General features: G+C 44.8%; 1 protein-coding gene across 2 annotated transcripts; it reads left to right on the top strand.

Annotated features, from left to right (window-relative positions):
- The first annotated feature begins 38,634 nt into the window (after window positions 1-38,634).
- On the top strand, window positions 38,635-111,346 carry STRN (striatin). Of its 2 annotated transcripts, XM_075267612.1 has the most exons (18): window positions 38,635-39,161; window positions 68,576-68,679; window positions 70,375-70,448; window positions 71,462-71,543; window positions 71,949-72,116; window positions 75,101-75,236; window positions 75,761-75,896; window positions 81,725-81,835; window positions 87,572-87,715; window positions 93,094-93,230; window positions 95,032-95,207; window positions 96,504-96,551; window positions 101,750-101,871; window positions 102,779-102,946; window positions 104,891-105,031; window positions 106,174-106,275; window positions 107,141-107,227; window positions 107,923-111,346. In XM_075267612.1, the coding sequence occupies exons 1-18, from the start codon at window positions 38,880-38,882 to the stop codon at window positions 108,090-108,092; spliced, it is 2,388 nt and encodes a 795-aa protein (XP_075123713.1). In that variant the 5' UTR covers window positions 38,635-38,879; the 3' UTR covers window positions 108,093-111,346. The 2 variants fall into 2 exon arrangements, with proteins under 2 accessions (XP_075123713.1, XP_075123714.1); XM_075267613.1 differs by lacking the exon at window positions 81,725-81,835.
- The last annotated feature ends 32,833 nt before the right edge of the window (window positions 111,347-144,179 follow it).

Raw genomic sequence — 144,179 nt, 5'->3', positions numbered from 1 at the left:
TCATGCCGTCCCCTCCATCTCTGCCCCCAGCGTCATGCCGTCCCCTCCATCTCTGCCCCCAGCGTCATGCCGTCCCCTCCATCTCTGCCCCCAGCGTCATGCCGTCCCCTCCATCTCTGCCCCCAGCGTCATGCCGTCCCCTCCATCTCTGCCCCCAGCGTCATGCCGTCCCCTCCATCTCTGCCCCCAGCGTCATGCCGTCCCCCTCCATCTCTGCCCCCAGCGTCATGCCGTCCCCTCCATCTCTGCCCCCAGCGTCATGCCGTCCCCTCCATCTCTGCCCCCAGCGTCATGCCGTCCCCTCCATCTCTGCCCCCAGCGTCATGCCGTCCCCTCCATCTCTGCCCCCCAGCGTCATGCCGTCCCCTCCATCTCTGCCCCCAGCGTCATGCCGTCCCCTCCATCTCTGCCCCAGCGTCATGCCGTCCCCTCCATCTCTGCCCCCAGCGTCATGCCGTCCCCTCCATCTCTGCCCCCAGCGTCATGCCGTCCCCTCCATCTCTGCCCCCAGCGTCATGCCGTCCCCTCCATCTCTGCCCCCAGCGTCATGCCGTCCCCTCCATCTCTGCCCCCAGCGTCATGCCGTCCCCTCCATCTCTGCCCCCAGCGTCATGCCGTCCCCTCCATCTCTGCCCCCAGCGTCATGCCGTCCCCTCCATCTCTGCCCCCAGCGTCATGCCGTCCCCTCCATCTCTGCCCCCAGCGTCATGCCGTCCCCTCCATCTCTGCCCCCAGCGTCATGCCGTCCCCTCCATCTCTGCCCCCAGCGTCATGCCGTCCCCTCCATCTCTGCCCCCAGCGTCATGCCGTCCCCTCCATCTCTGCCCCCAGCGTCATGCCGTCCCCTCCATCTCTGCCCCCAGCGTCATGCCGTCCCCTCCATCTCTGCCCCCAGCGTCATGCCGTCCCCTCCATCTCTGCCCCCAGCGTCATGCCGTCCCCTCCATCTCTGCCCCCAGCGTCATGCCGTCCCCTCCATCTCTGCCCCCAGCGTCATGCCGTCCCCTCCATCTCTGCCCCCAGCGTCATGCCGTCCCCTCCATCTCTGCCCCCAGCGTCATGCCGTCCCCTCCATCTCTGCCCCCAGCGTCATGCCGTCCCCTCCATCTCTGCCCCCAGCGTCATGCCGTCCCCTCCATCTCTGCCCCCAGCGTCATGCCGTCCCCTCCATCTCTGCCCCCAGCGTCATGCCGTCCCCTCCATCTCTGCCCCCAGCGTCATGCCGTCCCCTCCATCTCTGCCCCCAGCGTCATGCCGTCCCCTCCATCTCTGCCCCCAGCGTCATGCCGTCCCCTCCATCTCTGCCCCCAGCGTCATGCCGTCCCCTCCATCTCTGCCCCCAGCGTCATGCCGTCCCCTCCATCTCTGCCCCCAGCGTCATGCCGTCCCCTCCATCTCTGCCCCCAGCGTCATGCCGTCCCCTCCATCTCTGCCCCCAGCGTCATGCCGTCCCCTCCATCTCTGCCCCCAGCGTCATGCCGTCCCCTCCATCTCTGCCCCCAGCGTCATGCCGTCCCCTCCATCTCTGCCCCCAGCGTCATGCCGTCCCCTCCATCTCTGCCCCCAGCGTCATGCCGTCCCCTCCATCTCTGCCCCCAGCGTCATGCCGTCCCCTCCATCTCTGCCCCCAGCGTCATGCCGTCCCCTCCATCTCTGCCCCCAGCGTCATGCCGTCCCCTCCATCTCTGCCCCCAGCGTCATGCCGTCCCCTCCATCTCTGCCCCCAGCGTCATGCCGTCCCCTCCATCTCTGCCCCAGCGTCATGCCGTCCCCTCCATCTCTGCCCCCAGCGTCATGCCGTCCCCTCCATCTCTGCCCCCAGCGTCATGCCGTCCCCTCCATCTCTGCCCCCAGCGTCATGCCGTCCCCTCCATCTCTGCCCCCAGCGTCATGCCGTCCCCTCCATCTCTGCCCCCAGCGTCATGCCGTCCCCTCCATCTCTGCCCCCAGCGTCATGCCGTCCCCTCCATCTCTGCCCCCAGCGTCATGCCGTCCCCTCCATCTCTGCCCCCAGCGTCATGCCGTCCCCTCCATCTCTGCCCCCAGCGTCATGCCGTCCCCTCCATCTCTGCCCCCAGCGTCATGCCGTCCCCTCCATCTCTGCCCCCAGCGTCATGCCGTCCCCTCCATCTCTGCCCCCAGCGTCATGCCGTCCCCTCCATCTCTGCCCCCAGCGTCATGCCGTCCCCTCCATCTCTGCCCCCAGCGTCATGCCGTCCCCTCCATCTCTGCCCCCAGCGTCATGCCGTCCCCTCCATCTCTGCCCCCAGCGTCATGCCGTCCCCTCCATCTCTGCCCCCAGCGTCATGCCGTCCCCTCCATCTCTGCCCCCAGCGTCATGCCGTCCCCTCCATCTCTGCCCCCAGCGTCATGCCGTCCCCTCCATCTCTGCCCCCAGCGTCATGCCGTCCCCTCCATCTCTGCCCCCAGCGTCATGCCGTCCCCTCCATCTCTGCCCCCAGCGTCATGCCGTCCCCTCCATCTCTGCCCCCAGCGTCATGCCGTCCCCTCCATCTCTGCCCCCAGCGTCATGCCGTCCCCTCCATCTCTGCCCCCAGCGTCATGCCGTCCCCTCCATCTCTGCCCCCAGCGTCATGCCGTCCCCTCCATCTCTGCCCCCAGCGTCATGCCGTCCCCTCCATCTCTGCCCCCAGCGTCATGCCGTCCCCTCCATCTCTGCCCCCAGCGTCATGCCGTCCCCTCCATCTCTGCCCCCAGCGTCATGCCGTCCCCTCCATCTCTGCCCCCAGCGTCATGCCGTCCCCTCCATCTCTGCCCCCAGCGTCATGCCGTCCCCTCCATCTCTGCCCCCAGCGTCATGCCGTCCCCTCCATCTCTGCCCCCAGCGTCATGCCGTCCCCTCCATCTCTGCCCCAGCGTCATGCCGTCCCCTCCATCTCTGCCCCCAGCGTCATGCCGTCCCCTCCATCTCTGCCCCCAGCGTCATGCCGTCCCCTCCATCTCTGCCCCCAGCGTCATGCCGTCCCCTCCATCTCTGCCCCCAGCGTCATGCCGTCCCCTCCATCTCTGCCCCCAGCGTCATGCCGTCCCCTCCATCTCTGCCCCCAGCGTCATGCCGTCCCCTCCATCTCTGCCCCCAGCGTCATGCCGTCCCCTCCATCTCTGCCCCCAGCGTCATGCCGTCCCCTCCATCTCTGCCCCCAGCGTCATGCCGTCCCCTCCATCTCTGCCCCCAGCGTCATGCCGTCCCCTCCATCTCTGCCCCCAGCGTCATGCCGTCCCCTCCATCTCTGCCCCCAGCGTCATGCCGTCCCCTCCATCTCTGCCCCCAGCGTCATGCCGTCCCCTCCATCTCTGCCCCCAGCGTCATGCCGTCCCCTCCATCTCTGCCCCCAGCGTCATGCCGTCCCCTCCATCTCTGCCCCCAGCGTCATGCCGTCCCCTCCATCTCTGCCCCCAGCGTCATGCCGTCCCCTCCATCTCTGCCCCCAGCGTCATGCCGTCCCCTCCATCTCTGCCCCCAGCGTCATGCCGTCCCCTCCATCTCTGCCCCCAGCGTCATGCCGTCCCCTCCATCTCTGCCCCCAGCGTCATGCCGTCCCCTCCATCTCTGCCCCCAGCGTCATGCCGTCCCCTCCATCTCTGCCCCCAGCGTCATGCCGTCCCCTCCATCTCTGCCCCCAGCGTCATGCCGTCCCCTCCATCTCTGCCCCCAGCGTCATGCCGTCCCCTCCATCTCTGCCCCCAGCGTCATGCCGTCCCCTCCATCTCTGCCCCCAGCGTCATGCCGTCCCCTCCATCTCTGCCCCCAGCGTCATGCCGTCCCCTCCATCTCTGCCCCCAGCGTCATGCCGTCCCCTCCATCTCTGCCCCCAGCGTCATGCCGTCCCCTCCATCTCTGCCCCCAGCGTCATGCCGTCCCCTCCATCTCTGCCCCAGCGTCATGCCGTCCCCTCCATCTCTGCCCCCAGCGTCATGCCGTCCCCTCCATCTCTGCCCCCAGCGTCATGCCGTCCCCTCCATCTCTGCCCCCAGCGTCATGCCGTCCCCTCCATCTCTGCCCCCAGCGTCATGCCGTCCCCTCCATCTCTGCCCCCAGCGTCATGCCGTCCCCTCCATCTCTGCCCCCAGCGTCATGCCGTCCCCTCCATCTCTGCCCCCAGCGTCATGCCGTCCCCTCCATCTCTGCCCCCAGCGTCATGCCGTCCCCTCCATCTCTGCCCCCAGCGTCATGCCGTCCCCTCCATCTCTGCCCCCAGCGTCATGCCGTCCCCTCCATCTCTGCCCCCAGCGTCATGCCGTCCCCTCCATCTCTGCCCCCAGCGTCATGCCGTCCCCTCCATCTCTGCCCCCAGCGTCATGCCGTCCCCTCCATCTCTGCCCCCAGCGTCATGCCGTCCCCTCCATCTCTGCCCCCAGCGTCATGCCGTCCCCTCCATCTCTGCCCCCAGCGTCATGCCGTCCCCTCCATCTCTGCCCCCAGCGTCATGCCGTCCCCTCCATCTCTGCCCCCAGCGTCATGCCGTCCCCTCCATCTCTGCCCCCAGCGTCATGCCGTCCCCTCCATCTCTGCCCCCAGCGTCATGCCGTCCCCTCCATCTCTGCCCCCAGCGTCATGCCGTCCCCTCCATCTCTGCCCCCAGCGTCATGCCGTCCCCTCCATCTCTGCCCCCAGCGTCATGCCGTCCCCTCCATCTCTGCCCCCAGCGTCATGCCGTCCCCTCCATCTCTGCCCCCAGCGTCATGCCGTCCCCTCCATCTCTGCCCCCAGCGTCATGCCGTCCCCTCCATCTCTGCCCCCAGCGTCATGCCGTCCCCTCCATCTCTGCCCCCAGCGTCATGCCGTCCCCTCCATCTCTGCCCCCAGCGTCATGCCGTCCCCTCCATCTCTGCCCCCAGCGTCATGCCGTCCCCTCCATCTCTGCCCCCAGCGTCATGCCGTCCCCTCCATCTCTGCCCCCAGCGTCATGCCGTCCCCTCCATCTCTGCCCCCAGCGTCATGCCGTCCCCTCCATCTCTGCCCCCAGCGTCATGCCGTCCCCTCCATCTCTGCCCCCAGCGTCATGCCGTCCCCTCCATCTCTGCCCCCAGCGTCATGCCGTCCCCTCCATCTCTGCCCCCAGCGTCATGCCGTCCCCTCCATCTCTGCCCCCAGCGTCATGCCGTCCCCTCCATCTCTGCCCCCAGCGTCATGCCGTCCCCTCCATCTCTGCCCCCAGCGTCATGCCGTCCCCTCCATCTCTGCCCCCAGCGTCATGCCGTCCCCTCCATCTCTGCCCCCAGCGTCATGCCGTCCCCTCCATCTCTGCCCCCAGCGTCATGCCGTCCCCTCCATCTCTGCCCCCAGCGTCATGCCGTCCCCTCCATCTCTGCCCCCAGCGTCATGCCGTCCCCTCCATCTCTGCCCCCAGCGTCATGCCGTCCCCTCCATCTCTGCCCCCAGCGTCATGCCGTCCCCTCCATCTCTGCCCCCAGCGTCATGCCGTCCCCTCCATCTCTGCCCCCAGCGTCATGCCGTCCCCTCCATCTCTGCCCCCAGCGTCATGCCGTCCCCTCCATCTCTGCCCCCAGCGTCATGCCGTCCCCTCCATCTCTGCCCCCAGCGTCATGCCGTCCCCTCCATCTCTGCCCCCAGCGTCATGCCGTCCCCTCCATCTCTGCCCCCAGCGTCATGCCGTCCCCTCCATCTCTGCCCCCAGCGTCATGCCGTCCCCTCCATCTCTGCCCCCAGCGTCATGCCGTCCCCTCCATCTCTGCCCCCAGCGTCATGCCGTCCCCTCCATCTCTGCCCCCAGCGTCATGCCGTCCCCTCCATCTCTGCCCCCAGCGTCATGCCGTCCCCTCCATCTCTGCCCCCAGCGTCATGCCGTCCCCTCCATCTCTGCCCCCAGCGTCATGCCGTCCCCTCCATCTCTGCCCCCAGCGTCATGCCGTCCCCTCCATCTCTGCCCCCAGCGTCATGCCGTCCCCTCCATCTCTGCCCCCAGCGTCATGCCGTCCCCTCCATCTCTGCCCCCAGCGTCATGCCGTCCCCTCCATCTCTGCCCCCAGCGTCATGCCGTCCCCTCCATCTCTGCCCCCAGCGTCATGCCGTCCCCTCCATCTCTGCCCCCAGCGTCATGCCGTCCCCTCCATCTCTGCCCCCAGCGTCATGCCGTCCCCTCCATCTCTGCCCCCAGCGTCATGCCGTCCCCTCCATCTCTGCCCCAGCGTCATGCCGTCCCCTCCATCTCTGCCCCCAGCGTCATGCCGTCCCCTCCATCTCTGCCCCCAGCGTCATGCCGTCCCCTCCATCTCTGCCCCCAGCGTCATGCCGTCCCCTCCATCTCTGCCCCCAGCGTCATGCCGTCCCCTCCATCTCTGCCCCCAGCGTCATGCCGTCCCCTCCATCTCTGCCCCCAGCGTCATGCCGTCCCCTCCATCTCTGCCCCCAGCGTCATGCCGTCCCCTCCATCTCTGCCCCCAGCGTCATGCCGTCCCCTCCATCTCTGCCCCCAGCGTCATGCCGTCCCCTCCATCTCTGCCCCCAGCGTCATGCCGTCCCCTCCATCTCTGCCCCCAGCGTCATGCCGTCCCCTCCATCTCTGCCCCCAGCGTCATGCCGTCCCCTCCATCTCTGCCCCCAGCGTCATGCCGTCCCCTCCATCTCTGCCCCCAGCGTCAGTCATGCCGGTCCCCTCCATCTCTGCCCCCAGCGTCATGCCGTCCCCTCCATCTCTGCCCCCAGCGTCATGCCGTCCCCTCCATCTCTGCCCCCAGCGTCATGCCGTCCCCTCCATCTCTGCCCCCAGCGTCATGCCGTCCCCTCCATCTCTGCCCCCAGCGTCATGCCGTCCCCTCCATCTCTGCCCCCAGCGTCATGCCGTCCCCTCCATCTCTGCCCCCAGCGTCATGCCGTCCCCTCCATCTCTGCCTCCCCCAGCGTCATGCCGTCCCCTCCATCTCTGCCCCCAGCGTCATGCCGTCCCCTCCATCTCTGCCCCCAGCGTCATGCCGTCCCCTCCATCTCTGCCCCCAGCGTCATGCCGTCCCCTCCATCTCTGCCCCCAGCGTCATGCCGTCCCCTCCATCTCTGCCCCCAGCGTCATGCCGTCCCCTCCATCTCTGCCCCCAGCGTCATGCCGTCCCCTCCATCTCTGCCCCCAGCGTCATGCCGTCCCCTCCATCTCTGCCCCCAGCGTCATGCCGTCCCCTCCATCTCTGCCCCAGCGTCATGCCGTCCCCTCCATCTCTGCCCCCAGCGTCATGCCGTCCCCTCCATCTCTGCCCCCAGCGTCATGCCGTCCCCTCCATCTCTGCCCCCAGCGTCATGCCGTCCCCTCCATCTCTGCCCCCAGCGTCATGCCGTCCCCTCCATCTCTGCCCCCAGCGTCATGCCGTCCCCTCCATCTCTGCCCCCAGCGTCATGCCGTCCCCTCCATCTCTGCCCCCAGCGTCATGCCGTCCCCTCCATCTCTGCCCCCAGCGTCATGCCGTCCCCTCCATCTCTGCCCCCAGCGTCATGCCGTCCCCTCCATCTCTGCCCCCAGCGTCATGCCGTCCCCTCCATCTCTGCCCCCAGCGTCATGCCGTCCCCTCCATCTCTGCCCCCAGCGTCATGCCGTCCCCTCCATCTCTGCCCCCAGCGTCATGCCGTCCCCTCCATCTCTGCCCCCAGCGTCATGCCGTCCCCTCCATCTCTGCCCCCAGCGTCATGCCGTCCCCTCCATCTCTGCCCCCAGCGTCATGCCGTCCTCCTCCATCTCTGCCCCAGCGTCATGCCGTCCTCTCCATCTCTGCCCCCAGCGTCATGCCGTCCTCTCCATCTCTGCCCCCAGCGTCATGCCGTCCTCTCCATCTCTGCCCCCAGCGTCATGCCGTCCTCTCCATCTCTGCCCCCAGCGTCATGCCGTCCTCTCCATCTCTGCCCCCAGCGTCATGCCGTCCTCTCCATCTCTGCCCCCAGCGTCATGCCGTCCTCTCCATCTCTGCCCCCAGCGTCATGCCGTCCTCTCCATCTCTGCCCCCAGCGTCATGCCGTCCTCTCCATCTCTGCCCCCAGCGTCATGCCGTCCTCTCCATCTCTGCCCCCAGCGTCATGCCGTCCTCTCCATCTCTGCCCCCAGCGTCATGCCGTCCTCTCCATCTCTGCCCCCAGCGTCATGCCGTCCTCTCCATCTCTGCCCCCAGCGTCATGCCGTCCTCTCCATCTCTGCCCCCAGCGTCATGCCGTCCTCTCCATCTCTGCCCCCAGCGTCATGCCGTCCTCTCCATCTCTGCCCCCAGCGTCATGCCGTCCTCTCCATCTCTGCCCCCAGCGTCATGCCGTCCTCTCCATCTCTGCCCCCAGCGTCATGCCGTCCTCTCCATCTCTGCCCCCAGCGTCATGCCGTCCTCTCCATCTCTGCCCCCAGCGTCATGCCGTCCTCTCCATCTCTGCCCCCAGCGTCATGCCGTCCTCTCCATCTCTGCCCCCAGCGTCATGCCGTCCTCTCCATCTCTGCCCCCAGCGTCATGCCGTCCTCTCCATCTCTGCCCCCAGCGTCATGCCGTCCTCTCCATCTCTGCCCCCAGCGTCATGCCGTCCTCTCCATCTCTGCCCCCAGCGTCATGCCGTCCTCTCCATCTCTGCCCCCAGCGTCATGCCGTCCTCTCCATCTCTGCCCCCAGCGTCATGCCGTCCTCTCCATCTCTGCCCCCAGCGTCATGCCGTCCTCTCCATCTCTGCCCCCAGCGTCATGCCGTCCTCTCCATCTCTGCCCCCAGCGTCATGCCGTCCTCTCCATCTCTGCCCCCAGCGTCATGCCGTCCTCTCCATCTCTGCCCCCAGCGTCATGCCGTCCTCTCCATCTCTGCCCCCAGCGTCATGCCGTCCTCTCCATCTCTGCCCCCAGCGTCATGCCGTCCTCTCCATCTCTGCCCCCAGCGTCATGCCGTCCTCTCCATCTCTGCCCCCAGCGTCATGCCGTCCTCTCCATCTCTGCCCCCAGCGTCATGCCGTCCTCTCCATCTCTGCCCCCAGCGTCATGCCGTCCTCTCCATCTCTGCCCCCAGCGTCATGCCGTCCTCTCCATCTCTGCCCCCAGCGTCATGCCGTCCTCTCCATCTCTGCCCCCAGCGTCATGCCGTCCTCTCCATCTCTGCCCCCAGCGTCATGCCGTCCTCTCCATCTCTGCCCCCAGCGTCATGCCGTCCTCTCCATCTCTGCCCCCAGCGTCATGCCGTCCTCTCCATCTCTGCCCCCAGCGTCATGCCGTCCTCTCCATCTCTGCCCCCAGCGTCATGCCGTCCTCTCCATCTCTGCCCCCAGCGTCATGCCGTCCTCTCCATCTCTGCCCCCAGCGTCATGCCGTCCTCTCCATCTCTGCCCCCAGCGTCATGCCGTCCTCTCCATCTCTGCCCCCAGCGTCATGCCGTCCTCTCCATCTCTGCCCCCAGCGTCATGCCGTCCTCTCCATCTCTGCCCCCAGCGTCATGCCGTCCTCTCCATCTCTGCCCCCAGCGTCATGCCGTCCTCTCCATCTCTGCCCCCAGTGTCATGCCGTCCTCTCCATCTCTGCCCCCAGTGTCATGCCGTCCTCTCCATCTCTGCCCCAGTGTCATGCCGTCCTCTCCTTCATCTGCCTCCAGTTTCACGTTCCACATCAGCGTACACGACATTACACTTACCTTCTCCTTCGTTCCCTCACAGCTCTCTGCACGCCTCTCTCTCACTGGTGCACAGTTGTAGACGCGATGTGACGTCATCACATTGCGTCTACAAGCCAGTAGCAGCGGCGGTGGCGAAGTGAGGAGCTGACACAGGTCAGCTCCTTGCTTCAGCCGGATATGTGTTAGCGAGAGAGGCGCGCAGCGGCGAAGCGAGGAGCTGACCTGTGTCAGCTCCATGCTTCAGCCACATATGTCTTCAACTCAGAGCTGCGTCCTCTGGATGCAGATCTGAGTTGAAATAGGACATACAATGACTGCTATGGGCGCCAGCACACGGTGGCGGGCCAAAACCGGGCCCCCCCCCATTTTTCAATTTGGCCGGGCCCCTGACGCCAGTAGCAGTAGTACTGGCCTATCGGCAGCCCTGTTCACATGTGTTCACTCCTCACATGTTTCCACCGCTGCAATTCTCTGGGTGTCAGAGATAATTTGCACTAGTACATTTTTAATAGAGCCGTGCAGCACATTCAACTTTTTGTCAAACAGTAGTATGAGGATCCTGGAGACCTCTTTGGCTATCACTGTGAACTGGATAGGGCCCAGCCTTCATGAGGTGGGGGGGACATATTAGGAGGAGTGATGACATCTCTTCAGTGCAAGTAGGTGAGGAAGATGCCTCCTCTATAGTGTGCGCAATAGTTGAGGCTCTGGGCTGTGTCCCCTTTCTGATCCCTACCATTAGTCTTGGGTATTTTTTGAGTAGAGTGATCTATACCTGGGGGGGGGATTGGATTTTGCTGGCATATTAGGTTATGATTTTAGTAAATATTTGTCCATGCCTTAAGATAATTACATGGAAACTACAATTACAATAGTAGTAGAGATGAGCGAACAGTAAAATATTCGATATTCGTTATTCGTTTCGAATAGCCGCTCAATATTAGACTATTCGAACGAATATCGAACCCTATTATAGTCTGTGGGGAAAAATGCTTCGTATCAGGGGAACCCACCATTCGACTCAGGAGGGTCACCAAGTCCACTATAACACCTTAGGAAATGATGCCAACGCCTCTGCAATGCAACTGAGACAGCAGGGGAAGCATGTCTGGGGGCATCTAACAAGCCCAAGTCACAGTTTTACCCCACCATCACAGCCTATCAACTACACACTTTCTACACTCAAAGTGCGAAAATACCTGGAAACCTTCTTTCTTCCCAAATTGGATGGACAGAAACCCAAATTTAAGCTAAAGAAACATTAACAAGCACCCCTTTAAATCACGTTGTCCATGACAACCACAGATGCAATAGGCAATGGGAAATCCATCAGTACCCACACTGAACTGTCATTGTGGCTGTGTGTGTGTGAGATGTGGTAAGACCTTCCAAAATTCACTTTTTTGGCCCTTAATGTGAGCCCTTCCAAATTAAGTTAGAGGCCCTTATACTGAGCTACCAGCAGAGATTGAGGCCCTTTAACTTAGTTCAGCCTTGCACCAGTAGAGTTTTTTGCCCATTGGGTGAGTTGAGCCTTGCACCAGCAGAGTGTTAGCCCCTTTAAAATTCTTAGCCCCCAAAACGGTGGTTCCAGAACCATCACTCTCATTGTGTGGGATTGATGCAGTGGATTAGAGTGAGGACCCAGACATTGACCTTGATTTGGATTGGGAAATTGATAACATTTTGGCTTCAAGTCCTGGGGGTAACTTTTATTTAGAGGACCGCAAAGGTCCACTAAAGGAAACCTTGCCTTCAAAGGCATGTTCTGGAGCTGCGACTGAGCCAAATCTAAATACAGAGTCCTTTGGAACTGAACAAAATTCACCAGCAGTGTTTTTGGCCCTTAGGGTGAGTTGAGCCTTGCACCAGCACGTGTCCCGTAACATCAGGCGGGCCCTAAGTTCTGCGCTTTGCACAAAGTTCCACTTGAGCACTGACGCGTGGACAAGTGCATGCGGCCAGGGACGCTGCATTTCAATCACGGCACACTGGCTAAATGTAGTTGAGGCTGGGATTGGGTCGCAAACTGTGGTGGCCTGCCTTGTCTCCCCACCCAATATTCCTGGCAGGAATGCTGAAACACCACCCTCCTCCTCCGCCATTAAATCGACCCCAGCTACGAGATGGAAACGATGTAACACTGGCGTGGGGAGATGTCAGTAGGCCGTACTGAAGCTCATCAGCTTGGGGGACAGACAGCACACTGCCTCCGAGGTGAGAGATGCCATCCAGAATGATATGGCAATATGGTTTTGCCCGCTGCACCTGGGCCCAGGCATGTTTGCGCATGTAATAATGGCCAGAACCTGGTAGCAGATCTAGAGCTCGCCAGACTCAAACACAGTCCACACATGGCTTACGTTTTCAACTTGTTGGTGCAAAGGTTCTTTGAAACCTACACCATTGTGCCTGATATACTGGTCAAAGTGCGGCCATTTTCATAAGTGAAAAGTAGCCTCTGCTAGGCTGAAATCATTCCGAGCACACTCCTTTCATCTTCGCACCGTTGGCTGGCGGAGGTAGACGAGGTGGATGAAGTGGCATTTTATGTCACTGTCCCACACGAGGCTTGAGGGTGAAGTTCAGTGCATCCCATTGCTTCAGCACGGATGGTGTGAAGGGGATTGGAAAATGGAGGAAATGGAGACTGACCCTTACAGTTTGGGGCAGCGACGTCATGCCAAGTAACACACTGGCACACATGGCTGACTTCATGTTGGGCTGCTTTTCAAGAGACAAAGGCATACTTCACATCATGTAGAGCAAACGATACTGGATTGACCGAAAATTGGATTAAGCTTTTATAGTCTGACTGCATTGCTGTGTATCACACTTAGCTTTTGAAGGGTATACCCCTAAAAATTGGATTGAGCTTATATAGCGTGACTGAATTGCTGTGTATCACACTTAGCTTCGGGGGGTACAGCATTAAAAACAGGTTTGACCATACATGGCCTGACTGAATGAACGGCTGTTTCCCACTTAGCTTTGGGGGGTACAGCATGGGGAAAGCTGGATGTCGCGTATATGGACTGACTGAATGAAAGGCTGAATTGCTCTGTATCCCTGTTAGGTGTTTGGGGGGACATTGCCTGCAAAGCTGGGTTGAGCATATCTGGCTGGGCTGAATTGCTCTGTATCCCTGTTAGGTGTTTGGGGGGACATTGCCTGCAAAGCTGGGTTGAGCGTATCTGGCTGGACTGAATTGCTCCATATCCCTGATTTGGGGAGACACCCCATTGAAATCTGGACTCCTCTCCCTGCAGTGTATAGCTCTGGAAAGAGCTGTTGTTCTTCCATTTTTCCCTGCCTACTAGAAGCTATCTAGCCCTCAGCTCTCTCCCTATGTCTCACCGCAAATGACACGAAGATCGCGCTGGCTGTTCTTATAAATGGGAGGTCACATGTTTTCGGCAGCCAATGGGTTTTTTCAATGCCTCCGTTGTCGTAGTTCCTGTCCCACCTCCCCTGCACAGTTATTGGTGCAAAAAAAGCACCAGGGAAGGTGGGAGGGGATACGAATTTTTACTGCGTATGCCGCGTGGTATTTGATTAGATACTAATATCTCGAATGGCCTGATAGTCGATCAAATACTTATTCGATCGAACGGTGTTCGCTCAGCTCTAAATAGTAGTAAAAATCTCAATTATCTTGTAGTAATGATATTCAGAAGCAAGGGGTCCCAATTCTCTGTGGTATGGATTGTGCTAATGGGAAAATGTCTTGACTATTATTAGTATTGTGCTTGCTTTGACAACACATATATACTAAAATTAGACTATTAGTATAATATGAGTTTGAAGAGTACTGGCTTGCAAACCATTAGTATCAACTTTTTCCACTAGATGGCAGTGTGACACAATTGAATCTAGGTACAGTATATAGTCAGCACTACAAACTGGAACATCCAAAGAAGAAAAGGAAAGGAAAAAGATCAAAGATTAAAAAAAAAAAAAAAAAATTTAAAAAAATCACAGACTTCTAGAGAGCAAGTCTCCACCCTTATGAACAAATTCCAGAAATAAACAATAGGAGACACTAATAGAGAAACTATAAAACTTAACTTTTCATGATAATATTAAAATAAATACTCAAAAGGGCTTTTAAATGACAATGATACTGAGAGCATCAACCTAACCTGTGCTTAGATATCAGGTATACAGCTCAAGGTCTATAGAAGGGCAATATTCGTCATTAACACTGACCCTAACATCTCTCCTGGCTGTACTCCCTACCCATGCAATGAACAGCAATGGAGGCACAGCAAAAGTAGCTCTAGCACTGAATAGATGCCGGGAACCAAATCATTCAAACTCCTCCTTATGTACTGAGGTTACTGGCCTAATGTCACGCCAACAGGACAAAAAGAGATAACAGGATTCCTGATCAGAGCAATACCTTACATTGCTAGGCATCGCAATAACTAACTCAAAACGGCCAGACTAGACTATCCAACGCGTTTCATCTCTAAGCATCATCAGAAACTAGTGTAATAGCAAATATGCAGTTATAGTAGCAGCATGACCACTTCTGATGCCAGCGGTCACACTTCCACTATAACTGCTATTACACTAGCCGCTGATGAGTAGGTAGGGTCAGTGATAAGAGCGAATATTGTCCTTCTATAGACCTTGGGCTGTGAACCTGATACCTAAGCACAGGTTAGGTGCTGTTTAGGCTAGATGCTATCAGTATGATTGCTATTTAAAAGCCCTTTTTTGAGATGGCGTAGCCAAATAGTTAGGACCAGGTAGTTAAACGGGTTGTCCCATCACAAGGATCCTATCTATACTGCTTGTTAATGTGGATGTAAGACTTTTCCTAAATACATTGCTTCAGCAAAACTGCTTTGTTTGTCCACTATCTTACTTTATTCAATTCATTGTTGACACCGCCCTTGACTTATCTGCTCAAAAGTCAAGTGATGTATCTGCTGCTCTCAGGGGGGAGGGAGGAGGGGCTAAGTGCACGGGAGCCAGCCTGTGTTTCTAGCTATTCTTGTGTCTACACCACATGATCAAGCTTTCTGCTATCAGATAGGGGAGAGGAGCTGCTTTCATTTCTGAACTCATCTTCTGTTCTCCCAGTTATCACGTTAGCTAATTCAATTGTGTTCATTATGGCAGAGACAGGCAGTCTCTGTATGTAACACAGAATGGAGTTGCTCCTGCCTGTACTTCATAGTCCAATATTGTGCATATAGTGTTTAAGGACCTTTGATGACATCACAGGCCCTTCAGCCGCCCTATAGGATCACGCTAGATATGTTATAAAGTACACATATAAAAGTTTACAGTATTTCTCAGTGGATACCTAAATTGTTTAGCATTTGGTCAAAACCTGTAACCCATTCAGCAACTATTTTCTATGACAATTAATTGCAATTATGTAATCCTACTGTATAGTAATAGTAAAGAATACGTTTTTATTGTGAATCTGTTCTTTTGGTCCTATAATAGACAGATGTGTAAGCAGTAGAGATGAGCGAACACCATTCAATCGAATAGGTATTCGATCGAATATCAGGCCGTTCGAGGTATTCGTTCCCAATCGAATACCACGCGACATATGCAGTAAAAATTCGTATCCCCTTCCACGGTGCATTTTTTGCACCAATAACTGTGCAGGGGAGGTGGGACATGAACTACGACAACGGAGGCATTGAAAAAAAATGTAAAAACCCATTGGCTGCCGAAAACATGTGATCTCCCATTTATAAGAACGTCCGTTGCCATATTTGCGGTTAGAGATAGGGAGAAAAACATATCTGCTGAGGGCTAGATAGGCATTAGCTTTAGATAGGCAGGGAAGAACTGAAGAACAACAACAGCTCTTCTCAGAGCTATATACTGCAGGGAGAGGAGTCCAGCTTTCCACGGACAGTGGAAAACAGGGATACAGAACAGCTACTTCTTGCTACATACGTTCCAACCAGCTTTTATTAGGGATGTTCCCCACAAAATAGCAGGAATCCACAGCAGTTACTTCTTGCTATTGTGATGTACGGGGGATTCAGGAGCTCTGGTTTCTTTCCCAAAAGCAGTCTTTATTGCAGCAGACAAGCTTACAGGTACAGGTAGTGCTGCTCAGCATGTCAAAACAAACAAATGAAAATAAACACCTACGCTTGTCCAGCGGATTACTAAACAATTTCTTCCCTCACTAACCAGGGGGTCAGCCTACTGCTGACCTCCTAACAAAACAGGGTTTACAAGTAAACAAGGGGTGCACATACCTGGCACTTTAACAGCGTCCTTTTCGGCAGAGCTTTCTCAGGCTGGTTGACTGTGTCAGTGTTTCAGTCTCTCTCACTAACCAGCACACCTGTGCTACTTACAGAGCTCTGCTGGTCTGTTTCCAAGCCTGGAACGGATTGTCCTGCAGGACTGACCCGAACTTTACTCCAGTCCGGGACCTACATACTGCAGCAATCTGGGGGAAATATAGCGGTTCTCCCACACTATACCCCTCTCCACTTCACACTATATACATTAAAACCAACTTTTATTAGGGGTCCCCCTCCCAAAAAAATAGCAGGAATCCTCAGCAGTTACTTCTTGCTATATACGTTCCAACCAGCTATTCTCAGGGGTGTCCCCCCAAAAATAGCAGGAATCCACAGCAGTTACTTCTTGCTATATACGTTCCAACCAGCTATTCTCAGGGGTGTCCCCCAAAAAATAGCAGGAATCCACAGCAGTTACTTCTTGCTATATACGTTCCAACCAGCTTTTATTAAGGGGGGGGTCCCCCAAAAATAGCAGGAATCCACAGCAGTTACTTCTTGCTATATACGTTCCAACCAGCTTTTATTAGGGGTGTCCCCCCACAAAACGAAATTCAGGCTATGTACACTCAATCCCGTTTTTCACGGTGTGTACCCCCAAAACCTAGGTGGTATACACAGAAATTCAGTCAGGCTATGTCCGCTCAATCCAGATATCCAGTGCGTGTACCCCCAAAACCTAGGTGGTATACACAGAAATTCAGTCAGGCTATGTTCACTCAATCCAGTTTTTCATGGTGTGAACCCCCAAAACCTAGGTGGGAGAGACAGAAATTCAGTCAGGCTATGTACGCTGTGTTCTGTCCCCACATGAGGCGAATGAAGATGTGGCAGGTGGATAGGGGCTGGGAGAGGTCCTACCTTCGTTTCCTCAATGCAGGGCAGACAGGACCATGTTGCTCAGCGTCCGGAGAGATGATGCACATCAGGAATGGTGAAGTTCAGGCTTGTTTATTTGGAAGACTGGACATACAGCATGTGATGGTAATGCAGCACTTCTCCAGGAATACAGGTGTAACAAGCAGGATGATACAGCAAGTGTGAGCAACTACTTATAAGTGTAGTTTGTGATAAGTGTGTGGTCGAAAACTGATGCCTTCTGCTGCTCAGTCCAAGTGTCTCTCCCAGAGAAAAATGGAGGCTAGTGATAAGTGAAAACAGGAAACAGTTACCCTTGAACCAGGAATTGAAGGCATGTACAGAATTAATTAACTACAGGCTGTCATACAGAAAAAGGACAGCAGGTGGCAGCATGGATTACAAAGAATACAATCTATGTATGAATGGTATGATTATATCTAGATGAAACAGCACACACTGAATGCAATTTTTAATGCTGTACCCCCCGAAGCTAAGTGGGAGACACAGCAATTCAATCAGGCTATATCAGCTCAATCCAATTTTTAAGGGCCTACCTCCCCAAAATCTAAGTGTGATACACAGCAATTCAGTCACGCTATATCAGCTCAATCCAATTTTTGGTCAATCCAGTATTGTTTGCTCTCCATGATGTGAACTATGCCTTTGTCTCTTGAAAATCAACCCAACATGAAGTCAGCCATGTGTGCCAGTGTGTTACTTGGCATTACGTCGCTGCCCCAAACTGTAAGGGTCACTCTCCATTTTCCAATCTCCTTCACACCATCTGTGCTGAAGCAATGGGATGCACTGAACTTCACCTTCAAGCCTCGTGTGGGACAGTGACATAAAATGCCACTTCATCCACCTCGTCTTCCTCCGCCAGCCAACGGTGCGAAGATGAAAGGAGTGTGCTCTGAATGTTTTCAGCCTAGCAGAGGCTACTTTTCACTTATGAAAATGGCCGCACTTTGACCAGTATATCAGGCAAAATGGTGTAGGTTTCAAAGAACCTTTGCACCAACAAGTTGAAAACGTAAGCCATGTGTGGACCGTGTTGGAGTCTGGCAAGCTCCAGATTTGCTACCAGGTTCTGGCCATTATCACATACGCAAACATGCCTGGGCCCAGGTGCAGCGGGGAAAACCATATTGCCATATCATTCTGGATGGCATCCCTGACCTTGGAGGCAGTGTGCTGTCTGTCCCCCAAGCTGTTGAGCTTCAGTACGGCCTGCTGACATCTCCACACGCCAGTGTTGCAGCGTTTCTAGCTCGTGGCTGGGGTCGATTTAAAGGCGGAGGAGGAGGAGGGTGGTGTTTCAGCATTCCTGCCAGGAATATTGGGCGGGGAAACAAGGCAGGCCGCCACAGTTTGCGACCTAGTCCCAGCCTCAACTACATTCAGCCAGTGTGCCGCGATTGAGATGCAGCATCCCTGGCCACATGCACTTGTCCACGCTTCGATGGTCAAGTGGAACTTTGTGCAAAGCGCCGAACTTAGGGCCCGCCTGATGTTACGGAACACATGCGGGTGCAAAGCTCAACTCACCCTAAGGGCCAAAAACACTGCTGGTGAATTTTGTTCAGTTCCAAAGGACTCTGTGTTTAGATTTGGCTCAGTCGCAGCTCCAGGACATGCCTTTGAAGGCAAGGTTTCCTTTAGTGGCTCCATCTCAGCAGGATGATGATGGTGAAGCTTGGTTAAATCTGGTGTCGGAAAGGAAAGTGGTTTCTGATCTACATCTAAAGTACTGGAGCATGTTGTTTGGACTATTAACACCTGATCAGAACACTGTAGAGGTAATGTAGAGTCTGATATTAGAGTACCATTACTGGTAGTTGTGGTTGCAGCCAATTCTCCCCCTTTGTGGTCCTCTAAATAAAAGTTACCCCCAGGACTTGATGCCAAAATATTATCAATTTCCCAATCAAAATCAAGGTCAATGTCTGGGTCCTCAGGCCAATCCACTGCATCAATCCAACACAATGAGAGTGATGGTTCTGGATCCACCGTTTTAGGGGCTAAGAATTTTAAAGGGGCTAACACTCTGCTGGTGCAAGGCTCGACTCACCCAAAGGGCAAAAAACTCTGCTGGTGCAAGGCTGAACTAAGTCAAAGGGCTTAAAACTCTGCTGGTAAGGGGCTGAAGTCAAATAAAGGGCCTCAATCTTTGCTGGTAGCTCAGTATAAGGGCCTCTAACTTAATTTGGAAGGGCCCATGTTAAAGGCCAGAAAAGTGAATTTTGGAAGGTCTTACCACATCACACACACACACATCCACAATGACAGTTCAGGGTTGGTACTCTTGTATTTCCCATTGCCTATTCAATCTGTGGTTGTCATGGGCAACGTGATTTAAAGGGGGGCTTGTTAATGTTTCTTTAGCTTAAATTTGGGTTTCTGTCCATCCATTTGGGGAAGAAAGAAGGTTTCCAGGTATTTTCCCACTCTGGTTTTTTTGAGTGTGGAAAGTGTGTAATTGATAGGCTGTGATGGTGGGGTAAAACTGTGACTTGCATACCACCCAACCGTCCCGATTTCCGCGGGACAGTCACGATTTGGGTGACATGTCCCGCGGTCCCGGTTGGAGGGAGGTATGTCCCGATTTCAACTCAGATCTGCGTCCAGAGGACGCAGATCTGAGTTGAACACATATGCGGCTGAAGGAAGGAGCTGACACAGGTCAGCTTCTCGCTTCGTCGCTGCCCGCGTCTCTCCCTGACACATGCGGCTGAAGCTGCTCGCGTGCTCGCTTCGCTGCTGTGTGTCTCTCTCGCTGACACATGCGGCTGAAGCGAGGAGCTGACCTGTGTCAGCATCTCGCTTCGCTGCTGCCGCCGGCTCGTGGCTTGTAGACGCGATGTGACAAGCCAGGAGCCGGCGGCGAAGCGAGGAGCTGACACAGGTCAGCTCCTCGCTTCAGCCGCATGTGTCAGCGAGAGAGACACACAGCAGCGAAGCGAGCACGCGAGCAGCTTCAGCCGCATGTGTCAGGGAGAGACGCGGGCAGCGGCGAAGCGAGGAGCTGACCTGTGTCAGCTCCTTCCTTCAGCCGCATGTGTCAGCGAGAGAGGCGGGCAGAGAGCGGTGAGGGAGCGGAGGAGAAGGTAAGTTTAATGTGGAGGTGGAACGTGATTCTGGGGGCAGATGAAGGAGAGGACGGTATGACAGTGTGGGCAGAGATGGAGAGGACGGCATGACACTGGGGGCAGAGATGTGGGGACATGAATCTGGGGGCAGAGATGGAGAGGACATGAATCTGGGGGTAGAGATGGGGGACATGAATCTGGGGGCAGAGATGGAGGGACAGGAATCTGTGGGCAGAGATAGGGGGACATGAAACTGGGGGCAGAGATGGAGAGGACATGAATCTGGGGGTAGAGATGGGGGACATGAATCTGGGGGCAGAGATGGAGGGACAGGAATCTGTGGGCAGAGATGGGGGGACATGAAACTGGGGGCAGAGATGGGGGGACATGAATCTGGGGGCAGAGATGGGGGACATGAATCTGGGGCAGAGATGGAGGGACATGAATCTGGGGGCAGAGATGGAGGGACATGAATCTGGGGGCAGAGATGTGGGAACATGAATCTAGGGGCAGAGATGGAGGAACATGAATCTGGGTGCAGAGATGGAGGAACATGAATCTGGGGGCAGAGATGGAGAGGACATGAATCTGGGGGCAGATGAAGGGTGTATATGAAACTAGGGGAGAGATAGAGGGGGGACATATAATTTACAGGTGACTGTAGGAGGATTATACTGTGTGCGGGCACATGAAAAATTAACGAGTGGGTGGAGTCAACACAAAAGTGGGCGGGGCTAAATTTGCCGCTACGCGCGCCACACATTTTGTCCCTCTTTCAGTTCTTCAAAAGTTGGGAGGCATGGACTTGGGCTTGTTAGATGCCCCCAGGCATGCTTCCCCTGCTGTCCCAGTTGCATTGCAGAGGTGTTGTCATCATTTGCTGAGGTGTCATAGTGGACTTGGTGACCCTCCTGAGTCGATGGTGGGTTCCCCTGAAACGAAGTATTTTTCCCCATAGACTATAATAGGGTTCAATATTCGTTCGAATAATCAAATATTGAGTGGCTATTCGAAACGAATAATGAATATTTTACTGTTCGCTCATCTCTAGTAAGCAGTCTTATATCAGTTGAGCCCAAGCTGAGAAGGATGGAGAAAGCACAATCCAATTTCACCATAATGTCCAATTTCACAAACAATCTTGAGTACTAGCAGTTCTGAGATATAACAAGGGTGATAACTATGCAGTGTCATAGTGTGTTACAAGTTATTTGGTAAAGCAGACTTTAACTGTTCAGTGGCACAATAAAGGGTATAATTTCTTAAACCATTTTTGTGAATGTTACCTTTGTAACATATTCCATGTACAGAACTGCAGCGGTTGCCATGTACTCCCACACGCACAACTTCCACCCTGTATTTTTTATAGATATTCTAGGCGGTAATGAGTCATCATTGGAGACAACAGGAAAACGCAGACGCATGCCCTAAGTGTCAACACAAAGACATAGCTAGGACGGGGGCAGATGGGGCTGCCGAAAACACATGTAGTGTACAGGTACACTGATACAACTGAAATACATGGTAGAGGAGGAAGTCGTTGGCTCCTTCCTCTACTAGTCGTCTTCTTTCAACTAAAGCTGACCATAATGGTGAAGCAGGAAGCCTTTAGCTTCTCTCTACACAATTAAGCCATCTGCTAGTAATGCCTGCAGTTCAGTGCAGACCTGCTGGATCAAGAGAAGAGAGCACGGGGTTAAAGGGATTGTCAGGGATATTTTATTATTGCAGCAGGAGGCCTGGGAATGTAAAAAAAAAAAAAAAAATATTCACCTGTCCCTAATGCTCTGTCCAGTCACGTGCGGCAGGTCCTCCACCGGAGCATTAAGAACAGATAAGTATGTGGTTTTTTTTTTGGTTTTTTTTTTGTTTGTTTATTGTTTGTTTTTTTTGGGGGGGAGGTCACCTTCTCCAGTCTCCTGCTGCTATAATAAAATATCCCGGACAACCCCCTTTAAATGCTAGGTAAGGATAACTTTTTATATATATGACAACTCTCTTGTGGGAACTGTGAACTATTATACTGTGTGAAGGGTCCACTGGGAACCATTATATTGTGTGGAGGGGCCACTAAAACTGCCAAACATTATTTCTATATAGGAGCCGATACTGCACCAACATGGGGATGGAGGAATGACTACTACAGAACTTGAAGAAAATTTGTGACATACTAAAATATTTTTTCTTTTTTAGTAATACTACCATCTACCATAGCAAAATGCTGTATTAATAAGTGTCGAGGTTTCTTTTTTATTTTTTATTATTGAAGATTATGGTGGAATCTGATGTAACCTCTGATAACAAATAACATTTTCCAATTGTCTCTGTACTTCTTTTTTTTTGGAAGACAGTCAGTCAATCAGACAGGCAAGAATAGAATTAACCATTTGATGAACAGAGGGAAACAAGGTGCAGGAGATGGGTGTGGTGTAAATTCAATTACAGAGATAGAGCAGTGTTCACACAGTGCAACGAAAAACACTAAGTAAAGAATCAAACTGAACACACTTCCTGCGCCGTAGATGCGAGTGGAGGGTGGCGCAGAGACCTGAACAGGCAGAGACGTTACAGCTACCTTATGGACTTCGGAAATGATGACCCCTTTAACATTGAATTCAACACTCTTTGGATTCCATCTTATAATGGCTTTACCTCTGTTTCAATCATACTTTATTTTGAACTATGATCTACATGGCCACATTTTCAGCAATCAAAGTTGGTTGGAATATTTGTGACAAATATTATTACTTCATACTACTTTTGATGCTATGTGGCCACATTTTGATACTTCGGTGGAATTATTTCTAGGGATCAGTATTAGAATTTATTATTTAAATACGTTACCCTGTGAACTCTTTAATTCTTGACTCTTATTTTACAATGAATATACACAGGTCAATTAATGTATGCAAAACCAAATTTAACTCAAATTTATCGTTTTATATTTATTTATTATTGTTTTTATTTATTTATTTATTTTTGGGGGGGTGATGGTACCTAATGTCCTTATTATCTGATACTCATGCTTATCTGATGTACAATTACAAGATATGCTCATGCAATAATGTCAACCTTTGCACTTATTCAAACTTATGTTAGTTGATGGTTACAATTTCTATAATTAATATATTATACTGGAACATTCCGGTTTATTTTTGGACTGGCCTACTAATAATTTTTTTGCTAAGTGTAGCTTTACTTTGTTTCAGTTAGGAATAAGTCTTATATATTGTGTATCATATTTTACAATGTATATGCCAGTTATGGAACAGTTTGGTTGATATTAGTGCCATCCTATAAGCAATATGTATTTAATGCTCATATAATGTGCATAGGAATCAATGTTTAATAGGCTTCATGTCTGTCCAATTTCATTCAGTGTTATAGATGGTTGCCTTCCAACTACTCTGTATATTTTTGAGTACCCAGGAGGCATGCTAATGTATAAATACACATTTATCCTCTTACTTTCCTACATACAATTTTGCGCATGCGCATATATATGACAGCTCACACTAGTGTATTCTTGTGGTGACATCCTGCCTTTTATGGACTCGGGTTATATGTTATTTTCCATATCCCTGGGCATGCATCTGAATGTCACTGCTGTTGAGGCTGGTATGCGATTTAGCAGTTTAACATATTGCGATATTCCCATGTACTGTACGTGCACAAGCAGATAAGTCTATTTACAAGTGTGACACATTTACTTGTTATATGTGTGGAGGGCATTTTTGTTCTTTGTGTAATTTTTGCAAAAACTGTTCTCTGTGAACAAGATTTAATTTCAGCATGTGCCATATAACTGTACAGCTGGAACATGTCAGTGATCAGGCAGACAACTAGATTCTATGTACTCGTATTCAGTCAAATTCCATGTGACATGTCCACAGCACATTCCACAAATGCATAGTTGTTATTTCATGAAACAAACAGAGAACAGTATGAAAAGCATGTAAAGTATTCGTTTATGAATGCTGTGAAATATAAGCAGAGGTTTTGGTGCTAAATAACATTACTCCCAAGTGTTTTCCACAAATAAAGTACTGGATAAGTAACATGCAAATAAATTTTACTTGGTGGAAAAGAGAGAGGTTCTCCAGGGCCACCTTTTGGAAGGTAGCTTCCTATAGATCAATGCATGGTTTTCATATAAACTAATAGCATGATCAGCTAATATAGATATCCAGAATAACTCCATAAGGAGGAAGAAGAAGCCATCCACAGTCCAAGGTTATTGCCCCTGATCAGTGGTGCAGAGCTGTGCTGTGCTGGCTGTGTCTCTACAGATGGGTTCTTCTTCCTTTTGGAGGAGTTATTATGGCTTATTGCACGGCCTAATAATACATATTATCCCTTCTAACTCAAAAATAGGGTTCAAAAGGAACTACATAAAAAACATAAGGGGGTAATTTAAGGGGCCTTTGCATGACTTTAATATTGATGGGCTAGATTCTAAAGTATCACAGAAATGCTAAAATAAAGATGGCAGTGGTTGATCCAGCAGCATTTAAATCTTTGTGATAAATCCCATGTTGTATACAGGCTGTAAAAAGGACCATATTGACTGGTTAGATGTAAGGTGGTGCGCACTCACACTTTGAAAGCCATTCTGTTGCACCAGCTAGGGATGGATCCGTGTCTCCACTGCACGTGATATTGTAGCAAGAGCACCACATTAGTGCAGTTATTGCTCCACAGCTTGACGTAGTTTGGTTCATTGGTTGTGTTGTATCAGGTATTGTATCAAGCATTACAGCTGCAGCATTATTTTCTGTTTGAGGATTTATTAGTAGACAATGCATGATAAGGAACTTATTACAGTCAAGAAGTCAAATGCTACGTTTCACCACCAAAACAAAATTTTCAGAAGGCAAACAATCAATGACATAAATCTATATACCTTTAGTCTTAAACAGCATGTTCTTGATGAATGGAGCAGAGGTGCACGTTGGACCTGCCATTCCATTCAGACAGGCTACAGAGGAACCCGATTCTCTTATATGTATAGAGGTATATTTGTAATATCTGACATTCTTTTTTCAATCTTTGGAAATACATTAAGTATATACAGTATGTGGAGCAATATTAGGACTACATAAAATACAATCTCAGAGCATAATAGGAAGAACGCTTTAGGCCAGTGGTTCTCAACCTTACTGTTGCAGCAACCCATTAATACAGTTCCTCATATGGGGTGAACCCCAGCCAATTAATTATTTTCATTGCTACTTCATAACTGTAATTTTGCTACTGTTATGAATCGTACTGTAAATATCTGATATGAAGGATGTATTTTGTTTTATTTTTTGCAGTAGTTGATGATTTTATAGTACATAATCTTACATTTACCCAGTAATTATAATTCATAGTTTAATTTCCCCCTTCAGCTGCCCCAATTTAAACTGGGGGGCAACTAGAGGGGGACATTAAAGGGGTTGTCCACTTTCAGACCAATATTGACAAACAAATGTACAATAAAAGATATACAATTTTCCAATATACTTTCTGTATCAATTCCTCACGGTTTTCTAGATTTCGGCTTGCTTTCATTCATTCTGTTACTTCTAGAGGATAAAAGTCTGACCATGGTCATGTGACTTACGGTCCATGGTCATGTGATGAGCACACAGGTGCAGCTCGTTACAGTCACAGCACAGTAATCAGACAGCTGCCTGAATACACACTAAAATAATAGTAATAACGATTATCACTAGAGATAGATTGCTAAAATTATTATAGGGGGATGGAAAATAACATTTTTATGTAAAGTCCTATTTAATTTGCATGCACAAAATGGGATGGCGCATTTCTGCGATTTTGGCAATTCGTTAACACCCGCCCCTGTAAATATATACATGTGTGGTATGTATGAACTCCTCACATATTGCAGTTTTATGGACAGTGCATTATGTTTGCAGAAAGGGATTTCTTGAGCCGCACTTTAGTGGCAAATTTTAATTTTTGCGCAATTTTTGCTAGCAATCTCTGTTTGCGGCAAAGTTGAATGAAGGTGGTTGTATATATAAACTACTAGAGGGAGGACCCGGCTTCGCACGGGTATATTACATTTTATGTTTGTGTAGTGGCCCCATAAGAATTGTCCAATTTTGCACTGGTGTATTTTGTATGTTGTTTGTGTGTATGTCCATAAGCGTCATGTGATTATGTGTATCTCATTTGTCAGTGAAAAACGTGTGATCAGTTGTTATGGATACCTGGAGTAAAGCTGTATCTAATCCTTCCCCGTGTAGTACTGTGTTTAGATGCAAGTATCCAATCCTTGTTGGTGTGGTACTGTGTGCAGATGCACATATCTAATCCTCCCCGTGTGGTATTGTGTGAAGATGCGCGTATCTAATCCTCCAGTAAGTGAAACTGTGTGCAGACGCGCATATCTAATACTCTGGCATGTGGTACTGTGTGCAGATGCACGTATCTAATCCTCCTCTGTGTGGTATTGTGTGAAGAGGCGCGTATCTAATCCTACGGCATGTGGAACTGTGTGTAGATGTGGGTATCTAATCCTACGGCATGTGGTACTGTGTGTAGACGTGCGTATCTAATCCTACGGAATTTGGTACTGTGTGAAGACGTGCTTATCTTATCCTCTGGCGTGTGGTACTGTGTGCAGACGCACGTATTTAATCCTCCTCTGTGTAGTATTGTGTGAAGAGGCGCGTATCTAATCCTACGGCGTCTGGAACTGTGTGTAGACACGTGTATCTAATCCTACGGCATGTGGTATTGTGTGTAGACGCGCGTATCTAATCCTACAGCATGTGGTACTGCGTGCAGACGCGTGTATCTAATCCTAAGGCATGTGGTACTGTGTGTAGACGCACGTATCTAATCCTACGGCATGTGGTACTGTGTGCAGACGCGTGTATCTAATCCTATGGCGTGTACAACTGTGTGAAGACACGTGTATCTAATCCTCCCGTGTGGTATTGTGTGAAGAGGCGCGTATCTAATCCTACGGCGTGTGGAACTGTGTGTAGAGGCGTGTATCCAATCCCCTGGCATGTGGTACTGTGTGCAGATGCGCATATCTAATCCTATGGCATGTGGTACTGTGTGTAGACGCGCGTATCTAATCCTCCCCCGTGTGGTACTGTGTGTAAACACGCGTATCTAATCCTCCCCTGTGTGATACTGTGTGCTGAGACGCGTATCTAATTCTCTGGCTTGTGGTACTGTGTGCAGAGACACGTATCTAATCCTCCAAAGTGTGGTATTGTGTGAAGAGGCGCGTATCTAATCCTTTGGCGTGTGGAACTATGTGTAGACGCGCGTATCTAATCCTACTGCATGTGGTACTGTCTGCAGACACGTGTATCTAATCCTATGGCATGTACAACTGTGTGCAGACGCGCGTATCTAATCCTCTGGAATGTGGAACTGTGTGTAGACGCGTGTATCTAATCCTACGGCATGTGGTACTCTGTGCAGACGCGTGTATCTAATCCTATGGCGTGTACAAATGTGTGCAGACGCACGTATCTAATGCTCTGGAGTGTGGAACTGTGTGTAGACGCCTGTATCTAATCCTTCGGCATGTGGAACCGTGTGCAGACGCGTGTATCAAATCCTTCAGTGTGTGGAACTGTGTGCAAAAATGCGTATTTAATCCTCTGGTGTGTGGGAATGTGTGGAGACCCGAGTATCTAATCCTCTGGCGTGTGATACTGTGTGCTGATCTGTGTATCTAATCCTCTGGAGTGTGGAACTGTGTGTAGACGCCTGTATCTAATGCTTTGGCATGTGGAACCGTGTGCAGGCGCACGTATCTAATCCTATAGCATGTGGTACTGTGTGCAGAAGTGCGTATTTAATCCTCTGGTGTGTGGGACTGTGTGCAGACCCGTGTATCTAATCCTATGGCGTGTACAACTGTGTGAAGACACGTGTATCTAATCCTCCCCTGTATGGTATTGTGTGAAGAGGCGCGTATCTAATCCTACGGCATGTGGAACTGTGTGTAGACGCGTGTATCCAATCCCCCGGCATGTGGTACTGTGTGCAGATGCACGTATCTAATCCTATGGCATGTGGTACTGTGTGTAGATGCGCGTATCTAATCCTCCCCCATGTGGTACTGTGTGCAGACGTGCATATCTAATCCTTTGGCGTGTGGAACTATGTGTAGACGTGCGTATCTAATCTTACTGCATGTGGTACTGTGTGCAGACGCGTGTATCTAATCCTATGGCATGTACAACTGTGTGCAGATGCGCGTATCTAATCCTCTGGAATGTGGAACTGTGTGCAGACGCGCATATCTATTCCTCTGGAATGTGGAACTGTGTGCAGACGCGTGTATCTAATCCTATGGCGTGTACAAATGTGTGCAGACGCACGTATCTAATCCTCTGGAGTGTGGAACTGTGTGTAGACGCCTGTATCTAATCCTTCGGCATGTGAAACCGTGTGCAAATGCATGTATCAAATCCTTCAGTGTGTGGAACTGTGTGCAGAAATGCGTATTTAATCCTCTGGTGTGTGGGACTGTGTGCAGACCCGTGTATCTAATCCTCTGGCATGTGATACTGTTTGCTGATCTGTGTATCTAATCCTCTGATGCGTGTATCTCAGTTTGGATATCAGTGTTGTATTGTGCATGTGGAGTGACCGTGTGTATTGCAGTTGGAATATGAGTGAAAGACTTGCAGGTTTGTATTGGCTAAGGGGGGGGCACTGTGTTTGGAATGCTGTATCTCAGCAACGGTACGTCCGAGCGAGTTGGAGTCTTGTCTTAAACCTTCCCGGATACCTGAAGTATCTCTGTACCAAATTTGGTGAAGATCGGTCCAGTCGTTTGGTTCGCATTAGAGTACAGACAGACAGACGGACAGACAGACAGGCAGACAGACAGACAGACAGACAGACAAGAATTCATTTTTATAAGATAGGGAGATTAAATTGTGTTTTTATATACGGTATGCTGTGTACTCTGAAAAAAGTTAGATTTTGGTATCACAGTCACAGTTTGGTAGGTGCAGTATAGCTTTTTAACATATTAGTGAATAACAGCAAAATCCTGCCTGTCTTCTGTATTCGTGTTTTTGGGAGTCCGAGCTCTTGTTGTAGTTGATGTTTGCGGTACATATAGTATATATACACATTGTATACACCATAAGCTATTATTTTAAAAGTATTTTGTATATGAATGTGAGATTGAACATGAGTTTTAGGTGCAAATATGTGTTTTAGCGTATTTTTTCAAAAAATTATTTGTGTTGGTCGCAAAGTTGCATGAAGGTGGATGTGGCTATTGATGACCCATTAAGACATTTGTAATCTTCAGGTTGTCTACTTTTAAAAAATATATAGGGTTTAGGGGTTCACTTACTTTTCATGGTGTGTAATGCCTACATTTTATAGGATGATACTTTTTTAACATTTCCAGCTTCAAAGCAGAATTTTGTTCCTTCCAGTTCTAGCGATTTTCTGAAGACACGTGCATGCGGGTTCAGGCCATAGTGATATGTATGAACTCTGCACATGTTGAACTCTTATTTTTAGGAGGTTTGGTGCATTTAATTTTTTTGTTTGGTTTCCGCTTTTAACAACTAATATACATTTATTTGCATTTTTCATAAAACATTCACTTTAAATCAAAATTGCATGAAGGTGCCTGTTCGTATACAGTACCAAGTGGCATTCTGACAATGCTGCAGGTGTCTACTTTAAGAAAATATATAGGTATGGGGGGGGGGGGTTGGATGCTTTTTTAATGTTGCAATTTAGGGTTCAGCAGAGTCGCAATCCAAAGAGAAGTTTAGGTAGACAGTTCAAAGGTCAGAGCAAGAGAAACACAAACATCAAACAGGAAGCAACAGGGATGGGAGCCAAAACCAGGGTAAAAAAACAATAGCCAGCTTGGAAGTGAGAAATTGAGGAGATTATAAACACCTGGATCAGCACATAAATTAAAGCACAGTTTCTTATAGGGGAAATCGTCTCTGTTGACACAGCAGACTTAAAGGGGCCACAGCAGACATAACAACCAGGGTTGAGCCGATCTTGACTTTTCAGGATCGATTTTAAAATCCGATTTCCGATCATTTTTCATTCGAACCCGATCTCGATCCCAATTCCGATCCCAATGCAAGTCAATGGGATTTTTTTATTAATCGGAGATCGGATTTTACCCCCTGGTGTCCACTTACCTCCAGAGATGGCTGGTCCTGTGTCCCGTGCCTTCATTCTTCGCCTCACTGCTGCTCCACGCTGCTTTTCTTCCTTTGCTGCCCCCTCCCTGCCAGGTTAGGAGAGTGTGGGTGGGTTAGGAGAGTGTGGGTGGGTACTGGGAGGGGAGACGTCACGTCTACCCGCGCTGTACCCGCCCACACTCTAAGTCACAAGCCCCGCCTACCTAGCGCTTTAAACACTAACCTGGGAGGCGGGGCAGCGAGGCAAGAAGAAGGAGGGCACCGGAGCAGCCATCTCTAGAGGTAAGTAGCTGCTAGAGATTTAGTTTAGCCTTCCATTCAAATGAATGGAGGCAGCCGGCGCGCAGGGGGTTAAGGTTGTGTGTCGGCTGCTTCCATTCATCCCTATAAAACTGCAGCGGAGCCTTCACACTGAATATACAGCGTATACTCAGTGTGAAGGCTAAGCAATGCATTGTGGGAAAAATCACCGATCTCGATCCCACATAAAAAGATCGTGTTCGGAATTCCGATGGCGATCGTGAAATTTTCTCTATCGCCGATCGGAATCCGATCTTTTCCGAACACGATCGCTCAACCCTAATCACAACCCTAACAGTTTGTGTGTGTGCGTGTGTGTGTGTGTGTGTGTGTGTGTGTGTGTGTCTTAATTTTTCACTTAAAATAAAATGTCGAAAAGCCTGCATAGCGTTTCTGCATTAGTCATTTTTTCTGGAATGTTTTCTCCAGAGTTTTTTGTTTCCCCTAAAAAACTTCTTTAAGCTGAGGCTCCACAAACACAGGTTTTTTTGTTGCACATTTTGATGTGCGTTTTTTGAGCCAAAGCCAGGGCTGGATTGAGCAGAAGATAGAAGTATGAGAATTTCCTATATCTTTCCCATTCCTTTTGTAGCCATTTTTGACTTTGGCTAAAAAAAAACTGCAGCAAAATCTGCAACTAAAAAGGCTGCATTTTCGCAATGTGGGGCCTCAGCCTTACAGAACTTAAAGAATGCAAGGAACACACATTTACTGGTAGCCTCCACACAAAAAAAAAACTATTTAAAATATATTGAAAAAAAAAACATTAAAAACATACAGCTTCAGCTATTATTTTAAATGTATTTTGTATATGAATGTGAGATCGAACATGAGTTTTTGGTGCAAATATGTGTTTTAGAACATTTTTTCAAAAAATGTTTTGTGTTTGTCACAAAGTTGCATGAAGGTGGATATGGCTATCGATGACTCATTGAGATATTTATAATCTTCAGGTTGTCTACTTTCAAAATCTATATAGGGTTTATGGGGTTCACTTACTTTTCATGGTGTGTAATCCCTACATTTTATAGGATGATACTTTTTTAACATTTCCAGCTTCAAAGCAGATTTTTGTTCCTTCCAGTTCTAGCGATTTTCTGAAGACACGTGCATGCGGGTGTAGGCCTTAGTGATATGTATGAACTCTGCACATGTTGAACTCTTATTTTTAGGAGGTTTTGTGCAACTAATGTATGGTTTGGTTTCCACTTTTAACAACTAATATACATTTATTTGCATCTTTTCATAAAACATTCACTTTAAATCAAAATTGCATAAAGGTGCCTGTTCATATACTGTACCAAGCGGCATTCTGACAATGTTGCAGGTGTCTACTTTCAGAAAATATATAGGTATGGGGGCGGGGGGGTTTGGATGATTTTTTAATGTTGCAATTTAGGTTTGATTTATGCGTCTCAAAACTGAAAATTGCTCTGGCTACTGGAAGTGCAAAATTTCCAGAGACCCTTGGCAGTGAAAGGGTTAAAAGAGTTGTCAGACTGGTGAAAAGGGGGAAGCATGGTATAAAAAATTTAAAGACATGATACTCTCCATTCTCTGTTGCTGTTACTCTGATGTGTCCCACTGTCCCCTCTTGGCCTTCATGAACTGACCACTTGGCCACCGCAGCTAAACAACCCCTTTAAATCACCCTGATCACTAAGAACACTTAGCAAACAGAAGTGATCTCGTCCATTGTAACATTTGAAAAGCCACAATTTTTCACACTACCTTTCCAGGTGGCACAGTCTTTGGAAAAAAAAAAAAAAAAAAAAAAAAAAAAAGGAACTGGAGGGTTCTCTTCCTATAACACACTGCCAGAGAGGCTTGTGAAATCAATTTGGTGGGCCTCTCTAAGTGTTCAGTTGGCAAAAAACAGCACAAGACCTTATGAGACCAAATATGACAGCTACTTCCTCTTCCAAAAACTAAAAACAGGAGAAATTTGGAGCAGAGACTGTTGTGCTTACTAGAAAAAGACCTATTCACTGCATACCAGGATTTACAGCACAGTCAAGCTTTCCTTTTTGGCTATAAATTTCCTTTAACAAATAATTAAAAAACCAACATCTGAAAAATGAAGTCCACTTAAAATAGTAAAGAATTCTGTTTTTCTCTCATTTCACCTCCCTTTTCTTCCTTTGGAAGGACTTAGAAATCAAAGAACTTTCTGCAGACTGAATTACAACAGAGCTAATATATTTCATCCAATGAAAGGTTACAAGAGAGAAAAGAAATATTCCTGCTGAAAGCGCTTACTGGAAAACAATTATTATGGTATATGATTCCATTTCCTGGAATGTTTCAACTAGATTTTAATTACATGTTTATTAAGCAAAATAAAAGTTATGGAGGCAATAAAAAGATTTGAGAATAATTGGAGGAATTTATCATAAGGGGAATTTTTAAAGTCGGCTTTAATGACGTCTATGCTCGAGTAATTTATGCCAAATTTATCAAATGTTGCCAGATGAATCAAAATTGTGAGCACCTTCAAGTCTAAAGGCTAGTTCACACAGGGATTCCTCGTGTGCACGGCATCCCGTCGCGGCTTTCCGCTCCGGATTAGGCCCATATGAATGGGCCTAATCCGGAGGGTACTGTCACAAGGTGGACGCTGTCGCGCAATCCGCCTGAAGAAAGGGCAGCTCGCTTCTTTCTTCTGCTAGCGGGAACAAACCGCTAGCGGAAAAAAGAACGCTAGCGGTCTACAAAGACCTCTTTTGTGAGGGGGCGGATTTTGAGGAGGATTCCGCGCCAAAATCCCCTCTTGCCCTGTGTGAACTAGCCCTAAGGGCTCATGCACACGGAGTTTACACAAGCGCCTTTTAGCATAATACACATGTATAGAATACACTTGTTAAAATAACACTCCCATTGACTTCAATGAAATTTTTTACACGGGTACAAAACAAGTAAAAAAACGCGTAGCATTTTTTGGCGCGTTATTTGATGTTTTTTTTTTACACATGTAAAAGATTTAATTGAAGTCAATGGGAGTGTTATTTTAACATGTGTATTCTATACACGTGTATTATGCTAAAATGCGCTCGCGTAAACTCCGTGTGCATGGGCCCTGGCTCTTCTGTTCTGAGATGTTACTCTACTTTCTATGCCAATACCTTACTTGAGTGAGATTACAACAATTTCTGCATCTTTTTAAGAAGACGCATTTGATACAGGTATCTGGACAGGCTAACTACACCCACTTTCTCACCCATGGAATATGGCGAGTGGTGTTAAATTTCAAAAAGTGCAATTTTTTCCCAAATAAGCTCAAAAAGTCACAAAACTACTACTTTTTGACTTCTATGCCACAATTCTGGAGCACTGGGGTTCCGAAGCAGATGGATGGCAACTGAAACTTTGCTAACAAAGGTGCATTGGGAAAAAAGGCTTCAATTTGCACATCTGTATCTGAATTGGACCACCGCTCATTGGCAAAGGGAAGCCTTCTCTGCTGAGTCACATTTTCTGCTTCTTTGAATGGATGGACGTTGGCGTCTCAGGTGAGAACGCACCCTGCAAACATTGCTGGAAGAACACAAGCTGGTGGCGGCACAATTATGACCTTGGGAATTTTTACACGGCATTCTCTGGGCCCACTCATCCACATGGAAGGTAGTTTGAACTGATTTGAGTATGACTCCATCCTGGCAGATCATGTGTAGGCATACATGTTGTGAGTCTTTAGTGAAGCATAAGGAATTTTCCAGAAAGACAATCTGAATGTTACATGGCTAGAAATTTTCCACGGTGGTTGGGAGAACTTGACTAAGATGTCCAAAGTACTTCCCTGGACCCCTAATTCCCTGGAATTTAACTAAATTGAGCATCTATGACACATCAGTCATCTATTTGCTCTATGGATCCTTCTTCATGTTCTCTCCAGCAAATGTGGGATGCGCAGCAGGCAACAGGGCTCCAGATAACTGAGATAACCTACCAGCACCTTATTGACTCATTCCCAGCCCACCTAACTGCTCTCCATGCTGCACAAAGAGGTTACTCTACATATTACCTAGTGATCAAAGAGAGACTCAACTCTCTATGTAGGGTTAGAAAACAATTACAATAATTTAGTTAATTTAGAGAAGAAGAAGACAGATAAGTAAAAATAGAAGAGAATCTACTGCAAAACTCTCTCGCTCTCAAAAGCTACAGCAGGGTCTTATAGGACATTATAGAGAAGTACTGACTTGTACTGATATAATTTATCATTCACATCAGTGTTCGGGTTTCCGTTCGGGGAGTCTGCTTGGGGATCCCCCGAACAGAAACCTATACGTATAAAAAGCGGTTACCTAAGGCAACCACATGAACCCCATAATGAGGTCCGTGTGGTTTCCACTCTGTTTCCGCATGAAACATGTGGAGAGAAAAGTGCAGCTTTCCATGCAGAAATGGAGCGGAAACCACAGGGACCCCATTATAGTCTATGGCGTCCGCAGGTGTCCCAAGTAACCGCTTTTTAATGTGTATAGGTTTCAGTTTGGGGGGTCCCCAAGCGGACTCCTTAAACAGAAACCCTAACGCTGATGTGAATGGGACCTCAATAAAGCACTTGGGGTTTGATGGAAAGCTTCTTGTTTAACTGCTAGCAGCTTCTTCCGAGCATCCATCTTTGCTGCTCACTCTTCCCTCTCTATAGACTTCTTTAACAATATGACAGTATAATAACCTTCTTTTAGTCTTTCTCTAGCAAAACAGAGTTCAGTGTATATTTTAGAGTGAATGTTGGTTTAGCAGGGGAAGTGGACAGTAAAAGAGCTTGATAAGTGGACAAAAAGGCATTTTTCTTAAGATATATTATAAAGTTTCTTATGGTATATTGGTTTGTACTGCTGATTTGTGAAAAGTTTATTCAAATGTTAGTAACCATTGAAAACATCCATTAAGTTCTCAGAACAATGACCTCATTCTTACTTGGCTGTGGTCAGTAATAGGCTGCAGCCGTTCTGCCAATGCACTACACCTGACAACTATAGCTAAAAACATTCCTGCATCTCCCCTGGTTTATCTTCTCATTTAGTGTTCTTCAATTGCTTTGATGTGTTGACCAGGCCGCATTGGCGATTTATGTCATGTGCAATGGCTGCTAGAGGATGGCACTTGGATGTCATGGTCTCAAGTCGCTGTGAATGAAATACCACTATTGCCTATTCATCATCATCATCATCACCATCATCATTATGGACAGAGCAATGTCAGAGGTGGAGGCCAGAAGAAGAATACTAGAATTTCTCTATGTTGTCAGGGCTGTGGATAGTAGCTCAGAATATGGAAAACTCCTTAGGCAGGTTTCATGCAGACATACACAGTCCAGTCATATTAATGTGACTACTGCCTACTTTTGACGTCAACGTTAAATAACCAATCATAGAAGGCATGTGTCATCAGCCATCTGGGTGCTCTCATCATTGTGGAAGGCACGATGGATCAGCACAAGTATGCATCTATCCTTGTTGACCATGTTCACCCCTACATGCGAATCGTTTTTCCTCAGGATGATGGCATCTACCAGCAGGACAATGCGACGTGTCATAAAGCTCACAGTGTACGTGCGTGGTTCAAGGAGCACCAGGATGAGTTTACCGTACTCCCTTGGCCAGCAAATTCCCTGGACTTGAACCCAATCAAGAATCTGTGGGACCACCTCGATCGGGTTGTTTGCGCCATGGATGCTCAACCGCGTAACCTAGCACAGCTGGCCACGGCACTGGAGTCGGCATGGCTCTACATCCCAGTGAACATCATCACAACATCCGCTCTCTTCCTGCATGTCTCACAGCGGTCTGCTCTGCGAACGGTGGTTATTCTGGATTTTGACAGGTGTTCACATCAAGGTGACTGGACTGTGTATAAGGTCTATGAAATACAGACCATATGTTGGTTGTATTTCCTATACCAAACACTGATTTATAGCATTATACACAGTTATAATTACAGTTTCCGTGAAGGTTCTGTACCATATTAAAAACATGATTATAGTAGGGGAGGCAGGGGCTTCTAACATCATTGATGACTGTGACGCTTGCAGTCTGGGTCCTGGTTCAGTGTTCAGTCCTGGAAATACAGCTGACATAATCTCTGTATTTCATGCAATGAATATGCCCGAATCAGAGAAAATTACCAGGAAGCCCAAGGCATTGAGATCATCACTGCCTAGCAATGGTTCTCGCAAGATGCAACAATTTATACATCCTCTACATATGACTTTTTCATGCACTTCTCCCATTGGCTTCTCTGTAGGACTGTTTTTGCTGTAGACTGCATTGGTCATTTATGGCACCATTGGGAACCATTGGATCAGATCCACTGAAGTGGAAGGCCATTGACTGCTGAGCATAGATTGCATATATTGAATATATTTATCTTATGACATTTCCTGCTTTGTGATCAATTTTATAAAAATCCTGTCAAACCCTTCAGGAAAAAATAAAGTACATATCATTTTAATTAAATTCTGCATTAAAGGGGTTGTCCAGGATATTTTAGTACTGTGGCAGGAGGCCGGAGAAGGTGAAACCTACAAAAAAAACAACAACCCATAATCTCCTGTCCACAATGCTCCGGTGTCCCCCTCTGCTGCTGTCCAGTCCAGTGGCTCCTGGGAGTTTGTTCTGGAGGAAGTCCTAAACACCATGTGACTACTGATGCTAATCAGAGCCCTCAAATGTCACAGGAAAGAAGCAGGACATCACTTGCGTACGTCACTGGTGACGTCCTGGGTCTTCTCTTGTGGCTGCCGAGGCCACTGATTGGCGTCAGTGGTCACATGTGGTGAGGATTTCTTTTGGAACAAGCCCCTGGACCAGCGGTGAGGGGCACCACAGCATCGGCGACAGGTCAGCGTTTATTTTTTAAGGTTTCACCTTCTCCAGCCTCCTGCCCCAGTACTAAAATAACCTGGACGGGGGGCCACACGGTGGCTCAGTGGCTAGCACTGCAGCCTTGCAGCGCTGGAGCTCTGGTGCTCAAATCCCGCCAAGGGCATAAAACCATCTGCAAGGAGTTTGTATGTTCTCCCCGTGTTTGCATGGATCTCCATCCCATATTCCAAAAGACATACTGATAGGGAAAAATGTACATTGTGAGCTCTATGTGGGGCTCACAATCTACATTTAAAAAAAAAAAAAAAAAATCAAATATGATTTACTAAAATATCCTGGACAACCCCTTTAATGTATTGACCTAAAAGGGCCATTTTGGGGTCAAGTCTTGAAAAGAGGCCAAAGGTGAGTTCACACTGCTTCTGTTCAGCTATAAAACACAGCCTCCAAATGGTATATTAACACAGTATTTTGCAGGCTGTAAAAATGTGCTTCATGAAATAGGAAATGGATTCCGCCTGAAAATCCTTCCGCAAAAACTCTGTGTGAACATAGCCAAAGCAGCTCCATTTTGTGGCAATTGTTTTTTTTGTATTGATTTTTACATCAGGATTTGGAGCATTTTGTTTTAAGGCTGGGCACTTCTTTAGTCACGCTCTGTCCCACATTCTGCTTATCCTGCAAGCAGGACTTTTCTTTCTGCCGATTTTGAGCGGAAACCCTGCAAACCCCATTATGGTCTATAGGGTCCGCGATAGAGATGAGCGAACACTGTTCAGATCAGCCGATCCGAACAGCACGCACCCATAGAAATGAATGGAAGCACCTGTGACGCCGGCCGGCCGCCAGCAAAGTCAGCGTCACAGGTGCATCCATTCATTTCTATGGGAGCGTGCTGTTCGGATCGGCTGATCTGAACAGTGTTCGCTCATCTCTAGTCCGCGAGTAACCGCTGTTTAAGTGGATAGGGTTTCTGTTTTTTGGGTCCCAAAGCAGACCAGAAGAACGCAACCCCGAACTCTAGCATAACAAAAACAGCACTGAAGAATGCTAGCTGGCTCCCACTGACATCCATGGGAGAATTTTCATTTTTGAAGTTTGGAGGCAAAAAGCTTCAAAAACAGCCCAAAAAGAAGAAGTGTGAACTCAACCCAAAGAAGCAGCTATTTGACTCCGACTGAAATCAATGGGAGAACAATGCACACAAGAAAGCCTCAAAAAACAGCTCCAAAAGAAGCAGTGTGAACCCAACCTAATGCTAAGCCACATCTGCTTCATGTTGAGGGATTTACATAACGTCGCATTGACTGTAACGTGCGACAACCTGCATTTCATAGACAGTCTGATTTCTCCAATATGTCTGTTACATATAGCTTTTGTTAATAAAGTTCCATCAAACAAAAAAAAAATCTAACCAGGAAGAAGTGGCGGTAAGGGCGGTGCCGAACTTTACGGCTTGTGGTCGTACGTGACGTCACGCCGCCGCTGTCAGAGAGGCAGGAGACCCGCCCAGGCAGCAGCTTCTCTTCCTTCGAGTGTGGGCGGCAGCGGAGCCCGGGTTGTAGGGACAGAACGGCAGTGGACGGGACTTATGTGACGTTACGTGGTCATTGCGTAGTCGCAGCATTACCGCCTGTGTGAGCGTCTGTCCCTCCTCCCGGCTCTTCCTCTTCATTCTCCTCTACAGGCATCGGTGGCGGCCGCTCGGTGGTAACCGCGGCCCCTGCTGCGAGGGCGGCCATGGACGAGCAGGCGGGGCCCGGCGTTTTCTTCAACAACAATAACAATTCGCTGCTGTCGGCTGCCGGTGCGGGGGCTGCGGGAGCCGCCAAGGGATTCGAGGCCGGGGCTGGGGATTCGGCCTCGGCTGCTGGCGGTGCAGGAGGAGGAGGAGGCGGCGGCACAGGGGCGGCAGGCCGGGCCCAGTACAGCATCCCGGGCATCCTGCACTTCTTGCAGCATGAGTGGGCCCGCTTCGAGGTGGAGAGAGCGCAATGGGAGGTGGAGCGGGCTGAGCTGCAGGTAATAACACTCATCTGTCTCTGCAGGAGAGGGAGGGGGCATCAGCCTTCATTATCTGTGGGCACACTGTCACACCACAGACATGGGCAGCGGGGGGGTGTATACCCCAATTCATCCTTCATTATCTGTGGGGTTCGCGTGTGATAGAAGGGGGGTGTATACATGAATTGATGGGCATACACTGTCATCAATGGCATCATGTGTGACAGCACTGCCATGTACAGTAGGGGGTGTATTCCTGAATTCATGGGCGTCATCGCTCATTATCTGTGGGCACACTGTTATCAGTTGGCATTATATGTGTCATTGCAGACATGGGCAGCAGGGGGTGTGCACCCCAATTCAGTGGGCAGCATCCTTCATTATCTGTGGGCATCACAGGAGGGTATATACATGAATTCATGGGCAGCAGCCTTTATCATCTGTGGGCATACACTGTCATCAATGGCATCACATGTGACAGCACTACCATGTACAGTAGGGGGTGTATACCTGAATTCATGGGCATCATCCCTCATCTGTGGGCACACTGTCATCAATGGGCATTACTTGTGACATCGGAGACATGGGCAGCAGGGGGGGTGCACTCCAAGTCAGTGGGCTGCATCCTTCATTAGCTGTGGGCATACACTGTCATCAATGGCATTACATGTGACAGCACTGCCATGTACAGTAGGGGGTGTATTTCTGAATTCATGGGCATCATCCCTCGTTATCTGTGGGCACACTGTCATCAGTGGCATCATGTGTGACACGTGATTTGGCTGCTTCTTCCCATACACTAACATCCTCAGATACAGATCTGCTTTTGCCTGTGTAATACACATAGCTGTGTGTGTTTCAGTCCACATTACCGTATATATCTGCTAGACTGCCTTTACCTTGTGGCCCTAAAATGCCAAAAGCAGGCAACCTCTTTAAGAAAGGATTGGTAATGTCTTGCCTGAACCTTAATTTCCAGACACATTGACATGTCCTGCTGAACAGGAATACATCACTCATCGCAGCCAGTGCTTGTGTCATAATGATCCTGCACTTTTGCTTCAGTGACAATATTTTCCCTTGTGGCACGATGGTTGGTAAACGCCATGATCCAGGTGACCAGCGCACCTAGACATTTGCTGACTTTTGCAATGTTTTCTGTTTATATATGAAGTTACTATTGCTAGGCCTTTAAGTTTCCTTGGCATATTTACTATGTCCATCTCTGATCATTGCACATATTGACTGCTTATGTCCTAGGCCTTGACTACGACTTTTCTTGCAACTCGTGACCTAAATCTTTTTGAAGTCCACAATTTCTGATTCTCCATTACCTATAGTTAAAGAAGACCTTTCACCTCCAGCTCTTTGCATCATTTAATAGCTACTGATTCCGGTTCTGTAGAATTTTTCTCTAGCTCCCACGTTCCCAAGCAATTGGCAGTGCAGTTAGTTTTGGTGCCTCATGTGCTATTTAGGTTCAGTACTGACAATAAGGCAGTTCCTGCCCACCAGGCACCAAAACTAACAGCATTTATTGCTTGGGGATGGTGGGAACTAGAGAACAAATAGCGCTATAATCAGTAGAGCAGTGCCTATTAACTGATGCTAAGAACTGGGGTTGGTAAAGATCCTCTTTAAAGGGGTTGCTCAGCAGGGTAGCATTTTTAGAAAAGGGGCAGACTGGGTTAAAAATAAAAGCATTAGTTACCTGTCCAAGTACTTGCTGTCATTCTGACAATTCCCTGCTATCTATTTCCTGATCCCTTTACACAGCCAGTCACTGACTGCAGGCGTGACCCAGTGACTTGCTGAGCGGTATCTCCTTGGGTTAGAGTATAAGGGGGCCTGGGAAGCAATGTATGGTAAATATTGTTAGTCATGTTTTCATAACCATAACCCTTTCTTTAAAATAAATAAATAAAAATTAAGCTTGACATGCCCTTTAAAGTGATACAAATCTGCAGTGGGCTGCACCGCTTTGGAGTCTCATCTTCGACTCCAGCAGTTTCATGTTTTTCTTTTAGTCTCCACTATCCTCTGCAATCTGTGCCAAGAATTTCACTGCCTGTCACTAGGTGCATCCATGGTGTCATGTTAGTGGCGGAGGTGATGTCCTGTTGACATTGGGTGGTAGACACTGCCCATTTGTCAGTTCACTGTTATGTTGCCAAAACTAACGTACCCATCCTAGGCATTGCCCAGTACGTGCCTATGTAGCTGTTGGCTGTTCAGCTCCTAGAAGTTGATGTGCCTATGGGTAACCTGTGCTCCCCACTGCTGTCAGTGCCGAGGTTTGTTTACAAGGTGCAGCAGTGACATGCTTTGTATACACACATAACCACTGCAGTCAATCACTGGCCTCAGCGGTATACAGCATGAGACTGCTGATGCCAGCCATTGGCTGCAGCTGTGATGTATGTGTAGGAGCATGTCACCGCTGCAGCTTGTAAACAAATCCCAGTGGGGGGGGGGATCAGAGTTCAGCTCTGCATGTGATGGGGAGGGCAGGTAAGTACAGTATGAGTCATTTTTCATTCCTTGCACCCGGACAGTATAGGTGCATTCCAGCTACAACCTATACAGAGGTGATTGTTGGAAATGTGTGCCCACTCTTGGGGCTGCTGACATACCGTGCTTGGTTATCTGGAATTCTCATTGAAATCACAGAGGCATGGATAGGCATTTCCGATGACCACCTCTCTACAAACTGGGGTGCAAAACCACCACCAGTGCTCGTGATCAGTGGTTATCGCTGGAGTTGAATCTCTACCATTTAACAACTTACTACCTATCCTGTGGATAGGGGGTAACAGGTTTATTATTTATTTATTATGCTTACTTATATTGCGCCATCATATTCCGCAGCGCTTTATAGATATTGTCAGTCACTGTCCCATATAGGGCTCACAATCTACATTCCCTATCAGTATGTCTTTGGTGTGGGAGGAAACCGGAGTACCCGGAGGAAACTCACGCAAACACAGGGAGAACATACAAACGCCTTGCAGATGTTGCCCTTGGCAGGATTTGAACCTAGGACTCCAGTACTGCAAGGCTGCAGTGCTAACCACTGCGCCACCGTGCTGCCCACATTGTGGCAGGAATACCCTTTAAGCAGATAGTGCACCAAAAATGACATGATCTGACTTGTATAAAGTTAGCTTGCTGCCAGCATTGGTTCTGCAGTGGCCTAGTGTTAGAGATGTCATGACATGGTGCTTGGTGTCGTCATTGACGTGTACCCGTAAGGTTGGGTTCACATCTGTGCTAGTCATTTCTGTTCCATCACAGGAGTAGAAAACCAAACATGACGGTGAGCTACGTCCCATTATGTTTGTCACAATGCCCTTGGTTTTAGTGCAGAAGGCCACAGTATTCTCTCCGCTATTTTCTTGACTAGTTTTGAAGGAATCTGCAACTGAGGTCCTGAATAGCGTCTCAAGCTCAGATGTGAACACAACCTTACTGATGTGGAGTGTTCGGGTGCTGGGTGTCTGTGGCGATGATAGGGAGCCCTGCCATTTCTGATGCATATTCATTGGACTGCAGAGGGCTTGGTCTTGTTGGCTAGTGTTCATGGCGTTATACAGGTTTGCACAGATTACTATCTTTATGTATTGTTGTCTATTAAACAGCAGTCTCGAAATAAATGGGGTGTAATGTCACAGTGGACATGGTACCATGCTGTGGGAGTAAGGTACTGATACATGGGTGTCAGTGGTGTGAATGATCCCTCCATGTATTACATTTTTACTGTCTACTTCTTGACTTGTTTTATTCATATTTACACACATTCAGTACTTCAATAGGCATTGGAAGTCTGGTGCTACTTGGGTATTAAACTAAACTATGATAGGTGGGATCGATTTTTGTCTATCCATATCTGATCAGCCTAGGATCTAGTCACACTTCATTCTTTTGTGTCAGTTTACCAGTGCTCATTGACAGTGTGAATGGCGTAGCATGGTGCATTGGTCCATCCAGCAAAGCATCAGAAACATAAAGAAAAAAAAAACAAACTTTTATCCTCTATTCCAGAATCCATCATAACAGATGCTTTATGGCACCAATGTGAACAGAGTAACTTTGTTCCTCTGATTCTTGCAATAGTTATAGTAAGTGAATGGTGATAAAATCAGGAAATGTTGTTGTTGGGGGTCAGCAAAGTTTGTGTACCTTCAGTAATGGCTAGAGCCACGTCTGCTTCATGAGCCCGATGGTGTGCAATCTGTGGGACAGTGAAAATGCATGAATGACCCATCCATTCTATTGAATGGACCATGCTGCAAATGTGGACAAGCATGTGGATCTGCTTCATAATTTGTGGATCTTAAATGCAGCCCCAACACACAGACACAAATGGAATTATCCCCATTGTAATGTATAGGCCGGACTTTTATCCGCAGTTGGAAATAAAATTGCAACTGTGCTCATGAGGCCTAAGATTGGTCCTGCCTGGTGAGTAGTAATCTGGTTACCTAAATGGGAATTCATGGCGATCCATTGAGTAAAGGGGACACGGTGATGCAATCAGCCAGTATTAATGCCTAGCACTGTTCTATATTACATCCTTCTCCATAGATCACAAACCGATGCAACCTTAGCCATGTCCACAAGCTTCCAGTTAACCTGTCACTTTGATGCAAATAACCTGTCATTTAGTCACACTGATTTCTCATCTTAATAGTCATGTGAGTGGTCCTACTGTGATTTACAGCTATTTGTATATACGTTCTCATCCAAGGACCGCCCACTGGACTCCTAGGCCCCAAACTAGGATAGATTTAAATGCATAAAATATAGATTATGCGGATTCCTTTCCCACAAGTCTGCTTTCCGCTTAGCTATTCCTTCTGTGTCCTTATGCACACGTCATCAATTTCTGTCCGTATGCTGTCAGTGTTTATAAAGATATTCTACGGATGAATGACATTGGACGTGTAAGGCCCTACATACCTGCAGATCGCAGGTTCTCTTTGAAGCATGCAGACTTGGATAAACCTGTGGGACCATTATGTGTTCTGCTTTTATTTGTGCGTTCTGGAATTTTTATCTTTCCCATTTGAATTGTGTGAGTCACATGATATTCAGGAACATCAGGCTTTATGGCACGTCAAACATATCACTCACTACATACTACATTTACTAGGTGGCTCGGTTATCCCTTCTGATAACCCCTTAAATGCCCTGTGTACATACCCGGGCGACTGTCTTCCATCTTTTCCTTGAGACAGATGGTACTAGCCTGTAAGAATATTTCAGAGATTCATGCATCCTGCAGAATGACACAAGTTTTCTGAGCTGATACATGTACCAGGGTTATTTCCTCCTTTTTTTTGTGTGGATTTTGATTCCCTTTTGTAGAAAGCGTGCCAGCCTGGTAGGGGAAGCCAGGTTTACCCTGCTATACCAACACTGTTTATTTGCTTGTGCTAGTTGTATATTTAGGCAGATGATGCACACACTGATTGTAAATCACGCCGGTAGAATTCTGCATTGCTGGCGGTTTTGCTTCGGGGGGTGGGGGGGGGATGCGGCTCGTTTTTATTTTTGTAGGGTTTTCTCCCTCCTTCAAGATCATAATTTATTCATAAGATGAAGACAACACTGTGCTGCCTGTCAGGAATTTCGTGGCTACAAAACAGAAGGCAAATTTCAGCGTAGAATATGTTGCACATCCTATAGATCTCATCAGCAACTCTGAGAGGCTCATTTATGCTTGTTGTAAAGGGGTCTAGACTACATTATACATACAATATTTGTATACGTACGGCCTGAACTCTGCTGTTATTTGTTCAGATACTATTGGCCCAGATTTACCATTGGGGTTACAACTAGATCCTGGCATAATTGTGTTAAAAGGGATATGGCTTATATGTGCCACCGTTGTGCCGTATAATTCAGGCTCAAAGTAAGCCAACGAAAAGGTGTTGTGAACATAGACTAGACAATCTAGGGATATTCCAGCTTTATCATCTAGCATCAGTCACTGTGATAAATCTGCTGCACGTTCTGTCTGCAAGTATGGGCCAGTCATCCTATTATCTCTTCTATTTCCCATAATGGGTGTTCAGTTTTATCCTACTTTCTTATCTAATCATTATATGTAAGTCATTTCTGAACACTTAGATCATTGGGGGACATTTGTCATGAGGCAAATTTATAGTGTCACTTGTGCTAGGGTTTCTATTGCCAGAATTTCCACCAAATTTGTCTTCTAGGAGTGAGTGTGTTACAATCTTTGCTGGCCTCGGACATTTGCCTACTTTGTGACTGACAGCTTACCAAGAGATGGCTATCATTCTTACAGTGTGTCCGACCTCTGGACTCATAAGCCTAGAGTGAGGAAGAATTTACATAAGTAACTTACATGGTATTGCATCTCTTCTGCATGCTATATATTTCTGCATATGGTAATCTGCTTAGGGGGCGTTCACACTTGTGCTGCTGTCCGCCCTTTGTGAGTCCGCTGAAATTCCCAAAAAAACAGCTTGGGACGGCTTGTCGGCAGTCAGTCTAAAAACCCATTCATTTCAATGAGTTTCTAAAGCAAATTGCTGTGGTGTCTGTATACAGCCCCTCCGCTGTGAAACTGCTTGTTTTTTTTTGTTTTTTTTTTTTTTGCATGGGCACAAAATCCTGCATGTGCAACTTTGTGTCTGTGCAAAAAAAAAAAAAAAAAAAAATGGCTTCATGGCGGAGAGGCTGCATACGAACACCAGCGGTTTGCTTTAGAGACCCATTGAAATGACTTTTTTTTTTTCATCCTTGCAGATTTTTTTTTTTTGCCCTTGGCGGGATTTGAACAGCAGGACTCTAGTGCTGCAAGGCTGCAGTGCTAACCACTGAGCCACCGTGTGGCCCCTCGAAATGAATGGGTTTTTAAACTGACTGCCGGCAAGCTGTTTTACCTGGAATCACAAAGGGTGGACAGCGGCGCAAGTGTGATCAGGAATATATGTGGCTACTAAAAAAAAAAAAAAAAAAATTGGCCATAAGGCTAGGTTCACTTCTGCGCCCGTTCTCTGCCTGGTGATTCCATTCCCCATTCTGCTTGAAAAATGCAGAGAGAAAAGTGGAAATCCAGCGGACCCTATTCTGGTCTTTGGGGTCCACAGGTTTCTGAGGTAACGCTTTTTGTTAAAGGATTAAGTTTCCGTTCGTGCGGTCCCCAAGCTGACCTCCCAAAGAGAAACCCAAACGCAGGTGTGAGCCTAGTGTAGATCTCATTGGCCCCTTAGAATCTACCATGTCACCCCTGGCTATTTATATACTATACTGTATATGCTAGCTGTTGTCCGAGTTTAAGGCACAAAGCTAATATGTAAATTGACTAATACAAGGACTATTCTAAAAAGTGAACACTAAATATTTCCCTTCCAAGATGTTACCTCACTTGCCTTTGTCTTTGTGGCCTATTGTTTTACTTACTTGAGGTACGGTGTTAGTTGTCTTGTGGTTGGCCTTTGGTCAAGGTTCATTATGATGTCTTCTTTGCCCTGGACTGGCAGAGGATTTTATAACCTTTGCTGCTTTCTATTTTTATTTTCTGCACCTTGACCACCATACTCCTTGGGTCCTCCGTGTGTCTTTCCTGTGTAGTCTGGTTTGCACTTAAGTCTCCACACAGTAGAAAGACGATGACTTTTATATCTTCTAGTAAATATTTACTAAAATGAAATCTCACACTTTTACAACCATGCTACGTTATAAATGTGCTCACAAATAGCATTTAGGGCCCTTTCACACAGCCGTGTTTGGATTGAGAAATTCTGCACTTTTGTCGTTGTATTTTCCAGGCCCCACTGTGGCTTCTGGGAACTAAATATACAGCATAGTATTGATTTGTAAGGCTCAGGATCACTACATTATGCCATGAGTGGAGAACAGCAAAGCTGAGGTCATTCTGAAGCTCACACCATCATGAAGCCCTGTCATGTTGCAAGTTCAATTCGTAGGAACCAAAGTTGGACTGGGAAATGTGGACAATATCTCCCAGTACGAATATGGATACGAGAAAGTGTCTTAAAAGGATCCTATCATTCAGACGACGTTTTTTCTAAGTACCTTGTCGGAATAGCCTTAAGAAAGGCTAGTCTTCTCCTACCTTTCGTTGTCTTCTCCATGCCGCCGTTCGCCTACAATCCCGGTTCTTGTTGGTATGTAAATTATCTCTCTCGCAGCACTGGGGGCATCCCTAATGCTGCGAGAGAACTCTCTCCAGTGCCTCCGCCTCTTCAGCAGCGTCATCTTCAGCCTCTTCTGGCGGTGGCTTGTAACTTCTAAGGCCTCCGGCCTTGGGCAGAGCAGACTGCGCATGCCCATAGGCCACGAGAAAATGCCACTTGTATAGTATTGTAAGCGGCCATTTTCTCGGGGCCTGTGGGCATGCGCAGTCTGTTCTGCCCGAGGCCTAGTAGTAAGAAGACTCTGCCGGAAGAAGAGAATGGAGAGGCCGTTCCTGACGAAGATGGAGGCAGCGCTGGAGAGAGTTCTCTCACAGCATTGGGGCCCACCCCCAGTGCTGCGAGAGAACTCATTTTTATACTGACCAGAACCGGGATTGTAGGCGAACGGCAGCACGGAGAAGATAACGAAAAGTAGGAGACGAATAGCCCTTCTTAATGCTATTCCGACGTGGTACTTAGAAAAAAATATCGTCTGAATAATAGCATCCCTATAAAGGGATTGTAAGGGATCGCCATTATATGTAACGCACTATATTTGGTGCTCCTGTTGTCATATGCTCTTTAAAGAAGGTGACTTGTGCCTTAGTCTCTAAGTGAAGCCTTACACTCTCTATAACCATGTGCGCTGTCAGATTTGGTGCAGTGTTTGTGGTCGCGGTTTTATTTTCATTCCTGCCTTTGTGGTAGTTTATTTCGATTTCTCCCATGCTTAGCTTTTGCACAAGGGTAAGGCTTGAAAGGCGAGCGAACAGCGGCTTCTCTTTGTGACATGACTGTGGCTTTGGCTCTGTTTCCCATCTTAGCCACCCTACTTAGTAGTCAGATATGTGGAGACCAAATGAAATGTTTCTCAGCTTTCATTGGAAAGGAATTTATCACTTTCCACACATTGGATTTATTTGGAAGTTTTATTTTTATAGCAACATTTGAGTGTTTCTATATAGAAAAGATCTATTCTCATTCCCGTTTTCATCTGTGTTGTCATTTCTGTTCTGTAACAGAGCTGAAAATGTCCGTGAGTTAGATGGGACACATACTAGACACCGAGCACGCCTGATCCACTTTTACTCACAATGAGGCCTCAATTTTTGTATCGCAAATACGATCTGATGGCGGTTCTGAATTGAGCTGTGGACATGAATGTGAAATATGCCTTTTGAAATATGACTTCCTTAGCCTTCCTTTATACCTTAAAGTGTATGCTTCAGTTAGTGTAAGTATTCTTATCTGGTTCCTGACTCATTAATACAGGGGCTCTATCATTGGGAAAAGTCATTTTTAACTAATCACATCCTTGCATAGCCTTTACAAAAGCTATTCCACACCTACGTTTAGTATGTAAATTGCCTCAGTGGTTTTTGAATAAGTCCGTTTTTATTCATATGCTAATTAGACTGGTGCACGATGCATCGTGCACCCCCTTTGCTATTGTGCCTATGGGTGTATACAGCACAGGCTGCTGCTGCTGCTGATGACTACTCAGCTTCCTGTTTGCACACACACATAGAAGATAATAGCAGAGATGAGTGCTGCTGAGAACTTCCTGTGCTGGCTGGAAGCTCATTAGCATATGAATAAAAACAGACTTATTCAGAAACCACTGAGGAGATTTACATACTAAAGGTAGGAGTCGAATAGCATTTCTGAAGCCTATGCAAGGATGTGATTAGTTAAAAAAATGACTTTTCCCACAGAGACCCTTTAAGTGTTTCCTTTCTGCTTGTCGAGAAGGTGTCCGTGCACTGCTTAGCTCTGATTGGAGTGTGCAGGGACCCCTTTGTAGAGTCCGTCTGGTGCCATTTTTCTTCTAGATGTATTGGATCAGACACTGCATGCTTTTCTGTCATAAAAGCAGAAGTGACCTGAGGCTTATACATGGTTAGGTGCAGAGGGTCTATACATGTAAGATGCCTCCGCTACTATGTTTGAGGTCTGTTCTACCGCCATACAATCATGCATGTAAATCTTAGTCTTGTATACTGATGTGACGGTGTGGCAGTATTTAAAGGGGGGGGGGTTAGTTCTACTTGATTCTCCCATAGGGGGCGGTATTGCAGTCACTACAGAGAATGGCTTATATGCCAATTGCATGTTACCCACCGCTGTCTGCTTTATTGTCATAATTCCCTGAAATGAAGTGATTTTTCTAAGATGATATAAATCCTTGTATTTCTGTACTTCACGTGTCCTAAGAACCGTTCTCATTTTCTGTATTGCCCTCTATTATTAGCGCTTGGCTACCAGTATAACCATATGTTATTGGAATGAGCAAAAATGGTCTTATAAACTAAGAATAGCAGAGCTGTAAATGGAGTTACTATAGAAACATAATAAATAGCTGAACATGTCTTACCTTTCAGTATGCCAATCCAGCCTGGAATAGTAGTAATGTCTGTGTCCCAGACCTGGCATCAGTGGCATGTGATGGTGCCACCGCAGGTCCTGGATTACCCAATGGTCACTGGAGAAGTATTTAGTACTCAACCTCATATTATAATAGAGAACCTTCTGGAAGAAAGAAAACCTGGCTAGAAAAACACTATCTTCACTATATAATTTTTTTTTTTTTTTCATTGTGAGAAATTTCCCTACTTGTTTTTGTCTGCTCTGTTTTTTGCTTCTGTGAAAATTCACAATACGTTTTGTTCTGTGTCGGGAACAAATCCTGTTAGGCGATGTTCTCATCTGCATTGGAGATTCCAGCAGAAATCTCAGATGAAATCCTGCAAAATGGTGGACATTATACTTTATAGTCAGTATGGTCCATCGTGGTACGTATGTCCGCTCATGACTGAGCCGTAGCTGTCAGGATTTCAGTTTTTCTCTGATCCTGTATTCCCGCACCCTCTCCTGAGATTTCTTTTTTACCTTAAAAAAGGAATTTTGAATTATAATCTTATACAAGGTTGAAGATTTTGGATCCAAGTTTTTAGCTCTTTAATTTTGTTGATTTATTCTTTATTCTGAGATTTATTGCAATGACTGTGACTTTGTCTATAGTAAAAGCCCTGGCATCATGGTTTGCTGCAGTAAAAAAAAAGTCTCAATAATGCTAAATGGCTGGAGGTCCATGATGTTTGGCTGGAGGTCCATGATGTTTGGCTGGAGGTCCATGATGTTTGGCTGGAGGTCCATGATGTTTGGCTGGAGGTCCATGATGTTTGGCTGGAGGTCCATGATGTTTGGCTGGAGGTCCATGATGTTTGGCTGGAGGTCCATGATGTTTGGCTGGAGGTCCATGATGTTTGGCTGGAGGTCCATGATGTTTGGCTGGAGGTCCATGATGTTTGGCTGGAGGTCCATGATGTTTGGCTGGAGGTCCATGATGTTTGGCTGGAGGTCCATGATGTTTGGCTGGAGGTCCATGATGTTTGGCTGGAGGTCCATGATGTTTAGGTGCAGTAATGCGCACCTGTGTTGTCTAATAGGCTATAAGTATTTGATGGGATCTAACCTCTAGGACTGTCTGGGCTCTTTTCTCTAGTTTTGGAGGGTTAGCCATGCTGATGTACAATGTTCTGTGTATTCAATGTGTGGTTGCGACTTTTGAAATGGCGGTCAAGGAACCCTGGGACTTCTGATCATCTGTTACCAAAGTCTGGTATCATGTTTGTGTAGAGATACCATAAGTATCTAGTGAGAACCCTCCAAATCATGTCACGCACCACATATTTGATGGGCTGTATACTGACTTATTCTCTTGAATAGACAAGGGGCAGCAGATTGGTTGTTGGTTGACAACTGCGCTGATTTGTAGTACAATTCTCACATTATCGTGGTCTGTGATTGTTACCTATGTCTGTACCCTCAAGTCACACAGTTTGTCTTCTAGAGGGAAAGCATTTCATAGCAGCTAGTTTAATATTGTCTCTAAGAATATGCTAAACTTAAAGGGGTTTTCCAGATTAAAAACATTGATTGGTCATCCATACTAAATCAGTGGAGGACCGACCTTTGACACCTCCATTGATTAGCTGTTATCAGTGACTGATACACTGAGAATGGAGCAGGAAGCAGATAGTGCTGTTCTTTGTGTAGTGGTCAGGTCAGGTACTGCAGATCAGCGCTCTCTTTTGAAAAGGAACTAAGTTTTTGTGATTCATTTCAACTGTTGTCTGCTTCCAGCACTGTTCTCTGTATCCGCTGCTGATAAATTATTATTATTGTTTATATAGCACCATTAATTCCATGGTGCTTCACATTTGGGGGTTTACATACAATACACAGAATATACAGGTAGATATAATACTAACAGTGACCGACTGGCACAGTGGGGTAGAGGGCCCTGCCCGCGAGGGTTTACAATCTATGGGGGAAGGGGGATAGAGACAGAAGGAGAGGGGGAGACTGTACAGATGGCAGTGAGGTGATAGTGTTATTGGAGGTTGTAGGCCTCCAATAAAGGCTATTCAGTGAGGTAGTTGTATGTGGGGTCTCCACTGACTGGGGATTAGTGACCTATTTTTAAGATGGGTCAGCAATATTTCAACCATGAAAACCCCTTTAGGCCAGGATCAGACCGGATAGGGGGGGGGGGGGTTTGGTCAGGATTTTGATGTGGAATCCACGTTAAAATCCTGCTCAAAAAACCAACTCATTGATTTCCTTTTTTCCATGTTTGGTTTGTTCCTGCTCAAGGAAAAAAGTGAGCTGCCCTTTCTTCAGGCGGATTCCAAGGCTGATTCAGCCACGGACATCCGCCTCGCAACACCTCCCTCTCGGCTAGGCCCATTCATTTGGGCCTAATCTGGAGTAGAATGCCGTGAATGGATGCCGATGCACTTTATGCACTGCACCCGGCATCCAGGCGTGGCTAGCCGTTTTTTGGTCTGGAAGTTGAGGCGGCCTCCACGTCAAATTCCGGACCAAAAACCCCCATCTGAACCCAGCCTTAAAACGCTGCTTTAGGCCGGGGCCCCACGGGACGTAAACGCTGTGATTTGCCCACAGCGGAGACGCTGCAGGAAAAATTGCGTCGGTGTACAGTGCAGGGAAAGTGGATGGGATTCATGCAGTTCCCATGCCCACTTTGCGGAAAAAAACATGGTGCGGACACACTGCGATTTGCAAAACCGTTGCGGCTTTGCAAATCGCAGCATGTCAATTATATCTACAGAAACGCCGACAGCTTTCCCATAGACATAATGGGAAGAAAAAGTCCGCAGAGGAAAACTCTGTAAACTTTCTCTTCAAAGCGCTGCGGAAAGAACCGCAATGCGATCATGCAGCAGTTCTTCCCGCAGCGCTTTATCACTGGGTTTATGGCCCGTGGGGCCTTAGCCTTAGGGTATCTTCACTGAGACAAATTTGAGATGGGCTTTGGTGCATTTTCTACATTGAAATCCACAATGGCCACACTTCTTCTCCCACACGTTGGCGAAAAGTCGCATGAGTTTGTGTTTTTGATGCTAAACTGTGCCAAGCACTCTGGAGAAAAAGAAGCGTGTGATGCAGACTCCCATTGAAAACATGAGACTTAAGTGTGTGAAATGTCCCAAAATCCAAGCCAGACTACTCTCCCGCTAACACTATCGTCTGTTGTACAGTATGTGAGAAGTTCTGACTGCATAGAAGACCATAATAGGCTTCTAGATACACACAATTTTATTTAGAGCGTAGTAGGCTCATTTTTACATGTATTAAGACCCCCCCCCCCCCCCCCCCCATATTTCCTTTGATCCTATAAGGGCTTATAGACGTCCTAAAGGGGTACACCAAACCTTTGTGCATGGGCACCGCTTCAGCCAGCAGTAACAGCTGATCTCCTCCCTAGCTTCCGTCTGCATGCGGTTGACTTCATGAAAGGATGTCATTGTAAATTCTGAAGAGCTTTTAAGAAAGTACTCGTTGCCGATATTGCATTTTCAAAAAGATTTTCATAGATAAGACTTGCACACTTGACCCTGTATTGAGTTAACATCTGTAAAGAATGCTTCAGGAGCTGTTTGTCTTTCATCGCAAAGGTTCATTTGGTTCTTTTCCGAGCATTTCTGCGTTTCGCTCTTTAGAAATCGCGGCTAATGACCAGTACTGTAATTTTCCAGCTTTCTGTTTCATGTGTATGGATTTTATATGTTTGACTGATTTACCAATTATGTTTGGTAAGGAAACAAATGTGATCCCGCAGGCTCCATGTATTATGTAGTCATTTCTAGAAATAAGTAATCTTCCCATTATAAACCAACTTTTAATTACATTTTTAATAATAAATGACCTCCAGGAAAATTGTTTTAAAATTGAATTATTCACGAAATAAAGATGTAAAAGAGCTGACATTGGTCTTTTTTTATTACTATTGTTAGTTTGTATGCATTTATCATTACATGCCTAACAGGATTCACTTGAAAGGGACTTAACAGCTGCTGTGTCATGTGACTGGTGAATGTGATGTCATCGGCCCAGGGAAGGCGCCATAATGCTCGTGAGCGCTGTGGCCTCCTCAAACAGCTGATCAGTGGGGGTGTCATATAATGATGATGTAAGTCCTGAAAAATCCCTTTAACAGAACTGAGACAAGATGTTAGCCCTAATGTACAGAATTTTTTTTTTTTTTTTTTTTGTAAAATCAAAGTATAATACATTTCACTATTCGGGTCAATTAAATAAATAAAAGAATGGCAACACAGTCTCTAAGTAGGGCTGTCTCCCAGTGTAGAAGAAACAATGAGAGCTCACCCTCCCTAATGTATGTCCACTTTGGCACCTCCAAACGGAAACCTATATGCATAAAAAAAAAGCGATTACCTAAAGAAACCCGCAGCCCCCATAGACTATAATGGAGTCTGTGTGGTTTCCGCTCAGCTTATGCACGAAACTTACAGCGAGAAGTTCTGCAAGTAGCACTTTTCTCTCCATATGTTTCGTGTGCAAACCACATGGACCCCATTATAGTCTACGGGGGTTCACAGGTTTCCTTAGGCAACAGTTTTTTGTTTTTTTTTATGCTTATAGGTTTCTGATGGGGGGATGGGTTACCCAAGCGGACTTCTTGAATGGACCCAGATGTGAACCAGGCCTTAGGAATATCCTCTTCTATCCATATAAATGGCTGCTTGTAAAACCCTTAGGGAGCCTTCACACGATGTAACGCACGTAATACATTGAATGCATAGGGAAAAAAGCCTCCCATTGAGATTTCAATGGGGAGTGCAGTATGCCATTATGCCAGTATGCTCCCATTCAAGTCAACGGGAGCTGCTTTTTACGCGCTCATTCTGAACGTCTTTTTATGATCAGAATGAGCGCAGTGTTACATCTTGTGAAGGCTCCCTTAGGGTACATTCACACGGTAGTAATATGCACTGAATAAATCTAAGGTGCGCATTATGGTTTTGGAGTATGTGGCAGAAATCCGAGAGTTAGTCTGGGCATTCTGAGGCTGGTTTCCATCTTGAACTGTCACAGGTTGTTCTGTGGGGCTAAACAGTGTGTGGCCGCCCATGGAGGTTTGAGACGTTCCCTGCTGGTTCGGTGGCATTTTCAACATTGAAAGCAGCTTGAAAAAACTCACTGAGTTATTGAGGAGAAGAAAACACAATGTGGCACTGGTAACCAAAGACAGCTCGAGCATATTCCCAGGATTTGTATACATGTCATATAGGTGGGGGTTGTTATTGGAATACTCCCATTTAAAAGGATTTTTTTTTCTAAATGTGTTTCCTATAAAACCTACCTATCATAACAAGAGAAATCCCACAGATTGTGTAGATGTATATTAGATTTAGTGCGGCCAGGAATGTGTCTAAGCTGCAGGTTTCCTCTGCTGGTTTCTGTGAATGCTAACACTTTTCTCTCTGTGCATAAGTAGTCAGGCTTTATGTGGTGTAATGTAAGAGCCAATCTTATGTCCCCTCTATTATCTACTGAGACATTGAGTGAGAAGCTGCAGCTGCATACCCCTCCCCTCCTGTGCCCCTTCCTCTCAATTTGTCAGTCCAGACATTATTTTTTTTTCTCCAACTGAAAAGGTTTCTGAAGGTTTCAAGCGCCCTGGCTGGCAGGTTAGTGATATGGCCGTCTTCTGGCTGTATTAATAATCAATACGAGATATGGTTGTCTAGTGATCGCCACATCTTTAGTCCGAGGTTTGCAGGAGAATCATGCATTCTGGGAGTTTATATGACTGCATATGTTCTAACATGGTGAACAATTTTTCTGTGATTCCATATTAGATTGGAAAAATGGAGGGATCTGAGCAATTTTTAAGAAAAATGGCCATCAGTGCTAGAATATGGAGAGCCAGTAGTGCCAAACTGCCAAGCTTATGGCGATTTCTCAGGCGGAATGTGGAAAGGATACTGAGAATGGCATGATCAAGAAAAAATATTCATAGTCTGGATATTATGGACCTGTATATTAGGGACCGGAACAACAGTAACATGGGCCGCTAAAATAGCTGTTCATGTTCAAGTGTCACTATGATGGAGTCTCCAATGCAGATGTGAACTCTGCTTGAGTTTTAAAAAAAAAAAAATTGCATAGTTACATGCAGTTTTTTCCACAGTCATGGTTTTTACAGGTGAAACTTATTTTACATGTTTTACTATAAAACATCATGCAGATTACCGTATATACTCGAGAATAACCCGACCCGAATAGAAGCCGAGGCCCCTAATTTTACCACAAAAAACTGGGAAAACTTATTGACTCGAGTATAAGCCGGGGAAGGGGGGGGAATACAGCAGCTACTGGAAAATTTCAAAAATTAAAATGGTCGGAGTTTTTGGGTGCAGTAGTTGCTGGGTTAGGGGAGGGGGTGTTTTGGTTGTCTGTCTGCCCCTTCCCTGAGCTTGAGGACTGCTCCCCCCCCCCCCCCCCCCCACACACACTTGGAATTCAGCCTGGCTGAATATAGGGTATCCGCAGTGCTCCTATTAACCCCTTCATGACGGAACAGAAGCACTGCAGATACCCTATATTCCGTAGACCGGGCACTTTCAGACACAGGGATACCTAATGTGTATGTGTTTCAGAGTAATTCTCTACTTTTGTATGTATTCTAGGGAAAGGAGGGATTTAGAACTTTTAATTTTTTAATTTTATTTTTTTAAAAGCTTTTTTTTTTCTTCACTATTTTGTGGGAGATTCTATACATTGATATTGCGACTGGTCAAAATTTTTTTTTTTTGCTGACTCAAGTATAAGCCATGGGGGGCTTTTTCAGCACAAAAACTGTGCTGAAAAATTCGGCTTATACTCGAGTATGTACTGTAGGTAATTTGGTATAGCAGCACCTCAACTACACTTTGTAAATGCACTCATTGCGACAATTTGACATAAGTTTTATGCATTGATCTGGTTTGAATCACAAAAAAAAAGAAAAGAAAAAAGGAAACCGTGGTAACTACTGGCTTGTCCACTATTGGTATGGTTGTGATATGGTTAAAGACTCTCTTTCTCGTGAAGGCAATTAAGGGGGTATAGTGACTGTGCTTTGTAATGCCAAAAAGCTCCTTTAGGTTGAGGCCCCATGTTGCGGAAACGCAACGATTTTGTCAAGGCTTTTTGATCCAAAGTCAGGAGTTGCTTGAAAAGGAATAGAAAATACAGAGATCTTATTTCTATCTTTTGCTCAATCTGCTTTTTGTTTTGGCTAAAACAAACCACAGCAAAATCTGCAACAACAAAAGCTACGTTTCCACAATGTGGGGTCTCAACCTTAAACACAGTATTGCAAAATAAGCAAATGACTGCAATTCACCACACACGTATAGCATGTCACTTTGTGATAGTATATCACTTTGTGGTATGAGTTTCTGGAAAAGCTGCTCACTTCATGACCCATAAGTCCAACCAAGAGGAACGGTAAATCTGAAGTAGTTTCTGAAAATCTTACTTATTTCCTATGGGGAAACAAAACTCACCCTATCGAAGGTGTGATGTAAGATGCATAGACTCACTGTAAGGAAGGCAGGTTTTAGACAACCATTAAAGTGTTTATTCTGAAGAACGTGACTGACCGATCTGATCAAGTTGTGATTCAGTGTGATTGGAGTGGGTTGTGTAATGTTCAGAGTTGGGATTGGATCATCTGAAGGTTTATCATACTTGTGGAAGGTTTCTCATGCTAGGGTGTTAATATGGCCACAAGTTTGTGCTTGTCTATGCCGGCAGAGATTCCGGATCTCATGTGGGTGAACCAAAGGTTAGTTCTTGTTTGCTCTATCATTGCATCATTTTTGCTCATTGTTTGAAGAGTTTAAAATTTGTATTTATTTAAATTTTTTAAATGTAAAATAGCTATTGGCCAACCAATTCCTCAACATCCCCCAATATGCCTGAACACTCAGCCAAACAGTATATGTATACTGAAGTAGCAGAGGCAGTAGCTTGGCTTACCTGGTCCTTATATTCCCCGACATCTCCTGTTAGGGATAAAAACTTTAGATGGTCGGCTGAAGCAGTCAGTACAGATCTAACTTGCTCCCATCACGTTGTACTGATAACATTGCTTGCGTGACAGTCTCATGGCCACTGCAGAGCCATGTGCATGGACGCTTATTGATCTCTAGCAGTGGGCCATATTTTCTCTGAATGGCACCGCATCATGCTTCATTGGATGTTGCGTGTATGAAACTATTTTCACTGCATGGAAAGCTTTTAGAAGAAGCATTGAGGTCTTATAACTGGCCGTACATTAGTTCTTAAAGTTGAAACAGTAGGTTTAGGTGTGAATTTAATTGAAATATATGGAACAATCTCGCCTTCAGTGTGCCCCATGACATATGTATCCAGAGATTTGTCAGTTTCTTGTCATTGTCCATGATGGGTCCACTATAAAAGACAGCTGGAATTAAGACCATCATTTTACATTCCATTATTATTTCTAATCCCCTCTGACATCAGATGTAGCAAAATTAAGCGCACACCCCTTAAAGGCTAAGACCCACGTAGCGGGCTGCAGTGAAAACCGCGGCAGAACGCATTGTGTTTTTTCGCTGCAGCGCTTTACACAGAAAGTGAAAGGAAAATGCTGCCAACTTTCTGCTTCAATTATAAATATAGTATCCGTAGGTACAATTGACATGCTGCGATATCCAAAAACGCATTGGTTTTAGAAATGGCAGCATTTCCGCTGTGTATATTTTTCTGCACTGTGTGGATGGGATTCTAGAGAATCCCATCCACATTGCAGGGACTGTAAAACGCCTGCGACTCTGAAAATCTCTTCTGGATGCTGCAGACCTATACAAGTCTTTGGAGATAGAAGAAAAGTGGGAGATAAGAAACTTCTTTTAGTCTAGCGCTGTGCCGTTAAAGCACACGGACTCCATAGACTATAATGGGGTCCGTGTGCTTGCTGCGAGATCTCCGCATCAGTCATGTGGACAGGAAAGTAGATTGGGGGGGGAGAGGGGGTAATCCCGAATGGATATTACCAATGCAAATATGAACAAGGCTTTAGAGTTTGGAAAGGAATCTGCGTTGGAAGATTGTCTAACTTTCCAAATTTTGTTGTGTGAACATAATCCTAGAGAGCTAATCCCTCTGCTACTCGCCCATCTGCACCTACAATGTCAGTGGGGACTATAATTTCCAGGAACGGCGCAGAGAGGAAAAGTGCTAAAAACTGCAGGTTTTAGGTTCTGTAATGACATAAATTGGGGTTACTGCTCATATACACACTTAGGTTTATGAAGAAAAGTTATGATTAAATGGATATTTTCCAAATTAATAAATTACTAGTTTTACCACATTCATGCTGCCTCTAGACCAGGGGTAGGGAACCTTTGGCTCTCCAGCTGCTGTGAAACTACAACTCCCATCATGCTCCATTCACTTCCATGGGAGTTCTAAGAACAGCAGAGCCAGTATGCATGCTGGGAGTTGTAGTTTTGCAACAGCTGGAGAGCCATACGTTCCCTACCCCTGCTCTAGACCCTGCTGTGTTTCAAGCGTGACTGAATCTTTAGGATTTTTGGCCTGTCGTGTTATAGGTTACCTGTGTGAGATTCTTCGGGTTGAAACAATTCAGATTGGTTGCTTGTTTCACTTCATTCCCAAAGAAGCGGCAGCAAAAAATTAAATAAATTTGTGCAGCCATATATCTTAATACGGCTTAGTCACAGTTGAATGAGCTGTGGTACTCTGGTCAGTGGGCTTTATAGGGTAGGAAATCTTTATAGCCTATCCATCGGATAGATATTGCCCTGGCAAAGTCCCTTAATCTCACTGGGAAGTAGTTTACATTCAGTGTCTCCTTATTTTATGCAGAGCTTGTCCATTTCTGCCCCCTCAAGCCTTTGACTTGAGGAGGGGAATTTTCCTTTTTCCCCAAAATATGATTCATGCTGCCCTCGGCATTTGTGCTGGACGTCGTCTGATATGATCCTTCTGATCTTTTTTTGCTCCTGTAAAGTCTGCTTAGATTGATTGATTTTGCCGTACATTTAGAAAACAGGTTTTCTGTTATTTAATAAAGACATAGTGGACAGGTTTTTCCTGGAACAGCCCCTAGAACCTGTCGCCAGGAAATGCTGTCCGGTCTACAGGCGGCTTATATAGCAGGAGGGGCAGAGCAGATTGATATATGGTTTTGTGGGAAGAGTCAGTGTCACATATACATTTCTTTCTTTCTTTGTACGCTTCGGAGTAATTGAGTCTAGTGGGTGGTCGTATCCACCCAAGGTTCAACATAAACTCCCATAGGGCCAAAAGTAAGGGGAAAAGTCTCCAGGTAACCCCTTTTAGGCTGAGGCCTCATATTGCAGGAACATGTTTTGGTTTTTTGCTGGTGCTTTTTGAGCCCAGATCAAGAATGGCAACAAATGGAATGAGAAATATATAAGAAGTGCTTAAACTTCTCTCTTCTGCTCATTCCACTCCTGACTTTGTCTCCAAAAACCAAAGCAAAATTTGCACCCCCGAGTAAAATGATTGGCGGACCGGGAGAGGTAGGGGAACATAAAAAAACATGTTACTTACCTCTCCACGATCCTGCCAGGCCTCCTTCCTGACGTCCTTTCTGACGTCACATGAACCCGGCCTGCGTCCCGGGTTATAGCAGAAGGACGGCAGCAGAGAAGACAGCGTAGGGAGCCGGTGGACAGGTAAGTAACAGTGTTTTTTTATGTGTTTATTCCCCCAGGTCTCCGATTATTATACTCTGGGGTCTGAAAAAACCCCAGAGTATAATAATTGTTTAAGGGTGTCCACTATGGGGCACAATACTGTGTGCAGGGGCCACTATTGGGGCACAATACTGTGTGCAGGGGCCACTATTGGGGCACAATACTGTGTGCAGGGGCCACTATTGGGGCACAATACTGTGTGCAGGGGCCACTATTGGGGCACAATACTGTGTGCAGGGGCCACTATTGGGGCACAATACTGTGTGCAGGGGCCACTATTGGGGCACAATACTGTGTGCAGGGGCCACTATTGGGGCACAATACTGTGTGCAGGGGCCACTATTGGGGCACAATACTGTGTGCAGGGGCCACTATTGGGGCACAATACTGTGTGCAGGGGCCACTATTGGGGCACAATACTGTGTGCAGGGGCCACTATTGGGGCACAATACTGTGTGCAGGGGCCACTATTGGGGCACAATACTGTGTGCAGGGGCCACTATTGGGGCACAATACTGTGTGCAGGGGCCACTATTGGGGCACAATACTGTGTGCAGGGGCCACTATTGGGGCACAATACTGTGTGCAGGGGCCACTATTGGGGCACAATACTGTGTGCAGGGGCCACTATTGGAGCACAATACTGTGTGCAGGGGCCACTATTGGGGCACAATACTGTGTGCAGGGGCCACTATTGGGGCACAATACTGTGTGCAGGGGCCACTATTGGGGCACAATACTGTGTGCAGGGGCCACTATTGGGGCACAATACTGCGTGCAGGGGACACTATTGGGGCACAATACTGCGTGCAGGGGACACTATTGCGGCATAATACTGTGTGCAGGGGCCACTATGGGACATAATACTGCGTGCAGGGGCCACTATGGGACATAATAGAACACGCAGGAATGCGTAGGAGGGGGTCGGTCGAGGTCGTCGGGAGGGGGGCCCATGTCAAAAGTTTGCCACGGGGCCCCGCCGTTTCTAGCTACGCCACTGCCTACATGTGAAGAAAACAAGCTAGGTGGGATAGACTGGAAGCAGCAGGAGATTACATGTGTCCCTTTAGGCACCCCATTAAATTGTTGTAAAGAAAAATATGCAGCAATAAGGAGCGGGCTGTTAAGAGGACTGGTGATCCTATTGCAAGCGCTTCTAGGCTCTTGACTCAATGGTTAAGCATGTCTATCCTGCTGCGAAGCAACGCATGAGAGATACTGGCACTTTATTCCTGAAGCCAATGGAAAATATTCAGAGGACGGGTAATGTGCGGATGCTAAGAAATGGAGTTGGTTCAGGTGGTGAAAGGTTGGTCCTCTTTAAGCATGGAAAAATGTAAAAAAAAAATAATTTTATTTTATTTTTTTTTATTTTTTTTGAGCAGTTTCCAGCCCTAGGGCTCTTGAGTCATCAGCATCAAAAAAAATCTTCAAAAAACTCTACGTTAGAATTTTTAGGATATTTTGCATTACAAAAATGCAGTAAAAACATTGTGTATTTCAAGGGGTTGTCTAAAAAGTAGATTTCAAATACGTAAAAAGAAAAAATGTAAAGGCATGACACTGTTTGCCCAGCCTCTCTATTCCATTGTCATGGCTGGAAATTGATGTGGTTTAGTTGTGAAGTGGCTGTGGCTTAATACACGCCAATATTCGCTACCATTTGGTGCAAAACTAAGCAAACAGTTGGGTGACAGTTTGACAAAGTTCCCCAGATCTTCCATTATGAGCCACCTCTGTACATTCAGCACATCTTTCGTTTGTGTAGGTTTACACTATGGCTATACATGCCCTGCGACTCTGTGCTGCCACTCCTGTCGTGTGGCAGAAGATTGTCGTGTCACATTGCAACTCCTTCACCACAGTAACTTAATGGAGTCACATTGCAACCCCAAGGGCACGGTGACCGTCTGAAAAATACCTAGCACTGCTTGACCTTTTTGTGTCTAGTAGTCAGTCGCAGCACCCTTGGGATCATAAAGTCACTCCATTCAGTTGCATTGGTGAAGGCGTCGTACTGTGACAAGTTTCAGCCAAAGTAAGCAAGTACCTCACTATGAAAGCTCTGAGTCCCTGTATGGGAAATATTCTTCTAAAGATATGTCCATAAATTTAGATTTTATTTGTATTCTATTGTATGTAGTCGCGTGTTACATGTGCACAGACTTGTCTTCTAACTTCTTCCCCAGTTTCCTGCTCTCGAGTGTCTTACAAATCTATTACTATTTAATGTTATCAGGTTTTACAAATATTTTATGCGTTGAGACATGTGGAGAGATTTTAGAAGCTGTGAATTGTTGCGCTATTAACCTTGTCATTGAGAGAATGAATTCTCCTTATTCCACCCGCCTGACATCATTTAGATAATGTTTCCAAGTATTCGCCAGGGTTCTCCTGCCCGCTGCATCCCGTGCACTTTTATCAAGCCTATATTACTTTTTGGAGTAGTTGTTCTCGATCCATTCGTCATTACTAACATTTTTATAACACCCCTCTCTGCATACGTATTTATAAAAACCTTCAGTTTTAAGTTTGGTCTTTCTCTAGACCTTTGCTTGGCTGGTGTACTGAGATTTCCTGGAGAGCCAAGATTTGGCACCACCATTGGAGCAAGTCAGGTTGGTAAGAAACTAGTTACTGATCTGGTAAGAAATTGGCACAAGTAACGTACATGTATACCTATGCCTATTCCTCTGCAGTGTATATTTACCTGGGTCCCTAGCACTATCTCTGCTCCCAATTTGTATATACAGCACAACTGGTAGAAACCCATACAAACCCAAAGGCCATGTAAATGTTACCCTAGGTTGGATTTGAACCCAGGACCTCACCCTGTAGTAGGGCTTTATAGTTAGTCTGGTGGAGGTGAAAAAAGTCACTGACTTGGGCTTTAAATTAAAATGATTTTATTTATTTTTTAAATGTAGATTGTGAGCCCCATATAGGGATTACAATGTACATTTTTTTTTCCTCCTATCAGTATGTCTTTGTAGAAATGGGAGGAAAACCACACAAACACGGGGAGAACATACAAACTTCTTCCCGATGTTGTTGCTGATGGGATTTGAACCCAGGACTCCAGCGCCTCAAGGCTGTAGTGCTAAACACTGAGCCACCGTGTTGCCCCGCAAAATGATTATTTTATAACGATAGTATTAGGGCTAGTTTACACATAAAAACCACATGGATTATTTTGGTCCTGAAAAAAAATGCTTGCTTAATTGGCAAGCAGTTTTTTGACCTTGAGGCGTTTTTTGGAGCTTTTCTGGAGCAGTTTTTGGTAAGAACTGCTTCAGAAAACGCCAAGTGGTTTTCACCTCCCCTAAAGTGAATGGGCTGTAAAAAAAAAAGAAAAAAAAAAAAAAACGCTAGGCAGTCGCTGTTTTTTTTGCAAAAAAAAAAAAGGCTAGGCGTTTTTTGCCTCCCATTCACTTCTATTGCTTTCCTCAGGCGGAATCCGCCTGAAGAAAGGTCATGTCGCTTCAGAAAAAAAAAAAAAAAAGCGCTAGCAGTCTGCATAGACCACCATTGTATGAAGGCAGATTTTGAGGCAAAATCTGCTGTCAAAATCTGCCTCATTGCCCCCGTGTGAATTAGCCCTAAGTTATTAGGTGCTTAGTATGTTGTATACTTTTATATGAAGTCACTTACTTTTTTTTTTTGTAAATTAGATGAGTTTTACTGAGTCTCTCTGACCATGGACGTGGAGCAGGGGTTACACTCATGGGTACACCTGAAATGTCCGGCTAGTAGTGGATGAAGGTAGCCACGCTCTCCTCTCCCATCTCGATGTTTCTGGGTTCCTCCACCAGTTTCTAGTTCCAGTCTCTGGCTGTAGCTGTGATCCACCTCAACCAGGAAACCCAGAAATTGTCAGAAGGGGATTGGCAGAGTATCGCTTTTTTAACTTGTAAGCATATACTGAAAATTTTTTACCCACTGGACAACCCCTTTAAGGCCAAAAATACTGCGATTTGTCTGCGGGAAAAATCGTGGCGTTATAAAGTAACGGCAAAGTGGATGGGATTCATGCCCACTTTGCGTTTAAAACCGCCGTGCGGACATGCTGCGATTTCCAAAACCGGTGCAGTCTTGGAAATCGCAGCATGTCAATTATATCTATAGAAACGCTGGCGGTTTCCTCGTAGATATAATAGTAATAGAAAGTCTGCGGAGGAAAATTGAACTTTCTGTTTAAAGCGCTGCAGGAAGAACCATGATGTGTTTCCGCCGCGGTTTTTCCCGCAGCACTATAGCACTGCGGTTTGTCTCGTGGGGCCTTAGCCTAAAGATCCCTTTAAGTTAAATGAAGAGATTGGAACAGAGTTTTCCGAATATAATAAATCATTAGATATGTATGCTAATGTGTGTATTTTTTATACTGTGACTATAGCTGCGCTCTATAGTGTTGGGTGTTACTGACTTTGATTTTCTTGCACTTGGCTTTTTTCCCCCTCCCTTCTTTGAGTGTCCCTTTAAGGAAACTGGAACTCTGCACAAATGAAAGGAACTATCTCATTAGTTGTCTACTGCATTGGCAAGGCATTTAAGGAATGTGGCGTGAATGGGGCCTGTGTAAACACACAAAGCTTCTTGCATCCAAATCTACGCTTAAAATTAGATCATGCTTCCCATTCATGCCAGATACTTGCTCTAAAATGAAATTCACACATTTCATAGCCTTTCAGTTCCTGCTGGAAATGTCTTCAGTAACATTTGTATGGAAGGCTTTAGTGGAAATGTCAGTCATCGGCCATTTAAGATTTTCTATGGTCTAGGAAGCAATAACATGTAATAAGCCATTAGAGGTGAAACTATGCAAGGAATGCAGAGAGCGCTGGTTATCATTGGGAGTGGTGGGAGCCATGGAAGCCGCCCGGGCTATTCACATGCAGGGGTGACAGGCTTGTTTTATAGTCCCTTCTCTTTGCCATAGTTGCAATGTGCTTGTTGTCTTCATCGTGATCATCCAAAACCAAGGAAGTCCAATCTGACATCTGATAAAACCATTTCTGCGTACCTTCTATATACATCCCGCTTATGAGTAGCTCCTCCTGTTATGTGGGTTGGAAAAAAAATTCCGGCTCTGGCTTCTAAATAAAATTTCATAATCTTTTATTATACAATTATCAATATTGTATAATTAGATGCATAACAATTCGATCACTACATTTTAATGAGAAACTTTTATGGTTTCTCCCTGACCATGACTGTCAGCAGTTTATGCAGCCGTCGGGCTATGGACAGATAGGGGTGACAGACTGCACAGTCCTGCTTTTGTGGACTGTTGGTTTCCAGGTTTTATCATGTTAGTACAAGGTAGACTAGATTTGGCCAAGTGTGCATGTTTGCATGTGGAGCGTTGCGCTTTAGGGGGCGTTCACGCTACTGTTGGTGTCCTTCAGCAGTGTCCATTACAAGATTTTAGCAATGGACACTAGCTGAACTGTCACAAATCCATTAAAATCTTCATTTATTTCAATGGGGTTTCATCTTGTCAGTATTTGTTATACACTCAATTCGTAACATCAGGACTTTTGTGTCCATTTAAAAAGAAGAAAAAAAAAAACAGGTTCCTAACGGATGTCAGGCATCTGTTATTTATTTTTTACTTTGAAGTCTATGGGTAACGGACTTGGAACGGACAGTAACTGCTAGCCTTCAGTTTTTTTTTTCTGCACATGCTGAGAAAACAAAAAAAAAAGGGACTAATGCTAATGTGTCCATTAAATGGATCAGTTGAAAAAGCTAATACATTAAAATCAGTTAGGGGTGTTCACACTAGCAAGATTTTGCACGGACATTAGCAGCGGACACTAGCTGTCGTACACAGACAGTAGTGTGAACGCTCCCTAAGTGTCCGTTAATGTCTGTTATGATGGGGCTTTTTTTTCTTTTCGGACACCTTCATAATGGAAACCAACAGTAGTGTGAACCCTGTCTCAGATACTCATGAGACGCTTTAGGTACTTACGACATTGACTTATCTCTGGAGTTATAAAAAGATGGGGCGTGTTGAAATCCAACATGCCTGATACTACTTTACTTTGAGGCCTGTCCTATTTAGTTACCGAGCTTGTTATTGAGCGTAGTTATCTCTTCACACCGTAATTATCCTGTTTGGACGAATGATGTCATGGCATGAATTTTACATGCCATATTGTTTTACTGGCTCAGTGCCCTCCTAAGGTGTGAACAGAGGCGGATGATGTTGCCTGCCCAAGATCCTTCATTGAGTGTTGCAAGTCACGTAGTTTTGAGTTATGTGCTTTGTGATGTGATTTTGGAAGGAACTGGGGTTCTTGAGTACTAGTGCTGTAAATAGACTTACTGGTATTTCTGTTCATTACTACTGCCTTGTTGCCCTGTAGTACCAGCTTTTAAAGGGTTCTTTGCTTAGCCTGGATGCTTATGTATTGCTTGTGTGTTCTCCTCCTGGTAGTATAACAGATAATGCTTTGGCTAGTCAGTCAGGATTCGGCCCTTTTACATAAGCCACCCCAGTGGTAGTGGATCTGGAGCAGATGTTCCTGATCTTTACCCTTTGGTTGGCTGCATTAAATGCATCTCCTTGGTACCTTATGGGATGTATGAATTGTTCATCCCCCATATAGTCTGCATTTGACAGCAGCACATTACCCCATGTACACACTGCAATCTGGCATTGTTACAGCTGAGTGTGCATGTGCTTCTGCTGCGATACACCTAGAACAGCGGCTTATCCTTCTTTCTATCTATGAGAACAAAGGCATTGGCCATGTTTATATCCACTTGCGGTCTGGCAAACTTTGGAGGAGGGTCAGCAGAACCTGAAGAGGCCTTAAGGGCCATTCACACAGAGGAAATTGGAGATGATTTTGAGGCAAATTCCAACTTAAAAACAACTCCAATTTCCAGGCCAAATTTACCTTGCATTGTTTTCGATGGCAGTGATGAACTTCTTTTTTTTTTTTTGTACAGGACACTAAAAAAAAAAAAAAATGCTCCTGCTCGATGTTCCCAAAGATTCTGGGACTGATTCAGCTGCAGGATATAGGGGGCGAGGGTCATGCAGACCAGCCCCATGGTATCTGAGTACTACCTGATCTCCTCTTTGGTTTCCTACCACATGACCGGAATTTAGTGAGGAATCTGAGGCAGAAGAATGCACCAAGAACATACCCAAGCCTCAGGAAATTTTCCTAGCTGAGAAATTCAGCTTCAGAAATGTGAAGTGGAATTCTTCCACTTGACCAAATTCTGTGTCAGATTCCGTACCTGTTAGGCGGTATTTTCTGGCTCCTATTCACTTCATTGGGAGTTAGCAGGCGGAATCTACCTGGAGATCGAGCATTACACTTTTTTTTTTTTTTTTTTTTCTACTAGTCCAATCTGTGTCTGCCTCCCATTGAAATCAATGGAGACTGATTTCAGATAGAAATTGGAACTGATTTTGAGGTGTTATCTGAAATTTAGCAGTCAATTCCACCGTGTGCACATACCCTATTCTCTGTAAATTCCACCGTGTGCACGTACCCTATTCTTTGTAAATTCCACCGTGTGCACGTACCCTATTCTTTGAAAATTTTGCGACTGCTCTATTTTTTTTTTTTTTAAATAGGCCGGGGAAGGTAAAAAAGAACTAAAAAAATTTCATGTCCCCAGTGCTTTAGTGTCCACCAGACGCGTCTGGCCCTGCAGCTCTGGTGTATTCTACTTGCGGCAGGGACATCTGCTGAAAGTCCACAACAGACCTACAGGACTGGACTGCGCTATGAGGCATCAGGGAAAGAGGAGTATTCACCACCCCCAGTCTAGTTAAAAGGTGTTGTCAAGGAGAAAATTATATATATATATATATATATATATATATATATATATATATATATATATATATATATATATATATATAAAAAAATTTCTCCTTGACAACACCTTTTAACTAGATTTGGGAAGAATCGCGGAGAAGCCTTGTAGACCTCAGAGGTATAAGGAGATCTGGTGAAGCCAAGTGTCCTGCAGTTCTCAGAAGTGTTAGCTAATAGGCTATGTTTTAGTATTTTATCTTTCATTAAAGCCATATGAAGTAACATTGTAACTACTTGAAATGATGAACTCTGCACAATGTGTCATATTGTTCGACAACATTATGCTTTGTACGTTCCTGATGTTTTTGTATTTTGTCTTACAGGCTCAGATAGCTTTCCTTCAAGGTGAAAGGAAAGGACAAGAGAATTTAAAGAAAGACCTAGTCAGAAGAATAAAGATGTTGGAATATGCTTTAAAGCAAGAAAGGTATGTACCATCTCTGGGTGTATCTCCAGAATACATGACACTGGTTCTGAACAATCCCAGTGGTTGTCAAACTTGTCTTTATCTGGAACAACTGGTTTATTTCAGACAATAACATGCTCCTTCCTTCACCAAGTATTCTGGAGAAGTAGTAACTGGGGTGGAGCTTTAGGATCTGTTCACACGGTCAGGATTTGACGAGCATTCTGCATCATTCTCAATAAATCTTCTAACTTTCTGAATCCACTGCAAGTGAATGGGTTATCTTACACTAGCCACATGCAACAGAGGAAATCTGCCACAGCTCCTCTTGTAGAATAATGTCATGGTGATAATATAAGATGCCATATTGAAATAGATTAGAGAACAAGAGTTTAGTGATCCTCCTTACCTATTGTGGGCTGTACCCCCCTAATTTATATCCCCTGACCAATTCCCTTGCTGTAGAATCATTGGTTCCTTGCGACAGGGATGCGTTGGAGCATTTGGTTTGTGATTTCTTGCCCCACTTTCTATTGTGCTGGCACTATTCCATAGGTGCAATTGTTACATGTCAGATGAAATAGTAGAGCGGTATTTCAGAGGTTTTCCTGGACCCATAACAAGCTTTTACATTGACACACACTGGAAAGCCAAGTCAGCTGTAAAACCTATTTTAGATCCTTGGGTTGTGATGTTGGTGTTAGTTTTTCTACTAAATTCCGGAATAAGTTGGCAATTGATTGTGAGTCTAGAGAAACATGAAACCGCACAAAGCAGAGATACTCCAGAATTGTTATATCATGAGGACACTAGTAAAGAATAAGTCAGGAGGTGACGGGTCCTTTAACCCTTTCCTGCAACAGCCATTTTTTGATTTTTACTTCCTGTCATCCAAAGGCAACAGCTTTTTTTTTTTTTTTTTTTTTTTTTTTTTGCCCCTCCGATCACAGAGCTGTATGAGGACTTAATGTTTGTGGGACAAATTGTACTTTAGAATGGCACTATTTAATATTCCATATGATGTACTGGGAAGCTGGGGGGAAAAAAAATCAGAATGGGGTCCGAAAAAAGAGAAAAATTGCATTTGTGACTTACAGGCTTCATAATTTATAATGGGACCAACGGTACAATTTTGGAGAAACTAAATTGTTTTTTTTTTTGTTTTGTTTTTTTAAACTTAACCCCTTAAAAATATCCGAAAGTTTGCTGTTTGAGAGTATTAATATCCGCAGTTCACTGGAGCCTGAATAATACAGCCAAGAACCTTGGGAAGGGTTAAATAAACCATAGAAGATTTTCTTCTACTAAAAGCATCCCATCACAAGGTTTTATTACTTTTTCCCTCTCGTCTCGTGTATTATGCTGCAGATGGCTATGAATATTATACATATCGCCAGGCTTCTAACTTGGCCTAGGCCTTAACTCGTCGATTGTGACATGATGGCTTCTCACTTTTCAGATAGGAGGTAAATAATGAAAATACCACTTGAGCTATTCCCATGTGGGGATGATCTGCTGCTGGAATGCTGGCTGTATTAAGAGATAAGACGTCTTAACTGACAATGGCAATTGTTAGGCTCCCAGCAATAATGTGCCTGTGGGGACAATGGTGTGCTTTCCTGACTTCTCTGTAATAATGAGAGCCTATCGGGCTGCCTGTGAATGTACATTATGTATGCCAGAAATCTCTCCTATTCTACTCTTTTCCACCACTAGAGCGAAATATCACAAGCTGAAGTATGGCACAGAGTTAAATCAGGGAGATATGAAGCCACCAAATTATGATTCTGGTAAGATACCCGCACCACCTGTTCATTTTGCCCCATCCACAGTTCATTGGCATTGTGTATTTTCATTGTATTCCACTGATAATGAATTGCACATCAATAGTTTATGTATGTATGTATTGTAGCAAAAAAATCAGAATATGGTGTCACAATATTTGCCGTCTTATTCTTGTACTTTAAGCTTTTGTGAAACACACTGTTGTACATGTATTATAATGAAGTTATTATAGACTCACATTGTGATGCAAAGCCTGAGGATGATAGGAAGATGAGTGGCATTACTTATCTCTTCCTGCAGAAGCCGTCTATGAGAGATTGCTTTTACAGGAAATGCCTTCTGTTACGTCACCCTGTGACTGAAATGTAGTGCTCCCTATTTTATTATAATCAGTCCGTACCTATGATGTGTTTCACTGTATAGGGAACCTTAAAGGCAAATGCATAGTAGTCTAATAGACCAGTGCTGGGACCTTTAATAACAGCAGAGACTTGCTTTTGTAGACACAAATGCAAAGGCAATGCAGAGAAAATCATATTTTTTATGGATATGCAATAAGCCTGTAAGTGCATCGGGAGAGGGCCTGATCTCCCTGCAGACAGTTGCAAGTGCTTCATCTCTCCTACTTGTAGCAAATCTCTCATATCAGGCCCACCCCCAGTGCACTTGCCAGCTGATTTGCATATTTATTTAAAAGGTGCATATTTATTTAAAAGGATTTTCGCTTTGATTTGAGGCCGCAGTTATTGGTTTTGAAGCATGTTGGCCCAGCAGCCTCCCTTTTCTGCACTTTTGTGTATAGCAATTAACAAAAACTTCCCAATGTAGGTCAGAGGGGGGGACCTTTGGCTATAGCATGGTGTGAATAGGGCCCAACTGGTTGTCTGAGACATATTGCATAACAAACTATGAATTATTCAATTTTTTTAATACTATTTGTAGGTTGCTCATTATTTTTATTTATTTTTTTTAATAAATCTCTGTTCAACATTCATAATTCATGTTCTTTTCCCGTTAGACGAAACAAATGAGACGGACGTCCAGCCACAACCACAGAACAGCCAGTTTATATGGAAACAGAGCCGACAGTTACTAAGGCAGTAAGTGACTCATCATTATTACATATCATAAGCAACAAGTGATGGGGTTATATACGGTAAGGTATTTTTTTAGGGGTGCGGGGAGGACTAGATGCAGAGTCTGTGCTGGATTTACTCTGGTGACATTTACTGTACATGTGCTTGAATTGTTTCTGTGCCCTTTCTATTTCTCCTTTGTAATGAATGGAGCATTGTACCCGCATCATCTTTCGGTTTCTCAGTGACTGGAGAGGCTGGTAGAGACGACCCTTGCAGCTGCTACCAGATGATATATTAGTGCCGCACTGTGTGCCATTGTATAAAAGCATATACTCCTTAGCATCTCTGAAGCCCATTTATTTTATTTTGCTCTGGTAATTGAAACTTATGTTGATGTTCCTGTCACTGCCGCCACTTCTTCTCTAGGTATCTGCAAGAGGTCGGCTACACAGACACCATATTAGAAGTGAAGTCCAAGCGGGTGCGTGCATTATTAGGAATTTCTGCTGATTCTTCAGATCGACTCACAGACACAAATCAGGACTCCATGGTGAATGGCACAGAGACTGAACTTCCCAACCCTCTGGTCATCGGGTAGGTTTCTTTTTGGTACTTTCCAAACCACTTGGCTTTATAGATATGTTATTACAAATCTATATAAAATCTAGGTGACTGTACTTAGAGATCTTTGTATCTAATGTGAAGGGCCAGTAATTCATTTGGGATATTTTTCTTTTTAATGTATATAATCCTTGCCCCGGTAGATATAGAGCTCTTCTCTTGTTGAAATCGACCAAATAATTGTGTTTTATGCTCTTGGGAAGGTCAGCTTTTACATTAGTACATTTAGCACATTAAATCAATATAAGATAACTTTCTTTACAAAAATGTATTTACTGGAGAAAATGAACGGTTTCACAAGAAAGTCACCATTTAACAATTTGATATGGAAGGCAGAGTCTTGTGGTGGCTGCTTGTCCACAGTTGTACATATAGGTAAAGTACTCGTACTTTATCCATCCTTTGCCACTAAGCTCTATCACTCCTACTCAGTGACGCCACACTTTCCTTAGTCTCTTAAGACTGCTGCCTGCGGGTCTTTGGTTCTGTCCTGTGTTTTAAATCATACATTCAAGCCCTACTACTTCCTTCCACCTACAAGTCAAAAGCATTTCCCTCTTCCACACTTTCTTCAACTTCAAGTAAACAAAAAATGTTTGAGCCATGCCTTCATCATCTCCTGCCTAGACTAAGTCAGCATCCTTTCTGTGGCCTACTATCTAGCTTTCTTGCACCCCTCCAGTTATACTATCTTTTCTACTGCCCGAGTGATAATCCACCTCTTTGCTTGTTTCTCCTCCGCCTCTCTCCTTACTTGATTCCTATTGCCAAAGTGCATGAAAATTTTATAGATTTCTAAAGAAAAGCGCTCAGAGAGTCAGTTGTAATTCTTAGTTGCCTTATAAAGTATTTAAAGGGAATTTTTATAGCCTCGGTTCTCTGCTGGTTAGTGGGAAGTCTGCCCGCAATAACACTTTGATTTTCGGTCCTGGATTGGCTACCAAATTTGGAACCCCAAAAATCCATTTACCTGTACTTTAACATGGTTTTCCATTGCCAAATTGATTTTTCAAGCTATAAACCATCCACAGTATAGGTCATCAATATGTGAGCTGTTGGGGTCCAGTAACCGAACCCTACACAGATAAGCTGTTCTGCCAATCTCCAGGCGTCACGGGGAGCTTGTGCAGGCTGCTGCTATTCAACTAATGGAAGTGGCACCCCAGTCCTATCCACTGTATAGCAGTGGTTCTGGGAAACTGGAGAAGCACCTATTACTTGGATAGGAGCAGATGTGCTCCCTTTCCACTGCAGCAGATTTTGCGGACAGGTCATCTGTATGGAAAATCCATTTGGGGTTGGAAACCCCTTTAACCCTCCGTGTGCTTAATCGGCACTGATATCAGATGGCAGACGTCAGCCTGAAGAATGGTTATGGGATCCTCTGGCCATCATAGTGACAGAATTATACTGATAAACTAAATGGTAACATGTCGCATGCCTTCTCAGACAAACAAGTTAGTCCACAGGCTTATCTTCTTATGTTCTTCCATTTGCTCTGAAGGCTGAAAACAGCTTTTGACTTGTGCACGGTTCAGCAGATTATAGTATTGTTAGTGGATTACGCTGATTCAATTTAACTTGTAGGGATTGTGAGTCAATGATTATAGTAAATTACCTAATTGCTGTTTTCCTCTATGGCAGAAAGTCCATTGGAAAAATGTCAGCCTTATGTATAGGCACGTATTACCCGCTATGATTGACTGCTTTAACTGGCACCATGCAGCAGTATGAGCAAGTGTATAGGTTTTATGAAATAAGTTCTTTTATCGTAGGAGACCCTATCACAACCTTTTGGGACATGGCGCTCCCATCCTTAACACCTGTGTCCCTAATGCTGTCTTTGGAATTTCTAAAAATATTAGTTTATAGGGAAACGCTCATGAAATATTTCTTGTTATACTAATGCTGTCTTTGGGTGCAATTTATTTAAAGGGATATGAGCAGTAAATGGCCTAACACCGCAACCATTACAAGTTTATTTAATGTCCTCCTACTCCAGTCCCTGCAAGTGCTGCATCAACGACTTCACATTCATCATTCATATGACGGGCAGCCAGTCATCAGCCTCAGCAGTGATGGTTACACGTACATCTTGTGACCACTGAGGCAAATGGTTGACTCCGGCATTTTCATGAATGATGTGACGTCATCACTGCAAGACTGGCGTAAATCAGAGCAGCTGCACTTGAGTGAGGACATTAAATAGGTGAGTAATGGTTATATATCTGCTCATAGCCTATTTATAAAAAAATAAATAAATACAAATTTGGACAATCCCTTTAAAGGCATCCTAAAATAGAACAGTTGGTGGATATTATGTCTAATTATATAGAAAGTAAGATAACCTGAAGATTAGAGCTGCCGATGCACACAGCAATGATGAATCAGAGATCCTAGATTACAAGTTTTATGGCCTTTTGCTGTGTTTAGGGTTAGCTGTAGGAATTTCTTCACATTTGTATTGGAGGCCTCATAACAAACCTCTGTTGCAGATTACATTCATTATAATGTTGTGCTGCATTCAGCGCTCATTTGTGGTACATGTGGTACAACGTACATGTGAACAGCTTCTTTTCGTTAAATGTGAAAAACATGCGTTCCTGCTGACTTAATATTTTATGTAATGGGTAAGATCTGCCTGGAGGAATGTGGGATGAAAGCGGTAGCTTTTGTGTAGGAGATGTGACAAGAGCTAATTATCAGCTTGCTTGACTGACATCTGCCTTTTTGGGCTCCAACACGTCTGGAAATTCCCGTTTTTCAGATTTCTTATAAGGCCTCGTTCATATAATTTTTAGTATTTCCGTGCACCCTCAAGCAATGGAGAGTTATAATGTCCAGCAGTGCTCAAGCCAAGATTTGTCATCTTTCCAGAAATCTGTCAGTGTCCTGTCTGCTACTGTTCTTGTAATCTGTTTATATGGACGATCTGTGTTTTCTTCATTTGCCAATAGGAAACCAGATATGACGGACTCTGCCTCTGTTCTCGAAACTTTTAAATTTCTGGAAAACGCTGCTGCAGAGTTCAGTGACGAAGAGGATGATGACGACAATGATGGCAGAGACAAGACCATTGTAGATGCTGCAACGGTAAATCTTCCCAAACCCTGGTTATGAAAGGACAGAAGTGTACATAAAATACATCGTATACAACTAGCATCAACTGAAAGGTTACCTTATTTTCGCCTGCAGAATATATATTGGTATGAGTTTGGCATACAGAGCCATACACATTATATCATGCACTGTATATGGTATCTTTCAGATTCTTCCCTGGGTGGCAAATGTTAGTGAAGATGAGGCTCAGGAGGGCAGATTTTAGCACGCCATGTATATCCCGTGCATAACACACATACATAGATAAGGGAAGTCAGGCAATAGGACGGTTTGTCAGATTGAGTTTCATTGTAATATGTTTTTTAATGGATAGTGTAAAATTGTCTGTGCTCATCAGTACTGATGAAACCTATGGGAGCATTGCCTATAGAGGCGTAGTAGTCATATAAAATAGAAATGTAGGATTTTGGTCAATCTGTGATGTTTCTCACCTTGAATTCTCATATTGGGCCATGTTAACCTTTCTGTATGTAATGTTTTTATCCTTTGATGTGAAGATTGTGAGAAGACGAGTCATACCTGATCCCAATGAAGACCGGGACACGGAGGAGGCTCTGAAAGAATTTGACTTCTTGGTGTCAGATGATACTGATGGAGGAGAATCTAGGAGTGCTGGTGATGGCACTGAATGGGGTAAGGCTGTGTTTATTCTCCCAGGAGCTTTTCTATCATTGAATATAATGTAGTATAGCGCTGTATTGTAGTGTAGTCCTATGGCAGTTCTTTGTGTGGTACTACTATATGCTACTTCTTGAACCAGTCAAGCTGGTTCTCCACATTAACAATGTTGAGTCCTTTATCTTTTGTCAGATATTGAATTATCTATTATTTGCAATCCCCACCCCCATTTTAGTTTCTATGCAGCAGGTATTGTGCAGGAAATTTGAACTTGCCTTCCTTTGTTGTCTAGGACCTTTATGCCACCTGCTGTCAATATCTTTGGTTCTTAAAGCCAAACATATTTCCTCAATTTTGATAAGGGAGTTGGTAAACTCTTGTTTGTCATACCATCATATAAAGTATCATGACATAGTGTTATTGTCAGAGTTAGGGACTGAGAGGTTGCGGGGCCTTAAATCTGATCACAGGAGTTGTACAGTGAATTGATAGAGTCGAGGGTCTTTAAAGTACCCCAGGACTCTCTGACCAGATACAAATTGGTGCACAGGATAAGGCAATGGTATATAGATATATACCAGTGTGTTATGGTTAAATATAAAATAAGTGTATAAATAGAATGAGTTTTAAAAAGTAGTGCTAACAATCTGTAAGAAGAATTTTTTTCAAACGGTATGAAATTCAATTTCATAATTATCCTACTAATATTATAAATGTGAAGGTTTGGATGTTTGTGTTTGTTAGTCAATCATGCAAAAACATCTGAACGGATTTGAGTGAAATTTGGCACATAGATTATAACCTCGATTAAAACATAAGCTACTTTTTATGCTGGTAAATGACATGGCTTCACGACTGTTATGAATTTATGTTCACATACTATATTACACTGCTCTTGCAGCAGCTTATCTCAGGTCCCAGGTCTGTTATCTCTCTGTGCAAACTCATGCTAACCCTCAGTGGTTTGAGTACACACATTTTCATATTATCTGATCTGCTCCAGGCTGACTCACTAGATGGGAAAACTCCTTCATTCCAAATTGGCAGTTTGCTACTTTTAAACATGCTGTGAAATAGAAAATCTAATTTGTTGCAAAATTCTAAAATACAGCTATGAATGTAGCCAGAAGTCACAGAGCTCTCCTCAAACGGAGCTGACGGGGATCATCAGCGCCAACAACATGCTCATCATATGGTGTCCCAGCGAGCTGCTGAGATGCCGGAACAATCACGGGCACAGCGTAAGGTATTAGTTCAGTGGCAGGCCAGGATAACAACTGCAGAAACGCCGGAGCAGGCGGATCATCAATGCCAGCAACACGCTCAGTATATGGCATCCCAGCGAGCTGCTGAGATGCCGGAACTATCACAGGCACAGTGTGAGCAACAAGTTCAGCAGCAGGACAGCTTAAGAGCTGCCAAAACATGGAGTAGTCCAACAATCGACGACAGCAATTTGCTGAATATAGGTGGATCATCGATGCCAACAACACGCAGACAAAGTCGCGGGCAGAGACACACACACAAACGACGTACAAAATACACGAGTGCAAAACTGGGCAATTCTTATAGGGCCACTACACAAAAAATGAAATATACCCGTGCAAAGCCAGGTCCTCCTGCTAGTATAATATAATATAGACACATTTGGTATTGCAAGGTCAAAAATGGAATACTCTTCAAATCATGTTCCCTGGCACTTTTTCCTTATGCAGTGCTTTGAACACCAATGTGCCCCATTGTAAGGATTTTGTAGGCCCAGATTTTTAATAGTCCATAACATAGTCTTTTGAATTTAGACATAAGAATGACTCTTGCGGCAACCCCCAACCTCCATTAGGACTAGTTCACACTGAGTTCTTTGGGAGCGGATTTTGATGCAGAATCCACCTCAAAATCCGCTGCCAAAAAGGGATCCCATTGACTTCAATGGGAGCCACTCGCTTTATTTTACTGCTAGCTAGTAGTGGAAAAATGAAGCGCGAGCCTCCCTCTAGGTTAGGCCCATTGATTTGGGCCTAATCCGGAGCGGAATGCTGCATCGGCATACTGCGTGGTTATCCACGACGGAATGTTCACACGTGGAGTTAATTTTATTCCGTGTGAACTAGCCCTTACGCTTCTCCCCACTATTTTCAGGACATTCCTGTTCCTATTAAGCTAACGATTTATGATTTTATGAGAACTCCTCATCCCCCAAATAGTAAAATAATACATTGAAGCCATTCTTGGTTGTGACTCAAAAGACCGCAGCAAAATGTGCAACAAAAAAAATTTCTGCAACGTGAGGGTTCAGCCTTATAAGTGTGTATTGGTGTCAGAATTTGCCAGTAGGATAGGAATATCCTATAAAGGCCAGAGCCAGATGTATTTGGTGGGTAATGTCCCATAAATACTAGTCACTAATTCCTTTGTGTTGCTTTCTTATTTTGTTGCAGATTTTGCTGCACAGTTCACATTATGTATTAGAAACAAAAATCTGCATCTATCTTGCCATTGTTGTACCTTAGGTCATATATCAGTAGCTTTTCCCCCATCCTGTAGATGTGGATTTAGTCCCATTCTCTTACAGCTGGGTGTTTTACATTATAATGAAATTTCCTTTTGGTCCGTGCATGGGACCAGAAAGGTGGGACTAATACTCTCACAAACAGTTATTTTTACTGTTTGGTGACATTTATGTTTGTTCTTGATTTGTAGAAACCAGTTTGTGGGGCTGTACATTACTTATTGTGTGTGACAACGTCCTGACCTGTGTGATCGGCCCGGTAGCATCTCTTACCCCCGTCCTTCAAATCCCAAGATTTGACTTTTTCACTTTGAGCTCTGCACTAATCTTTCCAGGAACTTCCACAGAATCTGCAGATGTGAATGAGGCCTGAAATGTAGTGTTTGCTTTTTTTCATAGTAGATATCTGTAGTCCTTATAAAATAACATTTTTTTTTTTATTTTTTTTTTAACTGTGTTACGCCATTCCTCTGTTATTTCCCTTTAAAGATTTATGAAAAAATTGGCAAATGTTGCTGCGGTCTAAGGGCCCGTTCACACGGGCACAGAGGGAGGCGGATTATAGCGCGGAATCCACGTCATAATCCGCCCCCGCACAATGGAGACCGCTAGTGTTCTTTTTTTTTCCACAAGCAGCATGTTGCCGCTAGCGGGAAAAAGAAGCGACATTACCTTTCTTGAGGCGGATTCCGCCTCAGGAAGTCAATAGAAGTGAATGGGAGGCGGAAAACGTGTCACGTTTTTTTGCCAAAAACCACGCCGGGTTTTTTTTACGGTCCATTCACTTTCTGGTAGGGGAAAACCGCCTGGCGTTTTTTGAAGCGGTTTTTACCAAAAACCGCTCCAAAAAAACGTTTCAAGTACCAAAAACCGCTTTCTAATTAGGAAGCGTTTTTTTTCCAGCCCAAATTACTCCACACCTTATTCACGTGTGAACTTCCCTTGTCCAGTCAATGCTGGTGGTATCATTCAGACAGTCCAAGGCAGGGAATTGAATGCTCTAGAATTGTCCTCTTTACACAACATGCATTCTAGATTTATTTACATAGCACTTGGCTGTAGCAGCTTTGGTGTAGAGCAAGGTCACGACCATGTAGCACACTTGTACATAGTAGTGGAGGAGCTGATTTCTTATTCCTACTGGAGATCACACAGGGTTCGGATGAAAGTCATGGATACATTCCCAGAACCCTATATGATCAATCCCCCTTTTCTCTTGAGGAGTCTCCTTTCTAGAAGTATTGAGATATAGGACAAAGTAAACTTGCTGCACTTAGAAACTTCTGATCTTGTTTTGCCCTCGAATGCGATCCTTGGAATGAGGAAATAGGAGAAAGAAATATGTTACTTATTTGAACTTTGGATTTACTTTCTCCATGTTCTCACAATATTAACCCATTCCCAGTTTTACCGTTTGTCCATTTTTGAGAATTTTGAGGGGAAAAAAAATCTGTTCTTCGTATAACCTTGAATTTAACGTATTGAATCTTCATTCCGTTGTACAAATTTGAAGGTTTCTTTGAACACCCATTTTACGCTGTAGTCAGGTTTAGCATCTTAGTTGTGAGCTTGGCCTTTGTAGGAGAATTCAATAGAAAATAAAATCCTTGCAGGTGAGAGAACTATCCCAACTAAAATGGTAAATGGAGGACCTTCCGATTGGATTTAGGCGGCGCAGCCACTTTATATCTGTCAGAGTTTACCATATTGTGTTTCTGGTTACAGCTTGGTATCTGAGCTTATGAGCATAGGACTGATGTATGAAGGTTATCATTCTTAATGACCAATCCTTAGGATAGTTGATCAATGTCAGATTGGTGCGGTCCAGCACCTGACAAACCTACGTATCAGACCACCCATGGCTCAGTCTTTTCAAGTCAGTGAGGTCACGTTTTTTGGTCACGTGGCCTTTCTTTTGAGTCTCATTCAAATTAATAGGATTGAGCAGTAAAAGCAGGTATAACTATATATTAAAGTACATTTCTGTGCTTGGTATGCAATGAAAAGGCAGATGTGTTCAACCAAATGCCAATGTCTCTTCAAATAGCTTTACGGTAGGCAGGGGGGTGCCCGGTAGTTGCACCCCCACCAATCTGATTTTGATGATCTGTATGATATTCTCAGAAATCCCCTTTCCTCCACCCAAACCCTTTCAGATTCAGCACTCACTTTGGTTGCTTGAAAGGCAACCTGCTGAAAAGTGGGAATACCGTATTTTTCGGACTATAAGACACACTTTTTTCCCCCAAAATTTGTATACAAAACAGTTGTATTGCCGTCTATGGGACTTGCAATCAAGTGACCGCAGGTTCAAGTCCCCGGGGGGGAATAAAATAGTAAAAAAAAAAAAAAAAAGCTTTAAAAATATGAAATAAATAAAAGTTCTAAATCACCTCCTGTCCCTAGAATATATATATAAAAGTAGAAAATCATATATCATAAACCACCAGGTTTTTTTTTTCAATACAAGGTGATCTAAGCAATAGATATTCCCCAAAATGGTATAACTAAAAAGTACTTCTGGCCCCGCAAAAAAAAACACTCAATGCGTACAGCTGCAGGGTCACCTGTCAATGTGGCCTTGCAGCTGTTGCAAAACTACAACTCCCATATATTAAATATTTTACCATTTTTTGCTTAAAATTTTTTTTTTCCCTTATTTTCCTCCTCTAAAACCTGATTTTCTATTTCTAAGGTGCGTCTTATAGTCCGAAAAATACAGTATGTATATTAGACAGAAATAGGATGTTGGTTCAACTAAAATTGCCCGTACATGTTAATTGATACCGAGTGAGGGACAGATCCTTCTGGGAATGCTTTTTCGTTAATAAATCCTTTGTCCATGAAAAGATCTTATGGAATTACGAAAGAACATTGGTCCAACCACTAGACCAAAATATCAAACATGGCATATCCTTGTGTTTAATGATGATCACCCAACAAACATTCATTATGGTGGAAGTTATCTCTTTTTTGCCTTATTTGAAGGGGCACCTAAGTTCCCATGGGTGCTGACTAGCAAGCTGTAGTCATTAGGAGGTCTTATAGGGTTACTAAAATAGCAGCCCTGATGTATATGAATGTACATTTTTGTTGTATTGTGGATATTGACTATATATTTCTTCTGAATTGGTAAAGTATTAATCTATATGTTGATCCACTCTAACAGCTGTCGTAACCTGAAGCGCTGTGCACATTTCTGATGTTTTCTGTTCATGTGATAAGTGCTTGCACCTTCTACTTTAGCGAAAAAGAACATTTCAGGAGTCTCCTTGAGTCACAGTTAAACCATTTTTATTGAAGAGGAATATGTTTGATTTCTTTCACTGTTTAGAAAAGGAAGACCAGTGCCCCATACCGGAATCCTGGAATATCGATCAGGGAGTAATAACCAAACTCAAGGAACAATACAAAAAGGAGCGCAAGGGGAAAAAAGGGGTGAAGAGTAAGTGGAAAACATTGCACTTCCAAATCATCAATCCCACCTCTTTCATATCCTCCCTTCCCTCCAAAGCTATTTTTCATTATTTTTCTTTCAATGTTTTCCTGAACCACTTACTCTTTTACTTTGCTGCTCCTCCTCTTTTTCCTGCTGTTCACCTTTTATCGGGCATTAGAGCTCTGTCATCTTTTAGACAATTGAGAACTTAATAGCAGTGATTTGGTTCTTGTACATGTTGTGATATCTACTGCTTTATAGGGGAACTAAACTCCATAGTTCATTCTCATATCCCTTTTATGTCTTATGTCATAATAAGTCCTAACAGTCCGGTGAGATCTGACATCTACGATCCTAAAAAAAGACAGATTTTCCTTTAGCACAGCGACACTCTTAGCCACTGGCTATTCTAGGAACTGCAGCATGTTTCTATTCAAGGCTATTAAGACATAGTAAAGCTTTTCTAGGAGTGCCATGATGGCACGATTCTTATAAACCATACTAGGTAGGTAGTACCATAAGCGCACACAAGATTGTGTGTTGGCAGAACTTGTTCCCTAGACAAACGCCCTGATATATAAATGTATTTGCTTATTTGCTCCGTTTTTTTTGCTATAAACTGTGCCTAAAATTATCAGGTGTGCAACGGTGCACACAAATTCCACTTTATACACCACAGTCACCAAAAGTTGAAAAAGTGAGCTTTGTATTATGGAGTGGGTGTAGACTTGAAGATCCATCATAAATGTGCCAATCTAATAAATCTAGTGCAATCCACTCCAATACATTGTGGTATGACATGTGGGCAAAATTCTTAATGTTCCCTTGATTTAAGGTAAGAAATCCTTTGGAGAGAAAAAAATAAGCTTGCCATGAAGTAGTCTTGTAGTCTTGTCTTTGAACGAGTTTAGTTCCACTATAAGAGCTACTTATTTTAGTCTCTAAATGTGCAAAGAATATCATTTTTGTTACGTTAAATGAACAGTCTGGCAAAAATGTTAAGGAAGCACTGGAACCTGAAATATGACAAATTCACTCATATAGTGCTTCCTTCTTTGCAGCCTCTAAAAGGGTCCTCTGCTTGGTCATGTGACTGGCATACTGGTCTGAATTTGGTCACAAATTGTACAGGAATAACTTTTTTTTTTTTTTTTATCGCTATGAAAGTCTAATGCCTTGTTCACATCTGTTTTTGTATTCCGTCCGGGTTGAGTCCGCATGGAGACACCCCCCACCCCCGAACGGGATACAACCGCAATTGCAAGGACTGGGCCGTTAAAGCACACGGACCCCATAGACTATGATAGGGTCCGTGTGTTTGCCGCGCACTGCTAACACGAGTCACTCGTCCGGCAATGCGCAGGCGAGCACACGCTTGCAATTGTGTTTGTATGCTGTTTGGGGGGGTCTCCATGTGGACTCTCCCTGGATGGAATACAAAAGCAGATGTGAACCAACCCTAAGAATATCAATGTGGACTTCATTGACTTTCATTAATAAAGTAACTTAACACAGCAGACACAGGTCAGTCCTTGGTTCACGTGACCAAACAGGGCACCCTATCAGAGGCTATGTTAGAAAGTAGTTGTCAGGTGGGCGAACTCTCCTTATTTTGAGTTACACTATGCCCTATAGTAACTGACAAATGGATGGAAAAAAAATATTTTGCCAGAGTGTTACTTTAAAATAAAATGATCCTGTTTTTATCATTTCCTGTCTGATGGCATGTCTGTAGTATTCAGAGACTTGTAATGAATGGGTTTACAGGAAGAAACTGCATTGAAGATTTAGTTTCTGAATTGATGCATGAAGTTCACTTTACACCTCATGAATGAATGTCATTGATGCTTTCATAAGAGTTTTTAGTTATGGTATAAAAGTCATGGAGCTCTTTCTGCCCGGGAAAAGATAAGTGAATTTTGCATTGTGCATTGAATATGCATCATGATTTAAGCCCATTGCAGTCTTCATGCTATGCAGAGATATAGTTGACCATACCCAGTGAATTTGTATGATCATCCAGTCTCATGCATTACATTGCATAATATTATATTGTAGCGTGTACAGTACTTCAATACTCCATGTGAACTTCTTGATGTTAACACTTTCTGTACAGGTAGTGTATGCCAGTAGCTAATAAACCTAACATGACCTGACACATAAAACCAGTGTATACACCTTTTCAAAGCGAAGCTCACACCATTTTCTGGCCATTAAAGAAATTATACATTGGTACCCGCCAAAGTGTGTGATATGGCAGCAAGTGTCTGGCTAGTACTTCAAGGTGGTTTTGCATAGGGGATGAGAGCCAAATAGTAATGGCTAGACAACGGGGTCAGATAGGCTCCAACATCAGATCTTGTGGGGTGTTACCACTATGCAATGGTTAGTACCTATAAAAAGTGAACAGCGTCTTGGGCAGCCAGCACTCATTGATGCTGGTGGGGAGCAAAGGCAAGCTCGTATGGTCAGATTCCACAGAAGAGTTGACATATAAAGTGAATGTCATATAGAAGGGTATCAAAGATATGAGTGTAGCTGCAATATGGTCTGTGCCCATGTTGATCTCCGTCCAGTGGAAATAGCCTCTATAGTATGCATGTGAGTATCTTCTCTGGGCCATCTATCAATAGAATATGATGCACTGGGCTCATAAGCACTTGCACATTATTTGGACAGCCATGCTCATGGGCGTTGCTTATCTGGAACAGAGATCACCAGGATGCTCCGGTGGATAACTGCGCCCGATCTGTAGCAGTGCGATGCCCTGAGTACTGTCCTGCTGAAAAAACTGGACCCGGCTTTCATGTGGATGTCACTACTTTGACATGTAATAACTACCAACACATTGTTGTAGATCAGGTGGTGTAATGTTACTTTAGTAAGTCCAAAGTGTGACAGATTTTCAATCCAACATTCGGCTTAATCTGGTGCAGCCTAAGACTGTCTAATCTAAGTTTGCAGTCTGTAAAGCCTAGTATTAGTTTATCAGCCTCACTATTTTTGTGCTTTCCTTTACATCCGCCATTCATCTCAAATCATTCAGATATAGGATGGCTTAAAGAGGTCGTGGGTAATAACACTTACAGTACATTCCCCGAACGGATTAAGCTTTATTACTAATGTATACGCCACTCCGTCTCAGCCCCATGTAGAATATGATGTGTTCTTGTCCTTTAAGTATGACAACTCTTCCATCTCCTTCTCCTGTCTTCTGTTAGATTTGTGTTAACATTGAAACTGATAAATCTTCATTTTTATTTATCTTGGACTAAATAGGTATTTTTATATCCCCTTTGGAGTATACAGTAGTATGTCCAGTGATGATGAGCTTTAATATGACAAAGTTCTGCCTATGCCTTTTCTTCCCTCTATCCGTCAATGTCAGACACGATCTGCTGTGTTCATGGTAACTTGGTTGTACTTCTATTCTTCAGTGTCATTTATTCCGATCTTTTTCTCAAAAACAAGAGAACTGTTGAAAGCCGCAGTTTATACAAAGCCAAAGACTTTAGATTTCCTGGTCATTGACTTGTTGAGCTTTTAGATGGAGGCCCCAGAATGTCTCTTCTGTCTTGTGCCGCAGTCTTTGGGCTACTTGCCTGGTAAGGATACTAGTCTTTTAAGGATTGTTTCCAGCTGAGGTGTGTGGTGATCCTCTCAGGGTTTAAGGCAAGTTGATGATTTCCGTATATTCAGGGCCATCGCGAAATGAACATGTAAATACTGAATGTTGAAGGCTCTGAGTTAAAGGGGCTCTATCGCCTAATTTCAGCAATATGCGATAGACCTATTGCTGAATAGGCTATTCCGGCCCCACTACCCATAACCCCCCCGTTGTTAAGTTTAAGCTAAAAAAAAAATTAAAAAAAAATGTACAGTATATCATGCACGGTGGGCGTTTCGTGCACTCCTCCATGTCATCCATCGTTGACGTCTTCTTCTGGCTTCTTCTCCGTGAGGCGTCCTTCTCTTGCGGTGGTCTTAATTTCACTACACAAAAATGGCACCGGGGCATGCGCAGTAGCCACGTAGTCTCTTATGTAAGTTGTCTTTTGGGTAGCTGTGTAAATGGTTCCTGGAGATACAAGGGCACAAGTATGGTATTGGGGGTTTTGGCACTTGTAATGGTTTTTGTTGTTCTTCTGAGCTTATGTATTTCATGCCGACAGATGTAGCAAAGTTTACATTGACCCTAAGGGCTTGCTGTAGTTGGTATTAAACGCATTAGCTGACCTTTATTCATGTGATCTCAAGTGCCCACTGGATGGTCCTGATCCTCACCTCATTAATCCCTGCCCTGCGCCCCTTTTTCCTGTTTAACAGCCCCTTTGCCATCAGAATTCATTCTCTGCACCAATTGCAGGGCGACACATGTGCAATGGGAGGAATTGAACATATGGACGCTGGCTGAAGAATACTGCTCAGTGGTTAGCACTGCAGCCTTGCAGCACTGGAGTCCTGGGTTCAAATCCTGCCATATACAACATCTTCAAGGGGTTTGTATGTTCTCCCCATGTTTGTGTGGATTTCCTCCCATTCTCCAAAGACATACTGATAGGGAAAAAAATGTACATTGTGAGCCCTATGTGGGGCTCACAATCTACATAAAAAAAAAAAAAAATACTGCTCATGTCTCATCCCTTTAATATTTCAGTACAGCAGGGGCTGTCAGTCAAGATAAACGGGAGGCAAGAACCATTTAGATATTTGATGAATGAGTTTTCTTATGTACTATGACACTAATGTGAACAGAGCCTTAGCTGGATGTATTGATTCTAGCTGTTGTACAGTTAGTGTTGTGCTTTCTGTATCTGTCTGGTGTTAAACACTTGTGCCGGACTCTCTAAGTTTTTTCATTCTTGTATTAAAGACATCTAAGGTCACATTCATCCAGCCATAGCATTCTAGCAAACTGCTGCAAATATAATCCAGACTGCCAGTGATCTGCGGGGCCTTAAGGTTGGTTCATTAGACCCAGGTTTGGGAGCGCAGGCGTAATGTCTGAATGCGGCCTAAAGCTCTACATGAGTATTTTATTCTGCTGTACCATTTCATACATATAGGGCCTTGCTTCTTATTGTAGGCAGTCAGATACCTATTGTTTCTCGCTTCTCTTGCCCATTTCTTAATTCTGTAGATGAAACCTCTACTAGAATTGACCTAATACACTAGAACTTATTTGGTACTAGAATCGTATGACTAAAATCTTGTAGAATACAGTAAATTTACCAATCTAGGAAATATCTTGGACTGGTGGTCAGACCTTTCCATTTCTTAAAGACCGTTTTATCCCTAAACTTACAACAGGAAAAACCTCAGAAGAAATGTCTCAGCCTGTGTCCCACATAAAACAATCAAAACAGGGATGTGGGAGCATGTTGGAGAAAAGCCCAGGTAAGTGTCCACGTGGGTGCAAGGACGTAGACGACGGACTTCTGCCTCCATTCTGACTGGCTGCCATTAATGTTTTTCATTATGTATGACATGGAATTGCATTTACTTTGGCTTGTAAAGTAATGGTCCCCTGAACTTTTGCCTTGGAATGAACACATCTCATTTTTTTCTTTCATATTCCAAAGCTCCACAAGCTTAGAATTCTTTTGCTCAGCTGAAGTCTTGGCTTTGACTTGACACTAGTTGTCTTGATGTAATGATGTAGGATTGTATGCCTAGAAATGTTTTATGATCCCTATTTTTCTTTTTTCTTTCTTTTTTCTTTTTTTTTTTCCTTGTGGTTAGGGCCAAACAGATCGAAGCTTCAGGATATGCTGGCAAATCTTCGAGATGTTGATGAGCTGCCATCTTTACAGCCCTCTGTGGTGTCCTCTTCAAGACCTGCAAGCTCCCGACTCAGCGATGCAGAAGTAAACCGGACAGATGAAGGTTAGTTACCGAATTGGGCGGAACAACAAGATACTAGGTCATAGGCAAAGTGCTCTCCTTTTTTGGAAAAGAGGAAATGAGCTTCCAGTTTGCAGTGATCATATTGGGACTGGATTATGAGCGGACATGGGTGGATATGTGCAAATTCTGCACAAATTATAGACCTCTTTTCACTCTGCTGGCAGTAGCCCAGTGCATGTAGCCATTACTATATTGCAGCATTATATTATAACAAGATATATCAATATAATGTGTATATTATATTATAGCTGGGTGTAAAAGTGACCTCTCGAGCAATATACCACTAGATTAGAATATTCTTAAATTCTGGCTTGCTCTGCTGGCACTCTGATCTTTCAGTTTGACTGATGGTTTACAGTGAACTAGAATATCAGAATCATTGGATCCAGCTGCACACAATGATAATAGTAATTTGTGCTAATAAAGTGCTGCAGGTTTCAGGCTTGAAGGATTGGAATAGTAGGAGGTATGAGATGTTGGTGCTTGTAGCAGATCTGCTCTCGTGATTCATCGGACTCCTCCACACATGTTGCAGGAAGCTAGTTTCCAAGCAACAACCTTCCATACGTTTTCCTTCTCTTCTAATCTTAAACGAAGCATCTGTCACATTTTGTTGTGGCTGTCACTATATTATAGCATCTCGGTCATGCTATTTGAAGAACGACATTATAGGAGCATTTGCTCATATGGAACCTGCTCATGGCTTGATCCATTGCAGATTGGGATATTGCTTCTTATTGCATTCTGTTTAAAGCCATACACACTGCCAGCTTGCTGTAAAAGGCAAGCGTACTGTGCAAGCAGCTTGTACCAGTGACCCCGTTATTAGTCATCTTCTTCTCTTGGTCTTTTCTACAGCGTATCCGTTATGTACTGTGTTCAACAAGAGATTCGACAAAACAGTAATATCTTGTAATTCTCATAGATCTCAAGGCAAAAGAAATGTGCAGTAACTGTTCAGGCATTCTTATAAGATGAGATATTTGGTCTCCTTCATTTGTTTTCTAGGACAGGAAGTAGCTATTTGACAGTTACTTCCTGTCGGCCATATATGCTCTCATTCATTTATGGAATTCTTCCCCCTCCTAACCGGCCTTCCTGACTCTCCCCTCATACACATGCACGCAATCGTGAGTTCTCAGTAGGAAGTGAGGAGTGAACGTCTCCTTATCCCGCATATGTCACAGAAGAGTCCTAGAACTGCTGCTCTATCTTGGCCTATTGGGAGCAGCAAAGGGAGATGATTATTTATATGGAGGATGAAGCTGTAAGTTTATCGGAGCCGACGTACCATCTCAGCCATAGCAAGTAGGGACTGAGTTATCTGCAGCTCATATATGACTGAGTGCTGCTCCTCATCCCACTTTGCAGCTATTGATCACGTCTCAATTCTGATGTATATACATGTATATTCAGCACTACCTTTCATGTAATTCTCTTCTGTCAGACACTGTAACTCCTGTTTCCTCATTCAGTCCTTCCTCCTGTGTGCCTCAACTTTCTAGAATGGGTTTCAGCAGGACAGAAAAGTTGATTTTCCCATTGAGAAAACGTCTTTTTAGGAAATTTTTTATATTTTATTTATGATCCTATTCTTGGAGAATCCACTTAACTCTGCTGATACTTTCTTGATGGAGTCTACACCAAAGTGGACAGCTCTGCTTTAGCAACCTCTGTGGTGTCTTTCCTTACTGGCATTGTTTTGTAAATGTATTGAAAAAATAAGAATGAGGTGTATGCCTGCGGCCTTTGCCGTATCCATTGATGGACTTCTTAAAGGTGCAGGGAGTTTATGGGAGGGAGTTCTTTTTGTGGAGAAGTGTGTGGTCATCAGGTTCCTCACCCCTTTTTATCCCTGGGTCTCCCATTTGGTCTTCGGCTCCAGTGGTAATATGGGTGGAAGATCAGGTAGAGGTGAGGAGCAATACAAGCTTTAACACAGAGAGGCCATCAATCTCTGACCTTTCTGAGGCTTTCTACCTCTTTATGTGGCCTACTGCATTTTTTTTTTTTTCTTAGCAGAAAGTTGGTTTGTGAATGCTTGTATTAGTGAAAAGTAAAAACAAACCTAACAAAGATAAGAATCCTTTAATATTCCCACCATGGGGAAATTCAATGTGTTACAGCAGCATAGATAATACAGTAATATATTACAAGAAAAAACAAATACAAGCTCATAACAGATAGAAAAAGACACCAGGAGTCATAGCAACTAGGAAGAAAAAACACTCAGGATCATTTAGTTCTCTGTGCGGAGTGATGTCCACTTAGCCTGATGTCAATTATACAGCCTGACCGCGGTTTTGAGGAAGGACCTCTGATGGCGTTCCTTCACACACTTGGGGTGACGCTGTCGGTCACTGACAATACTGCCCAGTGCTATCACAGTCTCATACATTGGGTGGGATTTATTCTCCAGCATGGAGCTCACCACAGACAGTATTCTTCTGTCACCCATCACCTGTACTGGGTCCAGGGGGCTCCCCAGGATAGAGCTTGCTCTTCTAACCAGCCTGTCAAGTCTATTTCTGTCCCAGGCTGGTATGCTACTCCCCCAGCAGGCCACTCCGAAGAAGATGGCTGATGCTAACACAAAATTGAAAAAGGCTCTAAGAAGTGGCCCCTGGACTCCAAAGGCCCTCAGCCTCCTGAGCAGATAGAGCCTGGTGTGACCCTTTCTGTGCAACGCACAGAGGGATCAGCCCAGTCCAGCTTGTTATTGAGGAGCACACCCAGATACTTATACTATCTCAATGCATGTCCCCTGGATATAGTGACTTATATTGCCATAGCGGTCTACTGGATATTTCTGTATAGAACAGTGTTTATGCTACTACTATGTGTGACAGAAAAAAGGCTGTACCTGCCCAATAGAGACCAAAAGGACATTCTTTTGGGTGAATGGGGACCTATTTATATGTTTAAACAAGATATTTCACCACCTTCAGCAAGGCCAACTCTTTACATCACTGATTCCAGCACAGTTTTTTTTTTTTTTTTTTTTCCTCCATCCCCCACTGTCCCTGAGCCATCTGTTAGCTTTGGTGCCTGATATGCTATTTATACTCTGCTGTGAGGAGGGCGGTGTCAGACAGGAGCAGACAAGGGGTGTGATCTGAGCTCTGACACTGGCTGCCTCTGATTGGAGCTCTGAATCACACCCCCTGCCTGACACCGCCCTTCTGACATTACAAAGCTTAAATAGCTCATCAGGCACCAAAGCTACCTGCACTTGTTGCTTGGGAATGGTGGCAGCTATAGAGAATTCCAACTATGCTGGAATCAGTGGAGCGGTGCCTATTAACAGATGCTAAGTCTGAAGTTGTGAATGGTCCTATTTAAATTATATTCTGAGAGCTTTCTCTGCACACTGAATGTATAGTGCAGTGTGAATGCACCTGAAATGTAGCTCAGTAAAGCTATTGGTTAGAAGGTAGGGAGGAAAGTAGCTAACTTCTGTTGTTAGCACTCAATGTATCAAGATTAGAGATGAGCGAACACTAAAATGTTCGAGGTTCGAAATTCGATTCGAACAGCCGCTCACTGTTCGAGTGTTCGAATGGGTTTCGAACCCCATTATAGTCTATGGGGAACATAAACTCGTTAAGGGGGAAACCCAAATTCGTGTCTGGAGGGTCACCAAGTCCACTATGACACCCCAGGAAATGATACCAACACCCTGGAATGACACTGGGACAGCAGGGGAAGCATGTCTGGGGGCATAAAAGTCACTTTATTTCATGGAAATCCCTGTCAGTTTGCGATTTTCACAAGCTAACTTTTCCCCATAGAAATGCATTGGCCAGTGCTGATTGGCCAGAGTACGGAACTCGACCAATCAGCGCTGGCTCTGCTGGAGGAGGCGGAGTCTAAGATCGCTCCACACCAGTCTCCATTCAGGTCCGACCTTAGACTCCGCCTCCTCTGGCAGAGCCAGCGCTGATTGGCCGAAGGCTGGCCAATGCATTCCTATGCGAATGCAGAGACTTAGCAGTGCTGAGTCAGTTTTGCTCAACTACACATCTGATGCACACTCGGCACTGCTACATCAGATGTAGCAATCTGATGTAGCAGAGCCGAGGGTGCACTAGAACCCCTGTGCAAACTCAGTTCACGCTAATAGAATGCATTGGCCAGCGCTGATTGGCCAATGCATTCTATTAGCCCGATGAAGTAGAGCTGAATGTGTGTGCTAAGCACACACATTCAGCACTGCTTCATCACGCCAATACAATGCATTAGCCAGTGCTGATTGGCCAGAGTACGGAATTCGGCCAATCAGCGCTGGCTCTGCTGGAGGAGGCGGAGTCTAAGGTCGGACCTGAATGGAGACTGGTGTGGAGCGATCTTAGACTCCGCCTCCTCCAGCAGAGCCAGCGCTGATTGGCCGAATTCCGTACTCTGGCCAATCAGCACTGGCTAATGCATTGTATTGGCGTGATGAAGCAGTGCTGAATGTGTGTGCTTAGCACACACATTCAGCTCTACTTCATCGGGCTAATAGAATGCATTGGCCAATCAGCGCTGGCCAATGCATTCTATTAGCTTGATGAAGCAGAGTGTGCACAAGGGTTCAAGCGCACCCTCGGCTCTCCTACATCAGAGCCGAGGGTGCGCTTGAACCCTTGTGCAGCCTCGGCTCTGCTACATCAGAGCCGAGGGTGCGCTTGAACCCTTGTGCACACTCTGCTTCATCACGCTAATAGAATGCATTGGCCAGCACTGATTGGCCAGAGTACGGAATTCGGCCAATCAGCGCTGGCCAATGCATCCCTATGGGAAAAAGTTTCTCACAAAAATCACAATTACACACCCGATAGAGCCCCAAAAAGTTATTTTTAATAACATTCCCCCCTAAATAAAGGTTATCCCTAGCTATCCCTGCCTGTACAGCTATCCCTGTCTCATAGTCACAAAGTTCACATTCTCATATGACCCGGATTTGAAATCCACTATTCGTCTAAAATGGAGGTCACCTGATTTCGGCAGCCAATGACTTTTTCCAATTTTTTTCAATGCCCCCGGTGTCGTAGTTCCTGTCCCACCTCCCCTGCGCTGTTATTGGTGCAAAAAAGGCGCCAGGGAAGGTGGGAGGGGAATCGAATTTTGGCGCACTTTACCACGCGGCATTCGATTCGAACATGGCGAACACCCTGATATCCGATCGAACATGTGTTCGATAGAACACTGTTCGCTCATCTCTAATCAAGATGCCTTGGACATAACTGCATAAAATGAAAGGTTAATCTAGTATAAGGTACATGGCCTGATCCAGTTACATAGGCAGTACAAAGAGGGGAAAAAAATTAGCACTTCCTGTTGTCTTATCAGTGTATATGTGTTTTTGTTTTCTGCAGTTGAAGCATTAACGTTTCCACCATCATCTGGAAAATCTTTTATCATGGGAGCAGATGAAGCATTAGAGAATGAACTAGGACTAGGAGAATTGGCTGGACTCACAGTGGCCAATGAGGCCGATTCATTGACATATGATGTAAGTATGATGTAGTGAGTTTTGATAAAAATCTATTTACGTTTTAAAAACGTATTAACTTTAATGTTAAAGTTCTTGAGGGATTCCTTTTTTTTTTTTTCTCCCCCTTTTTTTTTTCTATTTTCTCTTATCATTCCATTCCAGCCTATAACTCATTTGTTCTATACGATTAGGAAGACATGGCTGCATCTTTTCCAGAAATAGTGCCACCATTTTCCACAGGCTGTGTCTGGTATTATAAAGCCTGATCAACTTTATAAGGAGCCCTTAAAAAGAAATTATATAAAATCTAGAGCAGTCTTTCTCAAAGTGGGTGATAACGCCCCCTTGTGGGTGCTGGAGGCTTATAGGGGGGCAGTAAAGGGCACAGAGAAGATTGGGGGGCGTTGAAGCGGTTTAGGGGGGCGATGGCTAATTTAAAGGGGTGGTATCATAACAATGATTCTATCTATACTGCTTGTTAATGTGGATTTAAGACTTTTCCTAAATACACTGCTTCAGCAAAACTGCTTTGTTTGTCCACTATCTTACTTTATTCACTTCATTATGGACACTAGCACCTGGCCCCCTGCTCATTGCTGAGGGAGCCACATGACATAGCTCCCTGCTGTGTGGGGGGAGAGAGGGGGGGGCTGAGTGTACGGAGCCAGCCTGTGTCTGCACCACACATACACATCACCTAGCTCCCTGCTGTGAGATAGAGGGGGGTGTGTGGAATAAGTGCTGCTTTCTTATATAAAGCAGTCTAATTCCTACTGGGCTAAAGGACCTGGTCTCTCTGTTCACTAGGATAAAGCTTTATTATATAGAGCAGGCTGCTAGTGGGCAGAGGAGCCAGGTCCTTTAGGAAACTCCGTACAAGGTAAATCCAAGTCTACAGGACCTTTTGATGACATCACAGGCCCTTCAGTCATCCCATAGGATCACGCTATGTGGTGGACGGAGCTACACACTAATTTGGGGGCGGGGCTAATTGACGCGAGCAAACAGGAAGAAAGAAGATTTTTAGGCAGCTTAGAAGGCAGATCAAGCTTCATGAGGCTACCCCTTTAAAATAGTTTTTTTGCTTTTAACACAAACTTTACCGCTCCTTTACGCTTAACGCGCGTTTCCTCGTGTAACGCCATCTAGGGGACTAGACAGTAACTATTTCCTGTCCAAAAGTTGTCAAACTGTACCATAGATGGCGGTAAGCTCCAATGCGAAGCGAGAAGTTTCTAGTCCATTCTCGAAAGTACTAGGCCCGCCCGCTGCCTCATATAAAAGCGCACGCGCCATCATGTCACAGCCAGTCATGTCATTCGATGATATTACGAAAACAAGTGAATTTAGCCGCTAAAAAAATTTGGGGGGGGGGGGGGGGGGGCGCTAGAAAATAATTAATTCTCGAAGTGGGCGGTAGACAAAATAAGTTTGAGAACCTCTGATCTAGAGCTTGTAAATAATGGGGCAGGTTTATGAAGACTACAGACGGCAGCCCATCGTTCCCCTGAGCGGCCGGAGATTGTACCTCATATGTGACGATGTACACCCTCTGTCGGCTGTGGGCCTGGGTGATAATGTTGCGAGCTGACGTATGTTTCTCGCATCCCTTTTTTGAAAAAGTGGCAAAGTCGACCGAGAATTTAAATGAATCACAGCGCGCCTTTTTTATTCCTTGTACACCAGAAAACGTACAAGACACAAGAATCTGGGCCAGTGTTCATTTTTCTAATATTTCATTTGTAAATTGATTTGTGTCCAGATTTCGTTATGCTTGTTGTAGTTATGTGAGTCTTAATTGTTCCCGTTTCCTACCCAGATTGCAAACAACAAGGATGCACTTAGGAAAACGTGGAATCCGAAATTCACTCTTAGAAGTCACTTCGATGGCATACGGGGACTTGCATTCCACCCAACAGAACCAGTCCTTATAACTGCATCAGAAGATCATACTTTAAAAATGTGGAATCTGCAAAAGACTGCTCCAGCCAAAAAGTATGGCGCTCATTGTTTTAGATACAATTTACAAATAACCTTGACCTTACAGACTTGGGCTTAAATAAATGGTCTGTAACTTGATGCTCCTCCTCTTACCAGCTCATCATGTGTGGTTGACAAGCAGATGCTGGTGAATGATCCTCAACCTTAATAGAGGAGTCAGCACTGATGTCTAATTGTGGATTTTAGGACCGTCTTTAGATTGCTTTTCCCTATTGGCCTTGTGGGAGAGCCATGGTCTGACAGGAGGGTGACAAACATCCCCACTGTTACCGCTGTAATGGTGGTAAGCTTCTTGTCCCCGTCACAGTTTTCATAGAACTAAAGTTATATGGTTTTAAAGAACTTTTCAGCCCCTCGGTAAGATCCTCCATATTGAAGATAGATGTGGGGCCCGTATCTGTTTGATACAGCCAGCCCCAGCATTATTTTAGGACGGTTTGTTGAATCCATAATACTCCTATAAATGATTCTAGCATGCCAATCCTAGAGCTAATATGCTAAAGTACAGCATGCTGCAATCTATTAGAATGGCCAGATGTCTGGTGATGTATATGTATTCATATATTCCACAACTCTGGTGAACGTCACTAATGTGTTGTGTATCTGCAACACTATAAACTTGCACATTCGTGGAAGCTTCAATCCTCTCTATGGGGAAGCTGGCACAGACTGGCTTTGGACAGCATACATCTATAGATGGTGAAGGCTAGCTCCTCTTACATATGACTAGAGACTGAACTACTACAAACTACTACAAACTACAGGAAGCAAATGTCCTAGCAAGTGAACCATGCAGAGTAGTGGCTTTCTGATAGCCTTTGGTTTATATTAAAGTCCTTGGCTGGGGTATCTGACTGTGTGCTGTACATTGTCACCGAGGCTTCATTAGAAAGTCAATAAAATTGACTAAAATAGTCTTAATGGATGTTAATGGCTATTATCACCAGCAGGACATGTAAACTGCTTCCAGGCATTTATTATGCTGATCTTGGATTCATTGTGTGACTACTATAAACCAATGGCGGCCTCCATATATTAGCCATTCAGATCTCCGTAAAGAAACTCTCTGGTAATTTTTTTTCCTATCATTATGTAATTATTCCCCCCAGTATATATAATTCAGGTAATATTATCTTTAGTTTACCACTTTCTTTCTTTCTTAGCCCAATATAATTTCTGTCAGTACAGATTCAACTATCTGTGGCATTTTGTTAAATTCTTGATTGTAAATCCAGTCCTTCTGTATAACCTATTGCTACAGTGATAAAATGAGTTTGTTTTCCATTTTAGGAGCGCTTCTCTTGATGTGGAACCAATATATACCTTCAGAGCACACAGGTAATACTGCTTCACACACTGGTGGTGTTTATCTCCATAAATTCCATATTTCATATCGATCTGATCCAGTTTCATCCTGGATGGGCTTAGGTGGAGTTATGTGAATGCCAACATACTAGGCATGCAAGCTCGCCTTCGTAGACCTTCATTCATTTTGGTGAAGGATATATTCTGGTAGAAAACCGATGTATCTAAGTACACATATTAGAGACATCTTACACATTGATAGAGTGATTGGTTATCCCAGGTAACATAAGTAGCTTGGAAAGGTTTTTCTCTTCTAAATAATCAATACTGAGGCTATGGCCATAACTAAAACTGTGACGCTGTTGATAACTCAGTCACGGACTGGCCACATTAACTTTAATTTTGGCATAATTCTGTAGCTTATCCATGTAGTGATCTAAAATCTTTTATCTAAAAATCCCATCTCAGATGTTAACAAAGATGTGAAAATATGACACTGTATAAGCAGGTGTAATCCTTGTGCGTGTTAGTACCTTACCAACATTTTGACCCCTATATAAGATGAAACGTAGTGACTCGTTGAAAGGTATAATTCACACAATTCTATCATATTTTCATGGCACAACTGCATATATTTTTTTTTTCTTCTGCTCCTTTCATATCAACCGATGGATTCCTGAAGGATGGAGCTATGGATTGGTACACATCTCACAAAGGGCTTAGAATGGGTTCAACAATAGTAGAAACAATATCTGGCAGAGCCCTCTTCCACTTATGTTACTCCACTTGTTTTTCTTTCCTGATAGCGCTCAACACAGAGAATGACAGATCTCTGTTATGGCCGGTGATTGGCTGAGCCGTCACTTCCTGTTTGTCAGGAGGGAACAGGAAGTACAGACCAGTGGGGATTCTGAGCTTTTTGTGATTAAGTTTTGCACGGCATAGATCTCCAGTTGCAGTGCACCACAATTGTGTTATAGTTGCTAAATGATGATTCGTAAATATATTTGGGGAAGGGGGGGGATTTAACATAATAAAAGTCTTAAAGTGAAGCAGCAGGTTCTGTATTCTTCAAACATGCCTTCTAACATGGAGGGCAAGATGTATTCAGCAATTCCATCCCTTTGGCTTGCACTGAGGTAAATATAGTGTTTTGCTGCCATAGTCTTTTTGTTGTCTGAGTCTTTATTGAAACGATCAGTATTAATAAAAGCCGCTTATCGTGCTGCATAAATTACCATAATGTGTTAGTTCAGTTTTTGTTTTGATAATTGTAATTTGCAGGCATTCAATTTTATTTATAGCAGATTTATTAAAATGCAAATGACCCCAACTACTTTGTTGGTTTATGTTGTCCTCAGGCTTCAAGTGATATTACCCTAGTGCTACAATACAGCAGGAACCGCATTCAGAGTATCTATTGTATAACAGCAGATCTTTTGATCATGTTTCCACTGCAAAACAGAAAAATACACTGCCTGGCCAAAAAAAAAGTCGCATTGTGCAACAAGGTACTGTTCCACCCCTGATGTAATTATGAACTGTTCATGACAGGAATTAGCACATATTCTTGAATATATATAATTGAGCTGTAGCCTGTCAAGTGCAGATCATAATTAAAGGTGTGAAGCGATGTCTACCAACGGAAGAGCTACCAGAGGAAGAGATGTTAGTGCCTTCAAGAATGGGCAAGTCATTGGATTGCATCAGGCCAACAAATCAACCAAGGAGATAGCCGAAGTAACTGGTATCGGACAGAGAACTGTTCAGCGTATCATACGAGCATGGCGAGATGGTGGAGAACTCCCCCCCCCCCCCCCCCCCCCCTCCAACCATGGAAAGTGTGGGCGTAAGACTATACTCGAGGTCGTAGGTCCCTAAAGCGACTGGTGAAGAATAACAGCCGGAAAACAACCTTTGAGCTCACACAGATGTTCAACTCGATGGAGCGACACATTTCGGAGCGAACAATGCGACAAGAACTCAAAGGAATGGGTCTCAACAGTTGTTTCGCCACACGAAAGCCATTGGTGACAGAGACCAACCGACGTCGGCGCCTGTCATTTGCAAGAGACCACAAGGATTGGACCCTAGAGTAGTGGAGAAAGGTCATGTGGTCAGATGAATCACGTTTCACATTGTTCCAGAGTGATGGTCGTGTCCTCGTGATAGGGTGCGACGAGAAGCACATGAAACACTGGAATGTGCTGGAAAGGAACCTGCGCTGTCACTCACCACCCCCAACGAATCTGCGTAACCTGGGCTCCCTGATACTCGAGAATTGGATCATAATCCCTGAGTCTACACTACAGAACATTATAGACTCCATGCCGAGACGGATGCGTGCTGTTAATCGTGCTCATGGTGGCCCAACTAAATATTAATACTAGCGACTTTTTTATTGGCCAGACAGTATACAGTACATTGAATAAATGTGTACAGTACATTGAATAAAGGTAGTTCATGTAGTTACCAAGTTTGGATTTATTGTATTTGACCCCCTGGTAGCCAGGACCATTCACACTTTCAACATGTACAATAAACCCTAAATGACAAAATATAATTAATAATTCCAATTTCCCCGTGCACATATATTTTCTAAAGGTACATTGGCAAACGACTGAGCCGACTGAGGACACACATTTTGCTGTGTTGTGTGTGGTTGTGGGGGTTTTTTTGTTTGTTTTTTTAAAACAAAAAAACAAAGCCAGGAGCAGTTTCAATTGGTATGAGGAATATAAAGAGAGGATTTATAGTTCTCCTTTCTGTTAAATATACTACTATATAAAGCCAAAAAAATTCAGCTTTCCCTCGATGTTTAGCATCAGATTGCGTGTTTAAAAACTCAGGAAAAAAAAAATGAATGGTTAACCATTGTGGCCCAAGCAGGAAGTTATACGCGCTGCACTATAAAAATACAAGTTCAATATAAGTTCACACAGTTTATTTAGGTCTATATCAAAATCAACATAGGAAATGATAAAGAAAGAACCTATGGTAATACAGGAATTGCAAGCCTTGAAAAGTGCACCCCTAAACCTTCATATAGTTACGTGAAAGCAAACAACCTGACAATTGGTGACAGCGGTGTCCACCTACATTTAACTTTGCGACCAAATAGGAAAAAAAAAGGAGCATTAAAACATTTGTGCTTAAAGAGGACCTTTCATCAGATCGGGCACATGCAGTTTTATATACTGCTGGAAAGCTGACAGTGCGCTGAATTCAGCACACTATCGGCTTTCCCGATCTGTGCCCGGTGTAAAGCGCTATCGGTCCCGGTACTGTAGGGCTTTACAGTCAGAAGGGCGTTTCTGACACTTAGCCAGGGACGCCGTTCTGCCCAGCAGCGCCTATCGCGCTGTGCTCTAAGACTGGGGAGGAACGCCCCCTCCCCTCCTAATAATACTTGTCTATGGACGAGCTGTGTGAGCAGAGGGAGGGGGCGTTCCTCCCCGCTCACACAGCACAGCGCGATAGGCGCTGCTGGGCAGAAGGGCGTCCCTGGCTAAGTGTCAAACGCCCTTCTGACTGTGTAAAGCGCTACAGGACCGATAGCGCTTTACACCGGACACAGATCGGGAAAGCCGACAGTGCGCTGAATTCAGCGCACTGTCAGCTTTCCAGCAGTATATAAAACTGCATGTGCCCAATCTGATGAAAGGTCCTCTTTAAATAGTTCATCTAACCAGAGGTTTTACATAGAGGAAGTAAAAATAATCACATACAGAAACATGCCATTGTGCTCTTAGGTCGGGTTCACACCTGCAACTGAGCTCTGTCTTTCACTAGGGAACCCGAACGACAGAGTTCATCTGCTAAAACAGCAGTTACCCCATAGATTATAATGGGGCCCTTCGGGTTTCCGCTGTTTTATACTGAAGGACGTTTTTCTCTGTGGGTTTTCCACGGTGGAATCTGACACAGAGGTGAAACTAGCCTCAGAAACACTGAAGACATACAAGATTTGGATATCATCCACAAATGTTGTGAAGTACACTGCAAACAGCTACGATCTAAATAGTTTTAGAAAGCAAATTTAAAAGTGTTATAAATATATGGAAAATACAACATAATAAATACACACAACCCCCATCCTGCAACTCTACATCAGTCGTTATAGGCAAATATTAATAAAAGATCAAATGTGTGCTCAAGTGTGCAAACCAAAACTGTAAGCTATTAGGAACAGCACACAATATGCAGGTGCATGTGTTAAAGAGGACCTTTCACCATTTTGGGCACATGCGGTTTAATACACTGCTACAAAGCCGACAGTTGTCTTTCCTGTTCTGTGCCCCCAGCTGTCAGTGCCGGTACCGTAGCTCTTCACTGTCAGAAGGGCGTTTCTGACAGTCAGTCAGGAGTTCCCCTCCTCACAGCAGCATCTATTGCGCGGCATATAAAACCGCCTGTGCCCCAGGAGGAGAAAGGTCCTCTTTAAAGAAACTCCAAAACTGCGGTCATGTGCCAAACAATTTTTGCATGCAAATTGACATTGGAATTACGTAGCTACCGGTATACGCATTTCCATCTCCCTACACAATATGTAACTGTAGTTGTTCATTGTAAATCCATAAACCTAAACAATGCAATACCTATAGATATGGATGGAATGGCAGGGCACATGCATGGCCTGAGGGCTATATCAAAACAGGGAAACAATGTTCTGTAGATTTTTTTAGTGGTCAGACCCCTACCGATAGTGAAGTTATGCCCTACCCCATCGATAGGGAGTAACTCTAAAAGTTGCTACAACCCCATTAAGTGCCTACCTGGCAGAATGTACACAGTATGAGAACTGTCCTTGGCTGGTAAAGGGTTCCTGATCTGTTGTAATAAATACCTGCATTCTCCATCAAATAACTATCCTGAAGCCTGTTTGATTATAACGCTCTGCCCCATTCCTCTGTTATTTCTACTAGGAATTTAGGAATAAATTGACAATTGGGTATTTCCATTGTCTGTCGGGCGTGTGTTGCTGAGCTGTCTGAGACTGCCATTGTGATTGGGTAGTGTCTGATAGGTAATGCCAAGTTGTCAATTTATTACTGTATTTCTAGTAGGAATAACATATGCATTGTGCCTTTCTTCTAAGAAAATATAACATATGGCGTATGAGTATGATACAGACCTGCCTGCAGAGGTGATAAGTTCTCTTTATGGAAGGATGTATTGTAAGGGTCGCTTATTTGGAGTGGTCATTCATACTACTTCTTCTTCTTCTCCAGGGGCCCTGTTCTTTGTGTAGTAATGAGTAATAATGGGGAGCAGTGTTACAGTGGAGGTACAGATGGGATCATCCAGAGCTGGAACACGCCAAATCCTAATGTGGATCCATATGATTCTTACGGTATGTTCAGACTAGGATAAAAATTATCTAACGTTGATTCATTTTATCATATCCACTGACTCTGAAATGTGATTTCTTTCTTGTTGGTTAACAGACCATATACATTTGCTCTGCCCAGTTTGTTGTCTGAAGTCCATAGGGTTAGATTGACACCATAAGGTCCAGCATTTTATCGCTGAGCAGTATTATTAGGGTGGTTTCACATGGAGTTACGCACCGCTCGTTCAGACACGTAAACACGTGTCAAAGTGACCGCTGTAAAACAGAATCCCATAGACTTCAGTGTGTGCTGGTCTTATGCGCGCTATACATTGAAATCAATGGGAGGCTTTTAAACCCATTGATTTCAATGTATAGCGCACGTAAGACCGGCATACACTGAAGTCTGTGGGATTCTGTTTTACAGCGGTCACTTTGACATGTGCTTACGTGTCTGAATGAGCTGAGCGTAACTCCGTGTGAAAGCAGCCTTACAAAGACAAAATTAATGTGGACGCTGTTCAAAATGGAGTTATAAGATCTGTTCTTATGGGATCATGACAGAAAAGGGTTTAGCAAGGGTCCATGAGCAGGTAATCTGTCCGTAACTAGCACCCATTGACAATATAGCAAGTTGTATGGCACTAGTCTACTTTCATTAACATTGCATATATGTTGCTCCATCGTGCATTGTCATACATTTGGCATTAGTTTGGCTACACATCCACTGATTTATACATTGTATATCTATGGTCAGAGTGTAATTTTTTTTTTTCCTTTGTGCTGGGATACAATAGAAAACCTGATTTGAAGAGGACACACTTTCCAGATTGCAGATTTGCAGAGTTTATGTTAAAGTTGTGGTATTGTCAAGGATTGAATTTTATACAAAAGATGACATTTTCTCTTTCCCCTTCTCTCTGGACAGATCCTTCAGTTCTGCGAGGTGCATTTGAAGGCCACACTGACGCTATCTGGGGCTTGGTGTACAGTACGGCTCACCAGCGCCTGTTGTCTGCCTCGGCAGATGGCACCATCAGAGTATGGAATGCATTAGAAGCCGCGCCTGCTTTAAGTGTATTTAATGAAAACCAAGGTAATGGCATGACCATAATAATTAACATATGTTAATCTGCATTTTGCTGTAGTCCTTGTACGTATGCGTGCACAAGGTGAGCGCTGCATTATTGTAGGGTCTGGTATGGTTTTTCACTTTTCTACAATTAACATGTATTCAGTGGTCAGCACTGCAGCCTTGCAGCGCTGGAGTCCTAGGTTCGAACCTTGCCAAGGTCAACACCTGCAATGAGTTTGTATGTTCTCCCCGTGTTTGCGTGGGTTTTCTCCGGGTACTCCAGTTTCCTCCCACACACCAAAGACATACTGATAGGGAATGTAGATTGTGAGCCCTATATGGGACAGTGACTGCCAATGTCTGTAAAGCGCTGCGGAATATGATGGCACTATACAAGTAAGCATAATAATAATTTCTAGTAATCTGATTATTCAGCACCCATAGCTCTTATTAAAGTCGCATTAATGAAGACTTATAGTTACTGTACTTGAAATTGTTAAGGTGTAAACTGATATACTTATTACCCACACTACCAGTCTTGAAACCCACCACATAATGCGTTACACTTTTTTGGATATTCATTAGAAAATATTTGTTTTATTATACCAGAGATTGCCAGCTAAATGTTTCGCAAACCATCGTAAGGGCTAGCTTCCATTTAGAAGCCATGCTGCAAAAAATTTATGAAATCTGAAATCGGGCCCCCACCCTTTGTTACAGTGACTTGGAATTGGAAAGAAATATTAGATCAAAGGAGATCTAATCCCTGGCGCTCCCTACAATTGACTAAACTAAATTGTTACTTTAGGTGATGGAAAAACTAGCTATTCCTCTGTAGTTCCAGCGCCTGAGGCTTCATATAGCTCAGTCCCTGTCACCAAGTACAAAAACACTAAAATAAATTCAACCTGTGTCCCTCTATTTTCTGTGACAAAAACAAAAGAATTTGGTGAATAAGAGCTAATTGAATATACTTTTCTAGGGCCTTATCTTTTCATATCTTATGAATGGGTGGACAGGTTTTATAAATGAAAATACCAAATGGTTTAGTCGCACAGCGAGAATCAAATGGCATATAGTATTTTATACAGATCATCTTTAGGGAGCCTTCACATGGAGTTACGGTGCGCTCATTCTGATCATAAAAATACGTTATACGTTCACAATGAGCGTGTAAAAAGCAGCTCCCATTGACTTGAATGGGAGCCGGCATACGTGCGCTCCCCATTGAAATCAATGGGAAGTTTTTTTCCCTATTGCTTTCAATGTATTACGTATGCCGGCTCCCATTCAAGTCAATGGGAGCTGCTTTTTACACGCTCATTGTGAACGTATTTTTATGATCAGAATGAGCTCACCGTAACTCCATGTGAAGGCTCCCTTATATGGGATATTGCTGTACTACCATGCACAGCTACTACTAAACATATGGTATTCTGCATGGTAAACAATGAAGAAGCTGCAGCGCTTGTTGGCACTGAGGCTCCTTTAGATGCCTGATCAGTAAAGGTAATCCCTGGTAATAATACTGCCACAGTAGTAACTTAAATCCTATATTGTCCATTTCAAGTTGAGGATCACACATAGTATAGCTATCTTTTCCTAGGCTATGTAGTCAGATCACATACTGAAATGAGAAGTAGTCATTAACGTTTACGGACGACTTTACAGGACCGTACTAGGATTTGAGCACTGTATTACTGAATGCTGTGTTTTCATCTGAAAGTGGGCCAGGAATAAAATGAAAAACCTGTGAGCCACATTTGGCTTCTCCAGCACAGTGCACACACCAATTTCCCAGTTGGTCCATATATCTTTAGTGGTAAATTTATGGCTTTTTGTTCCATCAACCTCTTACTGTGTATAGGTCTCTATGAAAGTGTAACGGGTATTATTTCCCCCAGATACTTACATTTATCATAGACGATGTTTACTGACCAGTGATTGCATTTTTATCTTCTTTAGAATTAGGAATCCCTTCCTCTGTGGACCTAGTAAGCTGTGACCCAGCGCAAATGGTTTCATCTTTTGATAGCGGGCACACAAGTATTTTCAATATGGAGACCCGGCAGAAAGTTTTAACATTAGAGTCTTGTATAGAAACAGGTATGTATTGTACTAGCATTTCAGAAAGCTTTTATTTCTATATACACCTGTAGTTAGGAATGCAGAGAAACCTTTCAAAATCAAACCTCTGCCATTCACATTTGTGTGTCTAAGGTAGTACCTTTAGTTGTACAACACCTTTCTGAAAAGAAGTTCTGGAGTTGAGCAAGAGTCCATGCCATTGAGGCTGCTATTACACTGACTTTGTGCTGCATTTCCTAGCTTGAGCACTATGCGGGTAGTATGTGGTGCTAGGAGACCCTTCCTCCCTGTGTTACACTGTCCCGTACTGTAATCTCTACAAGATAGTAAATCCAGCACACACTGACACTTTCACAGTCAAAATTCAGTTATGTAAAACCAGCTTGGATGGCTACAGGAAAGTATCAGTGATAATAATTGTGAAGAAAACTATAAAACAAGTCCTGGATATGTGTTTTATGTAATTTATGGGTAAAAGAGGACCTTCCATCACTTCCATTAGTTCATATTCTTAGCATCTGTTAACAGGTGCCGTTCCACTGAATCCGGCGCCATTCCTGAACAAATAGTGCACTTAGTTTTGATACTCGGTGTGCTATGTAAGCTCTGTAATGTCAGAAGGGCAGTGTCAAGCAGATGGCGTGATACATTGCTCCTAACAGAGGTCAGAGCTCAGAATCGCACCCCTTGTCTGCTCCTGCCTGACCACGCCCTCCTGACAGTACAGAGCCTAAATAGCATATTAGAGACCAGAGAGAGAGATTGCTCAGGAATGATGGGGGCTAGAGAAAAAATAGAGAATAAATGTAAAATTCAGATTATCTGGTTGTATTGTAACGATTATGGCATCTTATGGCATTTATAGTTTTGCTGTATGTTGTTTGAGTGCGCTGTTTTTGTGCTGCATTGGTTTGGTTTGGGGTTTTTTTTTTTGTTTGTTTTTTTTTTTTTTTGGGGGGGGGGGGGTGTTTTTTTTTTTTTTTTTTATTGCAGCCAAAATCCTAAATTTACAAACTATAGGAAGAGAAACTAGGCAATGCAGGAAGGTAATGGATGGAAGGATTTAGAATTTGTACATGGAAGCTGCATAGATATTGTAGTACTAGATAAGACTGCTGGGTGTCTATGGAGAATAATGCGCTTGACTTTTCTTCCCGTAGCTTCTAGCTGCCAGATAAACCGAGTAATTAGCCATCCGACACTTCCAATTACCATCACTGCGCATGAAGATCGGCACATCAAGTTTTATGACAACAATACAGGTACGGATAAGGGTTAAATGCTGCTGGACAGTCTGAGAATTTCGAGGACCTCTTCTGCATTCTGTAACGCCTGGTGAAAGAATAATGGATAGCACACACCATGTGAAGATAACTGATAATAATGCTACTGCAGCAGTTGTCTTCCACATTAGTGATAGATACAGGTGCCATAACATAGGTTTAACCCTTTTGTAGTACATTTGTTGTGCAGTGTTGCTGCCAAATCCCAACTTCTATGGTCTTAGAGCTGCAGCCAGGACCTCACACATCTGTACAGACAACCTCCACATTGTAAACTTACTGGTTGCTTCCTTTCTTCCTTTGTTTCCGCTTCTGTTACTATTTTTTGTCTGTGCGCCTGCTACTTCCCGCTATTGTTAGGTGTTGTGGTATATTTGCACTGTGTACTGAATGTTAAGAGCCATAAACATTGAAACGCGCAGACTCTTAATTCTTTTCAGTCTACATTTCGACACAGGCATCATTTATTTCTATCTGTAACCATCACTCAGGATATAGGTGCGTTTTCCATCTTAGACTGTGTTCACACTTGTGTTTTGGTTTCACTTTATTATGAATACTGAGGCATTGCAGAATCTGTTGCGCAGTGGGTACGAACACCGCCCAATAGACCTCACTGATTTATAGTTGAGTCCGCCTTGTTCCGTTGTGCCGTCAGTAGAGAGCTGCATGCAGTACTATTCGTCCATCAGTGACTTTCTGTCAAATCGCATGAAATTTGAAACAGAGGCTACAAAATAAATGTGAAGAGTCTGAGGAATATCTCACTAAATTACCGGGTTGACAAATTTTGTTAAATGATCAAATTGATATATTAATTGTGACTTTTTTTTTCCCCTTTCAGGAAAACTTATCCATTCAATGGTTGCACATTTAGATGCAGTAACAAGTTTAGCTGTGGATCCTAATGGATTGTACCTGATGTCTGGCAGTGAGTATTTCTACCATTGTTCTTATCAAGTGACATCTATGTTATTCAAGGGGGTGTTCAGCACATATGGGGGCATTAAGATAACAAAAGCTTACTTGCCTCTTCCCGTCCTGTTCCTCAGTTCCCTATTGCAGTGCGATTCCTGGTGTCAGACGTGCACAAGAAATGTGTTAGGCCCCGATCACACGGGGCTTGGAATGGTGTATTTCGGTCCTGGTTCTGACGCAGGAAGCCGCGTCAGAATAGGGCCAAAATGCGCTTGCCACCTCTGTCGCGGCTTCCCGCTACGGATTAGGCCCAAATGAATGGGCCTAGTCCAGAGGGTGCTGCCGCGATGCGGACGCCGGGGCTGAATCAGCCGCGGAATCTGCCTGAAGAAAGGGAAGCTCGCTTCTTTTAAAAAAGAAGTAAGCTAGCGGTCTATATATACCTCTATTGTGAGGGGGCAGATTCTGACATGGATTCAGCGCCAAAATCTGCCCCCTCTTGCCCCGTGTGAACGAGCCCTTAAGATTTTCTTTTCTGAGCTAACTGAACTAAGCATCCTTCTAGCATTGCCTTTGTGTTCCAGACGTGTCTCAGAAACTACTCTCATCACTTCAAAAATGCTATTGTCCAGTTGTTGTGATACTTTCTTTCTATCTATCTATCTCTGGTTTCAGTCCACACATTCATTTTTTTTATTTTTTTTACAGGTCATGACTGTTCAATACGTTTATGGAACTTGGAAAGCAAGACCTGCATACAGGAATTCACCGCCCACCGCAAGAAATCGGACGAGTCCATTCACGATGTGGCATTCCACCCATCCAAATGCTACATTGCCAGTGCGGGCGCAGATGCTCTTGCCAAAGTTTTTGTATGACACCATGCTTACCTGTAGTTTTTAATTTACCGAAGCAGCCACATGAAACCAGAGACATGCTACTAATGACCGAAGATTTCATTTAACCCGCCTTTCTTTTCTTGTGTTCAATAATCAGGATAAGATGCAAAAACCATGTTGTGGGCTTAGTTTTGCGGGGTGCTGTTTTCTAAACTAATGGTTTGTTCAGGGTGCTGTGAACTTGACTTGTGCTTGGAGCCAGGATTCTGTCTTTCAAATGACCTCTGAGCTACAGTAGCAGCATTTTATTTTTAAGAGTGCACATTTGACCAGGCAGGCCTGGATCAAACTAGTTTCCAACTTCCGGCGTATTTTGCGGTTGTGGCAATTGGGACAATGTAAAACTAAAAAACATAAACACGGCCAGTGGGACGGCAAATAACTACAATATAGGAAACACAGCAGGCAAGTACTTGCCATTCCCCTTTCTCACTTACAGCTCTTGCAAGCGCGTTTGGTGGAAACCATGGACTTCTTACTTACAAGTTCTCATTGCGAATCCTTCTCATAGTGGAGCTGGCGATTGAGAACGGAAGCGTTTCCCAATCCATTGGGCTGCTAGTAACACATGAAATCAGTGTACAAACAAGACAAAAGAACACACTTTCTATTTTACCTGCTTTGTTTAGTTTCCATTGTGTTGTGTTCTTTGAATGTACTTCTAGGTAAAAAAAATACCAAAATAAATTTCTGAAAGGGTTAAATGTGTTGAATGCATCAAAGGTCCATTTTGATCGCCTGCAGATGTTGGCATCATAAGAATGGAAGTCATCTTGCCAACGTTTCGGCTAAGTATACGGTTTCCTAGAGGCTTTTAACCCGAACAGTGAGATTCCCCCAGCGCAGCAAATTTTTACGTCTCCATGTTTTTGTTTTTTTTAAGGTTTTTTTGCTCATTAGTTACATAATGCCGCCCTTGCATGACAACCCTGAGCTATTCTACATCTTTCTTGTAAATAAGATTTGTATTTAGTTTAGTGAGAATTGTCACTAGGCACAAATACATTTTCCAATTTAGCTCAATGGTAAACTCTAGCACCTGTTCTGTATATGCAAGGATTGGTCACATGGTGCCCCACCCCATTGTCTGTTGTAGATCTTCATTAAAATGAATTGCTGCCACTCCACCATAAAGGAAATAACAATGGTTACAATGTAACATTTATAGGTGTTGTCTACGATCAGGAAAAAAAAAAAGAATCCGCATACAGCCACTTTGCAAGGTTAGTGCCGTTTCTTCTTTTTTTCTAATGTCAGACAACCCTTTTTTAAGAGCATTATTTTATAGGATCTTCAAAAAAATATATTTATTAATATATTAACTCTTGAATCATTCTAGTCCTAAACCATGATGACATAGGCGTGACTTGGTAAAAGAGAAGTCTTTATGCATGTGCTTGTTTGGGAAGATTCAGTAGTGCTGCTTTAGATATACGGATCCCCTCCATTGCATTCCTGCTGTTTCTTATTTTAGTGCTCATTGTAAAACTAAGTACAACATATCTGTTGCCCTGTTAAAATAATGCACCTGGACTTTAAATCGTACCTAAACTTTTAGCTTTAGTTTTTTGTTTTTGTTTTTTTAGGCCAGGTGAATGTGCCAGCTTCATAATATACTTTTATTAAGGAAAAGTGTATTTCTTCTCTTCCTATTTTCTCTGTATCATTCTGCGTTCACTCATGCTATCCAACACAGAAAGGACAAAGATCAGTGTACAGTGAAGTCTATGGAGAGGAGAAGAGAGAGAGTCTATGGCATCTGAGTTATTTCTCACGTAACAGCTGGATAATATTTCACCTGATACTCTGTTGTGTATAGTGCATAGAGGTCTATCCCTTTGCCTCCAGAAGCTGTCCTCTTGCTCCACTATCCGTTCTCCATAGACGTCTTTTGCCTGCCGCTTACAGCTGAATATTCTTGTATGTATGGATTCGAACTGGGGCAGAAGACGGGAAATGAAGAAATAGGCACTTTTTTTCATAAAATATATTGCAAAACTTTACCACATGGGGGGGGAGGACAAAAAAAAAAAGCTTAAAGTTTGGGTACGCTTTAACATTATACACTGATCTTTGGTTGTTGCTAAGTCTTTCTCAGAATGGCTTGGGAAAACTATCGGCCTCTTGTAAAAGTGAAATTTGTACAGAATGCATTTAGATGGCTGCAAGTCTAAGAAAAGGCAAACCGAAATGCCACTGGTTTAACTCAATGATTTTAATATCTTCGGTTTGTTTCAAGGAAAAAAAAAATGTGAACTCTGTGGCTTTTTACTTAGACATTGAAATTGTGGATTATTTGTGTATTTGACTTTTTTTGTTCATTTTTTTTCTTACTTTCTTTTTAGACTAAGTAATTACAAAGATTTATTTGGAAATTCTAAACAAAAGCTATGTATATTATATATAAATATATATATATATATATATTGTAAACATATATTAAATGTGTTGAGTATGGGATGACACGAGGGGTGCATTTTAATCTTTTTTTTTTTTTTGTATTGAGTTCTTCTAAGTGTACACAAAGATAATGGTATGGGTATGACATTGAGTATTTTGCTGTTACATACTATATACAATTTACAGCTGTTTCAATTGATGTACATACATCTTAAGTTGGCATGCTTGTTTTACTGACTGTAACATTTAGTTGATTAAAACCTGAATGTAAGTAAAAACCGGCTATTTAAACTCAAGCAAGATAAAAAAAAAAAAAAAAAAAACACATTGCCATCTGTTGTAGTTTAATTCTAGGAGTTATCAAAGCGGATAGAAGGTGCCTTTAATAGAAAGAGCCTCATGGCAAAATTAATCTACTGATCATATACGCAAAAACCAAGAGCTAACACAGCAGTCATCGAGAAACTCATGTGCAAGTCGTATACGTCTGTTCCAGTGTTCACAATTTTTTTTATAAAGATTTGGAAATTGAATGAAAAAGTGTATTCACATGAGGCCATCCGTTTTAGTTGGAGTACAAAATGCACTTTTTTTTTTTTTGTGTCCATTCTAGAACATGCGACGTCCAAGACTGCATGTTCCACCATTATTTTGTGAATGTGTACATATATATAGACAATATATTTGGACTGTAGAGACTTTTGAAAGCATTGAAATTAGATTTGCAATCTACCATGTGGAATCGGAAAAATCACATTTTGTTCCAAACCTCCTTTGAATCTATGAGTATTGGTTATGTGAATTGAAATAAATATGGATGAGTGCTGGGTAAAGTCAACTTGCCATGGTAATTTTTATTTTCACTTAATAAAGGGAAGTCTACTTGGATGAATGGGTTGTTATTTCTGTGTAGAGGATTAAATGGGCTCATGGTTTTATCATTATGATTGTATGTTGATGAATTTTGTTATATGGGTTTTATAGAATACTGGGGAACGGCCATTTCATTGTCTTAAATCTCTGACTTCAACTAACTTATGGCCTCTGGATCCAAAAAGAACCACAGTTTTGTCTATCACATCAACTTTTTAAGCTACAGGATACCCTCAGAAGTCATACAAATTGTGCATATAATGTAAAAACTTACCAAATATACAGTTTACAAAGAATAATTTTATTCATACAAAGGCTATAATAATTACTGCAAGTTAGATTGTGTTCATACGGAAAGTTGTTTTTTTTTTTTTTTTATTGACCGGTGATTAAATGTTAAGGTACAAATTTTTGCTTATAGCTTATAAGGTGTAGAGAAAAAAAACTTGACGTGGTAGAAGAAAACTAACTAGTGTTTTGAAACCAGCATGCCTGACTATAATACAGCACTAGAGTCAAACTCGATAGAAATTTTGTTACAAATTGTTCCCCAGCGTAATTCACCGCAAGGGGTAAGTTCACACTACTAGTCCGTTGCTATCACCCGTCATAGCATGAGGACTACCGTATATACTCGAGTATAAGCAGAGACCCCTAATTTTACCACAAAAAACCTGGGAAAACGTGTTGACTCGAGTATGAGTATGCAGATATAAAGTCTGGACATGTGCATTACAGCTTAGTAACTCCATGTGCCTCATAGTAATAGCAGTACACCCCATCATGTCCTTCACATTAACCCCCTGTGTGCCTCACATAAGAGTTACTGATATGGAGGTAATAATTAGGTATCTTCATAATTAAGGTCCTTCATTAGTACCCTCATGTTGTTCACATATTAGTAACCCTTCTATGGGGCACAGAGACGTTAATATGAGGGACATGATGGGGTTAACTGCTATTAATGTGAGGCACATGGAGTTACTGAAACTAAATAACCCCAAATGCCTGACATGAATAGGCAGAGTAACTAAAGGAAGGTCCCTGTGTGTCATTGAACTGTAGCTTCCTCTCCTCCATACAGCAGACATCTTCCATAAGACACAATGAATCCTGGCCACTCATCTGCAGGGTAGATGCTAAATCCTAGTGTGCTAAAGGACCTCTGATGACGTCATGACCATGTGATCGGACTCTGGTGTGGGCGGAGCTACTAGGATTTAGACTCAACCTTATCTGCAAATGTTACATACCAGTGGCTACAGGACCTTTGATGACATCACAGTCACGTGACCTCATGACAAGCCAATCAAAGAGCAGTAAAGGACCTCCCCCTTCCAGTTTTCTGTGCTCTGTGGACCCTGACTCGCTTATAAGCCGAGGAGAGCTTTATCAGCATGAAAAATGTGCTGAAAAAGTCGGCTTATACTCGAGTATATACAGTATCACCCGTCATAGCAGACTTTAACAGCAATAGTCACAGATACGGGTGGAGCACGCAGGAAAGTAATGGAAGAATGTTTGTCATTTTTACATAGTGAAGGGTGGTTCTATCTTATGACAGATGAGAACAATGGACTGTAATAACACTAGTGAGAACATACCTTAAGTCTAGGTTCACATCAGTGTTCAAATTTCCGTTTGGTGGGTTCACTTGGGAACCCCTGAACAGAAACCTAATCCGCTTAAAAGAGCAGATACCCATGTACCCCATAGATTATAACGGGGTCCACGTGGTTTCTGCCCCAAAAAAGGGGAAAAAAAATGCAGAGAAATTAAAGCACTGCTTTTCCCCATACAGAGAGCCAAAGCTGGCGTGGACCCAGCCTAAGCCAGTATGAAGAGAAATTCTCTTGTTATTAGGATTGGTCTAACAAAAAGTGGCAGCGAACGCTAATGTGCGAGTCCCTGCTCTTTGCAGGTCTTATTATAAGATCCTATGAAAATGTATCATTCTAGAGTTCTTGATTTCTGCTTTTTAACGGACAATAAAGTGAATCGAAACCTAAGGCTAAGTTCACACAGAGTTTTTTTCAACTGAATTTTGACGCGGGATCCGCTTCCAAACAATGCCTCCCATTGACTTCAATGGGAGCCGTTCACTTCTTTTTTCCCACTTGTGGGGAAAAAAAAGCGAGCTGCCCTATCTTGACACAGATTCCAAGGCTGAATCCACCACGGCGTGAGACTCTCTCCCGACTAGGCCCATTCATTTGGGTATAATCTGGAGTGGAATGTCGCAAGAGGCGTTTTTTTGGACCGAATTCTGAGGCGGCCTCCGCAGACAAAAAAAACCCAAAACTCTATTCTCGGCTCTCTGGTGTCTGCCACCGCTGTCCGTTTGGGCATGAGATGTGACTTCGCCATTGGAAGTTCTAAAATGCTGCGATTTCAAAAATGGTCACATTTTTTTTGTAAATCGCTGCATGTCAATTATACCTTTGGAAATGCTGGCAGTTTCCTTGTACATATAATGGAGGCAGAAGGTCCACAGAGGAAAACTTTCTTGAAAAGCACTGCAGGAAAAAACGCAATGTGTTTCTGCCGTAGTTATTTTTTCCCCGCGGCACTTTTTTTTTCCCGCTACGCTTGCAGAAATACAGCTTTTTTTGTTGTTGTTTTTGGGGGGTTTTTGTGCCAAAGCCAAGAATGACTACAAAGGATTGGGAATTATATAGGAAGCTTGTATACAGTACTTCTACCCACTGCTCAATCTACTCACGGCTTTGGCTCAAAAAACCGCAGCAAAATCTGCCTCAGCCTCAGTGGCGTAACTACTGTGGTAGCAGCTGCAACAGGGCCCGGGACATTAGGGGCCTGGCGACAGCCGCTACCGCTGCGTTGTTTTTTTTGTTTTTTTTAATTTAATAGGTTGTTACTGGCTGGAGTTACTCCAGCCGGTAACAGGCCCTATATACTTACCGATTTTGGCAGGGGCCACACAAGCACTATTATACTCAGGGGTCCGAAAAGACTGGACCGATTGGAGGCACAGGAGAGGTAAGATAACATAAAAAACTGTGTCACTTACCTTTCCAGGCTTCGGGCAGGCTTCGGCCTACTTGCATGACCGCGACGCAGGGCCTCGGTCACATGACGTCCCAGAAGATGGCCGACAACGACGGAGAATGCAGGGGGAGTCGGGAGATAGGTAGGTAACAGTAGCTTGTTATGTTTGTAGCCCTCTGGGTCTCTGATTATTATACTGTGGGGTCTGAAAAGAACCCAGAGTATAATAATCGTTCATGTGTGTCCACTATGGGACATAATACTGTGTGCAGGGGCCAGTATGGGGACATAATACTGTGTACTGGGGCCACTATGGGGACATAATACTGTGTACTGGGGCCACTATGGGGACATAATACTGTGTGCAGGGGCCACTATGGGGGATAATACTGTGTACTGGGGCCACTATGGGGACATAATACTGTGTACTGGGGCCACTATGGGGACATAATACTGTGTGCAGGGGCCACTATGGGGGATAATACTGTGTACTGGGGCCACTATGGGGACATAATACTGTGTGCAGGGGCCAATATGGGGTATTATAGTGTGTGCAGAAATGTGTGTGGGGGGGGGGGTTGGCTCCGCCATTTCTAGTTACGCCACTGTTCAGCCTCAATATATCTTTGAAGTTCCCAAACCTTGGATACTGCAGTAATTCCTGTTAAGCCACAAAAGGTGATTTGTACAGTTCGGGTAGGAAATCCTATTTCATTTACCAACAAGTACCATAGTGTTCTTGTAATGCCCTTGTATCGTGTTTGACTTTCCTGGAGCCATCAGACATTTCCTTCCTTTAACCTTGTCCAAAGGAATTAAGTTTGATCATCTTATAATGTGGGAGAAGTCATTATTCTTGGATGAGGTCTCAGAAGATGACATGCTTAAAGTTTTATGACCATGAACCTCTCGGAAAACCACCCGTCCTCCTCCTCCATCTACAGGGTAGATATATTCTATAGACACTGTGCCAGAAGTCTCTTGTAAGCAGACATCCTGGATTTGTCAGTTTCCATGTTACTTTTCTCTGTCGGCTTTATTATTCCATGGTTTCACCTTTAAACTTTTGCAGTAAATAAATCTGCTTCAGTAATTCTGGATTCTGCCGGTTACTACTAGAAACTGGGCTGATATAACCTGATAATAGATAAAGGCTAGAGCCTAGTTATCACATTTATTTACACAGTTCCTTTTTTTTTTTAATTCAAAGTTTTTATTGCAAATTTTTATAACACACAAAAACAGTGAACATCAGGGCCAACCAGCGCCCAGAGATGTACAAAGACAATATACAAAAGCAAAATGACAAATAACAATTAAAAAAGAGAAAGCACCGAACAAAACGGAATCATCAGGGAGAATCCCTGGACAAACCAAGTAAGGCAAATTAAGGGATGAAAAGGGGGAAAAGAAAAAAAAAAAGTAACAAACCATGGCAGGAGAGTAGGAAAGAAAGAGGGGATAGAAAAGAGAGGAGGAGAAGAGAAAAAGAGAGAGAGGGAGAGAAAGAGAAAAAGAAAGAAAAAAAAAAAAGGGGGAGGGAGAATGGGAAGGGGGGGAGGGGGGAGCGAGCAGAAGACAAACCCGAAAACCCACGTACCAGCGAGACCTGCAGATATAGTGAAGGTCGTCAGTTCTAAGAGAGAGGACCAGAACCCAGGAGCGTCCGATACTCTCCGGTACCCTGAAACTGGAACCAAGGATACCAGGTCTTGATGTAAGCATCAGTCGAGTCCTGCAGGAAAGAGGTAAATTCTTCCATCCGCATAATCTCATTGACCTTGGAAATCCAGAGGGATAGAGGAGGGGCTTCTACACGCTTCCAGAAGAGCGGGATACACGCACGGGCAGCGATGACCAAGAAGCGAAGCAGAGAACGTTTATAAACTTTCACCGAGGACTCGCAATGATTGAGAAGAAACAGGGCCGGACCCAAGTGGTGGGGGGTATTGGTGAGTTGCAAGGTGACACGTTTGACTCCATCCCAAAAAGAGGACAGAGCAGGACAGGACCAGAAGATATGAAGCATGTCACCGTCTTCTTGACCACATCTCCAACACAAAGAAGACACCTGAGGGAAAATAGCGTGTAACCTCGTAGGGACCCTGTACCACCGTGACAAAAGTTTATAACTAGCCTCCTGGTAGCGGGAGCTGATCGAGGTGGAGTGGGAAAGGCGGAAAATTCGACGCCTCTGTTCCCGGGAAAGAGAAAGAGACAAGTCACCTTCCCATTTCAACAGAAATGGGGGCACAAAGTCATCCGGAGGCTCAATTAAGAGTCGATATGTGAGCGAGAGAGAATGACGAAGGGGGCCATCCCCAACCAAAATCCTCTCCAAGGACGTAGGTTCAGAGCGGAACTCCGAGGGGTCGGGAAGAGAAGCCAGGAAGTGACGGAGTTGCATCTCCCGCCACGCATCCAAAGGGGGCAAGTCAGGAGGGGCTCGGGGACCCGACGAAGTACGCCAGCCCGTATCACTGCGGAAGTGGCACACGCGGTGGATCCCTAGGCGACGCCAGTTGCGGAAAACACGATCAACAAGTCCCGGAGAGAAGCCAGGGTTACCCAATACAGGGAAAAAGGATGAATTTCCGGGAAGGAAGGTGGACCGGATGAGACCTCTGGAGCAGACCCGAAGAGTCGGACCAATAGTGGGATGAGAGGAAACGGAAGAGAGAAAGGAAGAAGACAACCAGGGAGCCGCCTGCAAAGGGACCGTGGAAAACGCCTGTTCGATATACACCCAGGGTTTGGACGAACCGTGTCTGCACCAATCAACAACTCGCGTCAGGTGAGTGGCCAAATAATACGAATGCATGTCTGGGAGAGACAAACCGCCACAGTCCTTGGGGCGAAAAAGGAGGGCCTTGCCCACTCTGGCCGGTCTACCTGACCAAATGAAGTTCAGTTGAATAGATGTTAGGGACCGGAGAAAAGAAGTGGGGACATGGATGGGCAAAGCCTGCATGAGGTAGAGAAGACGCGGGAGAATATTCATCTTAAAAATGGCGCATCTCCCGAACCAAGTAAAAGCATTCAGAGACCACCTGGAACAATCAGCCCGGATGGAGGTAAGTAATGGGGGAAAATTGCAACTAAACAAATCTTTTGGGTCTGGAGTAAGGTAGATCCCCAAGTATTTAAGGGAGGAAGGCGCCCAACGGAAAGGAAGAGAGCGACTCAAGGAATCAACCTGATGGGTGGGGAGAGAGACGTTGAGAATCTCAGACTTTGAGAAGTTTATTTTGAAATTGGACAGCACCGAGTACTCCTGGAAAGCAGACATTAAGGCCGGCAAAGAGAGAAGAGTAGAGGAAAGAAAGAACAATAAATCGTCCGCATAAGCTGCCACCTTATAGATCAGTGAGGAATGAGCAACACCTGAAATCTGCGGGTTAGCCCTGACCTGCCGAAGGAAGGGTTCTAGAGTCAGAACAAAAATAAGGGGCGACAGGGGGCAGCCCTGCCTGGTGCCATTAAGTATGGGAAAAGGTTCGGAAAGTAACCCATTCACTCTGACCATGGCCGAAGGGGAAGAGTACAAGGCCAGGATCCACTTCATCATACGATCCCGAAGGCCGATATGGAGCAAGGTTTCCTCCATAAAGCCCCAGTTGACCCTATCGAAGGCCTTCTCGGCGTCCGTGGAAAGAAGCACAAGAGGAGAGTTCGATAACCTGGCCCCATGGATGAGGTTAATGGCCTTCGTGGTATTGTCTCGAGCCTCACGTCCGGGCATGAAACCAGCCTGGTCCGGATGGATGATGTCACCCAAAAGAGGGGACAGGCGTAAAGAAAGGATCTTGGCCAAAATTTTCAGATCCACATTGATCAAGGAAATGGGGCGATAGCTCGGGCAAAGGAGGGGATCCTTGCCCGGTTTGGGAATGACTGTAATGTGCGCCCGTAGGGAATCATGACATAAGGCCGAACCACCGGCAACGGAGTTAAAGAGTTGGAGCAATTGAGGCTTAAGTTCAGGGCCAAGCTTTTTATAATAGACAAGAAGGAGGCCATCAGGACCCGGAGCTTTGCCCGAAGCCATATTAGAAATCGCCTGGGAGATCTCTTCCTCCCCGATGGGGGATTCCAGGGACTCCAGATCCTCTGGGGACAGCGAAGGAAGGCCCGAAGAAGAGAGGTAGGCACGGATGTTATCACGAAACTCAGAGTCAGGGGCCGAAGAGGAATCAGGATCAACAGAGTATAAGGAGGCGTAGTAATCTCGAAACGCCGCTGCCACTTCCAGAGGCAGATGCACCCGGGGCCCCTGAGTGGAACGCACACATGGAACATACGTGGAAGACCTCTGAGCTCGCAGGGCCCTGGCAAGTGAGCGCCCGCACTTATTGCCGTGTTCATAAAAGTGCCGTCTACACTTGGCCAAAGTCCCCTTAGCCTTATCAAGAACCAACGTGCGCAACTCCTCCCTGGCGCTAGCCAGCTGAGCATATACATCGGCAGTGTGCTGTCGCTTGTGCAGAAGCTCCAGAGTGCGGATCCTTTGAAGCAGAGAGTCAACCTGAGCTCGATGCTCTCTTTTCAGACGGGAACCGTGCTGTATCAGAATTCCACGGACCAAACATTTGTGCGCCTCCCACACAACTGACGGATCAACCCCTGATGACTCTTCCCTCACAAAGTATTCCTCCAACTGGGTTTTAACGTCAGTCAGAACCGCCACATCCTCAAGTAACGAAACATTAAGCTTCCACTGCCGCTGAAATGGAATAGGGGAGGATAAAGAGACCGAGAGCGTGATCAACGCATGGTCTGAGAATGTGATGTTGTCAATTGATGCTGACAACAGAGAGTGAAGGTGTTGGTGCCGGATAAAAAGGTAGTCGATGCGAGAGTAGCGGTTATGCATGGGGGAGAAATAAGAGTAATCTCTGTCTGTGGGATGAAGCAGTCTCCAGGAGTCAACAAGCTGATGGGCATGAATGTCCCTCTTAATTCCCCGAAGAAGCGAGTAAGAATGAGAGGAGAGGCCCGTGGAGGAATCTACCGAAGGATCAAGGACCAGGTTAAGGTCACCCCCCGCTACCAGGAAACCCTCTGCGAAGTCATCCAACAGCTCAAGGTAGGAGCTGAGGGCCCTACCCTGCCCAGAGTTAGGCAGATACAATGAAGCAAAAGTAAAGAGTTGAGAGGAAATACGGCCCTTGAGCATAACGAGTCTCCCCTCAGAGTCCGTGCGAGTCTCCAGGTGTTCCCACGAAAGGGAGCGAGAAATCAAAATACTAGTCCCTCTGGATCTAGGGTCAGGCGAGGAGCTATGATAAGCATGAGGAAACCATGCATTTGTCAGATTAAACGGTCTACTAGAGCAATAATGGGTTTCCTGCAGGAACACCACATGAAGGCGCTTACCTTTGAGCAAGTTGAAGAGAACGGAACGCTTCTCCGGGCTGTGGAGGCCCCGCACATTGAGAGAGCCCACCGAAATGGAGGACAGCTGATCAGGCGGCATAATGGAAACAGGGGGGAGGATCCTCCTCCGCTCGCTCCCTAAAGGGGATGGGAAAAAGAAGAAAAAAAAAAAAAAAGGGGGGGGGAAGGGGGGTGAAGGTGAGAGGAGGAAGAAGAGGGGGAGGTAGGTACGAGGGAAGAGAAGAGAGGGAAAGAACGAGAAAGAGAAGGAGGAGGCGAAAAGGAATTCAAGAAATGGAAGGGAAAAGTAGAGCAAATCTAGATATCCCTAGAGAAAAACAAAAAACGGGGGGGGGGGGCACAGCATTTAACAGAGGGCACAGGAAGGAGAGCAGAAAAGAGGGAAAAAGGAACAACAGAAACCGGGAAATGAGCCCATGGGCTCCACGAGTGTACCAGAAATGAGAACCCGTGCCCCACCCCCCAGAAACCCGAGGGGAGGGGAGAAAGAGAATATGCAAAGAATAAGTAGAAGGCGGGTGCAAAAGACAGAACAAGGGCATAGGCAAATTAAACAACGAGTACAGTGCAAGTAACCCATATAACGCCAAATCAAAACCACCCACCAAAATAGAGCAGGAACCCAACATCACTAGCTACAGCAGTAATAGAAAACAGTGGGGGCTGTCAGTATAAACAGATTCAAAGGAACTCTGCAACAGACCCCAAAAGAAAAAAGAAAAAACACCAAAAGCTGACGGGAGAGTAACTGACAAAATAAACGGCAAACATCCGGAACAGTCCCCCACGGCTTAGGGTGAGACCACTGCGCTGAAGTAAAGCGGCAGGCCTGCCCAACAAGTAAACAGTCAAACAGAGCACCGACACAGGACGTCACGCCTCATTAGGGAGTTGACGGGACAAATCAGGCTGGCTCAACGGAGGTGCAGGTAGATCAACCACAGAGAGACGTAGAGGGGAGAGGCTTCTCCGAGGTCTCTCTAGAGTAGAAGCCGGTGAAGTGCGTCTGGATCCCCTCCTACGACGGGTAGACGGGGGTCGAGAAACATCCAAGGCAAGCCAGTTCGGAACAGATACAGGAGCCACATCCAGAAGAGCAAACAGATCCGGTAAGTCAGCTGGGGAGCGGACCAAGACTGAAGAGGAGCCTTTACGGGCAATAAGGTGGAACGGGTGACCCCAACGGTAGGAACCTCCACTGTCTTTAACAAGGGCCAAGATAGGCTGGAGAGCGCGCTGCATGGCCAGAGTACGGGATGACACATCCGGGAGAAGCTTGACCGCGACGTCTTCGAACTGCAGGGGTCCCATAGACCAAGCGCATCTGAGGATATGCTCCTTCTCGGAGTAATAATGAAGCCTACAAAGGACATCTCTGGGATTATCCGGGACAACCGGGCCAGAGCGCTGTACCCGATGCACCCTGTCAAACATATAGGAGGCATCCACGGGGCGCTGTGTGACAATGTTAAAGATGGTGGACACTCTGTCATGTAGATCATCACGTGGGCCTCTCTCCGGAATGCCACGCAGGCGGATGTTGTTTCTGCGACCACGATTCTCCTGATCGTCGAGGCGGAGAGCAATGTTTTGCAAGTGGGCTTCGAAACGGGATTGATTATTCTCAACAGCGGATAAACGTTGTGCCAAAGCGGACAATGATTGGTCAGTTGTATCAGCTCTGGTAGTAAGGTGGGAGACGTCTGCCCTGACAGCCGCCAGAGCTTGAGCGTGTGACTGCTCCAGGCGAGAGACCACATCATCCAAGTCTTGTTTAGTAGGGAGAGCCTGGATAAGGTCCTTGAGCATCTGAAAGTCCGCTGAGACAACCGGAGCGGCTGAACATTGAGGCGAGAGAGTGGGCTGGACCAGAGGTGGAACACACAGACCAGGATCCATCGTTGAATAGGAGAGCATGGGCCGTGACAGGGGCAGTGTAGAGGACTGAGATGCTAGATCTGCAGTATCTGAGGAAGTTGCAGAAGCAACAGTCCGAGAAAGATAGCTAGAAATAGTTGGGGAGCGTGTCAGCGATCGGCTCGGTGTGCGGTGAGGAGCAGAAGATTTGTTAGGACGTCTCTTGGACATGGCACGGGAATGCCAGACTAAAAGATATAGTAAGGGTACACTCGCGGAACTTCCTGGACTCACATAAAGCAATTACACATAGCCATCTGTAAACTCTGTGAGAGGTGCGGGATCAGTGAGGAGTGAGGGCCAACTGCGAGGAGGAATTGTCCAAGAAGCTAGGAGGAGACACTCTGACAGGCAGGGTCATAGAAGCAGCATACAGGCCCAGCGGAACAGGCAGCCGCAGGCTAGTGGGTTAAAACTTCACTCTGCTATAGTGCAGGAGGGGGGAGTCCAGGGACTACTAATTGCCACTCCAACGGGTGTCCCGGCCGGAGAGTCTGCCCGGAGAGGTGTAAGGGCCAGTAGGGGCGGTTCAGTAGTGCCCAAGGAGTTAAATCACACACAGGGAGAGACTCACCGGGAGCAATATGCAGCAGGCATAGTCCAGGAAGATCCAGGGGTCCTCTGCTGCCTGGTGTCTCAGGAGGCCCGCCACTTCCAATACAGGCCTCAGGTGTGACTGACCACTGTGCAGGCCTAAGCGGTCCCAGGCGTCTCCGGAGGTGGAGGGAGGATGGCTGTGGAGGGAGCTGCTGAGAAGACCCGGTGGCGGCGCGGAGAGCTGAACAGGCCGCAACGCTGGAGAGGCCGCATGTAAAGATGGCAGGCGGCCGCAGGAAGACAGGAGATCCGGGATGCCCGCTCCGGTCGCACCGCAGGACAGAGGAGATTTGCCGACAGCTACTCGGAACAGGCCGCAGGAGGGACAGGAGGTCCGGGTGAGAAGCCGCGGCGGTAAAAGAGGCCGCGCGTCCAAGATGGCGGCTCCACGCCGCTGAAGAGGTAGGCCGCAGACAGAATCCCCGGGCTAGACACCACGGGGAGGGTGGGGAACACCTCAAGGTAGCTGACTGGGGTCCGGGGGAGACCCCTGAGGCTGTGTCCCGGTCGTAACGGCCCAAATAGTTCAGAAATGCCGGCAGATACGGTGGTAAAGGCAGAGGAGCTCTCAGCTGCACGTCCTGCTGCCTCGTCGGCTAGCCACGCCCCCCTACACAGTTCCTTTTTATAGATTCCATAGACTTCTATCTTTAACTATTTCTTATATTCCTTTTATCGTATACTGACAACAAGTGTGAACGGAGTGTTAACATTAAATGTTCCTCTTGAATGTCAGTAAGCGCTGTGAATTCTCTATTAGGGGGCATTCACACGGAGCATTTTGGCATGCAATAGAAAGCCTTCCATTTTCCAAGCAAACCCATTGAAGTCAATGGGAGGCTTTATTTACTCATGGATGTTGACGCAAATTTCGCGTCAGAATCAGCGCACAGAAACTCTGTGTGAATGCCCCCTTAAATACGACTTTGTCCTATCTGCATTCTGCTGTGAAGAATTGCTTCACCTGATACCAGGTAAATGTGGCTTTTCTTTTAGGGGCGTTCACACTACCGTTGGTGACCGTTAGCAGTGTCCATAGCTATTGTCCGTTATAAGATTTTTCGCAACGGACACTAGCTGACCTGTCAGAAATCCGTTAAAATTTTCATTCATTTCAATGGAAATTTACATTGTGTCCGTTTACACACAATCCGCCAAAAGACAGTTTTTTTCCAGTGGACAAAAAACGGACGGCAAGTGTCCATTATTTTTTTTTTAACAATTGTAAAAATAAAAAAATAATGTGGATTGAATCCTACCACATCCTTGGGCTTCCTCTGGAGGTGCAAGACCTTTCCTCCGGACTGTGAGGGAAATCGTTGGAAGACTGTGGTGAAGAGATGATCCGCAATCACTCCAGGAGCCGCTTATAAAATTTTCAATGCTTTATTCCATCCAAGTTAAAATGATAGCGTACAAAAATAGGTCAGAAAGCACACATAGTGAATAAAAAAATCGCTTACGCGTTTCGGGGTTTCCCCCTTAGTCATAGCATATCCCCCCTGTGTCTCCGATTATTATACTCTGGGGTCTGAAAAGTCCCCAGAGTATAATAATTGTTTATGTATGTTCACAGTGGGGCATAATACTGTGTGCAGTGGCCACTATGGGGTATAATACTGGATGCAGGGGCCACTAAGGGACATAATACTGTGTGCAGGGGCCACTATGGGGTATAATACTGTGTGCAGGGGCCATTATGGGGTATAATACTGTGTGCAGGGGCCACTATGGGGTATAATACTGTGTGCAGGGGCCACTATGGGGCATAATAGAGCGCGCAGGAATGCGGTCGAGGTCTTCGGTGTCAGTCGTGGGGGGGGGGCATGTCAAAAGTTCACCACGGGGCCCCGCCATTCCTAGTCACGCCACTGCGTAAAGTAACTGATAGCCATCAGTTACTTTCCATTATTTTATGTCTGTTTTTTTCTGCGCATGCTCAGAAAGCAAAAACAAAAAATAAATGGACATGTTAGTGTGTCCGTTTTTTTAAAAAAATTGATCCATTAAATGCATTCAAATAAATGGGTTTTAAAGCTGACCGCAGGCAAGCTGTCCCCTGTCCCTTGTACAGACCACTCACACAGTTCCCAAAAAGATGTCACCGCACTGAGCATAACGATGTCTAATGTGCTGATGTTGTAGCAGATATGCTGCAGGCAGGGACAGGGCCGGCTCCAGGTTTTTATGGGCCCTTGGGCGACAGAGCCTCAGTGGGCCCCCTTGTAAAGGAGGTGGGGGAGTCGAGACACTGTGTGTTGCAGATGAAGCGAGTGACGTCACACAGGAGTGTGGCGTCACCAACGCCATACCTCCCAATTTTTAAAGAGTAGAAAGAGGGGCAAAAGGTGCGGCGCGCTCTGCGCGCCGAGGCAAATTTGGCTCCACCCACTTATGTTGACTCTGCCCATTCTCATTAATCTATCATGTGCTCCCACACAGTATAATCCTCCTACAGTCACCCGTACATTATATGCCCCCCTCCATCTCTGCCCCCAGTTTCATCACGTTCTCCCCCTTCATCTGCCCCAGTTTTATGTCCCCTGTCTCTGCCCCAGTGTCATGCTGTTCCACCCCCCCCATCTGCCCCAGTGTCATGCCGTCCCCCCCCCCTCCATCTCTGTCCCCAGTTTCATGCCATTCTCTCCCCACCCCCTTCATCTTCCCCAGTGTCATGCCATTCCCCCCTCCCCTTCATTTGCCCCCCAGTTTCATTGGGCCCCCTCCATCTCTGTCCCCAGTTTCATGCCGTTCTCTCCCCACCCCCTTCATCTTCCCCAGTTTCATGGGCCCCCTTCATTATGTTCCACCTTAATAATTAATACAAAAAAAAAAACACTTACACTCACCTTCCATCGCTCCCCCGACGCTCCTCTCTCCACTCTCACTCCATTCACATAAGCGATTAAAGCAGGACCTGTGTGTGAGATCAGTTCCTGCTTTAAAGCTGCGGCCCTACTTGCGTCTGTAGGCGCGATGTGATTACGTCATCGCGCCTACACACGCACGCCGGGCCACAGCTTTAAAGCAGAAGCTGATCTCACACACAGGTCCTGCTTTAATCGCTTATGTATTTAATTCAGCTCATTGGCGTCTGTCCGACGCCGATGAGCTGATATTGGGACAGGCAAGTGCTGGGTCGGGCAAGTGCCGGGGGGCCCCCAGAGGCTCTGTGGGCCCCGGCATTTGCCCGACTATGCCGTGCGCTGACGCCGGCCCTGGGTAGGGAGAATGTAACACAACACACATCTCATAATTGTGTAGCTCAACTGACTGTCCATTGAAATTTCCAAAGATAAGAATAATAAACAACAACCACAAGATGGCAGCACTGATCAATAGCATTATTGTTCACACATTGCAGTATGAAGGTACGTATATGAATATGTACAAATATGAACAAATACACAAATAAATGCAGCATTTAATGCAACTCATAAAGGGAAAAAAAGTAGAACAAAGCTGATGGAAAATTTTCCCTTAAGTCAAAGATCCTAACAGTAGTTTGGTTTGTTTCCTTGGTCCAATGTCCGCCTTCACTGAGATATCTTTTAGATTACAATCTCTTTTATAAGACTTAAACTCATCCTAGACTCATGTCTTATACAAGAGATTGTAATCAAAAACATATCCTAGTGAAGGTGGACATTGAACCAAGGAAACAAACCAGACAACTACATGTTCGAATTGTACCAACATGATGCGGGGTGATAGTTTTGTACATCCACAGATGGGACAAATGTTTATTATGAAAGAACATTATACCTATTCATCTGAATATGTGATTTATATGATCCAATGTCTGTGTAATTTGTTTTATGTCAGAGAGACCACTCTTGAGATTAGGACTAGGATCAATCTCCATAAGGGTACAATCCGTAAAAAGAGGTTAGGACTTCCTGTTTCTAGACATTTTTCTGAGAAACGCCATATAGTGGATGAGTTACGTTTCAGGGTGTTAGATCATATCCCACAGAGACGTAGAGGTGGAGATTGTCAACAAGAACTGAAACGTAGGGAGTTAAAATGAATTTATGTGTTAAATACCTTGTAGTCTATGGGTTTCACTGTTGCCTTTAAGGTAAAATAAGATAATCCTTTAATAGTCCCACAGTGGGGAAATTTCAGCATGTTACAGCAGCATAGTAATACAGATACAGGATAATACACAGTAATATAATACAGACGTAAGCACACATATGCTGAGAAGAGAAGATATACTAGGAGTCCATAGCAGCTGAGAAACAGAAGAAGGAAGACTTCATAGTCATTATCATTTGTTTTCTGTGCGGAATGATCTTCGCTTGGTCTGATGTAGATTATACAGCCTGACCGCGGTTGGGAGGAAGGACTTGCGATAGCGCTCCTTCTCACACTTGGGGTGAAGCAGACGGTCACTTACGGTGCTGCCAAGTGCCATCAAGGTACCATACATGGGGTGGGATTTGTTCTCCCGCATGGAGATCACCATGGACAGTATCCTTCTGTCACCCACCACCTGTACTGGGTCCAAGGGGCTCCCCAGGACAGAGCTGGCCCTCCTGATCAGCCTGTCAAGTCTATTTCTGTCCCTGGTTGATATACTGCTCCCCCAGCAGGCCACACCGAAAAAGATGGCTAAAGCAACCACAGAGTTGAAAAAGGCCCTAAGAAGTGGCCCCTGGACTCCGAAGGCCCTCATCCTCCTGAGCAGGTAGAGCCTGCTGTGGCCCTTTCTGTGCAGCACATCCAGATGATCAGCCCAGTCTAGTTTATTATTGAGGAGCACACCCAGTACTTATAGGTCCTAACTATCTCAATGCATGGACAAAACTGAAAAACGGGGAGGAGCGACTCAGTATGAATCAACATAAAAGTCACAAGTGTAACTAGCTCAGGTAAAAAAATATGGTGATAGCAAATAATAGCAGAGATACCAGGTATAGTACAGTATTTAAATATACTAAGATCTATACGGTAATTGCGTAGTACATAGAGATGAGCGAACAGTGTTCTATCGAACACATGTTCGATCGGATATCAGGGTGTTCGCCATGTTCGAATCGAATCGAACACCACGTGGTAAAGTGCGCCAAAATTCGATTCCCCTCCCACCTTCCCTGGCGCCTTTTTTGCACCAATAACAGCGCAGGGGAGGTGGGACAGGAACTACGACACCGGGGGCATTGAAAAAAATTGGAAAAAGTCATTGGCTGCCGAAATCAGGTGACCTCCATTGTAGACGAATAGTGGATTTCAAATCCGGGTCATATGAGAATGTGAACTTTGTGACTATGAGACAGGGATAGCTGTACAGGCAGGGATAGCTAGGGATAACCTTTATTTAGGGGGGAATGTTATTAAAAATAACTTTTTGGGGCTCTATCGGGTGTGTAATTGTGATTTTTGTGAGATAAACTTTTTCCCATAGGGATGCATTGGCCAGCGCTGATTGGCCGAATTCCGTACTCTGGCCAATCAGTGCTGGCCAATGCATTCTATTAGCTTGATGAAGCAGAGTGTGCACAAGGGTTCAAGCGCACCCTCGGCTCTGATGTAGCAGAGCCGAGGCTGCACAAGGGTTCAAGCGCACCCTCGGCTCTGATGTAGGAGAGCCGAGGGTGCACTTGAACCCTTGTGCACCCTCAGCTCTGCTACATCAGAGCCGAGGGTGCGCTTGAACCCTTGTGCACACTCTGCTTCATCAAGCTAATAGAATGCATTGGCCAGCGCTGATTGGCCAATGTATTCTATTAGCCTGATGAAGTAGAGCTGAATGTGTGTGCTAAGCACACACATTCAGCTCTACTTCATCGGGCTAATAGAATGCATTGGCCAGCGCTGATTGGCCAGAGTACGGAACTCGACCAATCAGTGCTGGCTCTGCTGGAGGAGGCGGAGTCTAAGATCGCTCCACACCAGTCTCCATTCAGGTCCGACCTTAGACTCCGCCTCCTCCGGCAGAGCCAGCGCTGATTGGCCGAAGGCTGGCCAATGCATTCCTATGCGAATGCAGACTTAGCAGTGCTGAGTCAGTTTTGCTCAACTACACATCTGATGCACACTCGGCACTGCTACATCAGATGTAGCAATCTGATGTAGCAGAGCCGAGGGTGCACTAGAACCCCTGTGCAAACTCAGTTCACGCTAATAGAATGCATTGGCCAGCGCTGATTGGCCAATGCATTCTATTAGCCCGATGAAGTAGAGCTGAATGTGTGTGCTAAGCACACACATTCAGCACTGCTTCATCACGCCAATACAATGCATTAGCCAGTGCTGATTGGCCAGAGTACGGAATTCGGCCAATCAGCGCTGGCTCTGCTGGAGGAGGCGGAGTCTAAGGTCGGACCTGAATGGAGACTGGTGTGGAGCGATCTTAGACTCCGCCTCCTCCAGCAGAGCCAGCGCTGATTGGTCGAGTTCCGTACTCTGGCCAATCAGCGCTGGCCAATGCATTCTATTAGCCCGATGAAGTAGAGCTGAATGTGTGTGCTTAGCACACACATTCAGCTCTACTTCATCAGGCTAATAGAATACATTGGCCAATCAGCGCTGGCCAATGCATTCTATTAGCTTGATGAAGCAGAGTGTGCACAAGGGTTCAAGCGCACCCTCGGCTCTGATGTAGCAGAGGTTGAGGGTGCACAAGGGTTCAAGTGCACCCTCGGCTCTCCTACATCAGAGCCGAGGGTGCGCTTGAACCCTTGTGCAGCCTCAGCTCTGCTACATCAGAGCCGAGGGTGCGCTTGAACCCTTGTGCACACTCTGCTTCATCAAGCTAATAGAATGCATTGGCCAGCGCTGATTGGCCAGAGTACGGAATTCGGCCAATCAGCGCTGGCTCTGCTGGAGGAGGCGGAGTCTAAGATCGCTCCACACCAGTCTCCATTCAGGTCCGACCTTAGACTCCGCCTCCTCCAGCAGAGCCAGCGCTGATTGGCCGAATTCCGTACTCTGGCCAATCAGCACTGGCTAATGCATTGTATTGGCGTGATGAAGCAGTGCTGAATGTGTGTGCTTAGCACACACATTCAGCTCTACTTCATCGGGCTAATAGAATGCATTGGCCAATCAGCGCTGGCCAATGCATTCTATTAGCGTGAACTGAGTTTGCACAGGGGTTCTAGTGCACCCTCGGCTCTGCTACATCAGATTGCTACATCTGATGTAGCAGTGCCGAGTGTGCATCAGATGTGTAGTTGAGCAAAACTGACTCAGCACTGCTAAGTCTGCATTCGCATAGGAATGCATTGGCCAGCCTTCGGCCAATCAGCGCTGGCTCTGCCGGAGGAGGCGGAGTCTAAGGTCGGACCTGAATGGAGACTGGTGTGGAGCGATCTTAGACTCCGCCTCCTCCAGCAGAGCCAGCGCTGATTGGCCGAATTCCGTACTCTGGCCAATCAGCACTGGCTAATGCATTGTATTGGCGTGATGAAGCAGTGCTGAATGTGTGTGCTTAGCACACACATTCAGCTCTACTTCATCGGGCTAATAGAATGCATTGGCCAGCGCTGATTGGCCGAATTCCGTACTCTGGCCAATCAGCACTGGCTAATGCATTGTATTGGCGTGATGAAGCAGTGCTGAATGTGTGTGCTTAGCACACACATTCAGCTCTACTTCATCGGGCTAATAGAATGCATTGGCCAATCAGCGCTGGCCAATGCATTCTATTAGCGTGAACTGAGTTTGCACAGGGGTTCTAGTGCACCCTCGGCTCTGCTACATCAGATTGCTACATCTGATGTAGCAGTGCCGAGTGTGCATCAGATGTGTAGTTGAGCAAAACTGACTCAGCACTGCTAAGTCTGCATTCGCATAGGAATGCATTGGCCAGCCTTCGGCCAATCAGCGCTGGCTCTGCCGGAGGAGGCGGAGTCTAAGGTCGGACCTGAATGGAGACTGGTGTGGAGCTATCTTAGACTCCGCCTCCTCCAGCAGAGCCAGCGCTGATTGGTCGAGTTCCGTACTCTGGCCAATCAGCACTGGCCAATGCATTTCTATGGGGAAAAGTTAGCTTGCGAAAATCGCAAACTGACAGGGATTTCCATGAAATAAAGTGACTTTTATGCCCCCAGACATGCTTCCCCTGCTGTCCCAGTGTCATTCCAGGGTGTTGGTATCATTTCCTGGGGTGTCATAGTGGACTTGGTGACCCTCCAGACACGAATTTGGGTTTCCCCCTTAACGAGTTTATGTTCCCCATAGACTATAATGGGGTTCGAAACCCATTCGAACACTCGAACAGTGAGCGGCTGTTCGAATCGAATTTCGAACCTCGAACATTTTAGTGTTCGCTCATCTCTAGTAGTACAGTATATAACCAGATGAATCCATAAAATCGGAGTGTATAAGAATCCCAGGGGGTTCTGGGTATCTGCTCCCTCCAGGTTTATTACTACAATTCTACTATGGGTATGTGTTCACACTTATGTCTTTGATTATTCATTATACAGTCTATTTCACTCTCTTACTGAACACCTCTGAGACTTTCTGTTTCCGTGTCTGCTCTGATACTGTATCCTTTTACTATACACTCTGATTTTATGGATTCGTATATGATGTCTATTTATACTGATCTTATGGATTTGTACTTGATACTACTTCATACTGCTAGCACTTATTTTGAGTTACTTCTACCTGTCATCCTTATGTTTATTAATTGAGCAGCTCTGGTTATATACTGTACTAGTCAATTATCGTATAGATCTTAGTATATTTATGTACTGTACTATACCTGGTATCTTTGCTATTATTTGCTATCACCATATTTTTTTACCTGAGCTAGTTACACTTGTGACTTTTATGTTGATTCATACTGAGTAGCTCTTGGTATATATTGTACTCATTAACTATAGGCAGAGGTGCAGATAGATCGATATATTATACTAATTCTGTACGTTTATGAACATTGTGCTACCTTTGAATTCCCTTTATGCCTGTGTAGGAGCTTAACTCGAGAATAAGCCGAGGGGGGCTTTTTTCAGCACAAAAACTGTGCTGAAAAATTCGGCTTATACTCGAGTATATACGGTAATAAAATGAAGAGAATGAACGAAAGAGAAATCTAAATAAAATCAACATTTGGAGGAGGAATCATAAGTGTTATCCTATGGCCCCCACTGATCTCCATATCATTGAGTCTATCTGGGATTATAGAAAGAGACAGAAGGGTTGGATATAGCCTATATCCATAGATCTATGCTTAGTTTTTCAAGATATTTGACAACCTCCCCGCCAAGTTCCTTCAAAAACTGTCTACAAGTGTACATAGAAGAATTGATGCTTTTTTATGTTCAAATGTTTTTCTTGATCGGCAGTAAGACCTGGTTTGCATCTGCATTCAGTATTCCGTTCATGGAGTCCACTTGGGGACCACCCGAACCGGAAACCTATACGCATTAAAAAGTGGTTAGCTAAGAAACCACATGGACCCCATAGACTATAATGGGGTCCATGTGGAAAGAAAAGTACTGCAAAGAAAACATCACACAGCAATGATGGAGAGAATCCAAATGCCAATTTGAAATATAGCAAAGTAGGGTGGGGAAGGTGACGGGAGGGAAAAAAGGGGGGCAGGGCAGTAGACAGAGGACACAAAAAATAGGTAGGAAAGGATATGGGAAGGAGATATAAATCAAAAAAATCAATGGTGACAGCTACATGACCTGGTATCAAATCAAGAATAGTCAGTGAAGGGGGGGGGGGGGAGTGAAGGAAGATAGAGAGGAAAGAAGAAGAAGAAGTGAAATGAGAAGAGACAGAGAAACTTTACGGCCTAGTGCAGATCTGGGAGTCAGACAGAAACAGATGGCAGCCAACTGCCCAAGCCCCAGGCCTCAAAGTCAAATAAAAAGCGGACCGTATTCCAGGGTGTCCAGTTGGTTAACAACAGTGTGACTAGTAGGAGTGACTGCTCCCCACTACTTCATGTGTCTAATATGGTTGATGGCCTCCGTCGACCTCCGGACCAGGATATAACTTCCCGAGCGGCTAGCAGGAAAAATATCTTAATAGACCTTTTTTTAACTTTGGAAAGTGGGCCTGGTATAATACACAGGAGGGTACGTTCAGGCGTAGGGGTCTACTGGTGGCCAGCACATAGTATTATACTATAGAAAGATATCTTTCCATAGGACATTGACCAGAGGTATCCCCACTAAATACGGAGCATAGGGCCCTCCGCTTGATCGCAACGCCGGCAAGATTTCTCTTTTGTCTATTTAATTTTGTTAATTGTTAAAAACAAACTTTTGACACCTCTATTTTTAAAATTGTTCTTACTTTACAGCATTTCCAGGAGTTCTACATATGGCCGCTATAGACCCCCATAGTATTGCTATCTGTCTTGGGTAACCATTTCATCCACTCGCAGAAGCAGCTCCAGCAGTAACACATACTAAAGCTAACAACAGGGGGCAGTAGCATCCTTCCAAAATAAAGGTAACAATGTGACTATCATTCAATGTGAATATAAACTTGTCTGACAAGTGTTGCTATGTAAAGACATGGGAGGGATACCTTCAGGCTGAGCGACAGGAACATGTACTGGATACAGCCTAGTACTAGCTAGAAATACTAATGTATTCGCTTAGCAGAGGAGTATCAAACTGTCTTATGAACTAAGGAGAACTTAAGAAATGTCTGTGCAGCAGAAAACTGCTTCTGTATGTCAGATCATATCTAATAATTTATATAAGAATCACAATTTCTACTTGTAACTACAATACACTGAAGAGTTTATGATGTTCCACAATTTACCACTAGATGGAGACATTATGTTAGATGCTGACTGTCACTGTAATAATACATACAGTATATGTTCATGGCAAATCTTATTTTGTTTTCTATTATTTATTTTTCAGATTTGTAAATAGGTAATTTATTAGGTGACAATTAAGTCTGATGTGGAACTTTATTATTATTATTATTATTATTAGTGTTAAAAGATGAAAGAAGAAGAAGAAGGCTGTCATAACATATATGACAAAGTTTGGGCACCCCTATTAATCTTAATCATTTTTAGTTCTAAATATTTTGGTGTTTGCAACAGCCATTTCAGTTTGATATATCTAATAACTGATGGACACAGTAATATTTCAGGATTGAAATGAGGTTTATTGTACTAACAGAAAATGCGCAATATGCATTAAAACAAAATTTGACCGGTGCAAAAGTATGGGCACCTCAACAGAAAAGTGACATTAATATTTAGTACATCCTCCTTTTGCAAAGATAACAGTCTCTAGTCGCTTCCTGTAGCTTTTAATCAGTTCCTGGATCCTGGATGAAGGTATTTTGGACCATTTCTTTCTACAAAACAATTCAAGTTCAGTTAAGTTTGATGGTGGCCGAACATGGACAGCCCGCTCTCAAATGATCTGAAAACAAAGATTGTTCAACATAGTTGTTCAGGGGAAGGATACAAAACGTTGTCTCAGAGATTTAATCTGTCAGTTTCCACTGTGAGGAACATAGTAAGGAAATGGAAGACCACAGGGACAGTTCTTGTTAAGCCCAGAAGTGGCAGGCCAAGAAAAATATCAGAAAGGCAGAGAAGAAGAATGGTGAGAACAGTCAAGGACAATCCACAGACCACCTCCAAAGAGCTGCAGCAGCATCTTGCTGCAGATGGTGTCACTGTGCATCGGTCAACTATACAGCGCACTTTGCACAAATAGAAGCTGTATGGGAGAGTGATGAGAAAGAAGCCGTTTCTGCACGTACGCCACAAATAGAGTTGCCTGAGGTATGAAAAAGCACATTTGGACAAGGCAGCTTCATTTTGGAAACAAAAATTGAGTTGTTTGGTTATAAAAAAAAGGCGTTATGCATGGCGTCCAAAAAGAAACAGCATTCCAAGAAAAACACATGCTACCCACTGTAAAATTTGGTGGAGGTTCCATCATGCTTTGGGGCTGTGTGGCCAATGCCGGCATCGGGAATCTTGTTAAAGTTGAGAGTCGCATGGATTCCACTCAGTATCAGCAGATTCTTGAGAATAATGTTCAAGAATCAGTGACGAAGTTGAAGTTACGCCGGGGATGGATATTTCAGCAAGACAATGATCCAAAACACTGCTCCAAATCCTCAGGCATTCATGCAGAGGAACAATTACAATGTTCTGGTATGGCCATCCCAGTCCCCAGACCTGAATATCATTGAACATCTGTGGGATGATTTGAAGCGGGCTGTCCATGCTCGGCGACCATCTAACTTAACTGAACTTGAATTGTTTGTCCAAAATACCTTTATCCAGGATCCAGGAACTGATTAAAAGCTACAGGAAGCGACTAGAGGCTGTTATCTTTGCAAAAGGAGGATCTACTAAATATTAATGTCACTTTTCTGTTGAGGTGCCCATACTTTTGCACCGGTCAAATTTTGGTTTAATGCATATTGCGCATTTTCTGTTAGTACAATAAACCTCATTTCAATCCTGAAATATTACTGTGTCCATCAGTTATTAGATATATCAAACTGAAATGGCTGTTGCAAATACCAAAATATTTAGAACTAAAAATGATTAAGATTAATAGGGGTGCCCAAACTTTTTCATAGGACTGTAACAAAATACGCAAATCACTTAAAGGGAATGTTCACAAAGAGTTTTTTTGGCAGCTGAATTTGACACGAAATCCGCCTCAAAATCCGCTGACAAAAACGGCTCCCATTGACTTCAATGTGAGCTGCTCATTTTTTTTTTCCTCTAGCTAGTAGCGGAAAAAAAGAAGCAACATGCCCTATCTTGCCATGGATTCCGCGGCTAAATCTGCCACGGCGTTCGTGGCTCGAGACACGCTCCAGTGTAGGCCTACACAGGAGAGGGATGCGAGTGGTGCGGAATGTTCACACAGTGGAAAAGGTTTCCGCGACTGTTTCCTCCATGTGAACATACCCAAAGGGAGTCAGTCAGCAGGAAAATTGGTATCAGACTAATGACAGTACCTTGTAGCGCTGCCCTGTCAGTTTCTAAAGATGTCTTTTTTATTCTTCATTTCCGCTCCATTTTCACAAAAATCAGAATTTTATTCATATTTAAATTAGGTGCTTTAGAGGCGTTTCATCTCCTGCTGGGGCTTCTCACTCTGCTCTAGATAAATGCCCCTAACTAATTAATTAACTAATGTACAGCATTATTTGAGTGACATCATCCATTTAGGAGCGGTTATCTAGAGTGGAGGATAAAACCCCTACAAGAGACGATCCGCGCCTAAAGCCCCATTTAGCTCATTTACATAATAATAACACAGAGATGTTTATTAAAATAAAGCTGCGTTGCAAAATAAGAAAAGCATCTTTGGAAAGTATAGGAGCTGTCCTACAAGGTACTGTCATAAGTCTGATACTGATTTTCCTGCTGACAAACTCCTTTAACTGGTAGAAGCTGTGTCTAGTTCTTTTGGTTTAGGAATATGTTATGTTCCCATAACATCACAACTGAGATTCAACTATTCCTTGTGAGCACACAGTAAGGCCGGGGCCCCACGGGCCGGGAAAACGCCGCGGGAAAAAATCGCAGCATTTTACAGTAATAATAATAGTAATAATAATAAATTTTATTAATATAGCGCCAACATATTCCGCAGCGCTGTACAATTTGTAGGGTTCAAATACAGACAGACAGATACATAACAAAGAAAGCCATTTCACACAATGGGACTGAGGACCCTGCTCGCAAGAGCTTACAATCTATGAGGTAGAGGGGGTGACACAAGAGGTAGCAGGGGCAGCATTGCTTACATAGGGGGTCAGATAATTCTGTAATAGAGGTTACTGTCATTACACAAACATAAAACTTTATGAGCCGTCACTAGTCGTGTCCTTTAACATGTGGATGGTGCTTGGACATATAAAGTTAGCCTGAAATGGCATCATATCATGTGGGGTAATGTGGGAGCGGGGACAGAGGAGGGTTAAATTTTGGGGATTCTAATTATAGTATAGAAGGGTTTACATTAGAAATTGTGATAGGCCTGTCTGAAAAGATGTGTCTTTAGTTTGCACTTGAAGCTGTAGAAATTGGGAGTTAATCTGATTGTCCGGGGTAGAGCATTCCAGAGAAGTGGTGCAACACGGGAGAAGTCTTGTATACGAGCGTGGGAGGTTCTGATAATAGAGGATGTAAGTCTTAGGTCATTCAGTGAACGGAGAACACGGGTTGGGCAGTAGACAGAGATGAGGGAGGAAATGTAGGGAGGTGCGGCATAATGGAGAGCCTTTTGGAAGAGAGTGATAACTTTATATTTTATTCTATAATGAATAGGCAGCCAATGTAGCGACTGGCACAGACCCGAGGCATCGCTGTAGCGTCTAGCCGGATAGATGAGCATGGCCGCTGCATTCAGAATAGATTGTAGAGGGGAGAGAGTTTAATGAGGGGAAGACCGATTGGTAAGGAGTTACAGTAGTCAAGGCGAGAATGAATCAGAGAGACAATAAGTGTCTTTAATGTATCTCTGGTAAGGAAAGGGCATATTCTGGAGATGTTTTGAGGTGGAAGTGACATGACCGTGCGAGTGATTCAATATGAGGGGTGAAGGAAAGGTCTGAGTCAAACATGACCCCGAGGCAGCAGGCCTTCTGCCTAGGAGTTATAGTAAGGCCTGAGACTACAATGGATATATCAGGGACAGATCTATTAGATGGTGGAAACAGTAGTAGTTCAGTCTTAGAGAGATTTAGTTTCAGATAGAGCGAGGACATGATATTAGAGACAGCGTGAACAGGCTGCGATTTCCAAAACCGGTGCAGTTTTGGAAACACAGTATATCAATTATATCTACAAAAACTCCGGCGGCTTTTTTGTAGATATAATGGTCACAGAAAGTTTGTGGAGGAAAACTCTGTGAACTTTCTGTTCAAAGTGCTGTGGGAAGAACCACAATGCGTTCGCGCCGTGGTTGTTCTTGCAGCACTTTATTGCACTGCGTTTCCGGCCCCGTGGGGCCTTAGCCTAAAGGTGACTCTGTGACTACCTCCATAGTTGTAAGATAATCTATGTGGAAGTTGCATTGCACCCATAAGAAATGAAAGCCCTGACACTGGCTGTTAGACCATGTGTTTGCCATGCACAAGTGATTATATGTATTGCAATGTGTAGGTGTACATGTGAAACATGAATTTTATTGCCAATAAAAATAATGCTGATTAAGAAATATAACAAATCAAAATTTTTGAAACAAAAATAAATACTAATAAGTTATGGGCTTTGGGATTTGAAAGTGAAAATATTTACTTGCAACGTCCTTCACCCCTTCCTGCCAGTGATTTTTCTAATTTCGTTTTTGACTCCCCGCCTTCCAAACCCCATAATTTTTTTATTTTTCCATTCACAGAGCCTTTTGAGGGTTTAATATTTACGGGACAAATTGTTCCTCTTAATGATACCATTTATTATTCTCTACACCAGAAAAAAATGCAGAATGTGTTGGAATTGGAGAAAAAATGCATTTGCGTGATTTTCTTACAAGCTTTGTTTTTACAGCGTTCATTCTGAAGCCAAAATGACATGTCGCATGTTCTAAAAGTCGCCATATTCTGACACATGTAACTTTTTTTTTATTTTATATATAAAAAATATTTCTATTATACATTTTTTTTTACTTCCGTTTATAAGGATGCATAGGATGCCATTTTTGGGGGGACAGGTATACTTTTTAGTTATACCAATTTGGGGAATATTTACGGCTTTGATCACTTTTTATTCAAACAGCGAAAATCGGCAGTTCAGGACTTTTGATTTTTTGGACACAGTGATACTTAATGTGTTTTGTATTTCACAGTATTTTTTATATGTATTCTAGGGAGAGGGGGGGGGGGGGTGATTTGACCTTTTTTTAAATGTATAATAGAGTATAATAAGGTATAATGTTCCAAAGTGGCCTCCAGACAGTATAATATCCCATAGCGGCCCCTCCACACAGTATAAATGTCCCACCATGGCCCCTGCACAGACAGTATTATGCCTCATAGTGGCCCCTGTACACAGTATTATGCTCCATAGTGGCCCCTGCACACACAGTATTATGTCCCCATAGTGGCCCCTGCACAGACAGTATTATGTCCCATAGTGGACCCTGCACAGACAGATTTATGTCCCATAGTGGACCCTGTACAGACAGTATTATGTCCCATAGTGGATCACCCATGAACAAATATTATACTCTGGGGTCTTACCTCTTTCAGATATCCATGAACCAGGCCAGCATCGCTATGCATAATGCCGGCCTGCCCCACGTGATGTCTGGGACGTCACCAAAGGGGCTCAAAGACAGCTGGAGCACAGGAGAGGTAAGTAACAGTGTTTTTTATGTTCCCTCACCTCCCCTGGCCCAATGATAATTATATTCTGGGGTCTGAAATGACGCCAGAGTATAATGATAGCAGTGTTTTTTGGAGTTCATGGGCCCGCTGCCTCACTTACCGATCTCCAGCTCATAGACGCCTCTGCTTCCTGGTAAGTAAAAAGGGCCTGTTACCTGCTTAGGGTTCAGCCCCCTAGTGTCCCAGGCCCTGTAGCAGCCGCTACCACTGCTACCCCACTAGTTACACCACTGTATACATAGATCACTGCTGTAGATGTATAAAGCAAGAGATATCTTTTTGGAGCTTCCATATAAGTGAATGGAGAGACCTGTCTATCTCATTCTTAAGACAAATCCTGGTTCCGAAGGTTGGACCTGCCTCAATAGGACATATATGGATATAGCTAGAGATGAGCGAACAGTGAAATATTCGATATTCGTTTCGAATAGCCCCTCAATATTCGACTATTCGAACGTATATCGAATCCCATTATAGTCTATGGGGAAAAAAGCTTTGTTTCAGGGGAAACCACTATTCAACTCAGGAGGGTCACCAAGTCCACTATGACACTTCAGGAAATGATGCCAACACCCTGGAATGCAACTGGGACAGCAGGGGAAGCATGCCTGGGAGCATCTAACATGCCCAAGTCCCTGTATTACGCCACTAATAATGCGGGAGCTGACTTTTTCCCATAGGAATGCATTGACCAGTGTTGATTGGCCGAATGCCATACAGTGTACAGCATTTGGCCAATCAACACTGGTTCTGCTGGAGGCTCGTCTGTGAGGAGGCGGAGTCTAAGATCGGTCCACAGCAGTGGTTCAATTCAATTCGATTTGACCAATTCGATTGAACGCCGTTTGCTCATCTCTAGGCCATATTCTTAGTGGGTTACAGAATTCTTTAGATACTCGAAGTAGACTTCCCATTCAGGACTCAGAAAGGAGAGTGGCTACATACAAATGAATGCAGAGAACCACTGATCTTGTTCTAAAGATACATGAAAGTTTCAGGGGTGGCAGCCATATCTATGGGGCATTCACAGCATAGTATGTAGATATAGCTAAAAAAAATGCCCAGATGGGAATACCTCTTTTAAGTACCAAGCTGTGCCACATGCTTAAGAAGTTACATAATTCTGATATAAATTCAAAGTAGATTTTTTCATTTAAGACTCAGGAAGGAAAGTAGCAACAAAGACAAGCTAACTATGGAGGATCGGAAATGTCTGTGTTTTACACAAGCAGCCCATTATTTCACAGGGATTGGAGAGGATTAAACATGGCCGTGTTGATTAGTTCATTGCTGGGGGCCCTATAATGGGGACAGATATATATAGAATATCTCTGATAATATAGACCACCAATTAATACATAGCTGTGCATAAAGTCTGGTTTATTTTTGCATTAGAAGAAGAAGTACTTAAGTATTTACATAAGAAAGAGAAATATAATCCAGAAGACAAATGCCCTGTAAACTCTTGATAACTAGACAGGCATGAAGTTCAGGCAGGAGCTCGGCTTATCTCTATTTCCCAGGCAGTTACAGTTATGATCGGTTTAATCGAGAAGAAACCATCTCCACCACAAAGACTCAGGCCACATGTTTAGGATCAGCTATACTGATAAAACAATAGTAACCTATTATTTAGGTTAGTGGTTCTACAATTTTTGGAGGGGAGACCCATTTTTGAGCAATTATTTTGTTTTGAATCCCCACAACCTTAGCCCCATTTACAAACAACATGAATTCTTCCTCTTACTCTACTGGATTCTTACTCTACACCACTGTATTCTCCCTCTTATTCCGCTGTAGTCTCCCTCTTATTCCACTGGATTCTCCCTCTTATTCCACTGTATTCTCCCTCTTACTCTACTGGATTCTCCCTCTTATTCCGCTGGATTCTCCCTCTTATTCCGTTGTATTCTCCCTCTTACTCTACTGGATTCTCCCTCTTATTCCGCTGTATTCTCCCTCTTATTCCTCTGGATTCTCCCTCTTACTCTACTGGATTCTCCCTCTTATTCCGCCGTATTCTCCCTCTTATTCCGCCGTATTCTCCCTCTTATTCCACTGTATTCTGCCTCTTATTCCACTGTATTCTCCCTATTATTCCGCTGTATTCTCCCTCTTACTCTACTGGATTCTCCCTTATATTCCACTGAATTCTCCCTCTTATTCCACTGTATTCTCCCTCTTATTCCGCTGTATTCTCCCTCTTATTCCGCTGTATTCTCCCTCTTATTCCGCCATATTCACCCTCTTATTCCACTGTATTCTCCCTATTATTCCGCTGTATTCTCCCCCTTACTCTACTGGATTCTCCCTCTTATTCCACTGTATTCTCCCTCTTATTCCGCCGTATTCTCCCTCTTATTCCACTGTATTCTCCCTCTTATTCCACTGTATTCTCCCTCTTACTCTACTGGATTCTCCCTCTTATTCCACTGAATTCTCCCTCTTATTCCACTGTATTCTCCCTCTTATTCCGCCATATTCTCCCTCTTATTCCGCTGGATTCTCCCTCTTATTCCGCTGGATTCTCCCTCTTATTCCACTGAATTCTCCCTCTTATTCCACTGTATTCTCACTCTTATTCTGCTGTATTCTCCCTCTTATTCCGCCGTATTCCCCCTCTTATTCCGCTGTATTCTTCCTCTTATTCCGCCGTATTCTCCCTCTTATTCCGCCGTATTCTCCCTCTTATTCCGCTGTATTCTCCGTCTTACTCTACTGGATTCTCCCTCTTATTCCACTGAATTCTCCCTCTTATTCCGCCATATTCTCCCTCTTATTCCGCTGGATTCTCCCTCTTATTCCGCTGGATTCTCCCTCTTATTCCACTGGATTCTCCCTCTGATTCCGCTGGATTCTCCCTCTTATCCTGCTGGATTCTCCCTCTTATTCCGCTGTATTCTCCCTCTTATTCCGCTGAATTCTCCCTTTTACTGTACTGGATTCTCCCTCTTATTCCGCCGTATTCTCCCTCTTATTCCGCTGTATTCTCCATCTTACTCTACTGGATTCTCCCTCTTATTCCACTGAATTCTCCCTCTTATTCCGCCGTATTCTCACTCTTATTCCGCTGTATTCTCCCTCTTATTCTGCCGTATTCCCCCTCTTATTCCGCTGTATTCTCCCTCTTATTCCGCCGTATTCTCCCTCTTATTCTGCTGTATTCTCCCTCTTACTCTACTGGATTCTCCCTCTTATTCCACTGAATTCTCCCTCTTATTCCGCCGTATTCTCACTCTTATTCCGCTGTATTCTCCCTCTTATTCTGCCGTATTCTCCCTCTTATTCCGCTGTATTCTCCCTCTTACTCTACTGGATTCTCCCTCTTATTCCACTGAATTCTCCCTCTTATTCCGCCGTATTCTCACTCTTATTCCGCTGTATTCTCCCTCTTATTCTGCCGTATTCTCCCTCTTATTCCGCTGTATTCTCCCTCTTACTCTACTGGATTCTCCCTCTTATTCCAATGAATTCTCCCTCTTATTCCGCCGTATTCTCACTCTTATTCCACTGAATTCTCCCTCTTATTCCGCTGTATTCTCACTCTTATTCCACTGTATTCTCAATCTTACTCTGCAGTATTCTCTCTCTTGTTCCATTGTATTCTCCCATTTTCTTCTGTATTATGCCTCTTAACCTGCTTTTCAATACTATATCCTTCCTATTATTCCACTGCATTTTCCTTCTTATTGCATTGTATACAGCCTCTTATTCCACTGTATTCTCCTTCTTATTCCACTCTGTTCTACCTCTTACTCCGTTGTATTCTCCCTCTTATTCCACTGTACTCTGTTTCTTTCCTATTTTGTTGCTCTTAATCGGTTGTATTCTGCCTTATAGATTGCTTTTTACCTCTGCATTCTGCCTCTTATTCCAAATCTGCCTCATAATCTGCATTTTAGCACTATATTCTGCTTTTATTTTGCCTCTTATTCTGCTTTTCACCCCTCTCACAGTTGTACACACCTGCCATCTGCACATATACTGGTACTAATGGCCACTCTCACATGCATGGAAGACACCCTGCGCAGAAATTGTAAATTGTATTGTCCCTCTGTGAAACCTAGCTCAGTTTAGTGGGAGTTCCATTATTAATGAACAACGCCTGGACTTCAATTCCCAGTGTGTCCAATGGAGGGAGCCATCAGATGACTAAATTGAGACTTCAAATGTCCTCAATGTCATGAACATTTATTGGCTTTTGGGGTCATATGTTCTCATACACTGCCCACCTGGTTGCACAGAAGTCTAATCGGGGACTCAGGAACAGCCCACCACCCACTAGTGTGTACAGCACCATACAGTGCTCCAGCTGTTGTCTATGAGTTACTCTTGACTATATTGCCCATTCCATGGCCTGCTTAGAAGGCTGTACAGCACTCAGCTCCAGATATGGCTGCTGATAGAAGGTCAAGTGACTAAACCCATTTTTGGACTGTACCATTGCACAGAGCATTAGTATAATATTTTTACTCACCAGGAATTTGAGACCCACAGTCTGAGTACCTGACTTTAGGTTAAAGGCCAGTCATATGTTAAAAATAATTTCACAGAGGTAACTTTTTAAATAAATTGTAAATATATATATATATATATATATATATATATTTTAAATTTAACCATTTCCTCATTAGATAATGGGTCCATTACATAATGGGGTCATAGACCTGAGTTGTATAAATTAGAAAAACATGACTGTTTTGTTTATATAACAGCGCCGCTCTAATCTGTAAACTGTGTCGGGTATTGCAATTAAGTTCAATTTACTTGTAAGTGGCTATATCAAACCCAGCCCATGGACAAGAGTAACATTATTTCTTTAAGAAACAGCCATATTTTATAGTCTCTTACAGCCTAATTTTGTGTGTTGATAACCAAATAAACAAGTGACTAGTTTCACATGGAGCAGGTTTAGGGCAGGTTCACACTTCTGTTAGTTATGTCCATTGCTCTTATCTGTCGTAGGATGAAAACCCTCACTGTCTAGAGTCTGTCTGTATTCAGCTTCAAGTCAGTAGTGAAACTAGCAAAGACTGAGTCCCATAGCAAATTTTTAGTCCTCACGCGGTATAACACCCCACTTATACACACTACAATGTCCCAAATTGGCCTACAGACAGTATAATATCCAAGAGCGGCCCCTCCACACAGTATAATGTCCCATAGTTGCCCCTCCACACAATATAATGTCCCACAGTGGCCCCTTTGGTGTTCGTTGCAGGGGAGGTGACAAACATAAAAACCAGTGTTACTTACCTCTCCTGGGCTCCGTCATGACTCCCTGCTTTCTTCGGCCCCCTTCAATGATGGGACATGACATGATGGAAGCTTTCTTCAGGCGTATTTTATACTTTTCTAACATAAGAAAAAAGTTGCGCATAGAAGATGACAGTTTTCCATCATGTCGTCTGCATTAGTGTTAATGTAAGCAGAGGGGGTTCATTCACTCTATTATCTTTAATGTCCACTGCACTCCTCCAATGATGGATAAGAGCAACAGACATTAATGACAGTAGTATGAACGCCCCTTTACCTGCACAGGTCTAAAAGCAGCAGCATATTGGT

The sequence above is a fragment of the Leptodactylus fuscus genome, chromosome 3 (assembly GCF_031893055.1).
Source record: "Leptodactylus fuscus isolate aLepFus1 chromosome 3, aLepFus1.hap2, whole genome shotgun sequence".
Taxonomy (NCBI): Eukaryota; Metazoa; Chordata; class Amphibia; order Anura; family Leptodactylidae; genus Leptodactylus; species Leptodactylus fuscus.
This window is presented reverse-complemented; position numbering and strand designations above follow the sequence as displayed.

Coding starts and splice junctions, on each gene's coding strand:
- STRN (XM_075267612.1), top strand. CDS start 38,880: ATGGACGAGCAGGCGGGGCCCGGCGTTTTCTTCAACAACAATAACAAT. Junction 68,680..70,374: donor TATGCTTTAAAGCAAGAAAG/GTATGTACCATC, acceptor TTCCACCACTAG/AGCGAAATATCACAAGCTGA. Junction 71,544..71,948: donor AGCCGACAGTTACTAAGGCA/GTAAGTGACTCA, acceptor CTTCTTCTCTAG/GTATCTGCAAGAGGTCGGCT.